Here is a 111,096-nt window from a genome sequence, read left to right on the forward strand (position 1 = left end):
TGAAGTCTCTCAGCCCCCCGCACCTCACAGAGTGTTTGTTGTGGGGGAGGAAGGGAAAGGAGAATGTTAGCCGCTTGGAGACTCCTTAGGGAGTGAAAGGCGGGATATCAAATCCAAACTCCTCCTCCTCCTCCTGAAAAACTGCAACCTTTTATACCACCAATTCATTTATTTTGTTTCACTTTTGTTGTGCTCTGGTGCAAGCCTCCCCTCCACCAATAGCAATAATGCAAATGTAACTGGGGAAGCGTCACAGAACAACTAATAAAGCAGAAAAATGCGGGGACAGCCCAAGATAAATCTACCGCTAATGCACTATTATTGCATCAACGGCATGTTGAAGAATATAGCAGTGGGGAAGGAGGGGAAAAACATCCCAACTTGGCTTTCATCCTGTCCTGTTCTTCAGATTCAAAAATTGTCAGCAGGGTTCTGACAGCAGGACCTTTATTACCAGTGATAAGTGACACGTTGATTTCTGCTTTCATACTTCAGGTTACATTTACAGCAGCACTGACAGGTTTGGGGTTTTTCCTCCCCCCCTTTTCCTTTTCCAGAGGGAAACATGTCTTGGCTTGCAACACAGTTATATAAATCTTTGATAGTCACCACTGTGGCAGCACTTTTGTGCTGAAAGCATTTGGGCAGTGCAGAAATTACCGAGTAAGAAAAGAATTGCTGAGGAACCGTTCTTAATTCCGGCACATCCGGCAGCCTGGAAAATGAACAGTTCGCAGAGATATATTTTGCTGCATTTAAATATTCAGATTCAAAGTGTGCGCTCTTTCAGACTGGGATTTTTTTTTAGCTGGGGTTGATTCCTTTTCTGTACAGTTAAGGGGAAGGGACATAGCTCAGTGCTGCAGCACCTGCATTTTAAAGGGGCACAGGATGCCAATCAAATCAACCAAAGGCCTGGTTAAAAAGGAACGTTTTTGCCTGACGCCTAAAGGTGTATATGTTGGGAGAGCGCTCCAGGCTATCTGCAGGCCCCCCCCCCCGGATTTCCAAGTGTCCTCCGGTGAGCATAGCTCTGGGAAAGGCATCCCCTTCTCCTCCAGGGCACTCCAACGACATAAACCAACTTGATTTATGCACACTAGCCTTCTCTCTCGACACAGCAAAAGAAAGAGGCATCGTAGTTCTACTACAGTGGTACCTCAGGTTACATACACTTCAGGTTACATACGCTTCAGGTTACAGACTCTGCTAACTCTGCTAAATAGTGCTTCAGGTTAAGAACTTTGCTTCAGGATGAGAACAGAAATTGTGCTCTGGCGGCGCGGCAGCAGCGGGAGACCATATTAGCTAAAGTGGTGCTTCAGGTTAAGAACAGTTTCAGGTTAAGAACGGACCTCCAAAATGAATTACCGTATTTTTCGCTTTATAACACGCACCCGACCATAACACGCACGTAGTTTTTAGAGGAGGAAAATCCGTAGGCATGCCACCCGTAGGCATTCCCTCCATAACACGCACAGACATTTCCCCTTACTTTCTAGGAGGAAAAAAAGTGAGTGTTATGGTGCAAAAAATACGGTAAGTACTTAACCCGAGGTACCACTGTATTTATTCACAGACTATTTACAGACAACAGCATTCTGGCGTCTGTTCTCTCCAGCTCCGAGAACAAACAGAACAGCGTAAAAGTCAAAGTATGGTTTCACAGACTGATACCAGAAGAGAGATAAGACAGACTTCCCTTCTCACGCTGCATTCAGACAGGCGTGTGAAATATCATAAAATCAGCATTGGGGAGGATGAAATCCTAACAGTATAATGAAGACTTCAGTTGAACTTCCCATTCCACAGGTGGGGAGTCACTGCAGAGAAGGCCCGTTTTCATGTTGCCACCCTCCAGACCTCTCATGGAGGCGACACACAAAGAAGGGCCTCAGAGGATGATCTCGGGGTTTGGGTAGGTTCATATGGAAAGAGGCGGTCCTTGAGGTATTGCAGTTCTGAACCGTTTAAGGATTTATAGGTCAAAACCAGCGCTTTGAATTGGGCCTGGAAACTAACTGGTAGCCAGTGCAGTCGGACCAGGATCGGTGTAATATGCTCAAACCATCTTGCTCCGGTGAACAACTTGGCCACCAAATTCTGCATTATCTGAAGTTTCCGAACTATCTTCAGAGGCAGTGCAGACAGTACTGAGCTACAGGGACCACTGGTCTGGACTCCATATAAAGCAGTGTTGTATGATTCTAATAATACTCAATAATAATGAATGTATTTATCATCATTATCATCAAATTTACATTACAAATCTGTGCTAGCCTTAAGATGTGGTGTAGTGGTTAGAATGATGAACTGGAATGTTGTTGTTGTTTAGCCGTTTAGTCGTGTCCGACTCTTCGTGACCCCATGGACCAGGGCACGCCAGACACTCCTGTCTTCCACTGCCTCCCGCAGTTTGGTCAGACTCATGCTGGTAGCTTCGAGAACACCGTCCAGCCATCTCATCCTCTGTCGGCCCCTTCTCCTTGTGCCCTCCATCTTTCCCAACACCAGGGTCTTTTCCAGGGAGTCTTCTCTTCTCACGAGGTGGCCAAAGTACTGGAGCCTCAGCTTCAGGATCTGTCCTTCCAGTGAGCAGGTTTGATCTTCTTGCAGTCCATGGGGCTGAACTGGGATACCAGGGTTCAAATCCCAATTGGGCCATGAAGCTCATTGGGTGACCATGGACCAGTCACTCTTGGACTAACCTAACTCACAGGATTGTTGCGGGGACTGAATGGGAAGGGGAAAATTTTTGTATACCACCTTAAGCTCCTTGGAGAAAATAATCAGGATAGAAAAGCATTTAACAGCAACATTTCCCCTCGTTAAAAAAACTAAATTGGCTGTTCTTTGCAGATCTGTAAATAGATTGTCATGGATGGACAAACAAAAGCATTTTTTTTGGGGGGGGGTGAAATTTGTACATCTGAATCCACCTGCTGCACCTTGATGAATTAGGATGGGTGAAAAAGGTGACGTTTTCTGTAAATAGCCCAACACTCTAACCATTACATCGCACTGTCTCTTTACTGCTGGAATGCTGGGAAGGGTCCGTGTGAGTAGAAATGGAAGGCCCCATGCCTGAGCTCCTTGGAGGACGTTGCTTCATAAAAGATATAACCAGGTAAGCCTGTTGTGTCCATATGCCCACTATGTTCCTGGTCTGCTCCAATGAACCTGAATGTTGGAAGACTCAAGGCAGGCAAAACAAAGAAACTGCAATTAATCCAGCTAGACTGGTGACTGGGAGTGGCCGCCGAGACCATATAACACCGGTCCTGAAAGATCTTCATTGGCTCCCAGTATGTTTCCAAGCACAATTCAAAGTGTTGGTGCTGATCTTTAAAGCCCTAAACGGCCTCGGTCCAGTATACCTGAAGGAGTGTCTCCACCCCCATCGTTCAGCCCAGACACTGAGGTCCAGCTCTGAGGGCCTTCTGGCGGTTCCCTCGCTGCAAGAAGTGAGGTTACAGGGAGCCAGGCAGAGGGCCTTCCTGGTAGTGGCGCCTGCCCTGTGGAACGCCCTCCCATCAGATGTCAAGGCAATAAACAACTATTTTACTTTTAGGGAAGTTTTTAATGTCTGATGCTGTATTGTTTTTAATATTCGGTTGGAAGCTGCCCAGAGTGGCTGGGGAAACCCAGCCAGATGGGCGGGGTATAAATAAATTGTTGTTGTTGTTGTTGTTGTTGTTGTTGTTGTTGTTGTTGTTGAATTTGTTCACACAGAGCATAGTGAAAACTCCTATGAGAGGCAGCAGTGGCGAACAGCTTGGATGGCTTTAAAAGAGGATTAGACAAATTCATGGGAGATACAGATACCAGTAGCTACTAACCCCAGTGGCTAAGCTCTGTCTCTGCTGTTGGAGGCAAGGTGCTTCTGACCGCTAGCTGCTGCACTCAGGTCCTGCTTGTTTCTGGTGGCCCATGGTGAGAACAGGATGCTAGACTAGATGGGCTTCTGGCCTGACACAGCAGAGTCTTCTTAAGTTCTCAAGCTCTGTTCCTCTGCCAGACCTTCCCTTTGCTTTCACGTTCTTCAATGACAGACATACCATCAGTGTTGGGTGTCAAGAGCTCAGGGTGCTTTCTCAGAAGCATCCTTCCTGCTTGCTCCAGGCCAAACAAATCTTGCAGCAACACCTCCCCCCCCAACACCTCCACCGGGCATGAGTAACACCCATGCACAGTTACGTTGTAGAACATCACTCAGCGGTGTATACAAAGTGACTGAGAAAAATTTACAATGGTGATTTTTCAACTGACGGGGAAATTAATGCACTCTATTATGGGCATTTAATCAGTGCCAGCTTCTAAACACACCACAGAGATAGAAGATGGATTGCCCCGAATATATCATCTCTATAAAACAGGAATGCTAACAGGAATAACAACCCCAGTGACGTCTTGGTTTTCAACAAAGGAAGCTCTGGAGCAATGTGAACTCGTAGCGTGTGTGTGTGTGTATTTTGATTTAATTTAATTTTTGTTATGCTATGCATTTTGTGATTTGATGCTGTGTTTTATGTTGTAAACTGCCCTGTGATCTTCGGATGAAGGGAGGTATATAAATGTAAATAATAATAATAATAATAATAATAATAATAATAATAATAATGTATTTGTGTGTCTGTGGAATTGCCACGGTTGCGATCAGCAGGGCAAAATGAAGGGTGTGGGGTTGGGGAAGCAAAAGCCAACATTTCCCACCACTTTGTGCAAATAAAATAAATAAATAGCTTTATTGTTGTGCTACCTAGCCAAAGGCCACGACAAATTGAAAAACAGAACACAAAATGGGGATGGGGATGGGAAACTAGGGCCATCAAGGCATAAGATGTATGAAAGCACATGCCTAGGAGATTCCGCAGAACAGTTCCTGTTTAGATCTCAGTGTCCCCTTTTGTAGTTCACTGCAAATTTGTCCAGGATCTTCTTCCTGATCTTTCTGGCTGCCAGTGCAAAATGAGCAACATTTCAAGTCACTAAGCATTGGCATCGCTAAGCAGCCATAGAACCCTCTCTGCTGGAGAGAAACATCTTTCCTGGGTAAATGACGCTTCTCTGACTTTTGACTAAGATTAGGTGTAGTACCCCACTTCCTCAACACCCCCTATAACCCCCCAAAATTATATTACGTCCTGTGCCCTGGGGGAGGGGATGCAAGATGGTACCCAGGTGGCTTCTGTTACTGACAGCAGCAGCAGAAACCAAACTGATTTCTGGGAAGAGGCAACTGCATTCTTGGCTGTTGCTAATGGCTACCCCCACCTCCAAGGAACCATTGGAGCATTTCCCCTCTCCCTGGGAAAAACCAGGGTGCATTCAGACATGGAGAATATTGTGTTAGTTTTCCTGATGAAAACACTGTGCTGTTTTCTAATGTTGCTTTCACACTTCAGTACCTGTTGCATTGTGGAACTGCGGCTTTTTTGACCAATATATATACCAGCATGCCATGCTAATTTCATTCACACAAGTGGGTGTGGTGTGACACAAATATGAATGCCATTACCTACCTCCCACACCCTTTTGGCACATGTGTGCTTCTGACGGTTCCCTCACTGTGAGAAGAGAAGTACAGGGAACCAGACAGAGGGCCTTCTCGGCAGTGGCACCCTCTCTGTGGAACACCCTCCTGTCAGATGTCAAGGAGATAAAGAACTACGCAACTTTAAGAAGACATCTGAAGGCAACCCTCTATCGGGAAGTTTTTAATGTTTGTGTTTTATTATGTTTTTATATTGGAAGCCGCCCAAAGTGGCTGGGGAAACCCAACCTGATGGGTGGAGTATAAGTAACAACCACCACCACCACAACAATTACTTCGGTGCCCCCATGAAAGCAGCAGCAAAGGACTGTACACCAGTACAGCCATACCTCAGGTTAAAGTAGCTTCAGGTTAAGCATTTTCGGGTTGCGCTCTGCGGTGACCCGGAAGTAATGGAGCGCGTTACTTCCGGGTTTCGCCACTTGCTCATGCGCATGCGCAGACGCTCAAAATGACATCACACGCATGTGTGGAAACGGCGAATCACGAGCCGCGCACGCGCAGACACGTGTACATGGGTTGCATTCGCTTCAGGATGCGAACAGGGCTCCGGAACGGATCCCGTTCGCATCCAGAGGTACCACTGTGTTCTGCTCCAATTTTTTGCACCTTGACTCTCGTGATTTTCCAGGTTAAGGGGGCTGCAAATGGATTCTGTCCCTGGCCCGGAACCAAGTAACACAGAGATGAGCACAAATATGCTGTTAGTTCTCCAGAAACGGCTTTGTATGTCATGTGAAAGCTCAAATCTAATGTGGAAATTCACAGCTAGGGAAACCTCTGGGAAATGGAACAAAGTGCTGTGCGAATGCAACTTTCGCAGAATGGTTCTCTTCCTGAATCATGCCCCCAAATCGGGTGCAGAATTTTGAGGGGCCGTTTCCGCACAGCTCCACTCACAAGCTGGTTATCCAACAGCGTTGAGCTCAAGCTGGCAGAACATCAGTGCAGAGCGATGCCCGCGGTGCCAGAATCCATTCCTTTTTGAACACGGGGTTTACTTTTCCCCAAACAAGGCTCACGAGGGCCTCATTTATGGCGTAATAAATCCAGGGTCGGTGTACTTGGCCTTCAGACTGGCGCTTAACAGCACACAAGGCGTGACTCGCCGCAGCCATTACTCATGCCCCGTCACAGCTTCTGGCTTAATTACAAAGCACTAAAACATGAAATAACAAAAATAACGATGGGAATAAAAACGGGCGAAATAAAATATGTATAGCTAAATTGGGGGTGGGGAGGGAAGGAAGCTGCGCAAGTGCCCAGTGGTCTCAAACATTAACCCATCTTCTTGTTGGGATTACACATAAATGTCAGATTTATCTGCCGTTGGGTTCTAGTACTGGGTGGGAAAACTGCTTGGAATGAAGTAGGTTGGTCTACTGAAGTTTGCAGAACTAAGCCTGGAAGTAGTTGGACAGAATGTGAATTAACTTTGTTTTGGGGTAGAACCTTGAATGATTTCTAATTCACTCTCTATACTTTGGAATCTTTGGATCTTTAAACATCTTAATTTGGGGGAGAAATAAACAAAACAGTTCACAGTGCAATAAGACCTGCACCAGCAGCTGGTCCTTCAGGAGGCTGGGGAAGAGACTGGCCATTATTGGCCTCCCCAACAGTTGTCTTTTGCTTCTGTCAGCTTCCTCTGGAGTAAGGATACGGGAGCCAGCTGCAAGTCATCTAGCCTGATGAGAGGTACCTGTTGGGAATTCCATTCCTCCTGTGCTGCAGATGTGTGGGATTGTTACACGTCACATGTCTGTTTACATTTCAGCACTGATTGTTGGAGTCTTGAAAAAAAAAGGGAAATATGCTCTTTCTGCTCTGTATAGCTACAGTCATACCTCATTTTGCAGCCAGGATCTGTTCCAGAGCCCCGGCTGCTAGCTGAAAAGGATGCAGGGCAAAGCATCTGCATATGTGTGTGGAGTGGTTTGTGCTTCTGCGCATGTGCGAAGTGCGATTTAGTGCTTCTGCACATGAGCGAGCGGTAAACCCGGAAGTAACCCGTTCTGGTATTTCCTGGTTTGCCGTGGACGTTCGCTAGACAAGGCGGACGTTCACGGAGGTATTACTGTATTGCTTTTGCAGTTAGCAATACAGAGTGGGAAAAGCGTATCTCCTTTTCCACTCCCCTCTGAACTGTGTTTAAGCCAGACTCTTTGGAGTACAGGAAGACCAGTACCAGAAACTTGGTTGTTGGTGTTTAGTCGTTTGGTTGTGTCTGACTCTTCATGACCACATGGACCAGAGCAGGCCAGGCACTCCTGTCTTCACCAGAAACTTTACTGCTGGTTAACTTTTGTTTTTGTTTTTTATATAATATTTTTTATAGTATTGAATTTATTACGTGTTTGCTAAATTGTCCATCTTCATTATTTTGAATTTACTGGCATGTTTGGTATTTTGTATATTTGTATTGTCTGACCAAACTGCGGGAGGCAGTGGAAGACAGGAGTGCCTGGCGTGCTCTGGTCCATGGGGTCATGAAGAGTCGGACACGACTAAACGACTAAACAACAACAACAACAAATATTTGTATATTTCCAGCATTCTCTATTTTGTTGTTTTTGAATGTTTGCTGCTTTGGGTGTGGCTCATTGTGAAAAAGCAGCATATAAAACCAATCAAACCATATCCTATAAGATGCAGGCCAAGTATGGTTGCCAACTGAGGAGAAAACAAAATCCACCTTGGTCAGCAGCTGGACCTCATCACCTGCTAGTATTTGTTCTAAAAGGCACAGGAGCAGGAGGTGGGAGTAAGTTGGCAACCTTTGAGCCAAGGAACAAAGGGAAATTGCTGGCACAGTCTTTGACAAAAAAGAAGAAAAAAATGAAGTTCTTCAGTAGCAACTTTATTGTCAGTTAACTCTTGTTTTGCTTTGTACTGTATGTACTTCAACCTAGGTTGTGGGGTGGTTTTTTGTGGTAATATTGAATAGAATCTGTGTTTGGATTTTTGTCATTTCTTAATCTACTGACATGCTTTGTATTTTGTATATTTGCATTCTGAATGTTTTGTGCAAGCCAGTTTGGGCACAGCTCATTGTGGTAAGACAGCATATAATCAGTCAGTCATTCCGTCAGTCAGTCAACATTCCACCCTTTCTGTAGTTTGATGTTTTCTTAATTTTAAGTATATTTTGCTTGGAGAAACAATAGCTTCCTGAGCTGCCATAGGTCCTTCATTATTGTTGGTCCTCACTGCCACCTTGTTCCTGAACCCGTTGGATGGGGTCAAAGGCCCATCATAGTCCAGTTGTCCAGTTCTCACAGTAACAAACCAGATACTAAAAGTCTTCAAGTCGGTGACCATCTTGTGGGACAGAAGTCCACAGCTTGTCCTCCAGGTTTGACTTGCTGCTTGGTCCTGGTTCCTGGATTGCTTCTCAAACCTTGTTTTCTTGACTGCTGTCTGGTCCAGTGCCTTCTGGTTCTTGGCTTGCCCTGGATGACTGCCCACAGCCAAGCAGTGACATCATACAGAGGTTGAGGGCAGGGTCAATGGGTACCATGCCCCTACCCCCAAACTCAGTCATCAAATACAGTATCTAATGAGGTCTAATGTTAGGAAAAGAACACTTGAATGTTATTCTCCTAACATGGGGTCGCTGACCTTTTTTTGACCAATGGGCACATTTGGAATTTTGAGAAAGTGCCATAGGCACAACTCACAAAATGGCTGCCATGTCTCCCCACCCACCCCACCCATCTATGGTGGTGGGTTGACATCTATACCATCCTTCTTCTTTGGTGATCATTTGTAGCTGAGTAAGATTGTCTTCTATAAACACAGTTTTAACAGTGAGTCTGTAAGTGACTGTGGAGGCCAATTCTGGATCCACACATCCTTCCACAATGGGGACATAGGTTTCCGAGCAGGAGTTGATCACGGTGAGGGTTTGCCATGTGTGCCTTCCTCTTAGCACGTTTCTCCCTTGTGTCCTGAGTTCGAGTGTCTTCAAAGCCCACGACACCTTTCGTCTCCCTTTCGTCCTTTGAGCATCTTCAAAGGCATTTCTCCCTTTCGTTTGAGCGTCTTCAAAGTCCATGACACCTTTGGTAAAGTCTGTTCTCCAACTGGAGCACTCGCAGGCCAGTGGTTCCCAGTTGTCAGTGTTTATACTACATTTGTTAAAGATTTGCCTTGAGAGAGTTTTTCAACCTCTTTTGTTGACCACCAGCATTATGCTTTCCATTTTGAAGTTTGGAATAGAGTAGTTGCTTTGGAATGATAATCAGGCATCCACACAACATGACCAGTCCAACAAAGTTGATGTTGAAGAATCATTTCTTTGATACTGGTGATCTTTGCTACTTCCAGTACACTGATATTAGTTCGCCTGTCTTTCCAAGTGATGTGTAAAATTTTTCGTAGGTACCATTGATGGAATCTTTCGAGGAGTTGCAGATGGTCCATGTTTCACAAGCATACAGTAAGGTTGGTAGTACAGTAGCTTTGCAAACAAGCATTTTGTTTTCCCTGCAAATGTCCTGGTCCTCATATCATCCATTGCCACACTTGCTCACTTGCAGAAAGTTCTTTGAGCTCTGTTCAGAAAGGAAGGGAGGGTCTATATCCACTCCTGGCATTCAATGGAATGTGGACATATTTAAGGGTGCATGCTCAATTTAGAAAAGACCAAGTCAGTGCGTACAGAAACTGAGGAGGAGAACAGTCCCTTGTACCTGATGGGGATATTTTTTGAGCAGATATCAACTGATTCCTTTTGTGGGCACCATATTGGTAGGCACTCTGGAGGGACACGGGTGGCGCTGTGGTCTAAACCACTCAGCCTCCTGGGCTTGCCGATCCAGAAGGTCGGCGGTTTGAATCCCCACAACGGGGTGAGCTCCCGTTGCTCTGTCCCAGCTCCTGCCAACCTAGAAGTTTGAAAGCATACCAGTGTGAGTAGATAAATAGGTACCACTGTGACGGGAAGGTAAACAGCGTTTCCATGCACTCTGGTTTCCGTCACAGTGTTCCGTTGAATCAGAAGCAGTTTAGTCATGCTGGCCACATGACCAGGAAAGCTGTCTGTGGACAAATGTCGACTCCCTCGGCCTGAAAGCGAGATGAGCGCCAAATCCCTTTGACTGGACTTAACCATCCAGGGGTCCTTTACTTTTTACCTTACCTTAGGCACTATGGGTCCATGGAGACCCTTGCCTGACATCTTGAAGTGCCAGACCCCCACCCTTTTTTAAGAAAATGAACTCTTGGTGTTCTCCTTGCAAAGCCCAGCTATTGGGAGGAGATATGTGTACACATCTTGAAGTTTCTCCATAGAGCATTTTGCTCAATAGCACAGGAAAGATCTTGTCAATGCTCCAGAATGTCTGGATAGGATGCAGCAGGGTTTTTTTATTGTATTCTTGGAGAAGGTTGAAGCTACTCTAGGGAGGAAGAGGTGGAAGCCTGGAACAATATCTCTCCAATTTTAAAGAGAGGTGAAAAGGAAATGAAACAATAATAGCGTTTGAGGCCAACGATTCACAGGTAAAAGAGCACATTGAAAAGCTAATTTGGGGCTGGTGGGAACTTTTTTTCATATTGTATTGTGCAACCTACTTAATGATACCTTTAACTTCAAAATTTGGCATGCACGGCTTTCAGAACGAACCCCCAGAGGGTTGTGGGACTAACCACGGAAGTGAAATGTGTGGCTTCAGGTTTGCGTTCTTTGTTTTTCGTTCAAAATGTAACTCCCATGTTGAAAGCTACTCCCTAGACAGGAGAAGAAAAGCGCTTTTAAAAAAAGCTTTCATATTTAATTAGTTTTTGTGTCATAAAAACCCCCTGAGTTCCCCTCCCCCCTTTTTGGCACAGTTTGCTCCAGTGAGGGTGGGGAGGGCTGGCAGTTAGATCTGAAATGTGGAAGAACTGTGGCTTAGCATGTGAAGTTTTTTCAGATAACAGGCTGTAATTAATTGCACATGAGCCAGACCAGCAAAAAACAGGTAATCATATGACTGATTTATATCCCATCTTTTTCACCCAGGGCTGCATGCATAGTTATCCCCGTGTGAGGTAGGTTAGGCTGAGAGGCAGTGACTGGCCCAGGGTAACCTAGTGAGTTTCATGGCCATCTGAACCATATTCTCTCTGACCCTAGTCTTGCATTCTTACCACTATACCAGGCACGTCCAACTCTATAGAGACTGCGCTCTACTCCCAGTAGAATAAACCTGGGAGTGATCTACCCATTGTCATTGCACATAGTTGTTGAGCTTTCTTTAGGGGGGGAGAACTTTTAATTAACGTATTTTTCGCTCTATAACATGCACCCAACCATAACACGCACATAGTTTTTAGAGGAGGAAAACAAGAAAAAAAATATTCTAAACAAAACAGTGGATGTATGATTTTTGTGGTTCATGCTGTGGCCACAGACATGTGATCTGACAGTGAGCTTGGGGTAGCCCAGTGCAAAAGTCCTGAGCATCCATGTGGATCCATACTTTGTAACCATGTTTTTGCACCACTGCGGCCCCAGGCAACAGTGGGTGCGTGATTTCTTTGGTGCAAGCTGTAGCCATGGACATGCTATGTGATCTGATGGTGAATTTGGGGTGACCCAGTGCAAAAATCCTGAGGATCCATGTGGATCCGTGCTTTGTAACCACGTTTTAAGTGGGGAGGGAAGGAAAAGCACTCAAGAAACAAGGAACTTGCGTGGGGTGGGTGGAGAAGGATACTGTTAATAATGCAGAAGAGGAGTATAAGAGGAGAAGGCGCCTCTCCTCTCCCGCTTTGCTCCTTTAAAGCAAGCAGGCTCTGTCCCTCTCTCTTCCCCACTCAGCGGCTCTTCTCCCGCTTTGCTGTTTCAAAGCAAGCCATGGAGGAGGGAAGGAAGGGGAACCATGGATCCTCTGCTCACAACTGCAGCAGATCCCCCCATCATCCGTAGGCATTCGCTCCATAACACGCACAGACTTTCCCCTTACTTTCTAGGAGGAAAAAAGTGAGTGTTATAGTGCAAAAAATACGGTAAATAGCTCACCCTACAGTCCGCAGCTCTCAGTCCTTCCCGCACTTTCCCGCAGGGAAATAAGGAATAAACAAAAGCACCAGCAGCAGAGAGGGGAAAGAGCAATGGGGGTGGGGCACATTGTAGTCAATCAGTGTCATGTGATTGACTGGGATCGACCAGGAACGCCCCACGATCGACTGGTAGATCGCGATTGACTGGTTGGACATGCTTGCATTATACCACACTGGCTGTTGTGAAGCAGCATCAGTTTCCCTTGCACTCAGCAGCCAATGCAAGGGACAGCTCTACCATTAGACAGAGTGGTATTATGAAAGGACACCAAATGGACAACCTGTTATTTCTGAATTTGTACTGCTAGTGAAAGGCACACTTCTTTTGCCCTAGGCGCCAATCCGCTTGGCCAGCCTTGGATTCGGGCGGATGGTGCATTCGATACTTTGCCTCAGGCAGCAAAATGTCTTGGACTGGCCCCAGGCAATGCACTGGCAGAGGTGGCGGGCAGGCAGGGCACCTGTGAGTAGGCCACATGGGGAGCTTCTGGTGCCTAAAAACTGCCTAATGAAAAGATTAAGTAAAGGAAAAGAATAAGAATAAGGGAAAATTTGATAAAACCAAGGGGCAGGATTTGCTGAAACAAATTTGGAAATTGGGATGCAGAAAGGGGAGGTATGGGGAAGTCGGGGAAGTAAGTTTTAAGAAAAAAGGATTTGAAATTATACATGTTTGTTTATGTGTTTGTTTGTTTGTATTGTGTAATGTTTGTGTTTATAAAAATTGTGAAAAACCAATAATTTTTTTATAAAAAAATAAAATAAAAACTGCCTAATGGCTAGGCCTGTTCTGCTAACTCCTAATAGGAGTGTCCCTGTTCAGAATGTCTCGTTCCAGGATGATATAAACTAGAGACCTGGCCATTCTGGTTTCTTACTTTCCAACCTTACGCTGAGTTTGCCACATTTCTCCACTAGCTGGCATTTTTTTGATTTTTTAAAAAGGTCTCACCAAACCTGTCAACATTGTGCAGTGAAGACAACACTCTTTTTGTTTTCTCCCTTACCTTGTCTTTCTTAGGGTTGAGATTTATTTTACTTTTAAAACACATCTGCGCCGTAGCCTTCATGGAACAGAATTTTCTGTCAATCAGTCAGAAGCACAGACATCCTTGGGCTATTATTCATTCTGGAAAGTTATTCTCTCCCCTTGGATCACTGGCCTAACATTTCCTCCTTAAATTTACATTTGTAACTGTACTTAAGACAAGGTATGTTTTATTTCACGTGGGTCGGATCATTTGTTGTCCCTGCTGATCAGGCATGCATGATTACCCCGCAGATTAAAATGAAGGAATTAATTGTCATCTTAATTACTTGCAACTTTTAATTAATACCCACAAGGGCAAAAAAGGTTCCAGGATGCAAAATATGATCATACTTGCAGGGAGTGGGGGGAAATAAATGATAATCCTGGGTTCAGATCCATGAATATAACAGAAATTTCAGCTGGTTCTGATAAATACAGTATTTTTTGCTCTATAAGACTCACTTTTTCCCTCCTAAAAAGTAAGGGGAAATGTGTGTGTCTGTTTTATGGAGCTAATGCAGGCTGCACAGATATCCCAGAAGCCAGAACAGCAAGAGGGATTGCTGTTTTCACTGCACAGCGATCCCTCTTGCTGTTCTGGCTTCTGGGATTCAGGATATATTTTTTCTTGTTTTCCTCCTCCAAAAACTAGGTGCGGCTTGTGGTCTGGTGCGTTTTATAGAGCGAAAAACACGGTATGTCTTTGAACTGAATGCAAAAAAATATAGTTCATACTAGTCAGTCAGCAGAAGCTGATCTTGCACGAACTGCAGGAGAGGATTGTGTATCATAGAATCATAGAGTTGGAAGGGACCCTGAGGGTCATCAAGTCCAACCCCCTGTTATGCAGGGATCTCATTCGTTCATTAGATTTGTATACCATTTCTAGGATAATAATCATTTTGAGCGTTCGAAAGGAAGGAAAAAACCTCCCCTTTAGGCAGAAACTTGCTGCTTGCTACCTGCTGGACTGCAAATCACCAAATCCACTGACGTCATTTGTGACATTGATTGATTGACAGGTGGGTGGCCTTGTCAGATTTGGCCTGCAAGGCAGATCCTGATCTGGCCTTTGGAGCCGAAAAGGTTTCCCACCCCCTAATGCAGAACTCTTTTTGCAGACCACGTCCATCTCTTCTTATAAGCCAAGAAGTCACAAATGCAGTGTAAGCTGTTTTGAGCAGGAGAGAGTCAACAGAATCAGAGGCAAACAGATCCCGTCCCTGTGAAAAGTGTGAGCCTTGCACTGGCCTTCCTTCTTTAACATGCCAAGCAATGGCTGAGAGGCTATAAAGCCTGCCCTAGACTTTCTTTCATTGCTGTGAAATATATACCCTCTTGAGATGGCAATGAAAGATTATTTGGTTTATGCACTTGCAGGGACAGAGGGAGGGTGATGGTGGCAGACGGAAAGGCAAGCAGCTCTCCTTCCTGCTCGTGGTTAAACATTTAGTTTCCTGTGTTTATTAGGGCAATTTCATAAGAGGACATGGTTATAGCTCCGAAGTTTGCAGAGACTGCAACAGGCGGGTGCTGCAGCCTGTGAGGCCAGCCAGGGAGAAAAGATATGTGAGCTCTTGATGTGGCTGTGAAATTGATGGCTTGTAAAAGGTGGAACAGACCTTTCTCATGAGCAGATCTTCCCCCAGTAGGTAGTTTCTCCTCAGACGACCCTCTCTATCCTTCATCCAGACAAGCAAGAGGCATTTTCAGAGGTCCAGGGCATGTTCCAGTCAGGCAAAAACACTGTTGAGGGGCATAACACGGGAAGTGGGAGTATGGGGCAGGTTAGGAAAGAGTCCCAAGGGCCAAACAGAGAGGCTGGAGAGAGGCATTTGGCCCCTGGACCTTGTGGGAAGCTAAGGCCCAAGTTTGGGGCAAGTACTCTTGGGTGAGAAAACCCCAGCAGAGATTTAGCATTGCAAAACATGCGGTAAAAAGAAGCATGGAAATGTAGGCTCTAAATGTGCCCTTCAGGTGAGTCCCAAAATTATCTGCTTTTAAAAGCTCTTTCCAAGCTATCCCACTCCCCAAGCACAGAAATAGACTTGGTAAACCATAGAATGGTTTACTTACAAAACTCCTCAAACGTCAGATTCATGTGCTTTTACATGCAGCTGTCGAAACAGATGCCCAGGCAGCTAAGCCATGATAATTTAAAATGGCACCATAGTGTTTTAAATGCATGGCACAAAATGCTGGACTTTCAAAATGGTGCCTCAAATGTCATTTGAGGAGACAGCCTGGTGCGCTTGAGAGAGCAATATTTCTGATGCAGTCAGTTAGAAGACTGATCGATAGGTAGAGCAAGGAAGTGTTCAACAGAAGGAGGAGGACCTGACTGGCTCTTTCTCCATGGCTAATCTCCAAGAGGAGCTTCGGGAACGGAAGGGAAACAAAACAACAGTGGCTTTCTAAGGGGACAATATTGCGAAGTATCCAAGACTTGGGAGAATAAATTAGATAAAAGCTGGAGGTAACGAACCTGCAGAATTCACTTAACCTGTGTTTGATGGGCTGGAAAGGAAGAAATTAAAAGGCTAGAAGGAAAAGGTGGAAGCACCAGAATGTGAAAGTAATTAAAGAGACCATTTCGCTTTAAAAATGAATCACGCCGGAGAGTGCTCTAGAAGTCGAAAATTAACGTGCAGCGCATGTCTGGGATGAGCAATGGTGGGGAAATGGATACAGTTAATATGGGTTAACAAGCATGGTGCCCTGGCCCAAAAGGCAAATGGCATTCTAAACAATTCTTTAAAAAAATGAAGCAACCCTCCCATCTATTGCTCTTCTTCTATGAAACCTTTAGGTCGCAATCCTACATCCTCTTAGCAATGATCTCAATAGGACTTCCATCTGGATAGCTATGCATAAGATTGCACTGCTAGCCTCCTAAGGTAGGCTGAGCTCAGAGAGAGTGACTTGCTGAAATATGTGGTGGGTTTCATGAGTGAATAAACTGAGCCTGGGTTTGGGAACAGATAGGAACACAGGAAGTTCCCTTCCCTGCTTGCTTCTATACCCCACCTTTCTCCCAAGTTGGGATTCAAGGCAGCTCCCTTGGGATTTCGGCACCTAGAATTCCTAAAAGAAAGGCTTCGGGGTTTGTTTTTAAGAAAAGAGAACTGTGTGTCTTGACAATACTCCTAAATGGAGAGAGAAAGAGAGAGATGCAGCCTTGCAACTCATAATTACAAAGCTCATAATTACCATGCCAATTATGAATCGAGCCACAGGGAGTTTGCCCAACGCTAAGAGGTTGTATCTCAGCCATACTCTTAACACAGAGAAAGAGAGCCTTGTAATTGTGGAGCTCATAATCACCAAGGATTGGTAGCCAAGTAGGCATCAGGATTTCTCTTGTGCAATGGAACCTTCACACTTCCTTCTTCTGTACCTCCTCTAAATCTGTTCTAGCAGTCATCGTCCCCAACCCTCTGGAGCGGATTGGGTGAGGTCAAGGGGCATATGCAGAAACAACAACAACAATAAGAAGAATAATATATTTTTTATTTGTACCCTGCCCTCCCCGGCCAGAGCCGGGCTCAGGGCGGCTAACACCAGTAAAGTTACAATAATAATAATAAAAAATTAAAATACAGGTTAAAATATACTTTAAAATGCAGCCTCATTTTAATAGTAGCCCATAGATCAAAATCATAAGGGGAGGGAAACATAAGGGTCAGACTAAGTCCAAACCAAAGGTCAGGTGGAACAGCGCCGTCTTGCAGGCCCTGCTGAAAGATGTCAAGTCCCGCAGGGCCCTAGTCTCTTGTGACAGAGTGTTCCATGAAGTCAGAGCCAGTACTGAGACCAATCTAACCACCTTGCAACTTGGGACCTCCAAGGTGTTGTCATTTGTGGACCTTAAGGTCCTCCAGGGGGCATACCAGGAGAGGCGAGTGGAGGAGAGTGGCTAAGTTCCTTGCGCATATTGAGCCAGTACCTCCCTAAGCTCATAAATACCAAGCCAACTCTGAATCAGGCCACAGGGAGTCTGCCCATCGCTAGAAGTGTGTATCTTGGCCATGCTCTTGACAGAGAGAAGAAGAGAGAGCTGTGACTCTCTGAAGTTCCCCAGGTAGGCCGTTCTCTCTGAAAGCAGAGCTAGCCCTGCTTAGCCGCTCGGGCGAACAGATGAATCATGCAGCTGCAGGAAAGCGCTCAGAATATCAATGTCACTCAGAGAGGAAGGATTTGACATTGCATCCCATGGGCACGGGCAGCGCGTCCATGGAGTGCCAATAACAGAACATGAAACTAGAAAGGGTAATGCAGGACATATGGGCAGTGTCAGGAGTGCTCAGCATGTGCTTGCCTCCAGCCAGCAATGGAGACCGTTCCGAGTTATTTGCAAGGACCAAGAGAGGAGTTAAACGGCTCTGAAAGAGATCAGCCGGGTGGTACGTTTCCATCAAAAATAATGAATGGCTGTGTTATGTATTGAGCTGAATAGGATCCAAACTGCAGCAGCCTGATTGGTCCTAGAACAATAGGATTCAGAATGCAGCAGTCTGATTGGTCCTAGAACAATGCAGCAGTATGATTGGTCGGCAGGAGCCACCCAATCCAGCTCCAGATAGAAGTGAATCCACAACCTGATTGGCCTACAGGAGAAGTCCGGAATTAGCCAATCACGTGCAGCCCATTGTGTAAATAATGTATATAAAGCAGATACTTTGAGGGGACTTCCATTCCTCCTCACCACTATGAGCTGAATAAAGAGCATGAAATCACTTTGCGACTCTGAGTATATTTCAGGCTGTTAGCCAGGTTGGTTGCGTTCTCTCTCCCCTGTTGGAGGCAGTATGCCTCTGAATGCCAGCCGCTAGGAGGTTTAAGTGGGGGAAATGCTGTTGTGCTCAGGTTCTGCTTGTGAGTTTCCAACACTGGCATGTGGTCCTGGAAAGTCCCCTACAAGGGAATCATAGGCAACTGCCAGGTTGGAAGGGGCCGGAAGGGTTATCAATCCAACCCCCTGCCATGTAGGAATCACAGAGCCAGTGTGGTGTAGTGGTTAAGAGCAGTTGACTTGTAATCTGGTGAACCGGGTTCGATTCCCTGCTCCTCCACATGCAGCTGCTGGGTGACCTTGGGCCAGTCACACTTCTCTGAAGTCTCTCAGCCTCACTCACCTCACAGAGTGTTTGTTGTGGGGGAGGAAGGGAAAGGAGAATGTTAGCCGCTTTGAGACTCCTTTGGGTAGTGATAAAGCGGGATATCAAATCCAAACTCTCCTTCTTCTTCTTCTTCTTCTTCTTCTTCTTCTTCTTCTTCTTCTTCTTCTTCTTCTTCTTCACAGCTGAAGAATCCCTGACAGATAAACGTGTGGCCCTTGTGCTGGAACCTCTAAGTTAGATTGCTGCAATGTATTAGGGGGCTGGCTGAGGACAGACTGAGATCTGGTAGGATGCTTTAGGCTGGAGACAGGCAAGCAGTGAAGAGAAAGTGCTTTGACTCGACTGGTCTTGACTCCACAGTCAGACAAAGCAATGCTTCTGAATACCAGTTACAGATAGGTAGCCGTGTTGGTCTGCCATAGTCAAAATAAAAAAATTCCTTCCAGTAGCACCTTAAAGACCAACTAAGTTAGTTCTTGGTATGAGCTTTCGTGTGCATGCACGAAATTTTTTTTGCATCTGAATTTTTTTATTTCTTCTGAATACCAGTTGCTGTAAACCACAGGAGCGGAGAGTGGTCTTATGCTCAGGTCTTGTTTGTGGGTTTTCTGCAAACATCTTGGTAGTCGCCGTCGTGTGCACATGCATCATTCTTTTATTTGACTTTTGCTTCTGGTCAAACAGTGTTTGCTGGTTGTCAAAACAACAGCAAAACCTGCCAAACCCAGCTTTACCAGAGGCTGAAGTAGAATAAGCATACACACAGCAAGTAATGTAGTGTGTATTTATTTCAGAAAATAAATTGACATATGCCTATGGATAAATTTGGCTAGGTACTTGCAGTTTTAATTTTGGTTTTATTTAGCTTTATTGCTCATGTGTGGTTTTTTTGTTTCATTGCTATTTTAAATTGCAACCCACCCAAGTTCTGTGGGATAAAAATGCAATCAATTGTAATCAATTAAAAAGAAAACATTTTGGGAGTACATTATCTGCAAGAGGAAAGGCACTTCTTGCAATCAACCTAAGCTTTCATCCACTCTGCTAACAACCAACAATTTCTGAAGTACAGAACACGTAAATCTCTCCTCCATCAACCTAGTGGAAGTGGTCATTTGCATAAATATTGTTTGCAAAGAGCAATTAGCACTTCATTTACATGTAGGAAAGTAGTCATTTACACATTTCCCTCTCTCTCCCAAAAACAATTTCTTCACCCATGTGCACAAACCTGATGTGTTGCGTTTGACATGCTAATAAAAAGATGCTAATAGATCATTTGAAAAGCTGGTGTCAGAGTTTGCTGAAATATTGATTCAGCCAACTGATGTTTTGATTTTGCATTACTTGAAAGCAAAAAAAGCATAATGATTTTTAAAAGCTGCTTCCTTTAAAAAAATAATTAAAAAAATGCCAGTGTTTGTATTTGATGAGCACAGAACATTTGCCTTCTAAGGGAGGCTTTAATGGATGGTATTGCCAGAAAGATAATAAATGTCATTACTAAAGCAAACACCTGAGAACATTTCAATTCTACCACTAGTGTGATAGGTGCTGATTATTACAGCTATTAATACATTATATTTCTGAGTATTCAAAGTTTACAGACATTGTCTCAGGAAACACTGATAGCAGAAACACACACACATGATAATTGCAAGGATTGGTGTTCCCAACACATTTCAGCAATATCTTTATCAAGGGAAAATAATCTTCTGTAAAAACAATTAGAACAAGATTGCTCATCCCATGCACAGAACCATTTACATGCAATCGGAAATCCTCAATGAGTTATGAAGCCTAGGAACACTGAAAACAAATGCCCCATTTGCAATGAATGGTTTGCAAAATTTGGTAGGAGGAAAAAACTCTTAAAAGTCCTGCAGGGTAGGCTAGAATTGAGGTGTTCCATGGATTAGTGGGGGGGGGGGGCGACCCTGAGATCTGCTGAGTAGAAGTGAGAGGGTAGCACTCTGCATTTATTAGTTACATACTTTTTCACATATAAAATGTGGGTGCTGGTGTGCTGGTGTTTTGTTTTGTTTTGAAATAAATAAATGAAGGCTGTCATCTGTACTGGACACTGTGAATACATCAGCTGGTGTCTGTTGAATCTAGTTATTGGTAATCAGCAGGAAATTGGGCAGCCCGATTGGCTTTCAAATCAATATGCTAGGGGGCCTTTCTGAAAATCAGTTGATTCCCTAATGACTCACGTCATTATTCTGGATACAGCACCACTGACCAATGTCTCACATTATTAACGAATATAGTATTGCTTTTCTAGGCATTTGCTAGAAGAGGAAGAATGCATGGGCATGGTTTGGTGGCAGGTGGCCGCTATGTGCCCATCAGACAGTGCTTCTTGGCAGAGGAGAAGTGAGAATGGCTCATGAAAGAGCACTCAGATGCTGCAAGGTGGTCCTGTGGTCCCACACACCAGCCCAATATCTGAGTGATGCAAGATTCCAGGGGTTCCAGGTGCTAACCTAGGGTTCGTGTTTCCTTTCAGAACGAGGCATAGCGGAGACTATGGTGTCTTTATGCTTTATGGTTTATGTACATACATATATACGGTAATCTGAGCCTACGATGGAGGGGTTCACAGCATTAACACCACGAAAAGGTCTTCTTTCTCCCATAGCCGCAGCCTTGGATTCAAACAGAAATCAAACATTGCTCTGACTCTCTCTCCAGCCTGCTGTGTTACCTCTAGGTCACATCAGTACCACTTTCACCTTTAAACTCAGGTTTTGTACTTCTAACTATGAATTGAGGGAGGGACCTCACCCATTTGGGTTCCAGCACAGAGCCCCCTTTCCTTTGTTCTATTAATGGCCCATCACCCAGGCAATCACCTAGGCAATCACCTAAACATAGGAAGCTAGCCTGGCTTATATTTTAACACTTGCTGTATTCAGGGGTTAGAAGGATCTCACATACATCCTACTTCCTCTCCCACAACTCATAACATACTATAGAAGTTCCTATGAGTGCCTAGGATGCGGGGTAGGGAATGAATTTGGAATCATCCCTTAGGATAACTAGAGATGCTCAGAAGGGCTGTAGTTCAGTGGAAGAGCCTCTGATTTGCATGCAGAAGGTTCCATCTCTTGTTTCTCTAAGTAGGGTTGGGGTGGCCTGAGCATTTGAGTCAAGTCGAAAAAGGGATGTGCAAATCAGGTTTTCTCCAGGAGAAAGTTGCACAAACGAGGCACCAGCATGGTGAACAACCTACCTTGAGCCGCTCTACAATTCCAGAGTACAAGCAGGCATTTCCTGCTGATCACAACACCTAGGTGAGATGGTATATGGGGAGATGCGGCTTTCAGTACTTGGGTATTCAAGTCAATTAGGACTTTATCTTGCTTTATATTTAAGGAAAGCCCCATAGCTCAGAGATGAAGCATTTCATTTGCATGCAAATGGTCCGAAGCTCAATCCATGGTGTCTCCAGATAAGGCTGGGAAGTCCCAGAGAGCCACTGCCAGTCATTGTAGACAAAACTGAGTTAGATGGACCAATTTTAAGTCAGCTTCTTCTGTTCTTAGGATCAAACATGGAGCATAATGCATGCAAAGCATGCCATTTACCGCTGAGCTGTGCCTGGCTTCAGCTTCACCTTAAAAATGTCACCCCGAGTTGCAGCTGGAAACACTGGCACTGCACTGTAGTGCTGAACATCAGTCCAGTGCAAAAATACACAAAATTACTCCAAATTGTTGAGATGATGATGATGATGATGTCTGCAACCATACTGACTTGCGTCCTTCGGCAGGAGGGAGGCTCAGTTTAAATTTCACAAGGTGGCCGTGTCTCCTCTTTCTATTAATGTGCCTTTTTACATTTTTAAGTCAGAGCTGTTGCTTCCAGCATAAAAGCTATGAAGATCAGCTCAGTGTTAATAATTGCCAGGGGAGGGGGGGGGAAATGCAGGAAGAGGCTGTTTCTCACATCTGACTTCTCACCCTGCATGACAAATGCTAGCCTGGGCAGATTAAAAATCAATGCGCGGCACAATATGTCATACATAAAAGCAAGTACATGCAGTTAATTGGCAGGTCATCCATTAGTTGCTATTAGTGTGGTTGTCTATGGCTGTAGTACAGAAAACCATTGAGATAGGGAAGGAGACAGATTATTGGCTGGCGTAAATCAACAGAGATCTATCGAGCCCAATTGAGTCCCAAGGATTTAGGGCATTTTCACACCAGCATCTGTTTGCATGAGTTGCTCTGTTATGTACTGCTAGTACCTGGCATGGCTGACATCAAACACCATGTTGTCCCTGATTTGCAGCTTTTTTATCTTTGTAACAAATTTGAAGTTCTTGAAACAGGGATTCAGGAACTGACTCTGGAACATACAGTAGATGGACCAATGTCACACACATGGTGTTAGAGATTTTTTGGGTGTGTGTGGATCCTCCTGAACCCTAGAGATTAATAAATGCTATGATTTTGATTATGAGGACTGTGAAAGGAGAAATATAAGCTGCAGAGAGCCAGCGTGGTGTAGTGGTTAAGAGCGGTGGACTCGTAATCTGGTGAACCGGGTTCGCTTCCCCACTCCTCCACATGCAGCTGCTGGGTGACCTTGGGCTAGTCACACTTCTCTGAAGTCTCTCAGCCTCACTCACCTCACAGAGTGTTTGTTGTGGGGAAGGGAAAGGAGATTGTTGGCCGCCTTGAGACACCTCAGGGTAGTGATAAAGCAGGATATCAAAACCAAACTCCTCTCCTTCTACCTGGGTTGGCTTAGGTAAATCAACTTGGATGACCTATGGCTATCAAAAGAACAAAAGAGGGCCATTAACAATACAATAGAACTCTTTTCCCTTCGCCATGAGGTGTGAACAGAGACAGGGGTTTAATTAATAATAATAATAATAATAATAATAATAATAATAATAATAATAATAATAATATATTAATACCCCAGCCACCCTGGGCGGCTCCCAACAGAACACTAAAAAAACGATAAAAAATCAAACATTAAAAATTTCACTAAACAGGGTTGCCTTCAGATGTCTTCTAAAAGTCATATAGTTGTTTATTGCCTTGACATCTGATGGGAGGGCGTTCCACAGGGCGGGTGCCACTACCGAGAAGGCCCTTTGCCTGGTTCCCTGTAACTTCGCTTCTTGCAGTGAGGGAACCGACAGAAGGCCCTTGGAGCTGGACCTCAGTGTCCGGGCTGAACGATGGAGGTGGAGACACTCCTTCAGGTTTAAAAGGTTGCCAGGGCAACTGTGTGCTTGAGGTGACAGGAAAAGGGAGGCTGAGAACAAGGGTTGCTGGGAAGAAGATGCAGGAAGAGGGGCTGAGATCCATTGGGGGGAGGCTGGCAACAGGGCTGGTGGCAGAGATGCCTTGGGCTCTAGGGTTGCTCGGCTTTGGGGTACAAACCCCTCTTGAAATGACCATGCAGTAGGGTCTGGACTCCCTCCATGCAGACTGAAGGTGTAGATAGGTGAACAGACCATATTTCTTAAAGCCACAGAGGTCTCCACCGTGTCTTCAGTTCTCCAAAGGACAAAGGAGCACAGTCCCTATGTGAGTGCCTGGAACCCTATGGTCTCTTGCCACCACTTTTGTAACAATATATGTGACACTCATATAGTTCTCCTTGCAGGAAGCAATGAATGGAGGTCAGGAAGCAGAATCCTGACAGGACAGAGGTATTGTGGATTAGGAAGGTGGCCTTTTCTAGACAGGGCTGCTCTCCTGAAGAATCAGGTCTATCATCTGGGAGTACTGCTGGATTCAGGAGCACTGAGTGCCTCCCTGCTCCCTCCTCTGGTTCATCCGGTGTGGCTGTTCCTGGACAGAGATAGCCTAGCCACAGCTAGTTTCCCGCAACTCACTCTGCATGGGGTTGCCATTCAGAATAGTCCAGACACAGGCATGGCCACACTTGGCCCTCCAGCTGTTTTGGGACTACAATTCCCATCATCCCTGACAACTGGTCCTGTTAGCTAGGGATGATGGGAGTTGTAGTCCCAAAACAGCTGGAGGGCCAAGTTTGGCCATGCCTGGGACTCCAGAGGCTGCAGCTGGCAACCAGAACATTTATGATGGCATTTGCACAAGACCATGCAATGCTGATCATCAAATAGTTGTGATTCCTGTATTGCAGAAGGTTGGACTAGATGACCCTTTTGGATACCAACTCTACAATTCTGTGCTGCTGTGAATAGCTGCACTGGCTGCCTATTTGTCACTGGAACCAATTTAAGGCTCCAGTTTTGAGGATTAGGATGCACTCAGCTGAATTCCAGTCTTGAGCCTGACATCTACTTGATAATCAGCCTTTGTTGTTCACCATGTGTCCCCAACCTCTGTCAACCTGAACCTGAAAGACCAAAAACGTCTGTATCTCTGTGTTCCTTCTTCTTACAGCATCTAAAGCTCCTCTTAGGAGACTGGCCTTGCCTTTGTTCCATCTGCTTGGAAATGTACATTTTCTAATCCTGCTGAGCCGCCTTTGCTTCTAACCTCCCCCCGCAACCCGCTCCCTTTGGCCTCCCCATTTCCAGTACTGTTTACTAGCTTGTGAAATCTAATGAAATGTCACTGAGTTCATGAATCTTTCTGTCCCAGGCTTGTGAGTTACTACCTGAATTATGGGTCAGTTTCAATCATCTGGGAAAGCTGATCTCTCCGGTTTCTCAAAGGGCTATGCTTTGTGTTGCTCAAATAACTGGAAAGCTGCTTTAAACAGACAACTGGGAATTCCCCGTCATTCACGCGAAACCCAGGAGCGGAGCAAAGCTGGCAGAGTTACTACTGATGCCAATATTTAACATTTATATAGTGCCAGCAGTGCAAAAAATAAATAAAATAAAATAAAAAAGGCTTTGTGCAGGACTCAGAAGTGACATGATCCTTGCTGAGAGGTCTTGCTTTATGGCACCTTTGGTTTTCATAGAGTTATAGGATTATGGAGTTAGAAGAGCTCTTGGAGGTCATCCAGCTCAACCCCATGTTCTAATAATAATAATAATAATAATAATAATTTATTTAAACCCCGCCCATCTGGCTCAGTTTCCCCAGCCACTCTGGGCAGCTTCCAAAAAAAGATTAAAAATACATTAAAACATCAGTCATTAAAAACTTCCCTAAACAGGGCTGCCTTCAGATGTATTCTAAACATCAGATAGTTGTTAATTTCCTTGACATCTGATGGGAGGGCGTTCCATAGGGTGGGTGCCACTACCAAGAAGGCCCTTTGCCTGGTTCCCTGTAACCCCACTTCTCACAGTGAGGGAACCACCAGAAGGCCCCCAGAGCTGGACCTCAGTGTCTGGGCTGAACGATGGGAGTGGAGACATTCCTTCAGGTATACTGGGCTGAGGCCGTTTAGGGCTTTCAAGGTCAGCACCAACACTTTGAATTGTGCTCGGAAATGTACTGGGAGCCAATGTAGATATTTCAAGACTGGTGTTACGTGGTTATGTGAAAGAATCTTGCAAGTACAGCACCCTGTCTCAGTCCTCTTTAATCCCTCCACTATAGGAGAAGCTCTGACTTTCCAAGGGCTCCTCCAGGTCACCTGTTTATTGATCATTCATCCTGATTTGCTTGCACAAAGCTTAAGTGGGAGTAAAATGATATCTCGTCCTTTATTGTATGTTTGCTGTTATTTGTTTGCAAAGAGGGGCCATAGCTCATTGGGGGAACATCTGCTTTGTGTGTAGAAAGTCCTGGGTTTAATCTCCAGCAACTCCTGTGTTCTTACATTTCCTGGATTATACGACAAGGAGCATTCATTCTGATTGCTTGTGCAGTGGTTATATGCCTCCCTCTTAATCAGTTGTTTATGCCACACTTTTTTTGGGGGGGGCATTTTCCTTCCTTCCTTCCTTCCTTCCTTCCTTCCTTCCTTCCTTCCTTCCTTTCTTTCTTTGGATTTGTTGTGCCGAGAGAGCTTTGATTCATGCTCTTTTTGCAAATTTAAATTTCCAGTACACAATCGAATCCCTCCGGCAAAACATTGATAAGGGTTAAGACTGAGCTGCAAATTATTATTATTATTATTATTATTATTATTATTACTACTACTACTACTACTACTACTACTACTACTACAGTTGCCTCCTTGACCACCATCTCAAGGTGATTTACACATAAGAGCATTAAAAACAGTCAATAGCACAAAAGCAACAAATACATTTAAAATAAGACTAACATGCTAATGACTGGACATGGTAAAGATCCAGCTGGGAAAAACAAAAATGTCTTCAGCTGTTTCCAAAAAGGGCAGATAGTGCACACCTGCCTGAATTGGAAGACCCTTGGTTCAAATCTCCCCTTTGCTAATGAAGTCAGTTTGTGATCTTAAGGCTCACCCAGATTTGCTTTTGTGCTGCATTTCATGGCACAGGTCCATGCTGTAAAGCTCCCTGTCCAAGCACTCTTTTTTGTGTTTTAGACATCTCCTTGCCAACAGAGGTCCGTATAGTTCAAGCTATGGTTTTCCCAGTAGTGATGTATGGAAGTGAGAGCTGGACCATAAAGAAGGCTGATCGCCGAAGAATTGATGCTTTTGAATTCTGGTGCTGGAGGAGACTCTTGAGAGTCCCATGGACTGCAAGAAGATCAAACCGATCCATTCTGAAGGAAATCAGCCCTGAGTGCTCACTGGAAGGACAGATCGTGAAGCTGAGGCTCCAATACTTTGGCCACCTCATGAGAAGAGAAGACTCCCTGGAAAAGACCCTGATGTTGGGAAAGATGGAGGGCACAAGGAGAAGGGGACGACAGAGGATGAGATGGTTGGACAGTGTTCTCGAACCTACGAACATGAGTTTGACCAAACTGTGGGAGGCAGTGGAAGACAGGAGGGCCTGGTGTGCTCTGGTCCATGGGGTCACGAAGAGTCGGACATGACTAAACGACTAAACAACAACAACAATTGCTCCAGTGCTTTCCCTAGGAAAATCTGCTCTTTATTGCTGAATCAGAGCAATTGGTGATCCACAGAAAACCTGAACTGCCATTTGTTCCAATTCAGCATTAAAGAGTGAGTATTCCTGGAGAAAGCAGCTGGGGGGGCAGGGATGCTTGGACCTGTGTCTTGAAAGTGTGGGGGAAAAGGTAAGTGTGGATGAGCCCTTATATAGCTCCCCCTCACTCTCCCCTTCCTTCCCCATAGTATCGGTAGAGAGGAGTTTGTGGGGAAAGGCTAAAACCAACAGTTGACAGCATTTCTGGTAGCAGAACGGTGCCCTCAAGCATTCCTGCTTTGTTTGAGGAATGATAGATACAGCAGACATGGCAATATATACAGTAGACAAAGCAGCCACTTGAGGAATTTATCTACCGGCTGTGTGTGCGACTGTATAAGGGATTTCACATAAGCCAAATATTTTTTTCCCCTCTCCCTGAATGGCAAAGCTACTATTTGTTTTCGCTCTGGTTTTACGCCTTCTAATTGTGACAGCAATACATCAGAGGAGTTCTGTTTGCTTACAATTATTTAGAATCCCAGGACTCGGCAGGCATATCTGTATCTGTTTGAATAAATTAGGGAATCATCTTTTGACATCAAGGCATTTGGAATAGACAGTAGCATTTTGGGGAGGCTGGGGTGGCTGGGGGCGGGGGGCAGGGAATGGGTTAGAGCAACCATCTATCCTGGGGAAACTATGCTCTTGAAACAAAATTGATGGCTGATTAATCAGCAAATTTCCTCCTAATAAAACATGTCTTAATGAGCTCTTTGGAGGAGAAGGAATCTATCATTTTGTTGTACAACAATCAACTGGAGAGCCTTGCTTATGTCAGACAGAATAATTAATGGCCTGAGAGGGATCAGGAAGCAACAGCTAGAAATGTGCTCGCCCATCAGTCATTCTGTGCAAAAAAACGGGAGATACAGTTTTGCTTGCCCTGTGGGGGATTTGGGAGAGGCGGGGAGACAGAGATACGAGGGGAGAGGGAATAACTTCAAAGCCTGCATATCATGCCTATCAAGATTTATCCGTGTTGTTTGCTGCTCATCCTATAAGTCAGGAATGGTTGGAGGTTTTTTTTTACACTTGGGGGCTACTCCAGGTTCCTGATAGCTGTCCCAAGAATGGAGGGATAGCTTGCCATATACACTGAAGCTGCCAAAAGCAACTGAAATATATGAGAAGGCTGAGATCTTCTTCTTGAACTTTCCTCAGAGCAAGGCAGAGTGGAGGCAGAGAGTCCTGTATAGAAGACTCCAAGAATCTGGGCTCCTTGCAGCAGTGGGTTTAGCAGGGCCAGTATTGGGTTGGGTGAGTTACCAATTTGTTGCTTCCCTGCACCCACAACAAAGTTGATTTTCTTAGGTTGCCTCATCGTAGTGCCAGCCCTGGTTCCATGGCAGAAGGTTCCATGGTAGAACAATGGTAGGATATAAATGCACTAATTAAAATAAATATTGGTACTGATACCTGCGGGTATAAGACGGTATGCAAATAATAATAATAATAATAATAATATGCCATTGTGTGTCCACTACCAAACCTAGTCTAATGCTACATACCATTTCATGTTGTGCATTAAAAGCAGTCAGATACCAAGCACCATTTCATGTCAGTTTAAAAAACACTTAATATCATGTTTATGCCAAGGGGCAAGCTTTCCGTTGTAATCTGCATTTTTATTTTTAAGCTGCCTTTAGGTCGATTGTCTCATGGAAAGGTAGGAGATAAGTGTTCAAAAGGTGAACACACTGTAAATACTGACATCAAATCGTGGGCAGTTCTGTAATCATTATTTGAATAATCCATGACTATCTGAAGGATAGTCAACAGAGAAATGCACACAGGACAGTTTTGGGGCATCGGAGATGAACAGTGTGAGGAACCTCCCTCAGCATGGTACTGTACTTTGTCAAGATTACTACAAAATATTGCAAGCATTCTACTGATTTCTCCAAATTGCAACTGTTTTCCTGCCTGCTCCTGTCATCTTTGACACAAAGTACAGTTTTATTAGAGCTGAAAAGGTTACAGCAAAAGGTGAACACCAGACGCTGCACAGCCTCATCACAAGAGAAGCTTGTGTCAGCAGGACTGCAGAATATACGATACCATCTCGGGGAGCAGAAACAGTCGAAATGAAATAAAAGCAAAAGCCTTCTCGGTTTCTATTGCCTGAGTGTGGGCAATCTCATTGAGCTTAGCAGCGTGGCAGAAAAGGTCAGCCTGGCCAGAACAGGAAAAAACAGCCTCCTGGGAGAGCAAGGAATATTCTCTTGCACAAGATCTCTTGGCCCCTGTCTTTATAGGAGAAAGAAAGTGTTTTAAAATAATGCTGTAGCTGCCAGCACTAGGGCTGGTGGCCAAATGTACAGGAGTGGAGGGGATTTTTGGTGCATATTGCGCAAGGGAGATTAAAGTTGCAATTGCTGAAATTCCCCTCTTAACTGCCTTCTGATTGTAGGTATAGGAACAAGGCCTCTTTGCTCCTCATCACCAGATGGGAAGGTTTTGATTAAGAGGGCCATTTCCCCCCCCCAAAAAGATATTTATTAAAGTTTTTTAAAATATAACAATGAAAAAAATAAAAAATAAAAAGAAACAAAATACAAAATACAACATAAAAACAGTTAAAAAACAAATAATTTTCCATAACATATCTTCCTTACGCTTATTTCCCCAGACCTCCTCATACCTCCCTTCTTTGTATTCCACTTCAATTTGTTAGTTCAGCAAATCCTCACCATTAAGCTTTTACCCATTTATAAAGCTTTTTTTCGTATCTCCTAAAGCATTACAGCTGGAAACCCCTTAGTTTCTATCCAACATCCTTCTAACATTCATTAATTTTACAATATTTCTGTAAATAGTCTTTAAATTTCTTCCAGTCTTCTTTCACCAACTTGTCTCCCTGGTCTCGGATTCTGCCAGTCATTTCTGCCAATTCCATGTAGTCGATCACCTTCATCTGCCATTCTTCCAGAGTGGGTAAATCTTGTGTCTTCCAATACTTTGCAATGAGTATTCTTGCTGCTGTTGTAGCATACATAAAAAAGTTCTGTCCTTCTTTGGCACCAATTGGCCGACAATGCCCAGGAGAAAGGCCTCTGGTTTCTTCAGGAAGGTATATTTAAATACCTTTTTCAGTTCATTATATATCATTTCCCAGAAAGCCTTAATCTTTGGGCACGTCCACCAAAGGTGAAAGAATGTACCTTCCGTTTCTTTACATTTCCAACATTTGTTATCGGGCAAATGATAGATTTTTGCAAGCTTGACTGGGGTCATGTACCACCTGTATATCATTTTCATAATATTCTCTCTTAAGGCATTACATGCCGTAGACGTCATACCTGTGGTCCATAACTGTTCCCAGTCAGCAAACATAATATTATGTCCAACATCTTGTGCCCATTTAATCATAGCAGATTTCACCATTTCATCCTGAGTATTCCATTTCAACAGCAAGTTATACATTCTTGACAGATTCTTAGTTTTGGGTTCTAACAGTTCTGTTTCTAATTTTGACTTTTCCACCTGGAAGCCGATTTTCGATTAAGAGGGCCATTTTTGTGGACCTGTGGCTAGGGAGCTCTGGGGGCAGGGCAGGGTGGGGGAAGGTAAATGTGGCTAAGCCCCGAGTCAGACCATTGGTCTACCAAGCTTGGCATTGTCTACAATGACTTGCAGTGACTCCTCCAGGTTTCAGAGGAGGTCTCTCCAAAGCTTACCAAGAGATGTAGGCAATTGATGCTGGGAATGTATGCCTGACTCTTCCCTTGCTACTAGCCATGTTAGCTGTGTTCTGCCTTCACTATCGGAGGCAGTATGACTCTGGATACCAGTTACAGAGTGCTGTTGCACTCATGACAAACTTGCAGGCTTCCCACAGACAATGTGAGGATGCTGGTCTATGTGGGCCATTGGCCTGACCCAGCAGGTTGTTCTGGTGACTGCAGAGTCTGTTTTTCCTCTTTCTGCCACCCCATTTACTTTCATTCTTTCATCCTCTCTCTCTCTCACTTTATCCCCCTCCTAACCAACCATTTGAAATCAAAGTCTACTTTACATCTACCAAAAGAGGAATGTCTGCTTAGGAAAGCTTTAGGCACGATGCTGGCCACAAGCAAAACTCTTTGTTATGTCATGATTCCTCAGGGTTTATTTCAAAGGTTCTTATCATATGCAGTTACAGATAGGTAGCCGTGTTGGTCTGCCATAGTCAAAATAAAAAAATTCCTTCCAGTAGCACCTTAAAGACCAACTAAGTTAGTTCTTGGTATGAGCTTTCGTGTGCATGCACACTTCTTCAGATACACTGAAACAGAAGTTGCCAGACCCTTCTATATAGTGAGAAGGTGGGGAGGGGTATTACTCAGAAGGGTGGTGGGAATGGGAGATTGGCAGATAGCTGAGATGAGCCTGTTGACGACTCTTAACGACTGTAATAGGTCTTACAAGAAAAGGCAAGGGGTGAGAAGGTGAGAAATGGCTTAGTCATGTATAATGAGATAAGAATCCAATGTCTCTGTTCAGACCAGGTCTCTCCATGGTTTTAAGTTTGGTAATGAGTTGCAATTCAGCAGCTTCTCTTTCCAGTCTATTTCTGAAATTCCTTTGTAGTAAAACAGCTACTCTGAGATCTTGTATAGAATGTCCTGGGAGATTGAAGTGTTCTCCTACTGGTTTCTCTGTTTTGTGATTCTTGATGTCAGATTTATGTCCGTTTATTCTTTGGCGTAAGGTTTGGCCTGTTTGTCCAATATAGAGAGCTGAAGGACACTGTTGGCATTTGATGGCATACACAATGTTAGACGATGAGCAATTAAATAGTCCCGAGATGGTATGTGTGATGTTGTTGGGGCCAGTAATGGTGTTGTCCGGGTGTATGTGGCAGCAAAGTTGGCATCTGGGTTTATTGCAGGCTCTGGTGCCAGTGTCCGTGTTAAGTCTGGTTGTAGTATTATTGTGGGTTAGGAGTTGTTTAAGATTGGGTGGCTGTCTGTAGGCAATGAAAGGTCTTCCTCCCAGAGCTTGAGAAAGAGAACTGTCATTGTCCAGGAGAGGTTGTAGTTCTCTGATGATGCGTTGTACTGTTTTAACTTGGGAGCTGTATGTGATGACTAGAGGTGTTCTGTTATTTTCTTTTTGGGTCTGTCTTGCAGCAAGTTCTCTCTGGGTATCAGTCTGGCTCTGTTGATCTGTTGTCTAACTTCATCTGCTGGGTATTTTAGTTCTGAAAAGGTTTGCTGTAGATCTCTTAGGTGAGAGTCTCTGTCTGTAGAATTGGAACAGATAGCCAGGCACTACGTTACACCTGCATTTCTCACCTTCTCACTGTGGGAATGTTCTGGGGTGCAGGAGAGGATATATTGACTAATTATATCCTTGTCCAACTTGTGCTAACAAGTTCCCAAAATATCAGCAGAGTTTATAGACATTCCCCTTTAAGTTCGCAATGGTAACGTGTTCACAGGTTCGCTAGAACCTCTATAATAATTACTCTGGTAATTTCCCCTTTGTTCCCTCTTAAAATAGAAGACACAACACAGTCTTTATAAAAGTATAAAAGAGTTTACTCATGATCTGTTCACAATATGATCCCAGACGGCAGACAGGCTTAAAAAGGTAAAATACACTTAGGATCTATCTTATAGGAAGATAGCCCTCTCCTCTCTTGGCTGAGAGCCAAGAGGGCATCCTGCTTCTTCGAAAGGTGATGGCAGAGAGAGAGAGAGAGATGGCTGCCTGCCCTGTGCTTTTCTCATTACCTGCACAGGTGAGGCCACACCCACCTCTGGTCACATGCGGAGGAAGTCCGTCCCCAGGAAGTTTACCTGCTTGCTGGACAGACATCCCTCACCATGTTGTAACATGTACACTCTAGGAATGTTGTCATTGACTGCTCCTGTGTTTACATCCCACACTCACCCTTGCCTTTTTCTGTAAGACCTATTACAGTCATTAAGAGTCGTCAACAGGCTCATCTCAGCTATCTGCCAATCTCCCATTCCCGCCACCCTTCTGAGTAATACCCCTCCCCACCTTCTCACTATATAGAAGGATCTGGCAACTTCTGTTTCAGTGTATCTGAAGAAGTGTGCATGCACACGAAAGCTCATACCAAGAACTAACTTAGTTGGTCTTTAAGGTGCTACTGGAAGGAATTTTTAAATTTATCATATGCATCAACTCATACAAGTAGAGCCACTTTGAGATTTTCTACAATCAAGCGGTATATAAATGTTAATGAAATGATGATAATGATGATGATGATGATGTTCATATTGTGGCTTTAAAACCCCCCAACAAAATCTTTATAAGTTGCAAAACTGATCAGAGCATAGAGGTGAGAAAAGAGGATGGTGACATCCAAGTCACTAGCCAATCCATGCTGTGCAGGAGCTGTTTCTACTTCCAGTCCAATTCCTCCTGCATTGGTTCCTGAAAGGGAATAGGTACACCTGAGAACAATATGGCGGGCACCCTTTTACAGTGCAGTAAACCCATGTTTTTAGGATGATATGTCTGTCTCCTTCCCCACTTCTTTACAGGAAATCAAGTTTGATCTCTAGAGAGGAAATTGGAACGATTGTACTGGTCCTAAGAGGCTTGAGGACCACAGCCTAAGAGTAAAATTCTGCTCCACAACAGCCCATGGCAGAAAAAGTCTCAGCGACATCAACTGAGCCAGGTTTTCATTCTAAATCTCCAGTATCCCCTACAGTCAGCAACAAATTGGGCTTTGTGTCTAGATCGATCCCTATCTTGCTTTTAGAAAATACCTAGGAGACATAAAGCATTAGATTTCAAAGGAAAGAATTTGCCACCACTTTGGAGGTTTGGGTTTTTTCCTCTCCTCCCCCCCCTCAACCTTCCAGGTAGTTTAAAACCTCTGGGAACCTGATGCAAAGGCAGCTTCCCTCCACATTTCTCCTCACACGTAAAGCCCTGAATTATCAGCAAAATTGCTTTGCCCAGGGCACAATTTTGTGACTTTTTCATTCTCTGAGGAACTGCTGGATGGGCCTTTTCAGAAGTTCAATCAGGTTCTCAGCAGTGGAAATGAAATTTCCCACAACAATTGAGAATATAGCACGACACCTGTGATAAAACTGCAGCTTCTAGAGACAAAAGTGTCTCTTCTAACAAGGGGAATATTTGCACCTGCAAAGCAATGATTTCTTAAATAATGATTTATCTTTTGGAAGGAGTTATTCCCACTGTGTCTGCAGAAGGCCTGGAAGGGCAGCTGCACAGTAGAAAGTTCAGAGAATTGGGGAAAATTGCAGTCATGCTCTCATCTGGACTTGGTGAGGAGAAGTTCTCTCCTTAAGAGACATCTGGTGCTTGACAAAACACTTCTACTCTTTGTACGTATGTGTGATTTTCCATCGGACTTCTAAGAACACTGTAAAGCAGGCTTGGAACAGTTGTGTCTCTCCAGATGTTGTTGGACTTCAACCCCCGTCTGCTCCAGCCAGCATGACCAATGGTCCAGGATATTGGGAGTTATATTCCAACAACATTTGGAGGGCTGCATGTTCTCCAACCCTGCTGAAAGGCATAGGCCCTGGGATACAACTCCTGGTCTGTGCTGGAGGAAGCAGTCTTCTAGGTCTCCCTGTCCCAAGTTGTGTAGGGCATTCAGTGCTAAGGTTAACAGAACCTTAAATCTGGCTTGGTAGCTGATAAGCAGCCAGTACAGATTGAATTAACATCATCATCATCAGCATTAATATAATCACTTTATACAAAAGCAGTGAAGTGACTTCACAAGATAAAATATAAAGAGATAAAAACAACAGAAAATCAGAAAAAGAAGAAAAAGAAAAACTAAACAATACAATTATATAAATTAATAATGAAAGAAGCAGGGGAGGGAGTGATTATGCAGGCAGGATTTCAGTTTGCTTTCTTTAAGAGCAGTTCCATGCAGAATTCAGGACCTTGGACAGCGGAGAGTCAGCTTCCCAGAGGCAATCTGAATGGCTGAGCTGTCCGTGGTGCTGATTAATGCAGTCAACCACCTATATTTCTGATTCTGTTTAAAATAGTGAAGTGGGGCTGCGGTTATTATGTGAGGATTTGCCAAGAATGACTAATTATCTTTCAAAAGCGCTGGAGCCCCTGAGATCTAGCAAGAGGCAGTTCTCCTTCCTTCTGCTTTCCTGTAGAAGCACTCAATGCAAAATGCTGGACCCAGAATGCAATAGATCTCTTCTGCTGCGTGGTGTGCCAGGAATTGGAGTGTGCATATCATGTATACACACCTCTCACTGCAGCATGCATGCATGTGTGAACTCACACCGTAGGCTTCTTACCTTATATTGCATTTGCACCACATCTGCACGTGACTTTCAAACTGGAATTAGAGCCATGTGATGAGCATATCTGATTCTTATAGATTACAAACACCTTGAACTTAATTCACAATGGTCAACAATCATTTGCAAAAATATAAAATTATGCATAACATGAGGGCAGTGGATACGGAAATGTTCTTCTCCCCCTCTCATAATGCTAGAAATTGTGGATGTCCAATGAAGCTAAGTGTTGGAAGATTCAAGACAGATAAAAACTATGCAGAGCATAGTTAAACTATGGAGCTCGCTCCCACAGGATGCAGCGATGGACGGCTTTAAAAGAGGATTAGACAAATTCACGGAGGACAAGGCTCTCAAAAGGCTATTAGTCATGGTGGCTATGTTCCACCTCCACTGCTGGAGGCAGTATGCCTCTGAATGCCAGTTCCTGGGAACTGCAGGTAGGCAGAGTGCTGTTGCACTCAGGCTCTGCTTGCAGGTTTCCCATAGGCATCTGCTTGGCCACTATGAGTAAAGGATGCTGGGTGGATTAGATGGACCAGTGGCCTCTTCTTATGTTCTTATCTCCACATGCTGAAATATAATAATAAAATAATAATAATAATAATAATAATAATAATAATAATAATAATAATTTATTTATACCCCGCCCATCTGGCTCAGTTTCCCCAGCCACTCTGGGCGGCTCCCAATCAAGTGTTAAAAACAATACAGCGTTAAATATTAAAAACTTCCCTGAACAGGGCTGCATTCAGTTGTCTTGTAAATATAGGATAGCTGCTTATTTCCTTCACATCTGAAGGGAGGGCGTTCCACAGGGCGGGTGCCACTACCGAGAAGGCCCTCCGTCTGGTTCCCTGTAACCTCACTTCTCACAATGAGGGAACCGCCAGAAGGCCGCTGGACCTCAGTGTCCGGGCTGAACGATGGGGGTGGAGACGCTCCTTCAGGTATACAGGACCGAGGCCATTTAGGGCTTTAAAGGTCAGCACCAACACTTTGAATTGTGCTCGGAAACATACTGGGAGCCATGAAAACATGGAAACGGGGGATTCATTTGCACATTCAAATCAAAGAGGGGCCAGGAAGCAACTCAAACCTTCTTAGGAGTGGAGGAGTCAGCTTTTGGTCTGGAACAATGCATGGAAGAAATGTGAGCAGCAAAAAGGATCTGAGAAAAGCATTATTGATAAAAAGAGAATCCAGCAGCCGCAATTGTGACTTGAAATGTATGCTTGACTGTCATTCCTTCATTCATTTTAAAGCTGCTCTTAAGTCTAGCTCAGCCTTTCTCAACATTGGGTTGGCAGATGTTGGACTACAACTCCCGAAACTTACCGGGAAAGTAAGAAATCAAGATAACAAATCTTTTACAAAAGAATGGAAATTGTTTATTGAATATTTACAAATAAGCTGTAAACAGATATGCTGCAGTTTTATAAGCGTATATATTTAAAGTAGATGAATAAATGAGGAAATTAAGTTAATTTGGAGATGCAGAAAATATTGAAAATAAATTTAAGGAACCGCAGAAAGAGGGGGAAGGAAGTCGAGGTTTGAAATGTTAAAATGACTGTAAAATTATTGAAATGTATAAAACTGAAAATCATAAAAAAAGACTACGACTCCCATCATACCTGACTATATATGTAATAGAATTGTAGAGTTGGAAGGGACCGCGAGGGTCATCTGGTCCAGCCCCCTGCAATGAAGGAGTCTTTGGCCCAACAGGGGGCAGGAACCCACAACCCTGAGATTAAGAGTCTCATGTTCTATGGAGTGTGCTAATTGGTTATAAATAATAAAATAAAATAAAATAAAATAAAATAAAATAAAATAAAATAGAACCTACCCACTGTCTCCACACCATGCACGATTCTGTGTGGGCCCATCCCCTACCCTCTTGCCCTTCCCTGCTTTGCTAACACCTAAACTGAAAGGCATACCCACGCAAGAAGGTAGCTCCACGTGTTCACAAAAAGGGTGCGGGGGTCTAAACCTCCCGGCGAGCCCCGCCCCGTCTTGCCCTTGAGCTCCTCTACCTATCCATCCATCCATCCACCCAGCCAGCCTTGCTGGGTCGGCGCGGGCGGCGCTGGAGGGAGGCGCGCTCGCCATTGCGCATCCTCCTCTCGCTCCCCGGGCTGCTGCCTTCCTCCTCCTCCTCCTCTCTCCTCGGCTGGCGGCGGCAGGCAGGCAGCAAAGGCTGGCGACCATGGCGCTGAGCAACTTCCTCTTCGCGCAGTGCACCTGCTACTTCCTCGCCTTCCTCTTCAGCTTCATCGTGGTGGTGCCGCTGTCGGAGAACAGCAACGACTTCCACGGCCGCTGCCTGCTCTTCACCGAGGGCATGTGGCTCAACGCCAACCTGACGGCCGAGCGGCAGCGCTTCACCGTGCAGGAGTGGGGGCCCGAGTCCGCCTGCCGATTCAGCCTCTTCGCCGGCCTCCTCTCGCTGCTGCTCGCCGCAGTGCAGGCCTGGAGGACGCTCTTCTTCCTCTGCAAAGGCCACGAGGAGTAAGTGGCGGCCGGGGAGGGAGGGAGGGGAGAGGAGGGGAAGGGAGGGAGCTGGCTTAAAAGAGCGGGAGGGGTCCTCCCCCCCCCGGAAACGGAGACTCCCCGTCGCCCACCAGATGCCTTGCGCGCCAGACTCCAGGCGAAAAGGCTCCGTGCGCATTCCTCTAGGCTTGCAGCAGGATGAGCTGGGGCAGTGGCGTAGCGTGGGTTGTCAGCACTCGGGGCAAGGCAAGTAATTTGCGCCCCCTAACCCGTGGATTTGCACCCCCTAACCCGTGGATTTGCGCCCCCTAACCCTAACCCCCAGATGTTGCGCCCGGTGCGGCCGGCCCCCCCTGCACCCCCCACGCTACGCCACTGAGCTGGGGTCTCTATGCAGTCCGGTTACCCCCTACCTTTGCCTGTTCTGAAATAAAGCCTCAATGGTCGGCCCCTGTAGGACAGGGTGCTGGATTAGATAGGTTTTGGCTGGGGAGGGGTGCCCAGGACTGCAGCTCAGCATAGGGGGTTGGACTGCACACACACACACAACGACCATTTAAAACATGCACACAACAAAGGAGGATTTAATGCATACCTTTTGGAGTTGCGGAAAATGAATGCCTTTCTGGGCAGATGTACTGAATATTATGTGAATGTGTACAGGCTGCGATTTCCCAAGATACCCTAAAAGAGCTCCCCTATTGATACTCTACCCTGAAACCATTAATACTGATTTACAGCTGATTGCTACCCCGCTAACCACAGCAGAATTGCACAAAAAATGAGAAGACATCCCCCTACCATAACGATTTGGTTAGGGGAAACTATCTTAATGATAGAGCTAACGCTTGAGAGAAACACAATGCTTAATAATAAAAGAGAACAAATTCATTGAGAGGTGGGCATTTTTACATTTCTGGAATGGCAACATAAATTACATTTTTTCCTTTTAATTTAATCAAGGTATTACAGAGTTTTGCTATGCCGTCCTCGCCCCTTTATCTGTAATTTCATTTCCCATTTTATTCCCCTCCCTCCTCTTTTTAAAAATTTCATTTGTTTTCTTCTTATTGCAAGGATGTTTTTTTTAAATAAATATTTATTAAAGTTTCAGACAAAGGAATTGCATAAAAGAAAAAAATACAAGAATTAAAGACAAAAATAAAAATACAAGAAAAATACAGAATAAGTACACAGATAAAAAAATAAAAATAAAAGATCAACCTTTCCATATCTTACATTCATATCCTTGTTTCCCTGACCTCCTCATACCTCCCTTTTTTGTATTCCAATTCAGTTAATTAATTCAGCAATTTCTTTCCCTCCTTATTATCCTGATCTTTGATCTTAATATATTATAACATTAAATTTTTGCCTATTTAAAAATCCAATTTTCCATATTCTTTTATATCATTACAGCTAGAAACCGCTTAACTTCATTCAAACATCATTCTAACATTCATTAATTTTGCAATACTTCTGTAAATAGTCTTTAAATTTCTTCCAATCTTCTTCTACCGACTCTTCTCCCTGGTCTCGGATTCTACCAGTCATTTCCGCCAATTCCATATAGTCTATCACTTTCATCTGCCATTCTTCCAAAGTGGGTAAATCTTGTGTCTTCCAATACTTTGCGATGAGTATTCTTGCTGCTGTTGTAGCATACATAAAGAAATTTCTGTCCTTCTTTAACACCAATTGGCTGGCTATGCCCAGGAGAAAGGCCTCTGGTTTCTTCAAGAAGGTATATTTAAATACCTTTTTCAGTTCATTATATATCATTTCCCAGAAAGCCTTAATCCTTGGGCATGTCCACCAAAGGTGAAATAATGTACCTTCAGTTTCTTTACATTTCCAACATTTATTATCGGGCAAATGATAGATTTTTGCAAGCTTGAATGGGGTGGCGCTGTGGGCTAAAGCCTCAACGCCTAGGGCTTGCCGATCGAAAGGTCGGCGGTTCGAATCCCCGCGGCGGGGTGCGCTCCCGCTGTTCGGTCCCAGCGCCTGCCCACCTAGCAGTTCGAAAGCACCCCCGGGTGCAAGTAGATAAATAGGTACCGCTTACCAGCGGGAAGGTAAACGGCGTTCCGTGTGCGGCTCTGGCTCGCCAGAGCAGCGATGTCACGCTGGCCACGTGACCCGGAAGTGTCCTCGGACAGCGCTGGCCCCCGGCTAATAAATGTGAGATGGGCGCACAAACCCCACAGTCTGTCAAGACTGGCCCGTTCGGGCAGGGGTACCTTTACCTTTACCTTTACCACCTGTATATCATTTTCATAATATTTTCTCTTAAGGCATTACATGCCGTAAACTTCATACCTGTGGTCTTATTGCAAGGATGTTTGATGTATAATGGTTTCTGCTACATATCGTTACAAAATAAGAGCAATAACATTAAAACAACAACAAGCAAACACATGCACAACTGATGCTGATGTTGTTGGTGACAGCAGCTCCTTCTGTTTATGGTGCTTCTCATCCCAAGAGCTGAAAGGCAGGGATGGCACTCTAAAGGTTTTCTCCTACATTGAGTGAATCCCACCTTCTCCTGGCTCACCCACCTCCTCTGGGCCCCCCAAAGCCAATTTTGATTCTTTTTTAATGGTCTCAGTACCACAACTGGCTCTTCGAGTGGTACCTAACATGGTGCCTTCCGAATTTTTGGGGCTACAGCTCCCATCATCCCTGACTGTCAGCCATATTGTCTGGGACTGGTGAAAGCTGGACTCTTACCGCTTCTGGGGTGGGGGCACCAAATTAGCTATCTCTGAGATATTCCATTTCTATGCTTCCTTTGGAAAAGTGGGAGAGCTAGCTATTATTGCTGAGAGCCGGTGTGGAGTAGTGGTTAGAGAGATGGACTAGGACCTGGGAGACCAGGGTTCAAATCCCCGCTCGGATCTGAAGGCCACTTGATGACTTTGGGGCAGTCACTGTATCTCAGCCTAACCTACCTCACAGGATAAAATGTGAAGATAAAATGGAAAGGGGGAGGAGATTTGAACCCTGGTCTTTGGAGAAAAGGTGGGATATACATGTATAATAATAAAAAATAGATTATTTATGGTGAGATCTTTTCTCTCCAAATGTCTGCAAGCAACCAGGAGAACTCAAGAGCCTCAACCTCCATTAGGCAAATTTCTATTTTCTTAAGATCAAATATGGTACCTCCCATCCCCAGTTAGTCCCAAGCAAAATGACAACCAGAAGATAAAAAGCAGGCAACATGTTCTGTTACATTGTCTGCAGAGCAGACAGTTCCAGAGGCTTTGGGCAAGTGATCCAAACCACAGGCTTATAATAGAATGTACCATTGATCTCCATGGTGATGTGTGCCTGCAGCACTGGTAATATTTTATACACTGCATTCAGCTGGCTTTCGAGATCTCTCTGGAGTGCTGCAATTTAGCTCAAAGTACCACAAGCTATGAAGAGGTCTTTGCCTGTCCACGTGTTCACCTGTGTAAGATGAACTGGTCCAGGTTGCAAGAACGGGCAGGGGGTGGATGAAGATGAAGCTTTCCATAAATTAGATATGGTGAACTGGCTGCCTTCCTGACATTGCTGAACTTTGGCTCTCATCAGCTCCAGCTGCCATGGCCAATGTTCAGGGATGATAGGCTTTGTTGTCCGACAACATCAGGTGATCCACAAGACTTGTCTTAAACTCACAATAGGCCTGGTGGATGATTTTGTCCATGGGCGTCTAACTAGCAGATCAGAGGCAAGGCTGTCAGAATGGAAAGGTGTGGTGGCCAAATTATGGTGAGCTTCTATGGAACGTAGTTTTGGATTACTGATTTCTTGCCTGCAATTTGCTATGCTGCCATTATTCTCTGTCCTGTTTGGGTTTAAGCTCATAAATTAGGTTAGTTTACTTATATTGCTTTACATAAGTGAGCTTATGGTAATTCTTAATAGTTTCTTAGTATGTATGTTTTTTTGGATTGTTACATTTATTGCAGTTAGTTTGATATGCTGTGAGTCACGCTTTGCAGAAAAGTGGCTTACAAATAAACTGGTGTGATTACAATGGCAGGCATCCAGCTTGTAATATTCCGGGGATGATCAAAGTGTTTAAACTAGAAAGCTGTCCTACAACCTGGATACACAAAGGACCACTTGCTACGGCATGAAACTGTTTAGATTTTAAGATCAGCCTCGAGAGGCCTTGCTCCAAGTCTAGCCACCATCTGAAGAAAGGTGGAGGAAGGTAGAACATCTGCAAAACATTCCCAGCTTCTCCAAACTTTCATAATGGGATTTGTTTTCCATATCACTGGCTATCTAGGTTGAAGAAACTGGGTTTTTTGTTTTGGTTTTTTTTGCCTGGCAAAGAGCAGACTGAGTGGGGTGTGTGATAGGGTTAGGGTTACTGGGCTAAATTCAAGGTGTTGGTTTGGGTGCATATAGTTGTATACAGCTTGAGAGATAGATACCTGAAATATTGTCTCACTCCTTCTATGACCAATAGATCACTGCTTGCTGGTGAGGGCCTTCTGCAGAGACCTCATATCAGGAGGTCCGTTCCACACAAACTAGGAATCAGGCTTTTAGTGGTGTGGCACCTGCCCTTTGGAACACTTTCCCCATTCAGACAGGTGCAGTCTCTGTTGTCCCTTTGGCTCCTGGTTAGCAGACCTTTTAAACTGAGATCTCTTCCAGTCTGCATCTGCAGTGGGACATTTTTAAAGTTGTTGCTTACCATCCTTGCCTACTTTGGGAAGAAGAGCGGAATATGCATTTAGTAAATAAATGAATCAATAATAGTCTCTCTCAATTTTTCCAACATTCAGCTGCATTGAATAGGCCTGAATTCTACTACTGTGGTGATGAGAACAACCTCTCCCTACCTTGTACTGGATAAATCCTCCTCTCCGACACTGTGCTTACAGTCTGGGTCCATCTACCCTCCCCTAGGTAAAGGTAAAGGGACCCCTGACCATTAGGCGCTCATCTTGCTTTACTGGCCGAGGGAGCTGGTGTACAGCTTCCAGGTCATGTGGCCAGCATGACTAAGCCACTTCTGGCGAACCGGAGCAGCGCACAGAAACGCCGTTTACCTTCCTGCCGGAGCGGTCCCTATTTATCTACTTGCACTTTGACGTGCTTTCGAACTGCTAGGTTGGCAGGAACTGGGACCGAGCAACGGAAGCTCACCCTGTCGCGGGGATTCGAACCGCCAACCTTCTGATCGGTAAGCCCTAAGCTCTGTGGTTTAACCCATAGCGCCACACGCGTCCCTCCCCTAGTTGCTGCTTATTTGTGAAACAGAAAGCTGCTACACAATACTAAACTCTGACAAACCTCACATGTTATTTAGTACTGATTTGTTTGCAAGTCAGAGCATGGACAAAGTATAAGCCAGCCTCCCCCAACCTAGTACTCTTCATATGGTTTGACTAATACCCCCTATTCAGCCCAGTTGTGGTGGCCTAGGCTAAAAGGAAATGTTTGAGGTCTGCCACCAAAAATACATAGGAATGGGGAAGGAGATTGTGGGATAGGCCTCTTAAACCCAGATCTGTCAGTATCAATCTGTCAAAAGGCAAAGGAGCGCCTCCTCTGGATTTTGCTGCCTTGGCACTGAGAAAACTTTTAGCATTCCAGACATATCTGAACTGGTGCTCTGGTGCTGTAAACACAGAGTTGCAGGATTTGCTCCCATAAGAGGCATCAATTGGTGGCTACCAGTTTGGATGACTTTGAAAGAGGATCCGACAAATTGATTTATAAAATGATGCATGGCATGGAGAAGGTGGATAGAGAGAGAGAAAAAAAAATCCCCCGCTTTCATAGCACTAGAACTTGCAGACATCTGTTGAAGCTGAATGCTGGAAGAGTTAGGATAGGTAAAAGAAAGTGCATGAACTATGGAACTCCCTGCCACAGGAGGCAGTGATGGACACTAACTTAGATGACTTTAAAAGAGGATTGCAATAATTCATGGAGGAGAGGGCTGTTGATGTCTACTGGCCTATGTTAAGGTTACCAGATTTTTTTCAATGAATCCGGGGACACTTTTCAACTTCAATGGATTTTGTATGGGGACTGATGTGTGAATCTGGGGACTGTCCCCGGGAAACAGGGATGTCTGGTAACCTTAGCCTATGTTCTCCCTCCACAGCGATAGGCATTAATGCTTCTGAATAGCAGTAGCTGGAAATCCCTAGTGGGGCGAATGCTGTTGCACTCAGGACTTGCTTCCCCTTCTCCTTGTGCCCTCCATCTTTCCCAACACCAGGGTCTTTCCAGGGAGTCTTCTCTTCTCATGAGGTGGCCAAAGTATTAGAGCCTAAGCTTCACAATCTGTCCTTCCAGTGAGCACTCAGGGCTGATTTCCTTCAGAATAGAGAGGTTTGATCTTCTTGCAGTCCATGGAACTCTCAAGAGTCTCCTCCAGCACCATAATTCAAAAGCATCAATTCTTCGGCGATCAGCCTTCTTTATGGTCAAGCTCTCACTTCCATACATCACTACTGGGAAAACCATAGCTTTAACTATACAGACCTTTGTTGGCAAGGTGATGTCTCTGCTTTTTAAGATGCCACTCTTTTATTGACTATGAGGGACCCTCCATATTTTTTTTTACGGGATTCTTGTGCACAGTAGTAGATATGATGGTCATCTGAATTGAATTTGCCCATTCCCGTCCATTTTAGTTCACTGATGCCCAGGATGTCAATATTTATTCTTATGATCTCATTTTTGACCACATCCAACTTACCAGGGTTCATGGTTCTTACATTCCAGGTTCCCATGCAATATTTTTCTTTACAGCATTGGACTTTTCTTTCACTTCCAGGCATATCCGCAACTGAGCGATCTTTCGGCTTTGGTTTGCCCAGCCGCTTCATCAGCTCTGAATCTACTTGTACTTGTCCTCCGCTCTTCCTCAGTAGCATGTTGGACGCTTTCCGATCTGAGGGGCTCATCTTCCAGCGTCATAACTTTTATATGCCTGTTGTCTTTGTCCATGGAGTTTTCTTGGCAGGGATACTGGAGTGGCTTGCCGGTTCCTGCTCCAGGCGGATCACGTTTGCTTACTTTGCTTTGGTAAACGTTGCTTACGAGTTATAATTCCCTTTTCTTCTCTCCTCCCCACCTCCCACTTTCCCCTCGCAGCTCTTTCTTTTACGCCTTCCTGAATCTGCTCATCAGCGCTTTTGTGGTTTTCGTCATCTTCATCGCCAGCACGATTGTAAGCGTTGGCTTTAACATGTGGTGTGACGCCATTACTGAAAAAGGAAGCATGCCCAACAGGTGAGTGTGGCAGGGGAGGGTGCTTCCCATTGATGCATGCACTCAGATAGACGGGAGGCAATAAGCGAAGGGCAGGTATGGAAGCAAGGGGAACAGGCAAAAAGAGGTGTGAGCTGGAAATAATCTCCTAATGGTATGATGGGTAGCTACAGCGAGGCCAACGGAAGAAGAAATTGCCCCTTCTTTGGCTTACGTTGTCAGATGCAACACAGGACAGAGATCCAGTGCCTTTAAGAATTATCTAGCAGCATTGAAATGGGAGAAGTTAACTTCCCCCTTTTCTGTGATTTGAGGGGGGTGAAAAAGAAGACTACTAGAGGCCAGTCCTGTATTGAATATGGCAGTTTGGACCTTGAAACTGCAGCACCCTTCGTCAAACAAAGCAAGATATGGAAGGAGGGGAAGGAAGAATGGTTAAGCACTTTTATACCACATGGGAAGTGAAAATTTGGATGTGCAGAGCATTTGATTACTACTATTATATTCCTTGTCCCTCAAAATCCAGGACTTGATGTGTATCCTGAAAGATTTAAGCTCATTTTGGGGTGGGGAACCCCAGGCAAGGGGATCCTAGGCTTCTCTATGTGGCCCTTGGAACTGTCCTCAGACCACACCACTCCATAGCCATGTCCCTCCCTCACCCAGCCCTTCTCTCCACTCTCTTTGAGTGGTTTTGCCTGGCTAGAATGTGCTGTTGAACACCAATAGCGCTTTTTGCTGGAGGATAGAGAGGGATGGTGGAGGTGAGGGAGGGACTCGTGAGTGTGCTTAAAAAGTAGCCTACAAAGGTGAATTTCACACTTGTTGCTCCACCCACTTTTCCCTCTGGCCCCGCCCATCACAGACCCATGACTCCCAGAAGGTTGCACAGAATGGCATGTGGCCCCCAAATTGAAGAAAGGTTCTTTGGCCATGAGCTAGTACTAGCCTATCTAAAAATCTGAAATATACGCACCTATCTTATTCTGGATAAATGAAAATGGGACGTAATTTGCTTCATAGTAAAGGGCAGTAATCCACATTGGGATTGGGTGGGGAAAATGCTGTTGTTCCTTTACACAACTGAATTAGCTTGGCAAGGGATGGGGGTGGGGGTTGATTTTCAGAAGCAACTAGGAATGTGCATCTAAAATGCTTCCAGGCTGCAATTTAAATTTATCACTGTTGTAGAGTATTAAAGCCCAGGAATATTGCACAATTAAGAAATTATCCAGCGTATTGAACCACTCTGCGTGTTTGGTACTAGAAAATTTTTTATTGAGAGTCTAAATTTCTTTCCCTTCATGCTTTTTTTAAATAAAAAAAAAAATCCACTGGCTCATAAAGTAGAAGATAAAATGGTGACATTTTATGTCATATGATACAGATAAACTGCATTGCTAAAGCATTTACTTTGTTTCACTTTGTCATATGTTGTAAAATGCCATTAGTGAATGTTCTGTTTAGGGCTGCAACGGTTATTCGAATATTCCGTTAAAAGGGGAGGTTTTTTTTGAAAACAAAAAAATCTCTGGACTAATAGAATATTCGGATAAGCATCCAAGATGGCTGACAACACTGGAAAGGAAGGAGAGAAAAAGAGAGAGAGACAGACAGAGAAAGAAAGAAAGAGAAGAGGCCTTCTGAAACCTCAGAACCCCGGGGAATTGTTCACAGCACCAAGTAAAAATCCAAGTTACCTGTAAACAAACCAACCCAAAACCACCCATAGGCAGACTCTATCTGACCAACTCTTTGCTCTGGAGCATCTGAAACAAACAAAACAAAAACCACACACACATGCAAACACCCCTTTCTTCTGAAGTCTTCTCTGGTGATGTCAAAAGGTAATGGAGGCTCATAACTCAGTTTCATTGTGGGGTGATACCAAAGTGGGGATTGTCTGTGTGGGTGGTTGAGTCGGTGGGGAAAAATAGAAGAGCTTAAGGCTTTTCAACTGCTGGTTTTAGGTAAGATGGAGGACTTCCCCTGCATATTTTTGCTTTATTTGCATTGCATGCTTTTCCGCTTCTCACCCCCAGTAGTCATTGTCAGTCTGGGGGGGCACCACCAGTGTTTCTCTCTCTCTGTGTTTTTTTTAATGTACGGTGCTTATGGGTCTAAAGGTCTCCTCCAGTTTGGCATGATGATTCTTGAACTCAAGGATAGTTCGTAAACTCTGTGTTGGGATACCATCGGACAAGATGGTGGACTCAACCTTTCAAAACTGCAATGTAACCCAATTTTGCACGATGGTTCCTGAACTCAAGAAGCCGATCACCACCAAATTTGGCCTGATGGTTCATGAGATCAAGGAGCAGGTACGAGGTAGGTTAGGCTGAGAGAATCTTGACGGGACAAGTTCACTTCGTGATCTTCATGGTTGAGAAGGAATTTGAACCTGATTCTCCCAAGTCATAGTCAAAGCTCTAACCACTACACCACACTGGCCAGAGGTCAATTCAGTCTGATGCAAGAAGGTTCTTCTTACATTCTTATGCCGAGGCTGGTATGTTGTGCTAATTGTGGCTGTAAACTCCCTTGTGTATCCATTTCACAATTATTGTGCAATGGCCAAAATGCATGCTGGTCTCCTATTTTATTTTTTAATTTTTTTACGATTCCATTGAATGGTCCTGCCAGATTAGAGACCCAATTTAGTTTCAGAATGCAGACACGGATGAAACATTCATACAGCTTCTCTCTTTCTCTTAATCTGCAGGAAATTGATCAAAGTGGGAACAGTTGGCAAACTATTTGAAGGGACGTTGACATTTTGGCCTTTGCTCCATTATTTCTGGTTGAGATCAAACTGCAATAAACTCTGACTGGTTCAGTGGCATGCGCTGAGAGACAGAGGCTGCAATATGAAAGTTTATCTGTGTTTCAAGGATACCAGGATGATTGTTTTATAATGAAGATGTTGTCATCCAGTTGTTATATATGGCAGTGGGCTATTGCTTCTTGGGAATGGAGCTTTATTGGACAGGATTTAGAGGTCTGTTTCAGCTGGAGCTCAGAAAAGGTCATTTGGAATTGTTGAAATGATTTTCATTTCCTCCCCTCCCCCTCATCCAAAATGTCTTCTCCCTCTAGCTGTGAAGAATTACAGGATATAGATCTTGAGCTGAATTTAGAAAACTCAGCATTCTACGACCAGTTTGCCATCACACAGGTAAGTCAAGTGTTTTCCACCAAAGTCTCTTTGTTTGTCCATAGAGCTGATAAGTTGCAGTTCTGGAAAGGAATACTGATTATTGGCTGTAATAAAGAGATTGATTAATTGACTGATCGATCTCTGGAAAGGTTCTCAGTGTCATCTTGTCTTCTCTGGGAATAAAAAATAGCATCCCTCATCAGGATGGGGTAGAAATTCAATTCAGTATGCATTTAAAGGAAGATCTATCAAAATCACACTTTCTGGGGCAACGTAAGAAACAAAAGATGGTCATTATTCAGATAAATTTGCATGGATCTGAACTTTGCAGATCTGAACTTTGAAACCAGCCAGGAGAAAGGTCACCTAGTGAGCTTCACTGAATTTTGAATTCTGCCCGTCCAGGTCCAACACTCTAGCCACTACACCACACTACCTCTCAGTTGGAGTTGGAGTCAAATACCACCTGGAAGGCACCATGTTAGCCACCTCTGTATAATTCAGTCAAAAACCTCCCTGTATAAACAGACTTGCATGTACAGTGGTACCTTGGTTTACGAACTTAATCCGTTCCGGAAGCCTGTTCTTAAACCAAAGCATTCTTAAACCAAGGTGCGCTTTCCCATAGTAGTAGTGGGGGACTCAATTTACAAATGGAACAAACTCAAAAGGAAGTGAAACATGTTCTTATTCCAAGGCAAAGTTCCCAGACCAAAACACCTACTTCTGGGTTTGCAGCGTTCTTAATCCAAGTTGTTCATAAACTAAGCTGTTCTTAAACCAAGGTAGCACTGTAAATAAATTGGTATTAGGAATTGCTTGACCTTGTTACTCTCTCTCTCTCTCTCTCTCTCTCTCTCTCTCTCTCTCTAGTTTGGCCTTTGGGCTGCCTGGCTCACTTGGCTCGGAATTACCATTTTGGCCTTTTTGAAAGTTTACCATAACTACCGGCAGGAGGACCTTGTGGAAAGCCTGATTCATGAGAAGGAGCTTTTGCTAGGAAGATCCTCATCACGAACTTCTTTCCAGGAGGAGAAAAGTGGCATGATCTAATGGGCAGACAAGCCAGTCTACCTAGCAGGTTGTAGGGGTTTAAAAAAAAATAAAAATAATTATAATAATTTGGCAGTTCTAGGTGGAGTTCAAGAAAATGGTACTGATTTTAAGAAAGGAAAGTGAATCTGGATCCCGTTAAGGAGATGGTGTCTGTATGTAGACACATCCCCATTAGTACTGACACATAGGACTGGTTCACACAGGCATGTCCATCACTCTCTCTCATCAGCTGACCTTGAGGAATCTCAGCCAAATGTACAAACTCACTTGAAAAGAATTGGGTTATATTGAAGGTCCATCCCTGGGGTTTCATTTATGATGGCCCATTCACACACATGCAAACCATCCTTTGATGCTGCAGTTGCCATGTGATGGCTATGCCTGCATGAACCAATCTGTAGACAGCAAGCTGTGTGCCACTACTTTGAAATAGATTCTCTTTCTTGGTTGTCATGTTCCTTCTCCAGATGTTTGACGAGATAAGCCTGAGTCATACACTCCCCCGCTCCATCACAAATATAATGTCATGCAGGATGCGGGCACTCAACGCTGATGTCCAGTTACGTTGGATGCCCAGTTATTCTCCGCCCTCAAAGAGGAGGAATGAGGGTGAGAATTATCCAAACTGAGCATCCATGGGATTGGGAAATCTGTATTTAGTGCCTGCATCATATGTGTGATGTTATCTTTTTGCTGAGTTTCTCCTCTCCCACCTGACAGCTCTTTCTGATCCAGTGAGTGGGTTGTCTGCAGTTTGCAACACTTGCAAACCCATGCTCAAAATGTACCTCTAAAGAACTGTTGTGTGACTCAGACAGTATCTCTGGGTGTGACCACCAGTGCTACCCACTAATAAGCCTTAGATCAGTGTCTTCTCTGGGCATTGATGCTCCCTTGTTGTGCGTGCCAATTGGCCCAGCCATGTGCCCTTGAATGAAAAGTGCAACTGAGTCTTCGTACATACTGCTGTACAGTCGTACCTTGGTTCTCAAATGTCATCCATTCTGGAAGTCCGTTCAACTTCCAAAAACATTTGAGAACCAAGGCACAGCTTCTGATTAGCTACAGGAGCTTCCTGCACTCAATCGGAAACTGCATCGGACATTCGACTTCCAAAAAACGTTTGCAAACCAGAACACTCACTTCTAGGTTTGCGACGTTCGGGAGCCAAAACGTACGAGTACCAAGGCGTTCAAGAACCAAGGTATGACTGTACATGCAAAAGCTTCCTTGAAATCCAAATGCCCTGATTCTGCAGAGTTCTGGTTTACATGGAAGCCTTCTTGCATGCAGCTGAAGGCACAGAAACTCATTTGAGGCAGTCACACCCTTTTGACAAAGACTAGTGGGCAGAGTTACTTGTTATCACTCCCCTGTCGATAAACACAGGAGCATTAACGCCCAAGCAGGACTTATTGCATCCTTGGCACAAGTTCCATTCAAATGCAGAGGGGTTGTATATGAGCTTTGCCTAGAAGACTTAAAAACCCTATGTTCTATCTACCCAGTGTCTGGCATCTGTGGGTCAAATCACAGAACTTTCATACATTGGGGAAGGGAGGGTTTTTGTAAATTCAGCCATGATGCACAGGATTTATCAGCCAGCTGTTTAGATGCGACCATTGTGGTCCTGTCTTGAAAATGTGCTGCATTGGGTCATAATGTAGGCCCTGGGAACAGGCATGGTGATGATTTCAAAGTGTATTACCAGCTACACAAACCCAAGCTTTTTCTAAGTATCAGCATCATCTTACTGATTTATTTACATAATGATATGTTTGAAAAGAAACTCAAAAGCTTGCAGCAATGAGTATTGCTTATAGCAAAACCAGATACTGGTTCTTTCACGGATATTGCCCTGTGTGAAACAGGTACATAAGTGCCGCATGAACACATTTACTGAAACATTTACTGAAGCAAAGTTGCACGTTCATGAATGAATGGAAGAATTCCAGATTGGAGTTCCTGATTCCAAAATGTTGAAAACCAAGGGGTTAAAAACCATGAGTATTTATGCAAAGTTTGAGGTGCCCCCCTCAAAAAACCTTGAATCACCGCTTTAAAAAGATTTTTAAAAATCTGAAGCATCATTTTACCAAATTTAATTTGTTGCAAACAGCAGCCAAGCTGAAAATCTGCAGATTGGAGTTTTGCTTTTAAATTTGTTTCAGTTCCATTTTAAAAAAATCTGCTCCTGGATTCAGTTGAAAAGATACGGAGCAGCGTGGCTTGTTGGACACTTGTGTAGATTATGATAAAGATGTGTATTTGGAATGGGGTGGGAGGGGAAACTCATTGCATTATATTAGCTGCTCTCCGTAGATCTTCCCAGGAGATTTTGGAGGGCACTTTTGCTTAGCTTTGAGGTTGGCATGCAAAATATATTATTATTGCTTAGTAAAATGTAGTGAAATGGGCTATAGGTAACAGCTTGCCTTGTACAGCGATTGATATATAATGCTTGCTTCTTCATATATACAAGTAGAATCTTAATGACATATTCTAATGTAGTAATGTTCATCTGTAATGTTGCCTTCATACAGTATGTGGAATTATTCCAAGATACAAAGTACAGTTATCTACGTGCATAGCGCAAACAACTACTTAGGCAGGATGTTTGTGGTTGAATTGGGGCACTCTCCCCCTTTTAGCAAACTGCCTGAGATGGAAGTTGCACTTCAGAATTATGGGATTAGGATTGGATTCAGGATTTGTTTTCAGGAACAGGCAAACGCAAGGAGGTTTATCACTAACCAAAGCTTGATACTTTGGCTGTTGCTGTCGTCTGCTCTTATGGATAAGTCGGGTGGGGGAATAAAGCAATGCATTCATTACCCACCCTTTAACCTAAGGTCCAAGGGTTGCAGCGATGGGAACCACAGTTATAAAACAAATAAAACAGTTACAACTACAGAATCGCAGAATTGTAGAATTGGAAGGGACCTCAAGGGCCATCTAGTCTAACTCCCTGCAAGTGCGGGAATCACAGCTAAATAATTGGTAAGAGGATATAGGATTATATTTAATCCTCTAGAGACCCACATGTGTGGGTTAGCAGCAAAGGAAAAATGGCTGCAAGGCTGTTTTCAAAGAGTCCCAGTAGCAGAGTTCAGTTTGGCAGTTTAGTGAAGGTTAATTAGCATCCGTCTGTCTTTGGCGGTGAAGTCAAACCACTGGAGAATTACAGCGCCTGCTGTAACTGTAGGGACCAGTGTGGGAGAGACATGTTTTCTTGCATCTGGAGCAGATGAAGGCATTCAGTTTTGCTGTTACAGATGCACCACGGCGTTCCTTCTTTCTGCGCACCTCTCACCAGTCATTCCTCCTCTGGTCACATTATTTATATATTATGATAACTTTGATCTTGCAAATCATCCCCACTTTCCTTCTGCATTAACTGTCTGACAGGCTGATAGTTTAATTAGGTTTGCAAAGTCCAAAGACATCAGGTCCCCTGGCCCCTGCTGCAAAATAATAATAATAATAATAATAATAATGCACTTGAAAAGGGGAAAAGTCTGTATTTCCCCATGATCTCCAGGATTTAAGAGCTATTACCTTTTATAAGCCATGGGGGCCACTTCCACAAGGCCTCCCAAATGCCAAAACATAATTCTGCTCCTTTTTTATAATGTCTTCTGTAGTGTTTACTTATGTATTTTATTCTGTGCTCTCCTTTCTCCTAGCACAGGATTCAAGGCAACCCACAACATGCATTAACAACAGATACAGCTAAAACACCCACCCGCACCAATTTCACAGCCTGCAAAGTGCTTGATTGTTCTTCCATTGTGGATTTTCAGACCCAATGCTTACCTTTCTTTCCATACCAAAGAACTCATTGTGTAGAGCCTTGCTTCTCTCTCTCAATCTGCGCCATCATTTTTGCTTGTTTCTGCTCCCTGCAGATGGATACAATCAGCAAACTGTTTTCTCACAAGCTATGAGTCTTGGTTTGCGTTTCCTCTGGTACACAGAAACAGAGCCAGCCCAGCCTGGGGCAAAGGGCAAGATGGCATCCTCATTTTTTCCTATATAACAGAAGATGCCTGGAGTGGCAGCTGATTCTTGCTTCAGTACAAGAGGGTAGCTCCTGTTGCCTTCCAGCACTCTCTGCTGGAGGTGGTTTGTCCACTCTTCCTAGTGGTAGGGCCGTTTTTACTTAATTGAAAAGGTAAGGGATGTGGGTGGCGCTGTGGTCCAAACCACTGGGCTTCTTGGCCTTGCTGACTGAAAGGTCGGTGGTTCGAGTCTGCACAACTGGATGATCACCTGTTGCTCTGTCCCAGCTTCTGCCAACTTAGCAGTTTGAAAGCATACCAGTGCAAGTAGATAAATAGGAACTGCTGCGACAGGAAGGTAAACCATGTTTCCATGCACTCTGGCATTCGTCGTGGTCCTCCATGTGCCAGTAGCGGTTTAGTCATGCTGACCACATGACCAGGAAAGCTGTCTGTGGACAAATGCTGGCTCCCTTAGCCTGAAAAGCGAGATGAGCACCGCACCCCAAAGTCGCATTTGACTGGACTTAACCATCCAGGGGTCCTTGACCTTTACCTTTTACCTACTTAATTGAGCAGTGGAACTAGGCTTGCCATGGAATTGCATGTCTAGCAGAAGGTGGGGTCTGCGTGGAGCCACGTTTGTGGAAGTAGGATATTGAGGAGTCCATACATAGGGTTGCCATACGTCCTCTTTTTCAAGGACATGCCTTCTTTTTCAGGGGTAGAATTTCTGTCCTGGCGGATTTTTTAAATTTGCCAAATGTCCTCGTTTTTCCCCTTTGGTACCCAGAGAGCATGCATGTGTTCAGGAACTGCCGTTCCAGGAGTGTCAAAATTGGACAAGAGCTAATTCAGACATGCGTGTTTGGTTATTCTGAGCCCGGCTTCGGCTGGGGAGGGCGGGATATAACTAAATTTTTATTATTATTATTTTTTTATTATTCCTTTACTTATTTTCAACAGCTGTCTCTTTCTTTCCCATAAAAGAAAAATAAATCAAGGCAGCAAACAATGTGATAGGAGATTAAAATGATACCAAACAATAACGTGCATGCAATTAGGCTAAAACAACAATAAAACTCAAAGTCAATATACTGGAAGAAGAACCCGTTTGTCCAAGGGAGTGCTGTCATGAGGCTGAACTTTTTTTCTTGTCACATCAGAAAGCCCCCATCCTGTGGCTCACTTACCTTAATATGGAGGGGCAACAGGGTCTTAGAAGATTATCTCAATAAGTGACCTGAGAACCAACATGAAACAGTGGTTAGAGTTTCTAGGCTGAGCCCATAGAGTCATAAAAGGGATCCTGCAGGATCAAACCATAGGGGTATGTAAGCCAGCATCTTCTCTCCTGCACCTCCTCCCCCATCCCACCCTAGGCATTGGCAAACGTGTCCTCTTTTTTGCTCTTCAACATATGGCAACCTTACCCATGCACTCTATGCTGCCTGAGTATCAGAACTCTCAAAAATCAGAAAAGAGGGCCACCCATCAAGGCAACTTTAAGGGCTTGGAAGATGTCACCTTCTATCTGCAAGCATGCAGCCACCATGTTTATGCCATTTCCAGTGAGAAAGCAAAAGCCTTTGCTTGTCAGTGTTTACATTTTGATGTCAGATGTGAGAGTTTCGAAATGTAGCTTTAAAGCAGAAACGTAATCTGAGATTTTCAGATTTCTTTCCTTCAGCCCAGCTCCACAATTTAATGTTCTGTTGAGTTGAAGATGCTGCAGAGGAGCCAACAGATGGAACCCTGGACCTTTTGTGTGCATAACACATTCCCTACCACTCAGCTCAACCTTCCTTTCCTGCAATTCCCAGTAGTGAAAAAGCAAATTCAGTGTACATTTAATGATAACTTTCTACTGGTAGATGTTTGAACTCTTATTGTATATTTGTGTACATAAAGGAGGGGATGAATGCTTCTGTGATGTGTGTGTTTGTGTGTGTGTGTGCATTCCCTAGCCCAAACTTGAACTTTTTCTGGATTCAGGAGCAAAGCACCAAGCAAGGCATAATGTCAGGTGGTCCACAAGTGGTTTTAAGAAAGATCTCTTAAGTCACTTTCTGGGAGAGGGGCTCAAAATGCAGTTGTGTGGATGTATCACATCCACCAACTTTTATGACCTAAGATTTAGAACCTGACCTTCTGAACAGATTTACTATTGCACGATGCATAACTGTCAAATTCAAAATAGTTAAGAAATTGGGACTGGAATAGGTTGCGCTCATTTCAGAGCTTGTTATCACGATGCTATTTGAGTATTTGCACTCACAATCTACATTGTCTTTTTTTGGTGTATAGATGGGCATGGAATGCATGCAAAGTGCAGGGAAAACATTGAGCTTGGAAATGCAAAGTGCTGCTTGTTTTATACAAAACTGAATAGGGAGTAGGTTTTTTTTTTTAAGATGTACCCCAAACCCCCATTGATGACCTTCTGCTGTAATACTTTGTATACATCAAGCAAATCTGAGATTGCAAGGCCCATTCTCCTTGTTTGAACCAACAATTGAGTTTCCATTGTCTTTGGTGGGGACAGGGTTGCCTAAAACAGGAAATTATTGTTTGATATCAGTTCTTTGCCCACCACCCCTTCTGGAGAGCGTATTGGGCTCTTGATCTGGTGCCATATTAAAATAAATTGTTTGAAAATTTAATGTGTTTTGGTGTTTTATTTAAACACAATCAGAATAATTAGATTTTTTAGCACAAGATGTATGAAGCAACTGATGGTTGGGAACTGAATAGTGTGTCTCCTTTATAGGCTATACGAGTCTTGCTGGTAAGTATTGTGCAGATCTAGGAATCTAACAAGGATATAATTCTTTTTTTAAAAAATAAAACCTTTTCTTGTGTGTCTAACCTCATTTTTCAGATTTTTTCTTGTACAGTTCTATAGAAGCTGGGAGGGCTGCTCCCCATTTTCATTTTCCAGCTGCTGACATGTATTAAATGGCAGCTAAAATAAACTCCTTTTTATGTATATATATTTTATTTTTTGCTATGTAAACAAGAACTGTTTGTCGCAGCGGGGATAATGCCTGAATGCGAAGAGAAGTCAAATATGGCTCACGTAATCGGTGCAGGCAGGTGGTCTCAATTATGGTGCAGAATCCACACCGGGAAGAACATTGCCTACGTCGACCTTTAATGCACTCGTACAAGTGGGTCAGTGTCTATTTTAAAAGGTTCCCAGCAATGCATCATCCATTAATGCCATCCTCCGAGGCAGGTGTTATAAATACGGTCAGAATAATTCCTTTTAATGCTCTCCATATTTTATTCTAATTTTTCCTCGGGATGTTTCCAACTGAAAACAGAAATGGTAACCTGCAAATGAGTTTCTGTCTTCAGTCAATGCCTGTTCAACACTTTTTCATCTGCCATGTAATGTTCCTTCTGCACTTGCAATGAATCAACCTTTCAGTGTGGTAGCAACCATCAGGACGCAAGTGGAGTTTGTTGCATCAGGCCAATGGCCTTCAGTCTAGCATGTGCAAAAGAAAAAGCGTCCCAAAGCGCCAAAATTCTGACACGCTTTTTCCACACAAAAGCTGGTAAACATATACCAGTAGTCCTGGAAGTGCTCCAAGCTAAACCCCTAGCACAGTTATTATATGGGGCTCACTTTGGATCTATGGAAGCTGTCCAATCAAAGTTCTTAAGGCAATTTTTCTCTGTACCACCCTGTGTCCCAAACGCATCACGTCTAATAACTCTAGTGCTTCAAGATTGTCACAAGAGCGCCTGGACTAAAATTGTCTATCAAAAACTTCACTTTTGTCATTTATCGCCACAACAGCTACTCAGTTTGGGTTTTAGTAAAGCAAGCAGTCTTAATTTGTCAGTGCCTAAATGATATCGAGCATCAGAACAACTTGGCGACAATAAGGAAATTTTGCCCACGGTTTGACTATTTTCCACCTTCCCATTTCAACTCTCTGGCACTCTATCTGCATAACCTAGCAATTCTAAAACATAGACATGCTTTTATTCTTGCAAGATTGAATGTATTGCCCTCGGCTGTACTTGAGGGATGATTCCAACAGATTCCACACAAAAAACACTTATGCCCCTGTGGAGATGGCAGTACCGAATAGGTGGCCGTGCCCTTCTGGCTTGCCCTCTTTATAAAGGCTTGAGGAATGAGATTATCACCCCTCTTTTATTGTCCATTCCAGGTCGCCCAACCACTGCCACAGTGTCCTTCCTTTTGGCAGATCAAGATGAGCAGGTGACAGCAAAGGTTGCAAGGTTTTTAGCTGGGGCAATCAGAATAAGATCTATTATTTGACTACTGATTCAAAACCCTCAAATGTATTTTATATAATTGACTTTTTATTTGTATTCTTTGTATATCATATTGTTGTTTTATTGCTATAGCCAATGGCTGATGCAAATAAAGATTCATTCATTCATTCATTCATTCATTCATTCATTCATTCATTCCTGTTCTCATTGTGACCAACCAGTTAATAGAGTTATAAGACTATACAGTTGGAAGGGGTCATCTGGTCCAACCCCCTGCAGTGCAGATACTGGTGGGAAACCAGCAAGCAGGATTCAAGTTCTCTCCCATCCTGTGGTTTAATTCCTGCCTCTGACTGTGGAGCCAAAGCGTACCCATCGTTCCTAGTAGCGATCAATAGCCTTGTCCTCCATGAATTTGCCAAAATCTCTTTTAAAGCTCTCATCACCGACTCCTGTCGACTCCACAGTTTAGCTATCCACTTTCTCAGCGCCACTCATAATCTTAGAAAGTTTCTATCCTGACTTTTCAGCAGAGGCTGGTCGATTAGGGCAAATAGGTCAGTGGCCCACTGGCCTCATTCTCCCCTCAGCCAACCCATACCTGTCTCCTGTCAGGATGATGTCAGCGACTCCTGGCTGGTTGCCCAGGAAAGTATAAAGACAAGGGAAAGTTTCTTACAGTCCTTTTTTATTTCAGACTTTACACAGAGAGGCTATAGAACCCAGCTTCTTGGATAAGGGCGTTGTCCCAAGTGAATCTCTTCCCCACTCCAATCTCTCCCATCCCTCGTTCTTCGTCATCATCATCTCCTCTATGGGTGCTGTTAAGGGCCCTCTGTCTTTGAGCTCTTTGCTCTCCTACTTTTAAGGCTCACTGGGTTCTGGAAGATGGACGGTTTGGAATGCTTTCTACTGACAACATGTCAGCCACCTGTTGCTCTGGCTCTCCCATGGTTTCCCAACCCACCATCTGCCTCTGAGCTGTGACCTCCCTCAAACCCCTGTTGTAAATCTAGACTGTCTTCCTCCTCCTCCTCCCTGGAAGGGTCAGGATGGGGAGGCGGTTTCCACCATTCCTGTCCCTGACACCTCCCTTCTTACAGCCAATTTGGGGTATGTGTGTGATGCTGGTTGTCAGCTTCCTCCTTCTCAGTCTGTTTTGCCCTTGTATAACTCAGCAGGGAGGCAGCGAATAGGGACAAACCTAGAATTGGTTGGCCCCAGCTACTCTTGGCCTCTTGGTCTTCCATTGCACAAGTCCCACTAGTTCCATTCCACCAGCAGTACCTACTCTTCGGAACTCCCTGTCCATTGATTTTAGGCAGGTGTCTTCACTGCAGTGTTTTCAGCATCTGCTAACCCCTCCTCCAGCAAGCCTATCCATGCCATTGCTCATACACAATATTATTGTGTATAATTTTTTTTAAGTTGCTGATTTTATTTATGTTTTGCTAAAGTTGCATGCCAGCCTCGTTTAAACATTTGCTTTTATTGGCATTGTTAAACTAATCTTTTATATAGTTCTTTGTAGATCTTTCATAGGCAGGGACTTTAAATGTATAGTGCAGACAGGACCACAATGTGTGACAAGCAGATTTAGTAACTGTTACCAGCATTTATTCATTCTTAATCTTAATTTTGCAATGCAGAAGGCATTTTTTTGCATTGTGTTCGTTTTTTAAAGAGTCTTGGTGTGATTCCAGTAAGCTAAAAATTGCATCAATGTCTTAAAAAAACACCTTTTTATAACCAATTTGTATTAGTATATACAATATTTTATTAAACCATGAACCAATGATAGTGGAGACTGCAACATTCCTGTAATTTTTAATTGTGTGGTTAGACACCTGGTCGCCTATCTTTTGAAAGCTTGCAGCAGCTATCCATAAGCTGACATCTATAGAATAGGTTTCAAACCGTGCAATGGATAAAATGTGATATTTATACATACCACTCACAAATTCCCACATTGCTTAACCCTCACCTCAAAATATACATCAGACACAAAGAGGCTTGACTCAGCTCCAGCGAAACACTTTTACACCCCATTGGTTTCAGTGGGGGAGAGTAAAATATGCACAGCTACTCTCAGTTTCATCCAAGCCAAAATTTGAGTTGAATTCGAAGGCTCCTCCCCGAAGAAACTGCTGGGGAATTTCAAAGGAAGCAAGTTTTGATAAGGTTATACACTCTGTCTGTCCACACATTCCTCTGTAAGCAACACCCAACATTTATCATTTAAAAATAAGTCATTTTTGAAGACTAGTCTTTTGTATGGTCTAGCTCATGGGTTTATTATTATTATTATTTTAAGACGTTTGATTGGCAATACTTTGAAATCCTGTTTGCAGCTCCCACACATCCCCAGGTTGGAAATAAAGAATATCGTCAATGCTTCAAGGCTCTTACACAATGGGCCTCTAATTGCAATTGAGATTGCTAGGAGATGATAATGGCATTATGAAAAGAAATGCAGAACCCAAATGACGGCGATAAGAAAGGAAAAATGCCCACCGTGGGTAGCGTCGTAATTTTGCAAGAAGACAGCTGCTTCATTTTCCGTTTAATTTTTTCCATCTTAAATAAAGAGGCTCTTTTTCTCTCTCAGAGACATTCGGACGGTATCCCAGAGGAAGCGTGCCATTGTCCCCAGCCCTGCGTGGTTCCATGTGTGAGGCTTTCTACAGCCTCATAAACCAGGCCCAACATTTCACAGCAACGTGCCTGATCTGAAGGACTGCGATAACAAGCTGGGTGTGAAACTCTTCCAAGACTTTGAAATCTCGCCTCACGCTGCCGTAGTAGAGACTTAAAGCCAAAAGCAGGAGCGCACAAAGGAAAATCCCCAGGAACAAAGGCAGTACGCTTGCAGGCCTCTTGTGAGCTGGGATGTAGTGGAGGAGAACAGAAAGAAGAGAGGTTAAAATTAGGTCCTCCCCAGTCGTATTGAAACACACCCCACCTCCCCTTTTGCTGGAGAAATCTTAACTTTCGGTGTCATATCACAGACCCTCCAAGTGTTCTGATTCCACACACCCCCTGTGCGGTTGGGGAGGCTGAGAGGTTGCAGGTGACTCAAGGTGACCAATGTAGATGTGTGGGAGATCTAACGCGGAAGAAGCTTCCTGATGCAGAATAGACTGTCCCTATTTCCATCTGTGGGTTAAACCACAGAACCTAGGACTTGCTGATCAGAAAGTCGGCAGTTCGAATCCCCGCGACGGGGTGAGCTCCCGTTGCTCGGTCCCTGCTCCTGCCAACCTAGCAGGTCGAAAGCACGTCAAAGTGCAAGTAGATAAATAGGTACCGCTCCGGCGGGAAGGTAAATGGTGTTTCCGTCCACTGCTCTGGTTCGCCAGAAATGGCTTAGTCGTGCTGGCCACATGACCCGGAAGCTGTACGCTGGCTCCTTCGGCCAATAAAGCGAGATGAGCGCCGCAACCCCAGAGTCGGCCACGACTGGACCTAATGGTCAGGGGTCCCTTTACCCTTTACCTTTATTTTCATCTCAGAAATGTTGGAAGGTATGATATCCATTTCTTTTTATTTGGGGGGCAATTAAGCATGCTGCTCTCAGAGGATCTCCCTCTGAGAATACTGCCGCTACCTCCTTGTGGGAATGTTGTGGATATCAGGAGAGGATATATTGATTAAATATTATCCTTTCTCACTCACTCTAGTGAGCTGCTGGCAGAGTACATTCCCCTGTATATTGCAGGAAGCTAGTTGGTAGATTCGTTTGAATCTCTTGAGTTAAGCAATCCAGCCTGGCTTGTCTAGATTGGATTTGTTCCTGGTAAATCCCTTTGTTCCCTCTTAAAAAGAATGAAGACACAACAGTCTTCTCTTAAAAGCAATGAGAAGTTTCCTTACACTCAGTTCACAGTATGATACTGAATGTAAGTTGTTCGTAGTTACAGAAGAGAGTGTGGGTTCATCCCATATGGGATTGTGCCCATGCGCTGCTGGCTGAGAGCCAGCAGACAGCAAAAGCATCAAGATGGAATAAAGTGAAGAAGAAGGGTCAAGAGAGAAGGGAAGATGGCTGTGTGACCCACCCTTTCATGGTCACACCCCAGGGTCATGCCCATCTACCTGGTCACACGCAGGGGGACGAAGCTCCAGGCCAGGTGTCACAGGAAGTCCTCCTGGCTGGAGTAACATCCCCCTGTGTGTCCCCTCTGGGCAAACAAGAAATGTATTTGACTGCTTTCTGTGATGATACTGACAGTCATTTCCATCATTTCCAACAGTTATATCCCACGCTCCTCACCACTCTTGATGATGCCCACTCACCTCTTCCTCTGGCCCCAATCCACACCACATTCCAGAGGGAACATAGGCACACAGGAAGTTGTCTTATGCCTAGTCAAACCATTGGCCCATCTATCTTAGTAGCGTCTGCACTGACTGACAGAAGTTCTCTAGGGTTTCAGAAAGAAGGGGCATGCTCACCCCACTTGGAGAAGTCGGGGGTGGAACCTGGGATCTTCTCCATCCGAGGCAGATGCTCCCTCAGTGGTCCCTTTCATACCAACAATTGTACGTGTGTAGAGATAGCTAATATCTGTGTTCAGTGTAATGCGTGAAGAAGTCACCTTCCTTGGAGGTTTTTAAGCAGAGGTTGGATGGTTATCCGTCACGGATGCTTTAGCTGCGATTCCTACATTGCGGCGGGGGGTGGGGTGGTTGGACTAGATGACCCTTGGGTCCCTTCCAATTCTACGGTTCTGTGATTCCACGATTCTATGAAGTCTAAGCAAATGTCCTACCTGGAGATGCTGAGGACTGAACCTGGGACCTTCTAAATTAAATAAATAAATCAAATAAATAAATCAAATAAATAAATAAACCTTTATTGTTACTACGCCACCTGTGTGCAGTGTAATTAAATGAGCCCGCCCCCCCCATACACTCAGTCTTGTTCACGCTCTGTGTGCTTGGCAGAAGTCAATTATACCACAGCAGCCCAACAGCCCACAGATAAAAACTGTTCTTTAATTTGTTGGTGTGGCTGACTATACTTCTGTACAGTGGTACCTCAGGTTACAGATGCTTCAGGTTACATACGCTTCAGGTTACAGACTCCGCTAACCCAGAAATAGTACCTCGGGTTAAGAACTTTGCTTCAGGATGAGAACAGAAGTCGCGCGGCGGCGGCGCAGTGGCAGCAGGAGGCCCCGTTAGCTAAAGTGGTTCCTCAGGTTAAGAACAGTTTCAGGTTAAGAACAGACCTCCAGAACGAATTAAGTTCTTAACCTGAGGTACCACTGTATCTCCTGCCTGAAGGTAGGAGATTAAAGAAGTGCTGGCCAGAGTGTGAGTCATCCCTAAGAATTTTCCTCACTCTCCTGAGGCAGCGGTCTCCCGCAATGTCATCTAGTGAATTCCGAGGACAGCCCATGATGTCATGTGCTGTATTCGACACCATCTGTAGGGACTTCCTGTCTGCGGTTGTCAAACCAGCATACCACACTGTTATACAGTATGAAAGGACACTTTCTATTGTGGCCCGGTTGAAGGAGATCATCAATTTTTGTTTGACATTGTTCTTTCGCAAGGCCCTGAGGAAATGGAGTCTCTGTTGGGCCTTCCTAACCACCTGGGTTGTATTGATTTTCCAAGTTTTTCTGCATGCAATAATGTACAGGCCAGAGCACTGTTTAATTTTAGCACTTAAAACGGTGATGAATTTTCACAAGGCCTGTTGTTTAATGTCACAAACTGATATGTAGAGCATTTTAAGATAAAGACTGCAAAATAAGAAACCAAGACACTACAGGACTTAAAACATCTCTTTGTGGTACAATAATGTGTTGACTCTGACTATTGCAGAAAAAATAATGCACAAATAATGCATTTTTTTTAAGGTAAGGAAGACCTGGAACATTTCTGCACCTTTTGGTGGGATTTCATTTGTTGTGTGTTGAATTCAGATATACCAAACTCTTACCCCACCAAATAAAATTTTGGCTGCCGTGATGTGTTTTATTCTTTTACAACATTACCTGCTCTCTATTTATTTGGAAAATAAAACCTCCGAAGTGCTCCTTAGGATGAATGGTTGAGAGAGCTGGGTATGTTTAGATGAGAGCAGTTTTCAAATATCTCAAGGGCTTTCACATGAAAGATGGAGCAAACTTGCTTTTTTTGCTGCTCTGGCGGCTAGGACCTGAATGAACGGCTTCAAGTCACAAGAAAGGAGATTCCAGCTAAATACCAGGAAGAGCTTTCTGACAGTAGGAGCAGTTCGACAGAGGAACGGTCTCCCTCTGGAGGTGGTGGACTCTCCTTCCTTGGAGGTTTCTAAGCAGAGATTGGATGGCCATCTGTCATGGATGCCTTAGTTGAGATTCCTGCATTGCAGTGGGTTGGGTTCCATTTTAGCTCTTACAGTTCCTTTATTTCATAACTTTGATTCTATTCCTTCCTCTTTGTACTTTTGGTTTTACATCAATACAAACCCAAAACTGAAGGAGGGAAAAACGAGAAATTGAGAGAGGCCAAAATTGACAGATTCAGAAATGAATCTGAATTCAGAACTGAATTCAGAATTGACAGATTCCCTCCCCCTCCCCTTTTTATGAAGATTACCCACTCTGGGATCCCACAGCTAGTTCTCCCTTGGTCTCCTCGCTGGCCCAAATAGGGCTAATTTAGCCAGCGAGCCCTGGTGATCACCTAATGTTTATTGGATGGATTTCCCCCCTAAATTGATTTTTGAATTCTGAATTTATTGTTATTCACATTTTATACTGTATTTTATGCTGTTTTCTGTTGCATCAATTAAGTGTTTTAAATTTGTTGTTAGCCGCCCTGAGCCTGGTTTTCTGAACCGGGAAGGGCAGGGTATAAAGAAAAATGTATTATTATTATTATTATTATTATTATTATTATTATTATTATTATTATTATTAGAATCTAAGAAGGGCCTGGTGGATCAGGCCAATGGCCCGTCCAGTCTAGCATCCTTTTCTCACAGAAGCCAACCAGACGGCCGTCAGAAACCCACGAGCAGGTTCTGAGCCCAAGAGCACTCTAGCAGCTGGTATTCAGAATCATTACTGGCTTCTGCTGTGGAGGCAGAGCCGAGCCATCAGGTCTGGGAGCCATCAATAGCCCTCTCCCCCATGAATTTTGCCTATTCTTTTATTTTATTTTATTTTTGTAACAATGTAACATTTATTGAACTCATTGACCAGAATGGAATAAGGTCTGTTGTTTCTGCTTGTCAGAATGGTTATTCTTATTTAACTACAAGAGATTGACAGCCGCAACAGCGTTTTAATACCTCTAGTTGTTTTTAATTATTTCATAAAATGCTTATGCCAATCCTTTGTAGTTAAATTTTAACTGAGTAAAGCAACTTCAAGCATAAAAAATGAGCAACAATGTCAAGAATTTCATTAAAATCCAACATATCTAAAACAGTCAAGAACCACGACAACAGCTTCTCTGAAGCCATGTAACACTTAAATAAGGTTAAGACTTCAAATATAGAATTTTGGTTTGTTAGAAAGCTTGATGGGCTCCAGCTTCAAGGTTACAGAAAGGCAAAAAGTGTTTCACAGATGCAGTCCACTGGAAATCCACCAACACTGGACAACTGAGCATTTGAGTCCCAAGTTAATAAGGAATCCCAAGTTCCTTCTTTACACTGTTTTCTGCTGTCCTTTCTTTCCAATCAGAGATTTATGGATATGTGGAATTACACCTCCACCAGCAATTGTTGCTTTGATTAGGGAATCCAGTTCTTCATCACCTCTTATTGCAAGCTGTAAGTGACGGGGAGTGATTCGTTTCACCTTCAAGTCTTTGGATGCATTTCCTGCTAATTCAAGAACCTCAGCTGTGAGGTACTCCAAGATAGCAGCACTATACACAGCAGCTGTAGCTCCCACACGTCCATGACTTGTAGTCCTTGATTTTAGATGCCGATGAATACGACCCACCGGAAACTGTAAGCCAGCCCTTTGCGAACGGGACACTGTTTTGGTCTTAGTCTTGCCAGAGTCTTTCCCAGCTTTGCCGCCAGCCATCTCGAATGGGTACTGCTTCTCCTCCTGGAAAGCGCTTCACAGACGTTGAAGGGAGCTCAATGGACACCTTTCCCCCTCCCAATTCTTTAGCGGCGGCTTCCAATTCAAAACTGCCTTTGCCTATTCTTTTAAAGCCATCCAAGTTGGTGGCCATCTCTGCCTCTTGTGGCAGCAAATTCCATGGTTTAACTATCCCTACACCTTGGTACAAATATGGTATTATACACCTGTAAGGTTATATCATATTACAAAATCTGGAAGTAAGAATTGTTGGAGGAAATGTGGAGTGATGGGAACGTACAGTCATATGTGGTGGGACTGTCCATTAGTTAATGAATTTTGGAAACAGATTGGTATAGAAAATATCGGGAATTGTGGGTAGGAAGGTGGGAATATCTAAATTAATGGTTCTTATTAGTCTGAGTTAAAAACAAAAGAGGAAAACTGATGGTAACTACAGCCAGACAGGTTATAGTGAGTAATTGGAAAAATGAAGAAGAGCTAGGGGTGAACCAATGGAGGAAAAAACTGAATATTATAATTTTAGAATATCTAACTGTGAAGATACACAGAATGAAAGGGTTTAAGATCAGTGAGAAAGAGGAGGATTGGTTTGAGAAGATACTGAATTATTTGGGTAGGTTTGAACAATTTGGGGCAATTAAAATGTTAAAAGTTAAACAAACCCTGTGGAGGGAGGAGTGTTAACGTATATCAAATTGTATATATGGTTGATGTGAATATGTTATTATTGATTATGTATACCCAATGTATCAGCCGCATGGGGGGAAAACCAACCTATCCCTGTTGTTGTTGTTGTTTAGTCGTTTAGTCGTGTCCGACTCTTCGTGACCCCATGGACCAGAGCACGCCATGCACTCTTGTCTTCCACTGCCTCATGCTGGTAGCTTCAAGAACACTATCCAACCATCTTGTCCTCTGTCGTCCCCTTCTCCTTGTGCCCTCCATCTTTCCCAACATCAGGGTCTTTTCCAGGGACTCTTCTCTTCTCATGAGGTGGCCAAAGTATTGGAGCCTCAGCTTCACGATCTGTCCTTCTAGTGAGCTCTCAGGGCTGATTTCCTTCAGAATGGAGAGGTTTGATCTTCTTGCAGTTCATGGGACTCTCAAGAGTCTCCTCCAGCACCATAATTCAAAAGCATCAATTCTTCGGTGATCGGCCTTCTTTATGGTCCAGCTCTCACTTCCATATATCACTACTAGGAAACCATGGCTTTAACCATACGGACCTTTTCTCCCAAGAAGCAGGCGTCTTTTAATTTCGTGGCTGCTGTCACCATCTGCAGTGATCATGGAGCCCAACCTATCCCTACACCTCAGCTTTTCAGACAGCCAGGAGGCCTGCTCCTTGAACAGTATAAAGGCAATACAGGAAGCCGGATAGAGAGAGAGGAGGAGCATTGATCTGCACATAGAACTGTGGCTCTCCACCCTCCCTCCTGTGCTTGCCCAGGATTTGCTATAAAGCAGCCCTCGCTCTGCCTCTTTGCAGCTGTTTGGCAGCAATTCCCAGGCCTGTCTCTGCCCACTGCATGTGTTCCTCTGGCCTCCTGCCCTCGAATACAGCTCTTTGGCACGCCTAGCTCAAATAGCAACAACACACACCTCCCTCCGAAAGGAGACTGAATAACAATGATGAAATCTAATGGAGCGTTGAAAGGATTTGATTATATACAACAAGAACAGGATTACCATAATTAATGCATGCACTTGGATACCCTCGCTGCCATCTTTTAAAAAACAAAACCCCTTTCAGCAAAAAAAACGTGAGCACTTAAATACTTCTGAATGCTAGGCATCTCTGGCAAATTATTTAATGCTCATTGGCAGCTTATAAAGAAACGAGATTCCGTGGCTTCTGCCTGTAATACGAGCCTTTTATATCCAGTCCTTTCAAATTGGAAAAAAAGGAGAGTTAGTTGCGCACTCGGTGCGGCATAAAATACAAGCGGGCTTAAAATGATCATTCGAGTAAACATTTGACATGTTTTAATTTTCACTGGCTGATTTAGGAAGGCTTTCTCTTTCTTTTAATGAAATGCTTGTGTGTGTGTCATAAGCGTTCATCTTAATTTGTATTAATTTTGGTATTTAATGGCATTTACAATGTTTTCATTTGCATTCCTATTTTATTTAAGTTTTCTGTGAAGCCTTTGGGGAGGATACCACTAGTCTCAATACTCTCGTAGAATCATAGAATTGTAGAGTTGGAAGGGACCCCGAGGATCATCTAGTCCAACCCCCTGCAATGCAGGAATCTCAACCACCCCTGACAGATGGCCACCCAGCCTCTGCTTATAAACCTCCAAGGATGGAGAGTCCATCACCTCCTAAGGGAGTCTGTTCCCCTGCTGAACAGCTCTTACCCTCAGAAAGTTCTACCTGATGTTTAGCCGGAATCTCCTTCCTTGCAAATTGAATTCATTGGATCGAGTCCTCCCCTCTGGAGAAGGAGAAAACAAGCTTGTTGTTCCCTCTTCCATGTGACAGCCCTTGAGATACTAGAAGATTACCATCATCTCTCCTCTCGGTCTCCTCTTCTCATGGCTAAACCTACCCAACTCCCTCAACTGTTCCTCATATGGCATAGTTTCCAGATCCTTGACCACTGTTGTAGGTGTCAGGAGTTCACCCTACACTCGAGGAAGATCCTGGCAGAGAAACATGCCCGACTGCCATGTTCCCTCCCTCCTGGTCGATTGTTCGGGAGCTTCAATAGCTTTCTTCAGCTTGAACATCACAGCGACCGATGCCAACCGATACCGGCACACTTAGGGATCCGCAGAGTTTGCACATCATGTGCGTGACAGATCTCAGCAACTCAGCATTTTGGCTAATCTACTTTATTTACATATAAACACACACAGAGCACTGCAACATGGCTCCCTCTCTCTCTAGCATCAGACAGCAAAGAGAAAAAGAACAAAGGACAATAGTCCCACTTCACGGAGCACAGTAACACAAGCATCCTGTCTCCATCACTTCCCACTCTGTGGAGTCAAAACATACACCGTCATGTGAAAGACAACAACTACATGACTGCAATCATAGAGCAGGAATTCTAACAGTAGGACCAGCCAATTCTGATGCTCACCTTCCAGATGATGATTGACTCCAGCTCCTATCAGCCCCACCCAGCTTGGCTGATTGGCAGAGATGATGGAAGCTGCAATCCAGCAACACATGGAGTGACATCTTGTCTGTGAAGACACTGCTGGTCAGTACCGACAATGCTAAAGTGGGTGAACCAGTGGTACAAGGCAGCTGTTTATCATTATAGGCTGTGTGGGGGTTAGCCTGGATGATATACATGGGTCCTTTCCAGGCCTGTGATTGCACATCTAGTGAAGTTTGGAATCTAGCAGAAGCAGCTGTCAGAAAAGTGTCTTTGTTGGGTAATGGCCTTGTCTTAGCTGGCTGGTGAAGTGCTCCCATCAGCATCTCCAAGGGTGAGCCACGTTTCCATAGAGACAAATAGGTGGACCTTTTGCCACCTCACCTGGCTGAGTGTCATGTCATCCTGGGATGGAGAGCAATAGGCCAAGGGAGGTTGTTCATGTGAGTGGATGTGGGGTGATGCTGGGAGCTGGAGAGATAGAGAGACAGAGACATGCCTTGCTCTGTGATGGATCCAAAACTGTGACCTGGGGCTTCCCTGGAGACATAAGGGGAAAGCAAGATTTTTGGGAGCATTGATGCTGTGAGCCCCTTCACCCTCTGCTTAGGTTGCATATATGTGTAAATAAAGCCACGTTTCCCAAGGACACCATAACCTCTGTTGACCTTAAAGTGCAAACTATTTAATTATTAAGGTAAAGGTAAAGGTACCCCTGCCCGAACGGGCCAGTCTTGACAGACTCTGGGGTTTGTGCGCCCATCTCACATTTATTGGCCGGGGGCCAGCGCTGTCCGCAGACACTTCCGGGTCACGTGGCCAGCGTGACAACGCTGCTCTGGCGAGCCAGAGCCGCACACGGAACGCCGTTTACCTTCCTGCTGGTAAGCGGTACCTATTTATCTACTTGCACCCGGGGGTGCTTTCGAACTGCTAGGTGGGCAGGCGCTGGGACCGAGCAGCGGGAGCGCACCCCGCCGCGGGGATTCGAACCGCCGACCTTTCGATCGGCAAGCCCTAGGCGCTGAGGCTTTAGCCCACAGCGCCACCCGCGTCCCATATTTAATTTAATTATTACTTGCTGGTTTAAATTTATTCTTTACTATTATACTCTAATGGATTATTGAATATTGGTTGATTTGCTATACATTATTCATTTCAAAGTTATGTTTTTATTCTGACTTCTTTTGTATTGGATCAGACGGTTATTAGGTGTGTGATCTTTGCTGTCTATTTTGTTGTTTCTTCAGCTTGTAAACCGCCTTGCATATAGTGATTTAGAAAGGTGGTATCATACCCTGCAACATTTCTCCAATGAACATAGGGACGTCCCATTCCCTGATGATAATTTTACTATTTATACCTCACACATCTTACTGGGTTACCCCAGCCACCCTGGGAAGCTTCCAACATATACAAAAACATAATAAAACATTAAACTTCTCTATACAGGATTGCCTTCAGATGGCTTGGGGCATGGGTAGACAAACTAAGGCCTGGGGGCCGGATCTGGCCCAATCGCCTTCTAAATCCGGCCCATGGACGGTCTGGGAATCAGCGTGTTTTTACATGAGTAGAATGTGTCTTTTTATTTTAAATGCATCTCTGGGTTATTTCTGGGGCCTGCCTGGTGTTTTTACATGAGTAGAATGTGTGCTTTTATTTAAAATACATCTCTGGGTTATTTGTGGGGCATAGGAATTCAGTCACCCCCCCAAAAAAAAAACATAGTCCGGCCCCCCACAAGGCCTGAGGGACAGTGGACCGGCCCCCTGCTGAAAAAGTTTGCTGACCCCTGGCTTGGGGGTTCAAATAACTCCATACCCTCCAACATTTCTCCAATGAAAATAGAGACATCCTAAGGAAAAGTGGGAAATTCCAGGATCAAATCAGAAACTGGGATGGCTTCTCTAGATCAGGGAAGTCCTTGGAAAATAGGGACACTTGGAGGGTCTGTGGTATGTGTCAGGGAACTGCCATCAGAGGCAAGAGGAGAGGTAAGACGCTCCAATGATGCAGGGGAGGGAACTAGCAAGGAGAGAGAGAGAGAGCTTCCACTGGGGAAGGAAATCCAGGGGACACCAGGGAGAAAGGGGAGGCTGAGAGTACTGCGGAGGGGAGGCTCCGAGACTCTTCCAGTGAAATCAGCGGAGAGAGCACAGGACCTCCGCTTGGCACACCCACGCTGTGCAGAAGGCTTCCGCGCAGAGAATCTAGGAGGAGACTGGGCGTCAAAGAATTTCTATGTTGGAGGAAGTTTAGGAGACGCCCACTCACGGATTCTGCCAGTGACTAAGACAGTCGCGTTGTAAGGGCTGTCAAACCAGGGAAAGGTTTAGCTATACGACCAGCTCGGAGCAGTTTGCAGTTTATGCACAAGCAACCCCAATTCCCATTACAGTATGCAAATAAAAAGTGAAATGAAAAAATGAAAATGAAATGAAATGGTGTTAAAGGCACAGGTGGGGGCAGAGCTCAATGGCAGATCATGTGCTTTGCAGAGAGTTGGTCCTTGACTCAACCTCTGGCATCTTCAGGAAGGCCAGTTCCTGGTTCTTGTACTTGTGTCCTGCTTGGTAGCATCCTATGGCCACTGTAAGTCCAGGACGCTGGATTAGATGGGCCATTGGTCTGATCCAGTAGACTAGTCTCTTCTTATGTTCTACAATTCTGGAAAAGCACTGCCAGTCAGTGTAAAAAAAAGTGTAAAGGTAAAGGACCCCTGGATGGTTAAGTCCAGTCAAAGGCAACTAGGGGGTTGCAGTGCTCATCTCGCTTTCAGGCCAAGGGAGCCGGCGTTTGTCCACAGACAGCTTTCCGGTTCAGGTGCCCAGCATGACTAAATTGCTTCTGGCATAACGGGACACCGTGATGGAAACCAGAGCACACAGAAATGCTGTTTACCTTCCGCCGCATCGGTACTTATTTATCTACAGTGGTGCCCCGCAAGACGAATGCCTCGCAAGACCAAAAACTCGCTAGACGAAAGGGTTTTGCGGTTTTTGAGCTGCTTCGCAAGACGAATTTCCCTATGGGCTTGCTTCGCAAGACGGAAACGTCTTGCAAGTTTGTTTCCTTTTTCTTAAAACCGTTAATATCCAGGGTGCATTGCTTGAAGAGGTGCAGTTGCGACTTGACTTCGAGGAGCAACACATAGCACTCGGTGTGGTAGCCTTTTTTGAGGTTTTTGAAGACTTTGCTGATTTTTGAAGCTTTTCTTTCCAAAACTTCTTTTGCAGCCATTTGGTAAGTTAAACTTTTAAAACTTTTTTGGGGGGTTCTGGATTTTGGGTTGGGGTGTTTGGAATTCAAGGACTTTGTGTTGGGGAGGGGTTTGCAAGAATCTGGAAGCTTGTGTGGTTTTTTTCTGCATTTTTATGATTTTTTGTGACCATTGGGCCACTCTGCTGTTGTTGTTTTTAAAAAAATTCTGGATTTGAATTTCTGTGCGGTGGCTGGCTGGGGGAACAGTTGAGGAGGGGTTTGCAAGAATCTGGGAGCTTGTGTGGGTTTTTTTCTTGAATTTTTTATGATTTTCTGTGACCATTGGGCCATGTTTTTTTTTTTTTTTTAAATATTTCTGGATTTGAATTTCTGTGCGGTGGCTGGCTGGGGGAACAGTTGAGGAGGGGTTTGCAAGAATCTGGGAGCTTGTGTGGGTTTTTTTTTTGAATTTTTATGATTTTCTGTGACCATTGGGCCATATTGTTTTTTTTTTTAAAAAAAAAAAATCTGGATTTGAATTTCTGTGTGGTGGGTGGCTGGGGGAACAGTTGAGGAGGGGTTTGCAACAGTTGGGGAGGGGTTTGCAACAGTTGGGGAGGGGCTGGAGGAACAGTTGGGGAGGGGTTTGCAATTTCTGTGTGGTGGGTGGGTGGCTGGGGGAACAGTTGAGGTTTTTGAAGACTTTGGTGATTTTTGAAGCTTTTCCAAAACTTCTTTTGCAGCCATTTGGTAAGTTAAACTTTTAAAACTTTTATGGGGTTTTTTGGATTTGGGGTTGGGTTTTTGGAATTCAAGGACTTGGTTCTGGGTTTGAATTTCTGTGTGGTGGGTGGCTGGGTGCTTTTGAATTTTTTGGATGTGAAGCACTGATTCTTTTTTTTTTTTTTTTGAGTTTGCGAAGGTAGGAGCTGTGCTGCCATGGGACCCAAGAAGACTGCTGCTGCAGAGGCCAGCGAGAGGAAGAAGGAGAAGGTGACGCTGGAAATGAAGAAAGAGATCATCCGGAAGACCTCGCCAGGGAGTACGGGAGGAATCCATCGACCATCGGGACCATCCTGAAGATGAGGGAGAAGATCCTTGCGACTGATGCAGCCAAGGGAGTCACCAGGATCGTGAAGCACCGCCCAGCTGTTCTGGAGGAGGTCGAGAAGTTGCTGCTCATCTGGTTAGAAGAGAAGCAGCGTGCAGGGGACACAGTGACTGAGGCCGTCATTTGTGAGAAGGCCAAGGCCTTGCACGCAGACCTCGTCCGGGAACAGCCAGGAACCTCAGGCGAGCCAGAAGTCTTCAAGGCAAGCAGAGGTTGGTTCAAGGCAAGATCTGGAATCCATAGCGTGGTCAGGCAGGCTGCCAGTTCTGATGTTCCTGCGGCTGAAGACTTTGCAGCGGAGTTCCTGGAGGCTGTGAAGACGGAGGGCTACGTTCCACAGCAGGTCTTCAACTGCGACGAGACCGGGCTGTTTTGGAAGAGGATGCCCAAAAGGACTTTCATCACACAGGAGGAGGCCAAGTTGCCTGGCCACAAGCCCATGAAGGACCGTCTGACCCTGCTCTTCTGTGCCAACGCAAGCGGCGACCTGAAGATCAAGCCCCTGCTGGTGTACCACTCGGAGAACCCACGAGCCTTCAAGAAACACAAGGTCGACAAGGAGCAGCTGAGTGTCATGTGGCGATCCAACAGTAAGGCTTGGGTCACACGTGTGCTGTTTGTGGATTGGGTCAATCTTGCTTTTGGCCCTGCTGTCAAACAGTACCTGCTGGACAATGACCTGCCGCTGAAGAAGAAGAAGAAGAGTTTGGATTTGATATCCCGCCTTTCACTCCCCTTCAGGAGTCTCAAAGCGGCTAACATTCTCCTTTCCCTTCCTCCCCCACAACAAACACTCTGTGAGGTGAGTGGGGCTGAGAGACTTCACAGAAGTGTGACTGGCCCAAGGTCACCCAGCAGCTGCATGTGGAGGAGCGGAGACGCGAACCCGGTTACCCAGATTACGTGACTACCGCTCTTAACCACTACACCACACTGGCTCTCTTTGCTTCTGATGGACAATGCTCCTGCTCATCCTAAAGGCCTTGAGTTGGACTTGTTGGAGGAGTTCAGCTTCATCAGAATCATGTTCCTGCCGCCTAACACCACGCCACTGCTCCAGCCGATGGATCAGCAGGTCATCACCAATTTCAAAAAACTCTACACCAAGGAGCGTTTCAGGCGATGCTTCGAGGTGACTGATTGCACCACCATCACCCTGCGGGAATTCTGGAAGGACCACTTCGACATCGTCACCTGCTTGAAGATGATCACCACGGCCTGGAACCGGATCAGCCAGGGAAATTTGAATTGCGCTTGGCGCAGCCTGTGGCCGGACTGTGTGGCACCAAGTGACTCTGATGCACCAGAGTCAACAGTGGTGCAGGACATTGTTGCCTTGGGGAGGACCATGGGCCTGGAGGTCACAGAGGAGGACATCAGCGAGCTGGTGGAGGAGCACAACCACGAGCTGACCACCCAGGAGCTGGTCAAACTGCAGGCAGAGGCTGCGCAGGAGCAGGCCTCGCTGGAAGAGGAGGAAGCAACTGAGGAACGGCTGTCCTCCAAAGAACTGAGGGACATTTGCCTGAAGTGGAAGGAGGTGCAGGCTTTTGCACAGCGGCACCACTCTGACAAGCACGTGGCACATGACCTTGCGAACACTTTTGATACGAGGGTCATGTCGCCTTTCAGGGAGGTGCTGAAAAGGCGGATGAAGCAGCAGACCATGGACAGGTTCTTCAGCAAGAAGCAAAGAGTGGAAGAGGAACCAACCTTCTTCAAGTTCTCCCCCAGAGTCTTAGAAAATGTACTGTACACTTTGTTGATTTTTAAATGTTTTTCTGTCATGTTTAGAAACTTAATTTATTGTTCCTTCAATTTTTGAAATGCTCTTTACAGTATGTGTGACTTTAAAGAGCCCTTAATAAACTCTTGTTGTACCAAATTTGGCTTTGTTTGGACTTTTTTTGACCATAGGAACACATTAATTGAATTTCAGTGCATTCCTTCGCAAGACTAAAAATTCGCTTGACGAAAAAACTCGTGGAACGAATTAATTTCGTCTTGCGAGGCACCACTGTACTTGCACTGGTGTGCTATCGAACTGCTAGGTTGGCAGGAGCTGGGACAGAGCAACGGGAGCTCACCCCGTTGCGGGGATTCAAACCACCGACCTTCTGATCGGCAAGCCCAAGAGGCTCCGTGGTTTAGACCACAGCGCCACCGCATCTCCAGGCAGTGTAGACTGAGCTCAATGGACCAACAGTCTGACTTGGCAGAAGGCAGCTCCCCCTGTTCTTATATGCCCTGTTGATGATCCTGTGTGAGACACACTGTCATACCAATATCTACTGACAAGCTGCTGAGTGAGACAGAACATCGCTCTGACCCAGCATGGCAATTTTTATGTAAGTTGCATTGCCATTACTTATAACAACAGTCTTCTTTTATAAAGCTGCTTTGATATGGAAAGTGCTACCGAACGCCTGATCTATGCATTGGATAATAAGCATTTTTTAAAAAAAAATAATAATTCTGTACAGAGTGTAACCATTTGCCTGGTATATGAGCGCAGCCAGTATGGTTAAGATTAAATGTATATATATAAACACCGCTGTGGTCTGTATCGTTATGGGTAAAGGTCCACTATTTGCACTGGCCTATTTAAATTAGCTGCTATTACTAGTCCCAGAATTCATGGTAAACAATTAAGCTGTCATGCTGAGGTACAGGGAGGAAAGTAGAAGTCATAAAGGCAGGCAACCCAACCCATAATAATGTATCAAAAAGTGTGTGTGTTTGGGGGGGAAGGCAGAATGCTAAGAGCAAATCATTTTAAAGAACCCGAGAAAGCGAATCAATGTTCTCTAATAGAGTCGGGGGGAACTATTTGCAGCAAATGATTTATTCATCTCGAACGAAGCCCTCCTTTCCGCTTGCAAATTATCTCTGAACAGGCTTCCATTTTCTTTGTTAAATCGATTGCTATTTAAAATTACTCTCTTTGTGCTTTCTGTGAATAAATGTCAGCCTGTGGCTTGCTCGCTAACTCCTTCCTGTGAGGGACTGATTCAAATGTTATTGCACTTGTAGACTGAATATATATATATGCAGGTTTTGGTGTCTTCGGGTGTCTTCCCGTGTAAGAGTCGGGGTGTCTGGGCGACGTTTCGACGAGGTCTCACTCGTCATCTTCAGGCTGGAGCTTTCGGCTTCTTGTTACTGGAACTCTCTGCCGCCGCCGCCGCCCCAGAGCTGAACTCCGCCGCTGGATTTGGTTGCGTTCTCCTCCTTCCTTCTTCCTTCCTTCCCCTCCGACTCCGTCACCCAAACCCAGACCCTCTCCACAGACATATTACAGACTCCATCCAGTAGCCAAACTATAGTGGCACCTCCGGATGCTGCACCCCCCTGCAATCCCTACACAGATCTGGCTGGCACAAGGCACAAAACCACAGCTCGCCCCTATACACGAAGCCAAGCCAGAGCACAACTAAATGCAGCACAGCCATCTTCTCAGAAAAACTCTTCACAAGCTCAAGAGGTCAAGACACGAAAGCTTTAGCAACTAATCTACACTTAATGACCCACCCAGTGGTATTCAGAATATCACTCATGAAATCACCCAAGATATCCCTCAAGTAATTAAGGAACAAAAGAAGAAAAGGCACACTAATCTAGGAACTTCCTCTCTGCCCAGAACGTTGGAGGCTATACACCACACCCCTCAACAGTATTTATAGGAACTCAAACACCAGATTCTGCTCTGTTCCAGTAACAAGAAGCCGAAAGCACCAGCCTGAAGATGACGAGTGAGACCTCGTCGAAACGTCGCCCAGACATCCCGACTCTTACACGGGAAGACACCCGAAGACACCAAAACCTGCATATATATATATATATATATATATATATATATATATATATATATATATATATATATATCTCACACGCACTGTAGTAGATAGCATCTGAAACATACAGTGTGAAATTGCTTTTGGACACAGAAATCTGCTCCATTCTCAATGCTGGAGCTGGGGTTGCTCAAACTGTGTCCTGGGGAACAGTTATTTTGAAGCCTATCAGGGTGGTAATTAATGATGAACTCTAAAAAACAGGTTGCCCAGCAGCATGACCAACTGTCCCTTAAGATGCAAAGCTATGGGGAAGTGCTATAGGGCACATGAGGACTTGGGTAGCCAATGAAGTGCCCCCCAGATGTTGCTGGATTGCAAATCCCATCACTTCCATCTAGCACAACCTGTGGATCCCTAGATGTTGTTGAACTACAACTCCCATCACCCCTAGCTAGCAAGGCCAGAGCTCAGGGATGATGGGAGTTGTAGTCCAACAACATCTGGGGAGCCACAGGTTGGGAACTGCTGAATTCTAGCATGACTGTCATGAACTGGTTGGACACAGAGGAATGGTGGAAGGAACCAGCTGGGGAACCACCAAGGGAAGAAGGCTCAGAGCCTGGAGATTGGTGGTACAATGACGATGAGTGGCCAGAGGAGAAGGTGAAGAGGGGTTCGTGAACTGGGAGAGCCCGTGGCAGAGGGAAGCCCAGAATCAGAGGCAGAAGTAGGAGGAAGGACAAGAGGCAGAGTTGAGTCGGGCTGGTGAAGAGTCACAAGGGTCTCCCCCTCCTGCTACAACAAGCTCCCCTCCCAGCTTGTCACCCAGAACCAGAAGAGGCATGAAAAGGGAGGAGGAGAGGCTGGTTCACACAGGCACAGTCTCTGATTGCTTGGGGAAAACCCTGGAGAGGCAGGGACTTTCAGTCTCGGCAACTGATCCATGGGGCAAGACCTACTGGGGGTGAACTGTTGTGTTCATTGGGCCCGACACTCTGCCAAGTCTGTGCAGATCATGTTCTTGCTAAGAAAGACTTAACTTCGACTTGCACGGTGTGATTTACTGCCGGCTTGCTCCTGACAATGACCAGTGGACAGGGATGCTGGGAGTTGTAGTCCAGCAACATTTGGAGGGCAACAGAAGTGATGTCAGCTCCTTGACAGGTGGTTGTGGTTGGGGGGAAATGGCCTCATGGGCCAAATTGGACCAACCCAGTATGGCCTGAGATTAGCTTGCTGTCAGATGGTATATTATACCAGTGAAATTAGCTAAATGTATAAGACAAATAATAAATGTTGGAAAGGTAAAGAAAAAGAAGGAACATTTTATCATATGTGGTGGGAATGTAAAAAAGCAAAGAACTTCTGGGAAATGATATATAATGATATGAAAAAGACGTTGAAATATACATTTTTTAAAAAAAAAAACAGAAGCATTTTTACTTGGTATTAGAGGTCAGGACATTAATAGGTAAGATGTTAAATTGTTTTTATATGCAACAACTGCGGCAAGAGTATTGTTAGCCCAGAAATGGAAACAAGAGGGGCCACTAGGGGCGCATCGGAAGATGGTTGACAATAACATCTCTCCGACCCACACGAGGTAATTAGGAGGCTGTGATGGGAGTAAATAGCCTCCCTACCCCCCCAAGGTTGGGGGGGGCTGCCCTTGCCTGCTGTGCCCTATACCACCCCCAAATTTGTGGGGATGGGGGCACTAGGCAGAATGCCCTCCTGTGGGATCTCGGCACTCCTGGACACTGTCTCTGATCCGCGCCACTAGCTGCAAGAACTTCAAAAGAAACAATTAGGATGAAGCGAATGCACATATTTCAAGGAAGGAGGGGGAGTAAAGACTGCTAACTGAAGAGATCTCTGATAAACAAGATGAGTCGGAGGAACAAAAATAAATCATCAGAAGATGTGCCAAGACTTGGTACGGCAAAGGGACTAGATGGGGGAGGGGGAAAAAACTTTCCTTTCTTTCCTCTATGTGATTAAACAAGAATCCCCCCCCCCACAAGTCAGAAATGTCGTTTTAATGACTTAAGCTGTGGATTTAAGACTGTGTGGAGATAAATTTTCTAACCAAAGCATGTTTTAAGCAGATAGTGGAATGTATAAGAGCTTTGGAATGACACAGTTAAAAATACCGTTGCAATGTTGGCAAGCTCTGTCGGAGGACTTGAGTCTGGGAGGAGGAAAAGAGCTGCTTTTGTATTGTGTGTGAGACTCCTCAGAGGGACTCAAGAATGACAGTTTGCGAGATAAATGATGGAAAGAGCGATGTTATTTATGAAAGCAATGATATATGGAAACCATCTCGATATGAGGACTGGACGAACGGAAAAATTCACACAGGATTACAATTGGGCTTTATCTGCTTAAGGAGATTATCAGTAGAGATCATAAAGAAAAAAATAAAAAAATATACGAACAGCAAGGAAACAGCAAGATAAGACTGGATAGAATTATGAACTTTATTTGGATTGATTTGGATATTAACGCAGCAGCAAGAAGATGATCGGAATCCCCCTTCGGAACTTGAAATATGGGTCCCCTCAACAAAAATTTAAATTTCGGCTTTGTAATTCAGAATTTATGTGATGTGATTTGATTTGATTGGTTGGTTAATAAAAAATATTTTTTAAAAAAGAAAAAAATGGAAACAAGAAGAAATTCCAACGAAAGAAGAATGGCAGATGAAATTAATTGACTATGCTGAACTGGACAAAATGGCAGGAAGGATTTGAAACCAGGACCAGAGATTTACAGAAAATTGGAAGAAGTATATGAATTATTTGAAGAGCAACTGTAATCAACAATTAAACTAGTAGGACTACAAGAAGTTTTGTAAGGAGAAATACACGGTGTTACAAAGTAGAAAAAGATAGAGATATTGGTTATGAGTTTGAAATGTAACAGGGAAGATAAGAAATGCATACTGAGAGATTAGATTGGAAAATTTTCAGACAGGATTGATGGAAGTCAAAAATTTGAATAAAATGTAAAAGTATGTTTTACTATTGTTGAAAATGATATGTTTAAAAAAACAAATAAAAATTATATAGACAGACAGACAGACAGATAGACAGATAGATAGAAGATAGATAGATAGATAGATAGATAGATAGATATAGAGAGAGATTAGCTTGCTGTCTGGAGGTTAAAAACTTAAAATGAGCCTGTTGAATCAGTCCAGTGCGCCATCTAGTCCAGCATTCTCACAGTGGCCAAACAGAAGTTCATGGAAAACGTACAAGCAGGACTTGAGCACAAGATCATTCTCCCCTCCTGTGGTTTCCAGCAACTGGTATTCCCAAATATTGCTGCCTCTGACTTTGGAGGCCGAGCGCAGACATCATTGCTAGTAGCCATTGATAACTCTATCCTCCCCAATTTTGTCCAGTCCTCTTTTAAAGCAAGCCACCCCTAGCTGTGCTTTTTAAAACAGCAGTGTAAAGGAGCTCACTATTATCACCCCCATATTGTCGATGAAGTATGTCGAAGGAGACCTAATGTGAATTGCTACTCTCAGCTAATGTTTTATTCCTTTTGCAAACCTAGGCTATTAATAATCCAAGGAGCAAGCCATCATCAGTCAGTTCCACAAATGGCCCACGGTGAACATGTTAGAGATTTCAACTTACCAACTATGTAGTCACAGCAGGAAATGTCTAGATAGAAAACAGAATGAAAGGGATGTATTATTAGCACTGCAAAGAAGGAACCTCTTTGGACTAATAAAAAAGGGCAAATTCGGTAGAGGACCTAGCTGCAGGTTGGAAATTGCTCAGTTAAAAGGCAAATGCAGATCTTACACGGCTCACTTGCAAAAATAATGAGCTGGATTTTCACTGAGAAAATAATTAAAGCTGGTTCAGCTGATTCCACTTTCTTCCTATACATCAGGTTGGGGAGGGCTGTCGTATGTCCAGATTCGTCTGTCCAAAATGGTGTGCGGGTGGAATTTTTGGGGCCAGAGTCATAAGTGGGTGGAGCAACACATGCAATTATTATTATTATTATTATTATTATTATTATTATTATTATTATTATTATATACTGCCCTTTGTCTGAAGGTCACAGGGTGATTTACAGCACAAAGATAGAAAATGAGAGCACAAAATACAAAAACAAACCAATAACCCCCCCTCCCCCAAACACATTTAAAAGGCCATAGCTTTAGCTAAGATCCCTGCATTGCAAGGGGTTGGACTAGACCCTTCAAGTGTCCCTATTTTCTAGGGACAGCCCCGGATTTACAGAAGACATCCTGGTTTATGGTTTGATCCCAGAATGTCCTGCTTCTCCTTAGGATGTCCTTATGTTCATCAGAGAAAACTAAAGGACTGGTTATAGAGGAAGGTTCTTGCCTGGTGCCTAAATATATGTAATAAAGGTGACAGGCGAGCCTCCCTGGGGAGAGCATTCAACAATCAGGGAGCCACCACAGAAAAGGCCCCTTCTCATGTTGCTGCCCTCCAGACCTCTCATGGAGGTAGGTAAAGGTAAAGGGACCCCTGGCCGACTCTGGGGTTGCGGCGCTCATCTCGCTTTATTGGCCGAGGGAGCCGGCGTACAGCTTCCAGGCATTATGGCCAGCATGACTAAGCCACTTCTGGCGAACCAGAGCAGCGCACGGAAACGCCGTTTACCTTCCCGCTGGAGCGGTGCCTATTTATCTACTTGCACTTTGACGTGCTTTTGAACTGCTAGGTTGGCAGGAGCAGGGACCGAGAAATGGGAGCTCACCCCGTCACGGGGATTCGAACCGCCGACCTTCTGATTGGCAAGTCCTAGGCTCTGTGGTTTAACTCACAGCGCCACGCGCGTCCCCTCTCATGGAGAGGGCACACAACTAAGGGCCTTAGATGATATTGCAGGGTTTGGGTCAGTTCTTATGATGAGAAGCAATCCTTGAGGTATTGCAGTCCTGAGCTGTTCAGAGCTTAATAGGTCAAAGCCAGCACTTTGAATTGGGCCCAGAGACTAATTGGCAGCAAGTGAAGTCAGGTCAGGATTCATGTAAGATGCTCAAACCGTTTTACCCTGGTGAGCAACCTGGCCACCCAGTTATGCACCAACTGAAGTTTCTGAACAATCTTCTGAGGCAGCCCCACATAGAATACGTTGCAGTCATCTAGCCTAGAGGTTACCAGAGCAGAGACAACAGATGTTAGGCCCTCCTTGTCCAGATAGGGGCATCACTGGACCATCAGTCAAAGCTGATAGAAGGTACTCTGCGGTACAAACGCTACCTGAGGCTCAAGAAGCAACAATGAATCCAAGAGTGTTGAAGTTATAAGTTTAATTTACATAAAATATTATTTTTAATTGCATTGTTTTTTAATTGCATTGTCTTTTAATTGCAAGTTGTTGTAAAAGAAAGCTTTAGACATATAGCCATTACTTTTCCATAGGGTGTATTAACTCAGCTTGGGATCCCTCTCCTGACTTGTCATGAGTTAAACCTTAAGACAGTGGGAAGAGATGTAATCTGAGTGCCTTGCCAGTGTTTGTAAATGTAAATGAGGTTGCTTGCAACACAGTGCTGTACACAGTCAGTTGTACATAGTCAGGAGAAAAAGAGACAGTACAGTCGTACCATGGATCCCAAACACCTTTGTACTTGGACGTTTTGGTTCCTGAACGCCGCAAGCCCAGAAGTGAGTGTTGCAGTTTGTGAATGTTCTTTGGAACCTGAACGTCCGACGGAGTTCCTGCGGCTTTTGATTTGTTGCAGGAGCTTTCTGCAGCCAATCAGAAGCTGTGCTTTGGTTTCCGAACATTTTGGAAGTCAAACGGACTTCCGGAACGGATTCTGTTTGACTTCCGAGGTACCACTGTATGTGATTACCAGCAGAGAAGCTACATTTTGGTAAAGATGTTTAGAACCTCACCCTGATATCAGTTTGTAAAACTGAAACCAATTGCTTTTCTCTTCTTCTTTGTGTGTGTGTGCAATGTATCAAATTATCCCTAGCCAAAATTGAGCCCCCCTGGAAGAAAAAATAGTCCTGCAAGAGGAGAATAGATGGGTGTAGGAATGATTAAGCCCAGAAGTGCTAGCTTGGCTCCCACAACTGTGGATGCCCTGGGCCATGGGTACCATGCATGGTCCTGGCACCAAAATTTGTGCATGCCCAGCCACTTCATGGGGAATTTTGTGGGTGCTCGGGCACCAAGGGCCCCAGGGAGTTGGCACCTATTATTAAGCCTCTTCTCTTTCCACCCACCATTCTCCCTTTTCCTATCTTCTTCCGTCCCCCCCCCCCGGCCGTCTCCATCATTAACTCAGCAGCTGTGGGATTCAGACTGTGAGTTTGCTGAGTTAACATGCAGCTTGTCCCTGGTGACAATCAGCAGATGTGCCACTAAACGGAACAGTCTGTTGTGAAAGGGGAAATTCCAACACGTGTGTTGGGATCTGTTCTCAGATAAACATTCTCCCGTCTCTGTTGAAGCTTTGTGGTGAGACAGAAAACACACACACACACACACACACACACACACACGCAAGAAGAGCCATGACAGGTGAAACAAGGAAATGGAACTTTCTGCAAACATTACAGGGAGCAGATAATAATGTCATTGTATTTATAGCTGCAAATGGAAAGCATTCTGAGAGTTTATAGGGGTGAGAGGGCTCTTTGGTGCTGTAGGGAAGCTGAAACCATGTTCTTTTTCATTGGAACATCTTGCACAAACACCCACAGGTCTTTGCAAAGCATCATTTTTAGGGGGGGATCCCAATTGTGTCCATCATAGCAAAGTGTTTCTCCCATGTAGGAGAGGACAGTTCATGGGGGTCCAGGAGTATCAAGCTGTAAAAAGTGCCCCCTGCCCCCAATGTAACAGATATAAAAAGTGGCCATTTGTAACCCACTTTGACCTATTCTCTCCCTCCCTCTGTGCTACCAGCACAATTTTTATAGCATTTTCTTGCCTATGCAGCCCCCGGCCCCCCCCATGCTAAAATACCAACAGCAGCTGCAACTGGAAATGCAGGAAAACATGAATTGAAAATTTTGCAAGGATATTGGCATTCAGAGAACTGAGAACCCCCTCCCTTTCCCCTCCAAAGAGATTACATGATTTAATTCCTCAGATCCTAGATTACGCATTTGTCGTAGTTATCTTAAAGCTCTATTTCAGGATTTTAAAACATAATCATACCCGGCGACTGGAAAGATAGGAGTTTTATTGAATGTCTTGAGCAGAGAATACTTTGGGTAAATGTTCATTTCATCTCAAAGATGAATGGCAATGTCGATGGGTTTGCTCTTGTTGCAGAAATGTAGCCCATTGCAAGAAAACAAGGACTTTGGAACCAGTCCTCTGTATTATTTCCCAAAAGAAAATGTAACACAATAAAATGCTAGGATGTGGGTGGGAGTGAGGGGAATAATATTTCCCTTTTTAAAAAGCAACTCTTATTACATTGTGGATCTATCATCCAACAGTGTTTTGGAATGGCATTTGTTGATTAAAAAAAAAAACCCACACAAGTTGAGATTTAGGAAGAAATGTACTGCAAATGGAAAAACGTCTTTGGTGCCAGAAAGCTTTCATTTCCCAATCCGTAGCTGAGCCTTATTGATGGCGTGTGTGTTGACGCACAGCAAAATCACATTTGTCAGAGACCGTTTGCGCTGAAGCACACAAGTGGAGGAGCTGGCAGCCAAAAAATGAGGATTCCTTACCCTGTTCCCCGCTCCCCTCCCTGTCTTACCAAAACATTTCAGGTGTGAGTTTTCCATTTTGGACTTAGGGCTCCAAATAGCTCTATAACTGCTGGTGTAAATGATAGAAGGCAAAATGTGGGTAGAAAAGCCGCAGTCCTAAGCGTGATGACTGCTGCTGGGAACTACTGAACTCAGCTCTGTCACTACATAGGAAGCTGCCTTACCGAGTCAATCCCGTTAGTCCATATAGCTGAGTATTGTCTACACCAGGAGTCAGCAACCCATGGACCGTATGCAGCCCATGAAGACACAACGCTGCGCGGGGACTCACCAAGCGGAAATCGCATCTGCGCATGCACATATGCCGAAAATTACTTCTGCGCATGTCCAGATGCTGAAAATCACTTCTGCGCAGGCATGATTTCTGGTGTCTGGGCATGTGCAGAAGTGATTTCTGGCGCCACAGACATGCAAGCCACGATTTCTGGTGTCGTGCTGCACTGGTCCAGCCCACAGACAATCTCTTGGGAGTGATTCGGCCCATAGCCGGTAAGCCTTGCCGACCCCTGGTCTACACTGACTGGCAATGGCTTTCCAGGGTTCCAGGCAGAAGGCATTCCCAGCCTTCCTGTAGATTCTGGGGATTGAGCCTATGACCATCTGCATGCAAGTCAGATGCTCTATCACTGAGCTATGGCCCTTCCCAGTCGTAATGTTGAGGTGTGCTGTAGTGCTTAGCTGACTGTATGCTTGAGAAACATGGACCACTTATAAACACCATCTCCATTCCCTCGAAAGATTCCATCAACGGTGTCTCCAAAAATGATTACACATCACTTGGGAAGACAGGCAAACTAATGGCAGTGCACTGGAAGAAGCAAAGATCACCAGTGTCAAAGCAATGATTCTTCAACATCAACATTGTTGGACATGTTGTGCGGATGCCTGATTATCGTCTTCCAAAGCAACTACTCTATTCCCAACTTAAAAACAGAAAGCGTAATGCTGGTGGTCAACAAATGAGGTTTAAAGACTCTCTCAAGGCAAACCTAAAAAAATGAAGTATAAACACCGACAACTGGTCTGCGAGCGCTTCAATTGGAGAACAGCCTTAAAGTCCAAGTGTCATGGACTTTAAAGACGCTCAAACTCAAGACGAAAGGGAGAAACATGCTAAGAGGAAGGCATGTTTGGCAAACCCTCAGCATGATCAACTCCCACCCAGAAACCTATGTCCCCACTATGGAAGGACATGTGGATCCAGAATTGGCTTCCACAGTCACTTACGGACCGACTGTTAAAACTGAGTTTATGGAAGACAATTTTACTTGGCTACGAGTGATTGCCAAAGCGAAAGAAAGTGCTTCACATCATCTCTATCAGGCAAATTGCCATACTAGCTTCCTTGGACTGGATGACACCAAGGTCCCTTCCCAAGGCTATGGTTCCATGGCTTACAGAAGCACACTCCTGCAGATTCTGTCTCTGTGCGTTTCACGCTTAACTCTGGCAGCATAAAGAGAAGAATATGAAACCAGGTCAATATTTGTAAAATTAGAGCAGGCTTTTTGGGTTTGTGTGCCCTCCACACAAGCCAATGGAGCCTTGACGTGCATCTGCCTTCCCAGAGTGCTCTTCTTCTCAGCCTCTATTTATACCTTGTCCAATCCAGCAACTGATTTCTTATCATTAGTTAAGTCCACCATGCCTCTGGAAGTCTCTAGAGGGTCTTCAATGTGGCTCCAGGTACAATGAAAAGGCCCCAGTGACAGTTCTGGGGTAAACAGATGGTTGGAGCTTGCAAATAAAACCTCAAAGGGAGAGGGTATGAGAGAGACCAGCTTTGAGCTGTTAGTGTCATATATCAAGCATACCATGAACACGTCCAATAATTTCTTCTGGTTCCTGGAAACGAACTCTTCTCCCTACTTTTTGCTTCTGACTGAGAGCTTTGTTCACGGACGATCTCTTCCTCAATATGGAAGGAGGGCTTTTGGTGTAGTGAGTCTAAAAAGAAAAACAATATCTATATCTATCTATGCACACAGACGACGACCAGAGCTGCATTGAATTATTAAACCCATCTTTTTACTGGGGCAAATTGTCTGTTTCTGAGGGGGCAGCACTCCTCAACCTCCCACCATCCCTGACCACTGGTCTTGTTAGCTAGGGATGATGGGAGTTGTAGTCCCAAAACAGCAGGAGGGCCAAGTTTGGCCATGCCTGATCTAGTCCAACCGAATATGCAGCTGTCCCATACAGGGATCAAACTTGCAACCTTGGCATTATTGGCACCACACTCTAACCAACTGAGCTATCTTCTTAATTAAATATTCTTTCACATTCATTCTGTGATCCCAGCCATTCAGGGATGACGTAGTGATTACGATGACCAGACAGCCAATGAACATGGAGCATGTGGTGACATCTTGTGAGGGCAAATGAAATACTTTGCTCTCATCCTCAATGGTGGGGGAGAATGTATGCATATATTATTATTATTATTATTATTATTATTATTATTATTATTTGTCTCAGCAGTAGGTGAACACATTCTTCCCGCTGCCCACCAAACACTTTCACGCCCCCCATGCAACATTGTCATGGGTGGCTATTTCTGGGGAGCAGGAATGACCACATTCATGAACCTCAACTCCATGTTTCAGCTGAGCTCCAATGGCAACCTCACTTCCACCAATGGATACATAAACACCCAAACCCACTCCATAAGGACAAAAAAAGAACTTGCTGACCAGGCCAATGACCCATCTAGTCCAGCATCCTGTTCTCACAGTGGCCGACCAGATGCCTATGAGAAGTCAAAAAGCAGGACCTGATCGCGACATCACTCTCCCCACTTGTGATTCCCAAAAGCTGGCATTCAGAGGCATGCTGTCCCTGACCTCGGAGGCAGAACATAGCCATCGTGCCTAGTAGCCTAGGCCTCCTTTTTCTAGTGAATGTGGAAGACGAGAAAGAAAAATCTCAGGTGTTCTCTGAAAAATGTCTTCTGAGAGATCGCAGCTCGGCTCAAACACAGGAAGCTGCCTTATACAGCGTCAGAGCATCGGCCCACCCAGCTCACTATTTGTTTACACTGACTGGCAGCACCTCTCCATGGTATTGGTTAGGGAACATTTCCAGCCCTACCTAGAGACGCCAGGGATTTAACCTGGGACCTTTTCATACCTGCTAACTGTCCTGTTTTAAGTGGGACATCCCGGAATCAGAGAAGTCAATCCCGGCTTCTGTTTGCATCCCGGAACATCCTGTTGTTTGGTTCAAAAGATGCTCATTCTGGTGTGAGTCAGCAGGATCAGGCCAGACCACCAGACCAGAAGGCACTCCAGTGCAATCCTGATGATGTGAGCCAGATCGCTTTCTAGACCCTTCTGACTCATGCCAGAGTGCCTAACCAGAAGGTGGTCTGGCACAACTTTGCTGATGTCCCAGTTTGGGGGACAAAAATGTTGGAGAGCATGCAAAACAAGTGTTCTCCCACCACGTGGACCCTTATTCTGTTTTCAACAGTGCGTCCTCTCTCTCTCTCTCTCTCTCTCTCTCTCTCTCTCTCTCTCTCATAGAATGGTTGCCCTCATTCCTTTGTCCTCATTTTTCTCTAGGAATTAAAATAGCCCAGGGCTGCCATACTTCTGGATTTCAAAGGCGGAATTGGCGTCCGGGGGAATTTCCGAAAGGTGGTGCCTTGTCCTGGAACTTAGACAAGTCAAATCGTGGGCTGCTTTTTTTCCTTCATTTTCATAAAAGCTCAACAACTTTCGGGGTGCCCTGATTTTTACTTTTTGGAAAAAAGCAACCCGAAAATAGCCAGAAAACAACCTAGCTGGGAAGGGATTGTATATCTCTCCCATGCCAATATCGTTAAGGCCACATTTTATCTGTTTTACAAATTAGGTCCATTATTACAGTAATAAAGCGGGATTTGAACATTAGGATTTCCTACAGATATTTCAGTAAAACTATTGATGGAATTTTAGTTGGGAAGAGACATGATTTACTGTTGCGGAGGATTTGCTTTAAAAGTCTTTGGTAAAACTCTGGGGATCTGCCGTCATTAAACATACATCTTTCAGTCAAGATGGCTCGGTGATGATTGCTGAAATATGTTTTTTTATTATTATTGTTCCTGCCACGTCAATAGCACATGCAAGCGCAGATTCTTTTGTTTTCCTAGGGCTATTTGCCGACCCCCTTGCCTTTGTGTTCTTCCTAAGACCAGGACGAAAGCCCTATAAAAGCCTTTCAGATATGAAGCCTCTTTATTGCTGGATGAGATGGAGAAGTCTAATGCTGCTTTCGATTACCATAAAACTGCCAAGTTATGAATGCCTCAGGAATAGCTACACGGACAAAGTTGTTACTGGGTCACTATAAGCTGCACAACAATGGAAGCTTTATCTGTAATTTTGGAAGTTCTGTAAGGATGTTTGTAGGCTGCAGCCCCTTTGCAAATATATATATATATATATATATATATATATATATATATATATAGGCCTAGGCCTAAGTGCCATTTGCTCAGTGTTTCTAGAATGCATACCCTGCAAGTGTCCCAGAAAAACTGTGACATCCCTTTTTTATCGCGAGAGAACAGAGCCTATTTTGGTTGATGTGATCTCGTGTGATTTCGTGGCATGATTCTCCCACACACAAAGGAAGGTTTTTTTGGGGGGGACACAACGTGAATTCTCGCGAAATTGCAACAACCAAAATGGGTGCCGTGCTCTTGCAATTTAAAAAAATGGAAAGATGGCATCTGGGAAGACGGCGTCCCAGATTTTGGCTTCAAAGTGTTGGAGGGTATGAGAATGTTATTGAAATTTCACATGTCTTCCCAACACCATGAGGTCCCAGGGCAAATTACAAGAATTTAAAACTACAAATTATAAACAATGCAAAACTAGTCCATTACATGCTAGCACTTTGGACTCAGCTACATTAGTCAAAAAACAGTGTTTTGGATGAGTTATAAACATGCAACACCAGATGGCGGTGGAGAGTAAAAAATATATATATATGCGATTTTACATAGTGGTTTTGTTCTTTTGTTATGGCGATTTAATATCTGACTCATTTATAGCGTGTGTGTTTTCTGTGTGTAGATCCACTCCTGCATTTAAAAAACAGTTCATGTAACTTGGAAATTCAAATAAGAGGTTCTCCAAGTCCCTAACTCTAGAGCCCCACATCACTGCAACTGAGCCAATCTCAGCCAATTCCTGCCCACGGACGTAGTGATAGCAGAACAGGTCGATCTCTTGCCACCAGAGAATGCTCAGTGCTTCTGTAGGCTGTGAACACACTGGCAGCAACAGCTTGGAGAGGTATTTCAAGAATCCACCTTACCTTTCCTTCACAGTGCATTGGAGAATCTGCAGGAACGCCTTCATGCTGCAAAAAATGGACACCTGTGGAACTTCCGAAAGTCTTGGGAACTTTGCTGGTTCATGGCTTCTGCAAGGATTGCATAACTCAGTTAGCACAGATTGGCCAAGTCACTAGCGGGAGGCTCTTCTGCATAAGACCCACCTAAATGATACGATACGATACAATACAATAATCTTTATTGTCATTGTCCCATACAGAACAACAAAATTGAAAAAATCTACATCAGACATTCAAAAACCAACAAGCCTGCTATGCCAGCTATCCCAGCCTGGTTAACCCCCTAAAAACTCTGATACCCCATAATTAAATACAATATACTCCCATAGAGACTACCTTAAAGGTAAAGGTAAAGGTACGCCTGCCCCTACGGGCCAGTCTTGACAGACTCTAGGGTTGTGCGCTCATCTCACTCTAGAGGCCGGGAGCCAGCGCTGTCCGCAGACACTTCCGGATCACATGGCCAGCATGACAAAGCTGCTCTGGCGAGCCAGCGCAGCACACACGGAAATGCCGTTTACCTTCCCGCTGGTAAGCGGTCCCTATTTATCTACTTGCACCCAGGGGTGCTTTCGAACTGCTAGGTTGGCAGGCGCTGGGACCGAGCAACAGGAGCGCACCCCGCCGCGGGGATTCAAACCGCTGACCATGCGATCGGCAAGTCCTAGGCACTGAGGTTTTACCCACAGCGCCACCCGCGTCCCTTAGAGACTACCTTACACTGTGTTTAAAACCAAAATCACATTTGGATAAAAACTGTTTCTCAGGCGGCTAGTCCTAGTCTTTATAACCCTGTACCTTCTTCCAGAAGGCAGAAGCTGAAAGAGATCATTTCCGGGGCGCGTACTATCCTGCACTATCTCTGCAGCTTTCTTATGACACCTGGAAGCATAGATTGGGAGCTGCCCTGTTGTTGAACATCTGCAGAATGAGATGCTTTGAGTGGGTTGTGCACACAAGGTGCTCAGGGGAAGCTCAGTGGCAGAGCACATGCACTGCATCTGAATGGTCCCAGGTTCAGTCTCCAGCATCTCAAGATATGACTTGGAAAGACTTCCATATAAAGTCCCAGGAACCCCCTGCCAATCAGTATAGACAATACTGAGTGAGATAGACCAAGATGGACTCTCTATAAGGCAGTTTCCTAGGTTCTTAGTCAGAACTGGCTTCATGTGGGATTTGGTTTATAAATTTTCCCTTGGTTTTTTTGCTGGCCCGTGTAGGACCAGCATGGATAGCTGGCTTGGGTGAATATCTGGTGTTTCCTCCCTTTATGGTCTTGATTTATGGGCTACTACTAAAATGAGGCTGTATTTTAAGCCGTATTTTAATTAACTTTTTTTGTTATTGTCCCGCCCCCCGTTACGTTTAATTGTAATTTATATTTGGTGTTAGTTGCCCTGAGCCCAGCCCTGGCTGGGGAGGGTGGGGTATAAATAAAAAGTTGTTGTTGTTGTTGTTGTTATTATTATTATTATTATTATTATTATTATTATTATTATTATTTCCTTGGCAAGGTGGTCTCTGTTGGGCCCACTCCTACATCAGCTTGGTGGCGGCGGCAGGACGATGCCACAGGACACCGCTCCATCAGGGGCATTCTGGGAAATTAAAAATGGTGGCTTGCAGAATTAGCCATTCAGCACCTTTGGTGTACATGTCACAGGGCAGGCATTGGCCTGGCCTGGCCGTGTTATTGTTATATCCCACCTTTCCTTCAAGGAGTTGAGGGTGGTGTTCATGGTTCTTCCCCTCCCCTTGTGATCCTCACCACAACCTTCACAGGTAGGGTTCTTCCGCATATAGACTCTATAGGCCAACAATACCAAACTAGATAGACCAATGACCCTATGCTCATAAATCCTAGTCCAGCCCTTTAACCACTGCAACCACGGGCTATCTAAAACTGCTGGGTACCAGGCCTGCCCAAAGTGCGATTAAATGCGATTACAGAGTTTGCAGCAGTTACCTGGGCACTTATGTCCTTCCTGCTCCAGCAAAAACATGCAGCTTCTTCACAGCCACTGCCCCATGGTCACGGAGATGCTCTCAAGCAGACCTGAAGGGGGAGTAAGCCATGACAATCAAAAACATTGATGATGGGTATGAAAACCATTAGAGCTCAGCCATTGGCGAAGACAATCATGGTTTCTCTACAACCACCGCATTCCATGTAGGAAAGTCGATCAGCTTGGCAGCTGAATCTTACTTTGGTGTGGACAACAGAACAAAAGAAGACCATCACAGTCTGCTGGACCAAAGGACCATCTGGTCCAAGAAAGTGCTAGGTGAGGCTTTCTTCATATTTCATGCTTAGAGAGGCACAGAAAAGACTACAAAGAGGGTTACCAGTTTGATACGTAGGGGAAAATTTGTAGGGTAGGTGCCTGGTTTTGACATCATGTGGAATGGGGCTCCTGATCAGATGGTATCTGCATGTTGCTCTCTCCTGCAGAACGCACCGATCCGTTGGGTATATAAGGGCAAGAAGATATTTTCGATACAAGCTGTATATATGTATGTTGACTGTTTAACTGAATAGTACGTGAACAGGCACTTATAACGTTCTGCAAACCACTTTGCAGGTTGTTGAGTGAGCAAGAGGTCTTCTCAATCACTGCGAACTCTTCTAAAGAGGGATGTGATTCAACAGAAGCTCACAGTTCCTCTCTTGCCCTTTCCAAGGAAGGAAATGAGAAGTCTAACAGTAGAGGTTTTTTTTTTTTGTGTGTGTGTGTGTGTGTGTGGATAGATAGATAGATAGATAGATAGACAGACAGACAGACAGACAGATAGAGACAGATAGATGATAGGTAGGTAGGTAGATGATAGATAGATAGATAGATAGATAGATAGATAGATAGATATAGATGATAGGTAGATAGATATAGACAGAGTATGAACACAGGAAAACAGCATAAGCAATATGAACTCTTCTTCCCCCCATTTCCTTCTGCAGGAATAAATACTTGAGACAAGCAAAGTACTTTGTAAATGATGCCTTTGTACGGGTTCATGCAGCCTGGTTCAATTATTCCAAAACCCAGCAATTTTCTCATATCATTGAATCTGGTTTTATTGCAAATAGGGTCATAGAAATAGTCATTCCCAGTGATAATGGACTTAGTTTATCTTAACTATTAACACTTCCAGAGGCTGTGTGCTCCGGCACAGATACAACATTTATGTATATATATGCGTGCGGTTGTGCATATATTAATAATGAAGTAACCTTATCGCGTACAATCTGAAAACAAAATCGTGTAATGGCAGGCAGCAAAGTGTGCTGGTGTAACTGGAAGCGGGTGTATCAGGCTCCCCAAACGGGCTGATAATGAATTAATCAGGAGGGATGCTTCCACTGTTCCTCTGGCTTCCCACGCGTCAACTGATCCTCTGTTCAACGTTCCAGCTCTAATGTTCTGGACGCATTTGGTAAATAATAGGGTATAGCCTCCTTTCGCAGCAAGAGCGAAGGATGGGGTTCCCCTTTGTCAGGTGCAATTATCCAGAGCCGTGTAAAACAACCACAAACATCATGTCCCATTGCAACCCGATTAAGAACCTAAGAACATAAGAAGGGCCAGCTGGGTCAGGCCAATGGCCCATTTGGTGCAGCATCCTGTTCTCATAGTGGCTGAACAGTTGCCTGTGGGAAACCAGCAAGCAGGATTTGAGAGCAAAGGGCACTCTCCCCTCCTGTGGTTTCCAGCAACTGGTATCCAGAAGCATTTCTGCCTCCAACCATGGCAGCAGAGCAAAGCCATCATGGCTAAAGGTAAAGGTAAAGGGACCCCTGACCATTAGGTCCAGTCGTGACTGACTCTGGGGTTGTGGCGCTGATCTCGCTTTATTGGCCGAGGGAGCCGGCGTACAGCTTCCGGGTCATGTGGCCAGCATGACTAAGCCGCTTCTGGCGAACTAGAGCAGTGCACAGAAACGCCGTTTACCTTCCCGCTGGAGCGGTACCTATTTATCTACTTGCACTTTGACGTGCTTTCAAACTGCTAGGTTGGCAGGAGCTGGGACCGAGCAACGGGAGCTCACCCCATCGCGGGGATTCGAACCGCCAACCTTCTGATCGGCAAGTCCTAGGCTCTGTGGTTTAACCCACAGCGCCACCCGTGTCCCTGTGTGCGCAGTAAAGGTAAAGGGACCCCTGACCATTAGGTCCAGTCATGACCGACTCTGGGGCTGCAGCGCTCATCTCGCTTCACTGGCCGAGGGAGCCAACGTTTGTCTGCAGGCAGTTTTTCTGGGTCATGTGGCCAGCATGACTAAGCCACTTCTGGCGGACCAGAGCAGTGCATAGAAACGCTGTTTACCTTCACACCAGCGCGGTACCTATTTATCTACTTGCACTTTGACATGCTTTCGAACTGCTAGCTTGTGCGCAGTACACCCTGCTAATTGTGTGCCCTGACAGCTTCCAGGTCATGTGGCCAGCATGACTAAGCCGCTTCTGGCAAACCAGAGCAGCGCACATGGAAATGTCGTTTACCTTCCCGCTGGAGTGGTACCTATTTATCTACTTGCACTTTGATGTGCTTTCAAACTGCTAGGTTGGCAGGAGCAGGGACCGAGCAACCGGAGCTCACCCCGTCGTGGGGATTTGAACTGCCGACCTTCTGATCGGCAAGTCCTAGGCTCTGTGGTTTAATCCACAGCGCCACCTGCATCCCATCATGGTTAGGATCCATCAATAGCCCTCTCCTCCATGAATTTGCCGTGTTGGTAGCCATTACTGTCTCCTGTGGCAGGGAGTTCCATAGTTTAACTCTGTATTGCGTGAAGAAGCACTGGCGGAGGAACTGGGATGTGGAGGGAGCGCACTGCCCCTGGCACCACTATTCCGGTAGGGTGCCATCGCGGTGGGCACCCCCCCGGACATGTGCCACCCCCTGCGCACACCGGGTGCCATGCCCCCCCAGGTGGCACGTCACGCCCCCAGAACACACACAACACCCCCGAGGGTAGTGCGCCATGCCCCCAGATGCATGCCACGACCTGGGGCGCCGGCCATGCCCCCACCTGCTCTCCGCCCCCGGTAGCAAAGCATGCAGCTTCACCACTGTGAAGAAGCACTTTGTTTTATCTGTCCACGAGTTCTAGTGTTGTGAGAGAGGGAGAAATAATAATAATAATAATAATAATAATAATAATAATAATAATAATAATAATATATTATTTGTACCCTGCCCATCTGGTTGGGTTTCCCCAGCCACTCTGGGCGGCTTCCACAGAGACCAAAAATACACTAAAATGTCACACGTTAGAAACTTACCTGAACAGGGCTGCCTTCAGATGTCTTCTGAATGTCAGGTAGTTGTTTATCGCTTTGACATCTGATGGGAGGGCGTTCCACAGGGCAGGTGCCACTACCAAGAAGGCCCTCTGCCTGGTTCCCTGTAGCTTTGTTTCCCGTAACGAGGGAACCGCCAGAAGGCCTCGGCGCTGGACCTCAGCGTCCGGGCAGAACGATGGGAGTGGAGACGCTCCTTCAGAAAGACTTTTCTCTGTCCACTTTTCCACATATAATTTTATAGATTTCTACAATGTCACCTCTTCTATGCCTTTTCTCTGAACTAAAAAATCCTGAATGTTGCAACCTTCCTTCATAGGGGAGTTACTACATCCCCTTGATCATTTCGGTTGCCATAATAATAATAATAATAATAATAATAATAATAATGATGATGATTTATCTATATGCTGCTGATCTGACTGGGTAGCCCCAGCCGCTCTGGATGACTTCCAGTAAATTATGAAACTACAGTTAAACATCAAACATTAAAAATGTTCCTATACAGCAGGGGTCAGCAAACTTTTTCAGCAGGGGGCCGGTCCACTGTCCCTCAGACCTTGTGGGGGGGCCGGACTATATTGGGTGTGTGTGTGTGTGAACGAATTCCTATGCCCCACAAATAACCCAGAGATGCATTTTAAATAAAAGCACACATTCTACTCATGTAGAAACATCAGGTCCCACAAATAACCCAGAGATGCATTTTAAATAAAGGGACACATTCTACTCATGTAAAAACACGCTGATTCCTGGACCATCCACAGGCCTGATTTAGAAGGCGATTGGGCCGGATCTGGCCCCCGGGCCTTAGTTGGCCTACCCATGCTATACAGGGCTGCCTTCGGATGTCTTATCTACTTGACATCTGGTGGGAGGGCGTTCCACAGGGCGGGCGCCAACACCGAGAAGGTCCTCTGCCTTGGTTCCCTGCAACCTCACTTCTTATAGTGAGGGAACCACCAGAAGGCCCTCAAAGCTGGACCTCAGTGTCTGGGCTGGATGATGGGGGTGGAGACGCTCCTCCAAGTATGTAGATCTGAGGCCATTTAGGGCTTTAAAGGTCAGCACCTACACTTTGAATCGTGCTCGGAAACATGCTGGCAGCCAATGTAGATGTTTTCCAACTCATTAATATCCTATTTGAAGTGAGCTGGACAGAACTGTACACAATATTAGCGTCCGGCTACAAAGTTAGTGGTTTGGGGTGTGTGGGAACATCTCTCCAAAGGCAGATATGCAATCAGTTGAACACCCATGGAAGCTGATACACCACCACTGGAACCACCACTGCTGCTGCTTTTCATGCAAGGCAATATATTCTTAAGGCTATGTGAGTGATCTATTCAACTGCACCACATTTCCTTCACAATATGGGGTCCGTCTTAAAAAGCGGTGGAGGAAAATGGGGTTGCATCCAATGCTGTGAAGTTGCCGTGAATCGCCCTGATATCTGACAATGAAGGGTGGTATACAAATTTAATAAATAATAATAATAATAATTAATAGTGCTAAGTGAAAGTCACTAAGCAGGACACTTGTTGCACCCACAGGAAGTTGTTGCAGAAGGGAATTTACAAGTACAGTGGTACCTCGGGTTACATACGCTTCAGGTTACATACGCTTCAGGTTACATACGCTTCAGGTTACAGAATCCGCTAACCCAGAAATAGTACCTCGGGTTAAGAACTTTGCTTCAGGATGAGAACAGAAATCGTGTCGTGGCAGCGCAGCGGCGGCAGCAGGAGGCCCCATTAGCTAAAGTGGTGCTTCAGGTTAAGAACAGTTTCAGGTTAAGAACCTCCGGAACGAATTAAGTACTTAACCCGAGGTACTGCTGTGCGGTACTGGCAGTTGTGTAACAGTTGCACAAGAAGAATGAGCTGTTGAGCAACTAGCATCCACTCAACAGCTGTTTGCTATTGGAGGGAGAGATATTTTTTTTTAAAAAAAAGCACATTGCATTAAAAATAAACAGCAGGATGGCTGGCTTTCAAAGTCCCCCCCCCCAATATGTGTTTTGTATTTAAAAGTAAAATACAATATGGACCTCCTCTGCTAAAGTATTCCGAGAGGCTTGAGTCAACCAGCTTTTCTCTCCATTGCAAAACTTTGTTTCCAGGACAAAGCTGAAAGATTGTATGGCGAAGGGGTGTAGCTTAATGACAGAGCATCTGGTTTGCTTGCAGAAGGTCCCAAATTCAATTCTCAACATCTCCAGGTAGAACTGAGAGATCCTCCTTGTGAAGCCGTGGAGAGCTGCTGCCAGCCAGTGCAGCCAGTATTGAGATAGATGGACCAATGTTCAGCTTCAATATAAGGCAGTTTCTTATTTTACTGAAAGACAAAACGGCACACACACACGCGCGCGCGCGCACACACACACACACACACTGGCTGAGGTTTGTACCTGTTCCTTGCAGGGCAAGATGTATTCTCAAGTCTCCGGCAGGTGCATCAAACTTGGGAGTCCTAGCTCCCAAACCTTCACAGGAACCACCGCTGTTCTCCTTTCCCCTTGTGCAAATTCCTTTAAAGCTGTCAAAGATGTAATCAGACGAGGTGATCAAACCCAGTCCTCTCGAGACCTGGAAACAAGATCCAGAAAGGAGCCGTTCAGCTGCAGACCGGCCAGGGCTGAAAACACTAAAGTTTCCATTGGAATTAAATGAAGGGACTTGAATTGCTCAGAAAGGGAGAAGGCGAAGCTTCAGTGAAGACTGGCAGGCCAAAAGCACTGGGCCGCTTCTCGGACCAATGAGGGATCTATGCAGCTCATAACGGAATCCGAAAGCAGAACCAAACACTTTGCTGTTGAAGCGGACTTTGCCAACAGAGCGTTTAGCTGTGCGATTTTTCTAGATTTTGTTTTACTCCTATGGCTGAGTAGTTTTATCGCTGGATCAAATTAAAAGAGGAGGAGGAGAAGGAGGAGGAAGGGCATAAAGTCACAGAGAAATTGATTCTTCTTTTGCTTCATGATGTCTGCAAACACGAAAGCCACAGAAAGCTGCGGTGTGGATTTTGCATGAAAAAAATGCTGCGTCCTTTTTACTTTCTGCAGGGAAAGGAGGGCTTAGGATATGAGATCTTAAGGACCTAGAAGAGACTGTACTTTCCTCAGCTGCATTGGTGTGAGCTAGATGGAGTCCTCTTTATTGGCTTGGGCACAAACAATAGATGTAGGGGTTGGACTAGATGATTCTTGCGGTCCCTTCCAACTCTACAATTCTACAATTCTATGTTGGGCAATAAAGAGTTCTGTTCAGGCATTCACAGGGCATGTGGAAGAATCAAGTGTGGAGCAGGCATGGCATGTACAGTAAGGTTACCAGACGTCCCCAGTTCCTGGGGACAGTCCCCAGATTTGCAAATCTGTCCCCGGACAAAATCTGTCCATGGAATGTCCCCAGATTTGCAAATCTGTCCCCAGGAAACATGGCAGTGCCAGCCTCAGAAGCCGGGAGCCAGCCTGGTAGCGCAGTTGGCTCTGGCTGGCTTCAGGAGCTGCTTGCTGCCATGGCGCCTGCCATTTTTCCTGCGCCACGGCAGCGAGCAGCTCCTGAAGCCAGCCAGAGCCAACTGCGCTACCAGGCTGGCCTCTCATGGGCAACGGCTGCCCGCCCGTGACTCCCGAGCCACCCCTGATCTGTCAAAACAAAGGGGGTAGGGGGAAGGAGACTGAGGAAGGCTCAGGAGTCACGAACACGGGGCGCGCTGTTGCCCAGTCTCTGCGCATTTATGTTTCACAGGGTGCGAAAGAAGGGCTTTGCACCTTTATACAATATGCATGTGTACTTGGGCCCAGGGTCTTTTGCCTCACCATCCCCACTACTGACTCCCTGTTGCTACTCAACTTCTAAAATAATAATAATCATAAGTGTCCCCAGATGCATTGGGGGGAAAATCTGGTAACCATAATGTACAGCCCTGCCCCAACTCATAGCTGGCCCAAGACTTTTTGCTGCCTGAGGCAAAGGACAAGATGGCTCCCCTTCCCATGTTCAGAAAGTGAGTGGATTGAGATCTGACTCAAACACTGGCAGTAAGCTAGCAGTATCTGCCTGCACACCCAAGGGCTGCTGGCTACCTTATGTCACTCTCCAACAGAGGGCAATTTCCAGGAGGTGCCATAACCCCAGAGGTGGTTGCCTCCCTCTGCCCAATGGTTGCGCCGGACCTGCCCACCCCAATATCCCTGTTCCCACCACAGTGACCCCCCACCGCTTGGATGGCTTGAAAAGAGGGTTAAACAATTTGAGGGAGGTAAAGACTGTGTTCTGCCTCCACAGTCGGATGCAGCAATGCTTCTGAATACCAGTTGCTCCAGGGATATACTCTGAATACCAGAGACTTCAGGAGGGGAGAGGGCTGTTCTTTGACATGGCATTTGAAAGCTTCCTCCATTCCTAGGTTGGAGGCTGAAATCAGCTTTCGGTCTGAGCGGATGTACACAACAAAAGAGACTGTTTGCATTTGGCCAAGGGAAGAAATTTCAATTTGGCCAGGGAAATAAATTTCAGGTTCTGCATCTAGTTTTCAAGAAGCAGCTGTTTCTTTGAGAAGGGATGGGTGTTGTTTCAGGAACTGCAAGCCTCCTACTTCTCTGCTCAGCCTGTACATTTTGGTGATGGAGAAGGCAGTTGCTCTGATCTGGTGGCACCATCAAAGTACAGTCATACCTCGTGTTACAGCTGCTTCAGGTTGCGTTTTTTTGGGTTGTGGACTGCTGAAACCTGGAAGTACCAGAATGGGTTACTTCTGGGTTTCAGCAGTCGCGCATGCACAGAAACGCTAAATCACACTTTGCGCATGTGCAGAAGCACCGAATCGCAACCTGCATGTGCGCAGATGCACAAACGCGGGTTGCGAATACTGTGGGTTGTGAAGTGCATCCCGTACAGATCATGTTCGCAACCCAAGCATCCATTGTAGGTCTTTTGGACAGAAGCCCAGGGCCACAGGAGCAGGAGAAGCCCAGATGCAGCAGCTCTGGCTTACTATGTTTTTAAGTATGTGAAGCAGTATCATCTAAGAAAGGGACTCCACCATAAGACCATTAAGCCCAGAGTCTAAAATTACAACTGGATGTGCGGAATATCTTTCCATCAGTAGGCTAGTTTCCACACACATTCACCTCTGCCCTCTAGCCTCCATCCTGGTGACAGCAGGCTGATTGGCGCTGTGGTCTAAACCACAGAGTCTCTTGGGCTTGCCAATTGGAAGGTCGGCAGTTTGAATCCCCACAACAGAGTGAGCTCCCGTTGCTCTGTCCCAGCTCCTGCCAACCTAGCAGTTTGAAAGCATGCCAGTGCAAGTAGATAAATAGGTACTGCTGTGGCAGGAAGGTAAATGGCATTTCCATGTGCTCTGGTTTGCGTCACAGTGTTCTGTTGCACCAGAAGCAGTTTAGTCCTGCTGGCCACATGACCCGGAAAGCTGTCTGTGGACAAACACTGGCTCCCTCGGCCTGAAAGCGAGATGAGTGCCACAACCCCATAGTCACCTTTGACTGGACTTAACTGCCCAGAGGTCCTTTACCTTTTCTTTTTTTAACCTTGGCAGAAGTAGCTGGACCACAACTATCTTGCCCCTGGAGCATCTCCAGCTGGTCCAGTCATGGACTGCCCAGGTGTGTGCAGGGCTGCAAGGATGAAGGAGGAGATTGTGACCTTGCAGAAAAATACTGCCCAAGGTGCAACTCTAACCCCTCTCTCCTTAAGACCAGCATTCAACTTGGGTTGAAAGAGGGTTTTTTTTTCTTTTTCTTTTGCCACCAACACACTCAATCAACATAATATTCTGTTTTCAACTCTGCTCGGCGAAGGGCTGCAGCCCAGCAGCAAAGGATCTGTGTTTCATGCAGAAGGTGTCACTTTTAATCCCCAGCATCTCCAGGTAAGTCTGGGAGAGGCAACCTGCCTGAAACCCTGAAGAGCCATTGCCAGTTAGCACACACGATATTGAGCTAGATGGACCAATGATCTGACCCAGGATAAGAAGAAGAGTTTGGATTTGATATCCCGCTTTATCACTACCCGAAGGAGTCTCAAAGCGGCTAACATTCTCCTTTCCCTTCCTCCCCCACAACAAACACTCTGTGAGGTGAGTGAGGCTGAGAGACTTCAGAGAAGTGTGACTAGCCCAAGGTCACCCAGCAGCTGCATGTGGAGGAGCGGGGAAGCAAACCCGGTTCCCCAGATTACGAGTCCACCGCTCTTAACCACTACACCACGCTGGCTCTAAGGATAAGGTTGCTTCCTATGTTCCTAGATCCTAATGACGAATTCAGAACCAATCTAATTGAAAGGAGAACCCCCTCAGTGCATATTTCTAGCATACTTTGTTTTGTTTTTTAAGGTTCAGCACAGAAGAAACATAAGGAGAGGAGTCAGATTATTGTAAGTTTCTAGAAAGTTACTTACTTTCCGGAGCTTCCATGGATGATGGTGCTGCTTGCCAGGAGCTCCATCTGCAAGTGAGCTACATACAGAGTTTTTCCGCCTGTGTATATTGGAGCAGCATGTTTAACACTCCTGTCATTTGTCCGAAAATCAAGCGAGGGGAAACGTCAGTGCCAAGAAGCAGCAGCAGCAGAACAGCTACAGCCTGTGGAATAAATACAGGCTCCTCTTGGCCTATGAAAGCTTTCGTTTGTATCTCTTCGTTTGTATCTCTGTCTCCATTTCCTCCTGTTGCTCTTGAAAACTGAAATAGGCTCTTGCTTTTGAATGTGCAGCCTTCACGCCTCAGAAGGGTTTCCTTGTATGTGTTTGCACAGTCAAAAAGTCAGCTCTCAGTCAGCTTTAAGGATGCTTTTTCTTCTGGGTCATAAACAAACTAAAAAGGCATCAAGCTGAAAGCAAGGGTTGGACTGATATTCAGAAAAATTGTGGTTTCCCCAAATTATTGCAAAAACACATATAAATTGAGGACACTTCCAGACTGGCTGTGTACACAGTACAAATTTAATGCAGGCACACACACAAGAATTCTGGGAATTGATGTGATGCACAAATAACGTTTGTGGGTTTACAGGAAACTTTGTGAAGAAATAATATTAGAAACACTGTAAAAAAGGGAACAAGGGAATAGGTTTATTTAAAACAAAAGACAATGTTAAATTTAGAATTGCGGATAGAAGATTAGAAAACGGAAGATTCGCGGATGAGCTGAAGGAAGTCAAAATTATGTATCTGTGACAATACTGAAAATGTATGTTTAAATCTTGTATTGGAAACTGAATAAAAATAATAATAAAAAAAGAATTCTGGGAACTGTAGTTTGTTAAGGGTGGTTGGAATTTTAGCTCTGTGAGGGGTAAACTACATTTCCCAGGATTCTTTGGGGTGGGGAATGTCCTTTACATGTATGGCGTGTTTGCAACCTAAGCCGTTGTTTTGCAGGTAGGAGTCAATCTCAAACTGTTAAGTCACGTGGCGAAATTAAAAGTTCTTTTTGGCACTATGGCAGCCTACATCAAGAAAGGAGAGAGAAAAAGAGTTTCTGCGGTAAGGAAAGTGATGTGGAAACGCACTAAAGAGCATGGGACAGTGGCAGAAACAACATTGTAGAAACCCCCAACCCCCAAACAAATCAGAATGGATACTTAATAAACAGCTGGTGTCATGTAAACTCGTTGCAAGCCAGTCAGGATAAGTGCTTGATAAATCACCAGCCTGGAAGTGACTTTGCTCCCCAGCCGCCAAAAGCCAGGGGCGAACACTATGTACAGTCTCTGAAAGAACCAGAGCTATTGTCTCAGCTTCTGCAGTGCTCTGGCATGTTTATGAACATTCCAGCTGCTCAGCTTTTTCGTTTAAAACGTCTACAGATGAGGCTTAGGAATAAATGGAGATCAGGGCTAATTCCCTAAAAGGAAAACCACCGCTGGGCTCCTGGGGAAAACATCACCATGATTTATCTAAAGTTAAGCACTTCTTTCTAAGCTGCAGTGAACTAGGCTAGAACGACAGAAGGATGAATGCTGCAGCCAGAATGGCCCCACAGAATGGTATATAATACAGTACTATTTCTTAAAATAAATTAGAAATACCTCATCGTTGTTTTTTTCAGGTTAGACATATATTACAGCAGGGTGGGAAACTGCACGTTTGTTACATCTTTGTAACAAAGAGTTGATCTGCCAATGGTCTTGGTGCCTGAATCAAGCTTCCCGTAGAACAGACGATTGAGGTGGGTAGATTTTGTCTACCTGTGGTCCACCAAAACCAGCAAACTCTCCGTTGGTGCTGAACTGGCTCCCTTCTCCAAAAGGGTGTGGGAGAATGTGATGCTCACATCTAATACCAAGATGAAGATCCACCAGGCTTGCGTGTTGATCACGCTGCTGAGTCATGGGCAACTTGCCATCAGGAGCAATGCCTTAACACCTTCCACATGCACTGCACCAGGAAGATTTTGGGCATCACATGGCAAGACAGAGTTTTAAGCAAAGATGTGCTCTCCCAAGCCGACAGTGGTTTAACCCACAGCGCCACCCACGTCCCCTGCTCAATGGCTACCACTCACAAATTTCCCGGTTCCAGCCTATTTTTTGTTGGTGGGCAAGTGAGATGGCAACACTGGTCCTCAACATAACAAGAGTCCCCTGGATCAGGCCAATGGTCCACCTGGTCCACCATTCTCTTCTCCCAGTGGCCAACCAGATCATGCATATGGGAAACCCGCAAGCATGTTTAGGAAGCCTCCCATCTACTCTTGAACTTCCTGTCAGGCGTCTCTGCACACCACAGCTCCTCCATCTCATGTACAAGTTTTGCAAATTGATGTTCCAGTGCTTATTTGGAAGACATTCCCATCCAATCAACCTTTTGACAGCTGAAGCAGGTGCTGATGGGTAATCAGCAGTCTTCAGCTCTCTTGGCATGTTCCCAGGGCAGTGGGCACCTGCTGATCTCTTCAGAAGTACACCAGTCCTGGTGGCAATTTGCCCACGTTTTTTCTCAGTTAATAAACATGAAACAGCAGGGGGCCAGGGGGCTGCGAGCAGAGATAGTGGCGTGCTTCACGGAGGGGGTCCGTTCCTATTGTTCATTGGGCGAAATGGAAGCTCAAATTCTATCAGACCCAGGCAGAAATGGCTACATTGCAAACTTTATTTTTTAAAAAAATAACCAGATTCCATGCAGGTCTTCTCTGTGTAGTGTAAATTGTACTGTGCTGCTGTTTGTTGATATGGAGCATATGACGAGTAATGTGGGAATCTGCCTGGTAGAGAGTAGCTATTTATGTGAACAGCAGGACAGGAAATTAGAAGGGCATAGCTGAACCTCAAAAACAGGATGTGTCCATTAGGAGGAGCATTCGGCTTTTTTCTTTCCTCGGACATATCTCCACTCCCTCACCTTACGCACAGAAAACAGTAAAAGTGTCTAAGAGTCCACACCAGCACTGGACTGGTCCAGTTCAGTTCTCTCCAGTTCTTTTTTCCCCCAAGCTCAATTTTAGTTTTCAACATTTGCACAGCAAAATCTTCATGAAAATGCATTAGCATTTTAGTGTGAATTTCTCCTACTAAACACACCTTTGCATGCAGTTTCGAATAATGAACACATATTTTTTTGCATGTAATGCGTTTTGCATGTTATTTTCACTAACATATTCATTTCTAGGCACACTTTCTCTTGTGCATTTTTGTAAACATTGCTTGGCTGGAGAACTGCCTCACAAAATTTGGGTAGGTGCAAACTTTGACAGACAGCAGTGTTTCGTTTAGCCTGTTGTGGAAAGTGTGAATTTAATGGATTTGTCTTTTAAATGCAAACTGAATCCAACTTATCATTTATCTCTACCAGTAGCTAAGCAGCATGCAGATGTGCTAACATTATGAACTGTAGAAGAACTTGGGAAGTGGGGAGACACAAATCTGAGTGTTCCTTAACTTGCGGGCAGATATTCTTCCTCTCTCATAAAATGAGAACTTGATGACACCCAACAAAGCTGAACATTGGAAGATTTGTGTAATGTGTATGGGGTTGCTCGTGCATAAGTTGCCGCCACTCCTGGCTATGTTGCCTTGTTTAACCTTTCTGTCTGGACAGCCCTTCACTTTGTGGCTGCCTCAGTCGCTAGCAGAATCCGTCAGTGGGCGTTTCTTAAACCTTTTCCAGCATAAAAGCTGTTTGAAGCCAAGTCTCCTCCTACTCTCCCTGCACGGAAGTCTTCTGCGCAGGGAGGGTGTGGGTAGCGGAGGACCAGTGCTCTCCCCGCTGGTGTCTGGCGAAGTGTCCTGGAGCCCTCTCGCCAGTTCCCCCATCTGCCCCCCTTTATCCCTGGTGTTACGCTATTTCCTTCCCCAGCTGAGTTGCCTCTCTCCCTGCTGGGTCCTTCTCCAGCATCATTTGGGAGCCTTCCCTCCGCCTCTAGCGCCGATGTCAGTTCCCTGACAATTCGGGATTGACAAAACGCAGCTAATTTTCATGTAACAAATTCATGATTGAGGCTCTTTGGTTATGTGGCGGCACTCACTTCTGAACCTCGGAAATAGAGGAAGTTATTATTCCATTGCAGATTGTTGAACTGCAAATCATGTCCAGGCACTTGTAGAAACACAACAACGATGTCTTGGCCTCTGTATTCCCTGGTCTGGGCACCAGGGAGAACATTTGTTATTCCCCCTCCCTGGGTGGACACCCCCCCCCATTCCTTGCCACAGAGATTCAGGGCTCTCATAAACCTATGAGCTCTGTGGCATTTACTGGAAAATAAAAACCACTGGAAGATGGTTAATTTTTTTATGGCAATTGCTCGGGCCTCTAAGGCTTCCACCGTATATATTTTCCTGTCAGGGTTTAGGAGTTTAATGACCATCTTTGCTGGGGTGTTTGAGCCATGAGCGGTCCCCGGGGTCACTGCGCCTTGCTGGCTGTGACCATCACACATTGCAATGACTTATAAAAGTCCCTTTCCACCCAGCCTGTTCCTTTGATTGCTTTCCCTATCTAAGTAATTTCTGCGCCTGCCATGCACTACTAATGGGGAGGGAGGAGGTCTGTGACTGCGATGGGAGGCAGAGTTGTCCATTAGAGGCAACTTGTCTGTTAAGATCTGTCACTCAGGTGGAAAGGGGCAGGAGACCCCTGACTTCCAAAACACGCCTCATTTGCTTGGCTTCAAAACAGAGAAAGAAGGACCTAATGATCACAGTGGCAGAAATCCGCCCTCTCTCTCACTCTCTACGCTTCACCTCTCGGACAGAGAGATGCTGCTTGATTGACCGTGCAGAGAAGATGTCTTTGTGTATCCAACAGTGTTTAATTTCTGACTTTTGTTTTCAAAAGGATGGCTGTTGATGTGACCTTGTCAAAAACGGTTTGCGAAGCCAAGGAAGACGCGAAGCCTCAACTCCCCTTACTGGGGGCTGATTGTAACTGCAACGATGTGACTTACCTGTTTTGGATGGCTATGATTTTGAAACCCTACGAGTCTAAATTTGGAAATGTCAGCAGTGTGGATAGGGATGGGGGAGGGGAGAGGAATATGATTCGGTTTACGTTTAATAATTTGCACTTTCCAACACTGTGCACAAACTGAAACACAGCCATCCTTCAAAATGTGAATCTTGCAATGCTGTTCTTCAACAAACTAATGTGTACAAAAATGCATATAATAGTGTGCATACAAATTTGTATATTGGTGAAAACTGTATACAAAACTGCATTATGTTGGGGAAGTTAGCTTTTCAAAATGCATGTATATTAGGCGATATTGCATGCAAATGTGTATATTAGGAGAGATCTGCACTAAAATGCTTGTGAATTTTTCATGAAGCCACTCTCATAGAATCATAGAGTAATTCGAAGAGACCACAGGGATCACACAGTCCAGCCTTTCTCAACCTGTGGGTCCCCAGATGTTGTTGAACTACAACTCTCATCACCCCTAGCTAGCAAGGCCAGAGCTCAGGGATGATGGGAGTTGTAGTCCAACAACATCTGGGGACCCACAAGTTGAGAACCGCTGAATTCTAGTCCAATCTCCTGCAACGCAGGAATATTTCACCCCAAGTGGGGCTTGAATTCATGACCCCCAGATTAAGAGCTCTATCATGTTCTATCAGCTGAGCTATCCACAGAGCTATCCCTAGCTCCCTTAATGAACTTGTACAGGTTTGCAAGACAGGACTGGCCTTCTGTGAGATAAATTTGGTGAATCACCATATGAAGCCACTACAGGATGGAATCTAGGAAATTGCCTAGATCATTGGTTCACCAGGCCTTGCACCCTGGTGCACTGGAACCCTGGTGATGGAGAGGCAGGAAGGAGGGAAAATGAAAACCTTTCCCCTCTCTCTGTGCGGTTGGTGCTTCTACTGCAGCAACTATCCCACTATCCTCCACAGGTTGAGGGCTGAACATCTGCACTTGCTCCACTGAGTGCTCCCTCCAGTAGACCTGTGGAGGATTGTGACAAGGCAGAGAGAGGCATTTTCAGTGGCTCATTCATGGAAAACTCTCCCCAAGAAGACTCACCTGGCAACCAACATTAACATCTTTCCAGCCCAAGGCAAAGACTTTCCTTTTCTCCCAGGCAATGTTCTGGCTAGTTTCGGAGGCAAATTTAGAGGAGTGTGACCAATTCAGTCACATTAGGCATGGAGCCTCAGGGGCACTGCTAGTGACACCACAACTATTATTTAGAATGGAGTGCAAGATGCAGAAGGGTGCCAATTTTTGGCATTGCACAGGGCATAGATGATATTTGATACCCCAAGATCCGTCATTGGCTAGTCTTTCATTTCAGCACCTCGGTGGCCATTTGAACATAAGAGAAGAAGAAGAAGAAGAAGAAGAAGAAGAAGAAGAAGAAGAAGAAGAAGAAGAAGAAGAATAGTAGTAGTAGTAGTAGTTTGGATTTGATATCCCGCTTTATCACTACCCGAAGGAGTCTCAAAGTGGCTAACAGTCTCCTTTCCCTTCCCCACAGCAAACACTCTGTGAGGTGAGTGAGGCTGAGAGACTTCAGAGAAGTGTGACTGGCCCAAGGTCACCCAGCAGCTGCATGTGGAGGAGCGGAGATGCGAACCCGGTCCCCCAGATTACAAGTCTACCGCTCTTAACCACTACACCACACTGGCTCTCTGGATCAATCCTGTTCTCACAGTGACTGACCAGATGCCTATGGGAAGTTTGCAAGCAGGATCCAGGTTCAACAACACTCTCCCCCCTCCAGCAGTTTCCAGCAATGAGTATTCAGAAGCATACGGCCTCTGACTGTGGAAGCGGACCTCTCATGGCTGGCAACCATTGATAGTAACCTTTACCTGCAAGAATTTGCCAAATCCCTTTTGTGTGAGTGTCTCATCCTCCTTTAAAGCCACCCAAGTGAGTGGCCATCACTGACTCCTGCAGCAACTGGTTTCAGACTTTTGTGTTGTGGTGTTTTGTGGTGGTGTGTTGGCAGGGAGGTGCAGGAGTCCTCTGGCCACCACCACCAACTTTGACCACTAAAGGTGCAGAAGTTCTGTGATCTTTACCATCTGGCCACCTACTAATCCCATTGAAGGTGAGAGGACAGGGAAGGCAAAGTTGAGAATTCTCCTTTGGCTGGGCTTTTGATTTCACCCAGAGAAGAATTTGGGACCTTTCAAAGCTTCGCTCTAATTCAGGTGGGTTCTGAGAGATCCCTAAAGCTCTCATTGAGCCTGGCTGAGGAGAATGGTAATGACATCTCCTGTTCTGTAAGATGCCCATCATTTCATTAGTGCATCAAGAATGAAAAACTACACCCAAGCGTTGGGGGAGAACAGTGGAGGCGGTGAGACTGCCAAGCCATTGCAATTTTAAAAGCGGAAAGGTATTAAAAGCTGTTGATGCAAAGGGGCAAAGCAGAGGGGAGAGAGGTTGAATGAATTTGAGTGCTGGCTTCTCTGGTGGCTATTTCACTCCATCTCCTATAAAACCCGGTAAAACGAATTGGGTAATTGATTCAATTACAGTCCCCCCTCCTTTTAATCCAGTATCTTAGCATAGTCAAGTTGCTAGTTTATAAGCAGCTGATAAAAGGCAACTGCTGTGCCTTCTCATCTGCCTTAATCAGGATGATGGAGATAAGAGAGAAAACCCATGTGAAAGGGCCCCACCCTGCTACATTCCACATGGGGGGGGGGACCTGTTTACAATCTTGAGGACTTGGTCAAATTTTATTTACTAAGCATGTTCTCCCCTCGCCACAGTTATTTCCCAGTGAGCCTAATAGTGCAATGGATTTTAATGCTTCCAATTGATGTGATTTCAGTCTACGCATCCCATTGCAATGAATGGTGGTCAGGCATTTCCGCCTGCAATGCTTTTTGGCACTTCTTGCATTCCCAGCAACAAGGTTTGCACAGAATTTCTTTGTGCATGGTGCCCTGTGGTTCTTGGCTAAGCCTGACCCCAAACTGCTCACAGGAATGGTCTGCAAAACTTTCAGAAGTGTTGAAAAATTTGGGCACACACTCTGAATATTTCTTTTTTTTTTCCTTCCCAAAACTCAGCTGCTTTTCATTACTGTTTGCTCTTACCCTGAATTGATTTAATGACGCAATCACACAGTCAAATCTAATTACTTATGTACCATCTCCATATAATTCCATTAATGACACAGCCCCTTACTGGCTTTCCCAATATTACTCTCACTGTCAATTGTCCTCATTTACCAAGAGTAATATCATTATATCATTATATAGTCAAATCTGTTTGGTTAGACAGCACCATTTCCTCCTCCTTCATCCCAGCAGCACTTGCAGAAATAAACTCCTCCCCTTCCGCTTCCAGCATCCCATTCCCCAGTCACCCTGGCAACCTATTTATTAATACCATTGCAAAAGGCATTTTTCGTCTGTTGCTTACATCAGGCCAATGCAAACCATGGTCTTATGTTTTTCCGGTGGCTTGCAGTTATGTTTTGCCGGTGGCTTGCAGAGTGGCTGGGGAAACCCAGCCAGATGGGCGGGGTATAAATAATAAATTATTATTATTATTATCAAACAGCCCAGGCCATTACCAGCCTTTTGTTTCTCCAAGACCCATGTCATACCCTCCAACACTCCTCAGATGAAGGTAGGGACATTCTATTCCACATCAGCATCACTGCATGAACATTTCCTCCAGGACGAGTTATTAGAGGAAGTACACAAAACTGCAGCATTTTAAGCA

General features: G+C 44.9%; 3 protein-coding genes across 3 annotated transcripts; 1 reads left to right on the forward strand and 2 right to left on the reverse strand.

Annotated features, from left to right (window-relative positions):
* Nucleotides 1-38,160: 38,160 nt before the first annotated feature.
* Nucleotides 38,161-56,658, forward strand: TMEM179 (transmembrane protein 179). The gene is made up of 4 exons (XM_082219817.1): nt 38,161-38,554; nt 45,665-45,802; nt 48,878-48,956; nt 49,812-56,658. The coding sequence occupies exons 1-4, from the start codon at nt 38,253-38,255 to the stop codon at nt 49,989-49,991; spliced, it is 699 nt and encodes a 232-aa protein (XP_082075943.1). The 5' UTR covers nt 38,161-38,252; the 3' UTR covers nt 49,992-56,658.
* A 4,170-nt stretch (nt 56,659-60,828) lies between these two features.
* On the reverse strand, nt 60,829-98,759 carry LOC309530909 (nutritionally-regulated adipose and cardiac enriched protein homolog). The gene is made up of 6 exons (XM_082220167.1): nt 98,346-98,759; nt 92,603-92,692; nt 90,595-90,777; nt 87,102-87,234; nt 81,190-81,216; nt 60,829-61,136 (listed from the first exon to the last, which is right to left on the reverse strand). Exons 3-6 carry the CDS (start codon nt 90,610-90,612, stop codon nt 60,934-60,936), a joined length of 381 nt encoding a protein of 126 aa, XP_082076293.1. The 5' UTR covers nt 90,613-90,777; nt 92,603-92,692; nt 98,346-98,759; the 3' UTR covers nt 60,829-60,933.
* On the reverse strand, nt 65,755-66,413 carry LOC309530904 (histone H2A.Z). The gene has a single exon (XM_082220154.1). The coding sequence runs from the start codon at nt 66,289-66,291 to the stop codon at nt 65,905-65,907; it is 387 nt and encodes a 128-aa protein (XP_082076280.1). The 5' UTR covers nt 66,292-66,413; the 3' UTR covers nt 65,755-65,904.
* Nucleotides 98,760-111,096: the final 12,337 nt, after the last annotated feature.

Source organism: Podarcis vaucheri (genome assembly GCF_965113315.1).
Source record: "Podarcis vaucheri genome assembly, chromosome: 1".
NCBI classification, from domain to species: domain Eukaryota; kingdom Metazoa; phylum Chordata; class Lepidosauria; order Squamata; family Lacertidae; genus Podarcis; species Podarcis vaucheri.

Bases quoted from the DNA above. Each gene is read 5' to 3' on its own strand.
- TMEM179 (XM_082219817.1), top strand. From the start codon at position 38,253: ATGGCGCTGAGCAACTTCCTCTTCGCGCAGTGCACCTGCTACTTCCTC. The intron at 38,555-45,664 runs GTAAGTGGCGGC...TTCCCCTCGCAG, and splicing joins CTCTGCAAAGGCCACGAGGA to CTCTTTCTTTTACGCCTTCC. The intron at 48,957-49,811 runs GTAAGTCAAGTG...CTCTCTCTCTAG, and splicing joins ACCAGTTTGCCATCACACAG to TTTGGCCTTTGGGCTGCCTG.
- LOC309530909 (XM_082220167.1), bottom strand. The intron at 81,217-87,101 runs GTATGCTTGATA...TTTTCTATCTAG, and splicing joins AATTATTGGACGTGTTCATG to ACATTTCCTGCTGTGACTAC. The intron at 61,137-81,189 runs GTAAGTTGAAAT...ACTACATCCCAG, and splicing joins CTGCTGTGACTACATAGTTG to CTCACAAGAGGCCTGCAAGC.
- LOC309530904 (XM_082220154.1), bottom strand. From the start codon at position 66,291: ATGGCTGGCGGCAAAGCTGGGAAAGACTCTGGCAAGACTAAGACCAAA.